The sequence below is a fragment of the Gopherus evgoodei genome, chromosome 8 (assembly GCF_007399415.2).
Source record: "Gopherus evgoodei ecotype Sinaloan lineage chromosome 8, rGopEvg1_v1.p, whole genome shotgun sequence".
Classification (NCBI taxonomy): domain Eukaryota; kingdom Metazoa; phylum Chordata; order Testudines; family Testudinidae; genus Gopherus; species Gopherus evgoodei.
Window position 1 is genome coordinate 22,989,820 of NC_044329.1, and position 144,179 is coordinate 23,133,998.

Consider the following 144,179-nt stretch of genomic DNA (forward strand, 5'->3'; position numbering starts at 1 on the left):
AACCTTTTTAGTTTACTTTATTGAACAAACATAAGGAGACACAGGGAAGCCAATAGGAACCCCTGGTGCACAGGATGATTTGAGACTGTCTTTGCTCAGAGGTCTTCCAACACCTCCTGTTTGTGCTTTACACCAATTCATCCATTATTCATCCTAGAGGGGGAGAAGAGACAGTTATAACACAGACAAAATGAACTCAATGCCTTAGTCCAGAGCATTGAAATGTTCCAAATAGTCCTCTGTTCCACACATTAAATAAAGGAAACTAACACCGAATTAATCAATAACAGCCCTGGATTTACCATTGTTCTAACATTCTCCTTTGTGCTTTATGCCAATGGGGACTCCAGTTTCCCTGGAAAAGAGGAAGAAAGATTAGCCATTATGAGTAAGTACCCGGTTGTCACCCTGAAGAGTAAAAACTGTTATAAGGATGCTGTTAAATTAATTAGATTAACATAAACTGTACAGTTTGAGATAATAGAGTGGGCCAGTCATGTTCATATACATTTTTTATTATATGTTTTACCATTTGTTCCAATATGAACCTATATCTTCCTTAGTCAGCCACATCCACAGGCTGCCCACTCGTGTCCTGGGACTTGTAGTCTGATTCTTCAGTAAGAAACCAAGTCAGAGTTAGGTTGACTAGCCAGCAAGTGTGGAAAATCAGGACGGGGGTGGGCAGTAATAGGACCCTATATAAGAAAAAGACTCCAAAATTGGAACTGTCCCTATAAGATCGGGATATGTGGTCACCCTAGTCAGAATCTATAAAAATACATTCCACACCAACACTATTGGAAGTTACACATTCATACTAACTGAAGAATATACTATGCTCCCAAGAATGATAACTTGGGAGCAATGGAAGAGAGTCTTGAGAGGCTCATGTAACTGCCAATGTTTAAGTGTATGGAATGGCATTCACAGGTTTGCTCCACTATTTCTCTCGCTCATCTCAGTTGTAAAGTCAGCTGGGCTGCAAGGAATGGGCAAGGTTTCTCCTCCTGGCTACTAGGCACTACTCTCAGGGCTGCTAAGAAGACAATTAAAGTTGCCCCCTCCTTCAAGTCCCATTCTCACTGCTCCTGCTGACTTCCTCAACCCTACTGTGCTTCTCAATGCAGCCCGACAGGGCAGGCAGCGAGGAGAAGACATCTAGTTCTGGCAGCTTTACACTCCCTTACACACCTGTCTGCTGGCCCTGACCAGCAGGAACAGCAACGGTAGCACATTCCATGCCCTGGAGGGAGATGTTCTGGAACAATGTGCATACGTGGGCAGGAGAGACAGGACATGATGAGAGGAATGTATGTGGCAGAGATAGGATTTGAGTTGGAGAAATGATGCCATTACTGGACATGACAGTGAACTGTAAACAAGAGCGGCGCCAGGGTTTTTGGCTCCCTAGGCGGGGGTCCTTCGACGCTCCCGGTCTTCGGGGCACTTCAGTGGCGAGTCCCGGAGCGAGTGAAGGACCCGTTGCAGAATTGCCGCCGAAGACCTGTAGCGCTGAAGGACCCCCCACTGCCGAATTGCCGCCGAGAGCAGCAAAATGCCGCCTCCTCAAATCCTGGTGTCCTAGGCGACCGCCTAGGTCGCCTAAATAGAAGTGCTGGCCCTGACTGTAAAAGCCCATATGGATCATGGGGAAAGGTCCTCAGCGGTTACAAATCAACATAGACATCAGTGGAGCAAAGCCAGTTTCCCAATGGGAGGAACTGAGCCACTAAGAAGTACACATCTGAGCTTTGTCCCACAGGAATGACATTTGTTCCTTGGACAAGGGGCAGTGTAGAATGATAAATCTAATAGCAAGAAGTTAAGCCAGATACACTTAAACTGTTTGGAGAAAAGAAAATTCAGAGATGACAAAACAGAAGATTTTTAAAAAGGAAGAGTAAAATCAGTAGAAATAAAGTCGGGCAGGAGTATTTTACATAAAGGTGAATAAACAACAAAATATATTACTGGGTAAGCAGTTTGAAGCAGAGAGTATTAAAAAAAAAAAGTACAGGAAACACACGTGCTGTTTTTCTGGCAAAGGTCCAGTCATTATTCATTTTCATTCTCTATCATGTAGGTTATCAAGCAGTAGTGCTCGTTGGCTAGGTTTAAATTAGCCAGGTGGTCCCTTTTCTTACTCTCACTCCTGCCACATTCAGGGATTTGTAATTTGGGGAATTTATGAACATCTTCACTAGAGCATAAAGCAGATCAAGAAGACACTGGGGCCCAGATCCACAAAGGAACTTAGGTGCTTAAATGCCAGACTTAGGCACTGAACTCTGGGATTTAGGTGCTTAAGTCCCAGTTTTAGGATCCACTGCGATCCACAAAATTCCCACCAAACCTTGCAGGCACTTAAACTCACTGGGTTCCTAAATTTTGAGGGATAAATATCCCTAGGTGCTTAAGTTTCTGTCTCTCAGCATGCATACTGCTTCCTAAACCCACCTAACCCCCAGAGTGATTGACAAACTGGGGAAGAAAGCCTTTCACCTGCCTGTATGGGGCCCAATCCAATAAGCATGTTCAGAGACTGCCTTTGGGATTAAGTCCCATTCAAAATCTGGAGGAGTGGTAGTGGTCCCCAATTTATAACTTTTAGCCCTTTAGTTAGAGTACTCACCTGGGATGTGGGAGACCCATGTTCAAATCCCTCCTCTGCCTGAGAGGGGCGAAGGGATTTCAACTAGGGTCTCACACACTTCTAAGAGGTGCTCTAACTATAGGGGGGTGGGATATTCTGATGAGGGCTCCCTCAGTCCCCCTGATGAAGCTGTTCCACTGTGGATAAAAAATTGAAGAGTCATTGGAGCAGGGGGACTGAACACTCTGTCTCTCAGCTGCATGCTCTAACTACCAGTCTATAGGTTCATTCTCTTACTCGCTCTGTCCCAGTGACTCTGACATTTTAAGTATTCATAAAAGTCCCTTTGGGGATCTGGGCTGGGCTATGTTGGAAAGTAAGTGAAAGAGGACAGATGGGTATTAAACACAATCAAAACAAAGGGCAGTTCATCCTGATCTGTGCATTAGAAAAACATCAATATTAAATAATAAGAGATAGACCTTGGGAAATTGATGTTTCCCTCTATGAACAAAATACTTCAATAGAAAAAGCTGTTATTAGTAGCTCACACCAGTGATTTCACTTTATCAAAGAAACAATAAAAGTACTTACCAGATTTTTTCACACAGCAAACATTCATTGCTGTAAGCGATGCCGTCTGTTCCACAGACTGGTGCATAGTTCCTTGGACAGCCTCCTATCCAGGTTCCATCTGGATTTTTGTATGTACTGCAGCCAGGCTGCAAAAATAATAAGGTGACATTTGAGTGGACATTTTTCACTCTTCACTTGTTCTTTTGACAAGAGAAAGCACACAGGGGCAATGTTTTTCAGAGTTTCCTAAATCTAGAATGGGGTGAGGAAAAAGTAGTTCATTTGTGCTGGAAGAAAAGGAAAATACTGCAGATATTTCACAGGAGAAGGTCATTGTTGTTTTTTTCACAGTTTCACAAGTCACTGCCATAATGAGACTAATGACAATAAACCAGAAGACAAAGAACCAGAGCTAAAATCTAAGAAGAACCTCAATATGTGACAGTTTCAAGTCAGTTAAGTAAATAATTTTAATTATATATGGTATAGAGAGAAATCTTTCTCGCTGTTGCAACAGACAAAGTTTAAGATGTCATATTTTAAAATATTTCCCCAATTCTTTCTCTGTATCTCACACATTCTAACCAGAGATTGTGTCATTTAAAATAGTGTATGAAAGTAATCAGTCTGACTGTGTGGAGACCATCTATCTGAATCGCAACTATACCCTCTAATTTTAATAGCAATGGGATAGTTTTAGTTTTTGATGCAACCAGTTTTTCCCATAGTTTTAGGAGAGAAGAGTTTCCCCAACACAGAGAATTTGGCCACAATGTTGTCTGTAGACAGAGATCCCAGGAAATTTACTATTAATAAACATGAAGAACTGTACTGACCTGACTCCCACCTTGAGTGGTGACTCCTGAAAATAACATCAATAGACAAATATGAATACTGCCAATGATATGAGATTGTCTGTAGATATTTGTTTATATTAAATATGGACATTACAAGAGGAAATATTTAAAATGGACTCTTGAAAGTTAGCAGAGTGTGTCCTAGAAGTTATTGTAAAAAATTTAAATGATCCCAAAAGAGCAGGTGTGTAAATTTTAAAAAATAATTTGCATCATTTAAGTATCTAACAAAGGTATTTTATTCCTGCTTTAGTTGCAAATTTCAATTAACCCTTAACTATGGAGCTGTAAGGATGCTTATAGGATAGGAAAGAAAGAATAAGACAAAATCTTTGAAGGAGATTAAATGTAATTATCTGTGTGTAGTAAAACAGAATGCACTTTCTAACTTAGCAAACATCGTCACCTAATATTACTGGCATTTATGGGTTGTTTATTAATTTTATTAATAAGCAGTTTTTATTATTTCACATAACTGATTATTTTAGGAGTTATGTTCTGCTAAGGAGAAGCACAGTGAAACTAAAACATCTAACAGAATGAAACTAAAAGAACTTTAAAACATGGCAAAAACTAGCTTAGCCATAGTGGAATGCAAATTGTTGATTTCTGTTATGTCTAAATTATTTAAGTCTATGTAAATTCCTGTCATTACATTTTCATCCCATACAATCCCCAGAAGCATTACAAGCAATACCTAGTGCTGAAGTGCAGCCACCTGTAGGGTGGAAAGCAATAGTCAACTGCTGCACATCACACTGCACAAAGAAGGGGAGGGAAAATTTTGGCCAAGATCACTGGCACAAATTCCAAAAAAGTGCCACGCCTCACATAGACGACAGGGCTGTAGGCCAAAAGTTTCAAACTTACTGGTCTAATTTTCAGAGGTGCTGACCACCTGTAATTCCCACTGACTTCAATGAGATCTGGCCAGCACCTCTGAAAATCAGACCACTTATTTAGAGTCTATGGGCCTGATCTTCAAAAATGCTCAATAGCTGCAGCTCCCATTGACTTCAATAGGAGTTTAGGCTATGCAGCACTTCTGAAAATCAAGCCCTAAGGGCCATATTTTTAAGTTATTCAGACACCTAAAGATGCAGATCTATCTAGTGAGATTTTCAAAAGCACCTAGCTGAATCTTTAGGGATCTAAAAACCTTTATAAATCTAGCACTGAGTGCCTAACTTTAGACACCCAATTTTCAAAATGTTTACCTTCATTTTCTCTTTAAGAAAATAAATGAAAGAAACATTATCATTTAATAGTGAAGATTTCTGATGCCAGAAGTGTCTGTCATTGGGTTAATACATGATGCAGAGTAGGGAGAATTACTCACCTAAAATGAAGCAGCAAAATGCCAGGGAAAGGAACACAAAGGCACCTTTTATCTTCATGGTGAAGACAGGTGTCTGGTTTGTGCTGATTCTGTTAGTACTTTGCTGAGTAGGTATCCTTGCAATTAACCCCCGACCGTGTTCACAGATATATATAGTTCTGCATATCTATATAAGCCATCAGGTTCGTGATCTGAATTAGCAAATCACCTGCAAAAGATATTACTGACATGGGAATTTCTCTGCAGGCAGTTGCCGGCAGGGAGGAATGTTTATTTCAAAACATAATTTGCAGAAAGTATGAGGAAAGTTTGTGTCACAGAGTGACCCTGCCTCTGATCAACAGCAGAGATTTACACTCAATTATCTCCAGTTTACTGCCACAAAACTGGAAAAATTCTGCTACTGTTTACATTTTTATCAGTGATTCCTTGGCATGGGCTGGTGAAGTACAGTAGCCAGTCTATGTAGACTATGATTTGGTCCTACATCAAAACATGACACTCAGCAGGATGGGTTTATATTTAAGACCCCTGTTTCTAACGGACATTTTCAAAATGAATCACATTATGAGTGTGTCATGGCTTGTGAAACATTGTTATTTGGTGTGACCAGTGTTTGGACAGTAGGTGAAAATATGTTCAGTTTTGACTGGCTGCCATGGGGATTTGTGGACTCAATGAATGTCACTTATCTCATCATCCTTTGTACAGAACTCTACAGTCCATGTGAGGCATTCACAATATAGAAGGATAAGGGGGAAGCAAGAAATCGCTAATGGGGTAAGATCACTCAGAAACCAAGGGAAATGGATCAAGAGAATGAATTCAGAGAGAACGCCTGGGTAGTGCTGATACCTCAGGAACTCCCTGGAGGGCCTAAGATGATACATGTGTCCATGGTGTAATCATTACTGTGTATAAAGTTAAGAAAATGTGCTGTAGAGCTCTAATCCTGCAAGATGCTGAACATCCTCAACTCCTGTTGATGTCAGGATCTGGCCCTCAGTATAATGGGGAAACACTTTGTGCAGGTTAAAAAAAAAAATCAGTTGTGAACATTTCCCCCTTGCCAGGATATAAGCTAGAAAAGTGCCCAGCGAGCTCCAGATAGAAACAACATACTCAGAAAATCAAAAAAATCACCCTCCTGAGGGCTGATTTATAAACAAAAGGGCAACTGCAAACTAATACCATAAGCACTTCCCCCACTCAAGCCTAACTCTACTCCTCAGGTTTAGCAGCTTCTGCGATTCTTTCTATCTTCTTTATATTCTGTCTGCCCCTAAACACTTGGACTCTCTATTAGAAGCCTTTTCCCATCTCCTTTATATTAAAAGTGGTGTCTAACAAGCCACACCTGAACCAATGAATCAGGAGTAATTAATCTGCAACTCCCCTCTGTACTCCAAAACCTTCTAAAAAAGTAGGGCAATGAGATAGTCCTGCCATACAAGGTGTTCTCCAAAATTCACAGAGGGTAGCCCCGCCAGGTTTCAATTTTCTGTTCATATATTTCACTGCTCTGAAAGCCTCCTCTGTCTTTCAGTAACATCTAAGGCAAAACCAAAGTAAAATAATTTGTTGTATTTTTCAAAGATTTGCAGCTCTCCCCCTTACGTACTGGAAGATTTTAATGATTATTTTCTCCAAATTTTCCTAAAATCCTTAGGGCTAGCCTATCACTGTGAGATTCTATAAATAGATATTTCTTATTCCTGTTTACAAACATCAGTTTTTTTTCTGCCCTACAAGAATTTCACAAACAACTTGAGTATTTATTTTACTTTAAATGCCCGTTAAATTAGGTAGCATGCTATCATAACCTTAGTCCCAGATTTGGACCTTAGCGTCCAAAATATGGGGGTTAGCATGAAAACCTCCAAGCTTAGCTACCAGCTTGGACCTGGTACTTGCTGCCACCACCCAAAAAATTAGAGTGTTTTGGGGCACTCTGGTCCCCCTGAAAAACCTTCCCTGGGGACCCCAAGACCCAAATCCCTTGAGTCTCACAACAAAGGGAAATAATCCTTTTTCCCTTCCCCCCTCCAGGTGCTCCTGGAGAGATACACAGACACAAGCTCTGTGAACCTACCCTCTCCGTTCCCAATCCTGGAAACAAAAAGGACTTTCCTATTCCCCCAGAGGGAATGCAAAATCAGGCTAGCCAATTCAACACACACCGATCTCCCCTGATTTCTTCCTCCCACCAATTCCCTGGTGAGTACAGACTCAATTTCCCTGAAGTAAAGAAAAACTCCAGCAGGTCTTAAAAGAAAGCTTTATATAAAAAAGAAAGAAAAAATACAAATGGTCTCTCTGTATTAAGATGATACAATACAGGGTCAATTGCTTAAAAGAAATATGAATAAACAGCCTTATTAAAAAAGAATACAAATCAAAGCACTCCAGCACTTATATTCATGCAAATACCAAAAAAAGAAACCATATAACTTACTATCTGATCTCTTTGTCCTTACACTTAGAAACAGAAGACTAGAAAGTAGAAACTACTTCTCCAAAGCTCAGAGAGAGCAGGCAGCCAGAAAACAAAGACCTCAGACACACAACTCCCTCCACCCAAAGCCGAAAAAATCCGGTTTCCTGACTGGTCCTCTGGTCAGGTGCTCCAGGTGAAAGAGACATTAACCCTTAGCTATCTGTTTATGACACATGCAATACAAAATAATCCACTGGAAAGCTTAAAAATCTACAGCCATATTTTGAAAAGCAGTCACTGATTTTGGGTAGTGCCCTATATTTTGGGTGTGCAATATGAGTCATATTGGGCCTACTCAATGGGAGCTGTCGGTGCTTCTCACCTCTGGAGATAAGACCCAATGTCTCAGGTTTGGGCACCCAAAAATGAGGGAGCCTAAATCACTGTCCACTTTTGAAAACTGTGACCTGGCTAGGTTGGGAACTCTGCAAATGCTGCATATATGATATGATGCTCCGGGGTGGGTTATCAGCAGTGGGACTTGAACTGGAATTGCTGGATTTAAAAATCATGGGCTGTTATTACCAGAATTAAAGAGCTCACCACTTTTGGCAACAGATGTAGCAGGTTCATCAACCTCTATGTGTGGACCAGCCACCACAAGAGAAGCAGTGCTTAATTTGTAATGCAAGAGGTGCCAGGGCTCAAGTAACTTTTTTACTTTCATAAGTGACGTGGCAAGCCCAGAGGTGCCGGTGCTATGAACTGCCAAGCCTAGAAGTGCCGAGGCTCAGCTCTGGTACAAATTAAGCAGTGTAGAGAGGGCCAAAATAACCAGACTTAATGGTGTGCAGTAGGAAAGCCTGTGGCTATGTTTTTACTCAAACTAACCACAGGCTAAACAATTGCAAGTTAGTCTATGCACAGTAGCCTCACTCATTAGAGCGCAATCACATTGTCTATACTGAATGCTAGTGTCATGTCCCACATCAGCACTAGAGCGCTGTCTAGTTGTGAGAGATAATACAGATACAAAGGTGCATATACAATATGTCCCCAGGCCCTAATTCACTGTGTCACTCTATGCTTGCTTTCACAGGGTGTTCTGAGACAAATTAGCCGCCCACTCTGGGGATGGTGGGTGGAAATGATCTAGGCCTGGGAAATTCATTTCCTGGTGTGACCTGAGGTGGTGTGATAGTGCTGAAGGTATGAATTCTGCTTGGGAGCAAAAGTTGCTGATTCTTATGAAGGCAGTGTTTCTTTGGTGGGTCTCTTCAGAAAGTGCTGCTAGGAAATGTAGTGAGCCTTTCAGAGGTGGCTGTTAGCCTGGAGAAGACAGAGGCAGTGACTTGCAGTAACACGTGGAAGTATAGCAACAGATCGGGATCATGCGGACATGGAGATTTGGACTGAACCAATACTGTATTTCAGGGTGGATTCTCCCCAGCCATGCAGACCACTGCTTCTGGACCAGGACTGCAAGTGCAGAGTGGTGGACTACATTGTGCTAGAAACATGGGATGACCAGTAAGGGCCCCGGATTTTCCCATGAGGAACCCAAAAATGTCAGGAGTTTGCCCTAGTCCTGGAGTGGCAGGACATCCTGATGAAAGAGTTAGTAATGGTCCAGAAGCACGTTGTTATTGCCTTGTGGAAGCTGGCAACTCCAGGCTGTTAACAGAACTGTTGGTAATCATTTCAGGCTTTGCAAATCCATGGCTGGTTCAGTAGTCTTGGAAGTTCATGAGGCAGTTAACGCTGTGCTGGAGACCAGGTTTGTGAAATTTGGAAATATCCCTGAAATAATTGTGGTGTTTGCATGGATGTGTTCTTGAGCTGTGGAGGTGTGATTGGTGGCATGCCTAAATACACATCCTCTGAATGCCATTTGAAGCAAGTGAGTATCTTAATGGGAAAGGATATGATACCATGATTACATAAGCTCTTGTGGACACCGTGGTACATTCATGGACACTTATACAGGATGCGCTGGCGAGGTGCTCTAGATGTCTGGCCTCTTTCCATCTGGGCGAGCTAGTCCATTGTTCTCCTTAATGACACATTGAGCAAGTGCAGGATGGTGGAATGTACCTTTGGCTGACTGCAAGCAAAATAGTGTTGGGTATAGACTCATTTAGACTGTAGTATGTTTAATTCCCTACATGTGATTACTGAGGGACAATCTCCACTCTGATATATTTTGCTTTCCACAACCAAATCTCAGTACAACTTTTCATGAGTGACATTCCTGAGTGTTTGGATTCTAATATCTAAACTGTATTGTTAAATGTATTCACCTAAATTTGGGTTATTGCTGGTTACGTATTCTATGTATCATATGACTTCTAAAAACAAACTTTGTATTTGTGGATAATCTAAGCACTATACCCAGATGTACAAACACTCTTTTCTCAAACTATGTATTACATAATTTTTTAAACATTAGCTTTAATAAAATGTTCAATTCCCTATACGTGATTGGGGTATGTTGTGTGCTTCACCATGTATATTAGGATAAGGAGTAGGTGCCAAAATGAGTTGATGACAATGATGAGTTGGGGCCTGCTTACTGAGTGGGTTAAGAGGAAAACTTGTGGTTGAACCTGCAGTCTCCCATGAAGACAAACAATCTCTCACTACTCACAATGCTCCCATGAACCCAGAAGTAGCACTGATATGTAAGGTCTGAACTGGAGGTATCTGCATCCTTGAACAGTGAAAACCAGCAGTGAGGAGCTGGTAGACTGCTGAAAAAAGAAATTTGTTCTTTGTTGCTGTTCTGTAGAAATTTAAAATGTAGAACCTGCTGACAGAACATTAGTTGCAGCACTAGATGGCACCAGCATAGCATACATGCTAACTGTCTCCCAAGCGCAGATACAGCTAGTGTCTGGATATTAGGATATTGAGTATGTGGAAAGACATAGAACAAGAACCGAACTTTACTTGGGAAACAAAATTTGCATGCCTTGCTTCTTGCCAGAAATTCAAAGTAACTAATATGTGAGAGTGAGAGTCTACAGAAAAAACTCACCAGAAGCTCCCTTGCCTATGATTGACATGTTCTGACTTCTCATTTCTTGGAAGAATACATAGACCTAAAGAAAGGGACAGCTCCTTTGCTAATGATAAATGAGACTGTCCCATGAGGGAATTAGTATTAATTACTATGGAGGGATAGAAGTGTCAGAACTTTGCATGGGGTAAAATCTAGAATATGTTCTGCATATTTTGTAGACTCTTGAGTCTCTGAACATCTGTTACTCAGAATTCCATATCTCCTAATAGCTATATAATTGCTAATGGTATAAAAAATCCACAACCTTGCTTATCAAAACTTACTCCAGGCCTCCTATAAGATTTGGAGAATTGAGGTTGCATAGTACTGTATCTTCAACTAGTCCTACCTCTGTCTCCCATCACTGAAGTTGTTTGTGTGCAGGAATCCCTCAGCTGTTATAAAGGCATAAGAGCATCATGGAATGAGGTGTCATTTCTAGGGGTGGAAGTGGGCTGGTATGGGTCTGTGTGAGCCTGTACGCAGCACTTTAACATCATTGCCCCTTTTGCCCCACCCAGCCACTGGCGGGAGGTGGGGGGGGAATGGGCAGCGCAAAAGCAGCAGCTGCCCTAGGTCAGAGATTTAAAAGGGTCCAGGGCTCCTGGCCGCCGTTATCACGGCAGCAGCCAGAGCCCTGGGCCCTTTTAAATCACCTCCGGAGCTCTGGGTGGCGGAGACCAGGCAGCATGGATGGGCTATTTGGGGGAGGTTGACACCCTAGCCCTGCCCCTTCCACTCGAGGCCCCACCCTTTCCGGGGGCTGGAGCCGGCCCCCGTACCAGTAAGAATTTAATATTACATTCATCCCTGGTCATGTCTTTTGATGTGTTCCTGGCACCGTTCATTTCAGAATCAAACGACTCCATTCCCAAACCACCTCCACAGCAATTTAATACAAGAACTATATAAAGCAGATTCAAAACGTTAAAAAAACTGAAATCTAAGACCATTATGTTGGAAATAAAAGATTTTTAACAAGTTCTATTGTGACAGAACAGGAAAGTATCTTGCTAAGATTTTAATTTTAGGTCTTTAGATGTTTGCTTAGGACATCAACAATTTAACAGATCTAATTTATCTTGGATTATGAAAATATACCCCTTAGCATATGCAATGCACACTTCACCTTTAAGGATGGCTGGCAAGTTAATTTGGATGAGTAGTGTTGCATGTATCTTGGAGGCACAGCTTTGCGTTACCAGAAATCCGTCCATACCTTCAAAGCATTTACCCAGCATAAAAGGAATGATGAAAATGTAGCAATCTAAGGGGATGGTGGGGAGGGAAAGGTGAATGTATGGGTGCAGCCTGGATTACTATTTGATCAGCAGCTCCCTGGATTGATTCCAGGGGAAGATTGATATTAACTCAGGTCCTCCACTGTGTGTGTTTTCTGTGGACTCCCCCCTAGAATCCAATCCCAGAACCCGTTTATTATCAAATTGATTCTTTTAATTTTGGATTATTCATTTTATAGAGAATGAAGAGAAAAGCTTGTTTATTCAATGATTCCCTCAAGCAACCCCATAATGTTTTGTGCTGATAAAAGAACAAAGGCAAACATTTCTGCTAAGTTTGCTTTATTGAACCACCAATTCAAGATGGTAATGTCATCAGGAGTGCTGGATGGACAGGACAAATGATAACTATATCTTTACATAAAGCAATCATAAGAATTTATCATTTATACTGAAGCAGAATATTTTCTATGTTATGCCAATTCTTCCGTTAGTTGATCTAGAGAGAGAGAGAAAGAGAGACAATATTTAGAGTTGTTAGGATGAGTGACATAGAAAAGCTTAACTAGAACAAGGGGAAAATTGAGATAATGATCTCAATGCAACAGTCTTGTATGAGCAACTTCTCCAAAACTCCTTCTAATCTAAACATTATCTATTTGATTCAGATTTCACAAGATAAAATTCCACCGAGTCCTTCATTCTTGCATGGTAGATAAATTTAGTTCCCCTCCACCATTTACTATGCGTAGGTCTCTCAGAATCAGCAGATGGTCCTCTTTCCTCTGCATGAACATTTAAGATTTTATTACAATTTTTGTCAGAGTAAGATTTTACATATCTCCTCAGTCAATATTTTCCACCCCTACTACTTGGTTAGTTTGCTGTGTGCAAATTCATTGCGGCTCTCCACCCCAGTGACGACTGCATGACTGGGGTTATGTGTACATACTGTAGTTTGTTAAGTCTTTGGGAGGAAAAGCAAATATAGTGCTAATATAATACGTGTAGATTTACCTTGCGGTTACATCTTCCTTCATGCTTTATGCCAATGTTGATTCCAGTTTTCCTTGAGGAGAGAAAAATTAAGCATAATGTGTATTTCTTCAAAGTAAAACATCTCATTGTCACATGTAAAAACATAAAGGAAATAGACTGTATAGTACAAGACATTTGACTGAGACAGACATATTCATATTAATCCTCTCTAATATCTTGATCAGTTAACTGGCATGTTTTGCCAATTTTTCCAGTTTGAAACCATCATATTCTTAGTCCTTGGCATCTGCAGGACAGGTTTGACCTAGTCAGATCTTTCAATGAAAACCCTGCCCTGTGTTCATAGAAAAAACATTAAAGAGTGCTTTGTCCCACTAACACCTGGTCTCCCAATATCATTATAATTGGGAACTGCTTTCTCACATTATCTGCACCAAATGTGCAATGACTTTTAGACAAGAAATTCTTTACAAGTTTACTCACCATCTTGCTGCACACAAGTTACATTTGTTGCTATATGTGATGCCATTTGTCCCACAGACAGGTCTGTAAATCAATGGGCAGGCAAACTGTTTACCCTTCTGTGGTTTTGGATACCCACCACAATCATCCTGCAAAAGTAGTTATATAACGTTCTAACCACATTTATTGTTGGGAGTAATAAGTCATCTGTTGTAAGACTCTATTGAGCTAACATAGCACCTTTCTTTAAGCAATGAGGCTTCTCTAGGAAGTAGTTCATTTGATTGCCATTTTACATATTGGGAAAAAAAGTCAGAGTGGGTCAGATTCTCCATTCCTATTTTTCTGCACGCACAGTTATTACTTTAGTATGATACTATGCTGAGAAAACTTTGAGATGGGAGTAAAGAGGCTCTTTAAACCCCCTTATGCTGCCACTGTGACATAAACGGACCATGTCATGAAGTATAATCAGGGCTACAGATATTATAAGACCTCCCAACAATGTAGAAGGGTGTGGAGAAAACATTTATACAGGAGTACTCTGTGGGGATCTTTAATCTCTATTATGCTGCCATTGTAGCATGAACTGGCCACTTCATGAAGCAGAATCAGGGCCAGAGAGATTTTAAGACCTTCCCAAGGTCACGCAGAAAGTCTGTGACATAAATAGGAATAGAACCCATGTTTCATATCTCCCCAGCTTTCCTTTTACCACACAGGACATACTTCCAACCCATCTCTTTGATGTATAATAAATCATTCAAATGCCCCAATCATCATGGTTTCCAAGCACCACCATATTCGCTGTCATAAGAAACACCATCTGCTTCACTGAAAAAAGCATAATCAGTTAGATCAGCCCTTCTTTCTTCCAAGGGTGATAAATCAGTTGCCTATAATTAATCTGTGTGCGGAAGGGTGGTGGGAGCAGGGAGGAAGGAGAGGTGGTGGGATTTGTGTTGGGGGTCATGAGATCTGGAAAATCAAGTTCCTATCTCCTCTAAGTGACCATTACAGATCCCAAACCCTTTTTTGTAAGAGTGGCATTTTCCCATCTATCAAGTGTTATCAACATTTTTGTACCCAGTATTTATACTGTGAGACACGTCAATTTTAATGATAATTAATAAAAATGTGCCATTACCTTCACCATACACTGTCCTTTATGTGCCAGGCGTATGGTAGCCCCCTTTCTACAGGATGAAAAGTTGAAAGAGAGAAGACAATTATTGTCAATGAATAATAAAATTGTCTACCTGGTGAGTAAAAATCTCCAAAATTCACTATAAAATTACAGAAATGGTTAGGAACATATGGAATATTTGAGAGGGATGATTTGTAATGATCAAATTCTCTCTTTGGTATAATCTCACAAGTTATAGGGAATGTGGAGGCTCATCATCCCAATGGAAGTCAGCATGGATCTGATGTTATCCAACCATGGATTCCCATTGTGTTCTGGGATTTGTAGTTTGGTGCATACATAAAGATAAACCTTTTAGCTAAAGTGGTGGTTATCAACCGGGGGTCTGGGGCCCCCTGGAGGACCATGATGAGGTTTTAGGGTGTCCACCAAGCCTAACTGGCATTAGACTCACTAGGACCCTGGGCAGAAAGTCAAAGCCCCACCACACAGGACACCTGCCACCTGGGGCTGAAGCTGAACCCTGACCAACTTAGTTTCACAGGGCCCCCTGTGGTATGGGGCACAGGGCAATTGCCCTGCTTGCTACCCCCTAATGCCAGCCCTGGCTTTTGTGTGCAGAAAACCAGTTCTGGCACAGCTGATCCATAGAGTTTTTATAGCATGTTGAGGGGAGAGGGGGACTCAGAAAGTAAAAGACTGAGAACCCCTGAGCTAGAGGATAGTGCAGGGGTGGGCAAACTCCTGCCCTGGCTCTGTGCTGCTCTCAGAACTGGCCAGCACCACCTCCCTGCAGCCCCTGGGACAGGAGGGGGCAGAGGGCTCTGCGCGCTGCCCTCGCCTGGAGGCACCGCCCTCCACAGCTCCCATTGGCTGGGAACAGGGAACTGCGACCAATGGGAACTGTGGGGGAGGTACCTGCAGGCAAGGGCAGCATGTTTAGCCTTCTGCTTCTCCATCCCCCAGGGGCGGCAGGGACATGGTGCTGGCCACTTCTGGGAGCGACACGGTGCCAAGGCAGGCAGGGAGCCTGCCTTAGCCCCGCTGCATGCTGCTGCCACCCCAGAGCCACTCAAAGTAAGCAGCGCTGAGCCATAGCCAGAGCCCGTACCTCGAACCCCTCCTGCACCCTGCATCCCAACCCCCTGCCCTGAGCCCCCTGCCACAGCCCGCACTCCTCCTGCATCCCAACCCCCTGCCCTGAGCCCCCTGCTGTATCCCACACTCTTCCTGCACCCCATCTCTCTGCCCTGACCCCCACCACACCCCTCCTGCACTTCAGCCCTCTGCCCTGAGCCCCCAAACCCTTGCCCTGAGTCCTCTCCCACACCATACACTCTCTCTTGCACCCTAACCCCCTGCCCTAGCCCTACATTCATGGCCCTGCATGCAATTTCCCCAGCCACATGTGGCCCTCAGGCCAAAAAGTTTGCCCACCCCTGCGATAGTGGATTATATTAGCTATGGCATCCTGGGGACATAGAGGTTAACCAGAAGAGGTCAAAAGAATATGGATGTGAATCAGGGACTCAGCTACCTCAGGACATTGAAATATCCCCGTATAAAGAAAATGTTTATACAAGAAAACAATTCTTAGGATCTCTTACCATTGATTCAGTTATTCCAAAAGTAATATTCAAGGACTTACAAGATTTCTGCACATAGCAGACATTCATTGTCATAAGTGACACCATTAGTTCCACAGACTGGTGCATAGATCCGTGGGCAGGCTATCTTGCGTGGGTCTTTTGTTCGTTGGTATCTACTGCAATCAATCTGCCAAATGAAGAAGTTGTTATTTGAGTGGAGATTTAGAAGCATTTCAGGGCAGGGACAGCATCTCCTTATCTGGTGCCATAAGACAGTGAAGCCTTGAACCTGGCTGGAGTTAGCTTTTATCAATGACTTCACAGTGTACTGATGTTTCCAGCTGGGATATAAGAATACTTATTCTGGTGGTGGATTAAATAGTTCACTTACTGTTTATTTTATTCTCATTAGTACAAGAATAGGAAGAGAGACTACCTGGATACTACTAATAAAGTTTTACAATTCCTTCTTATACACGTCTTGGTTTACTCCCCTTTAATGTGTTGGCAGCCTTGGGGTTGGAATATATTTTGCTTTCAGGTGAAAGGGATGGCTTTGTGTTCTAAATTGAAATCCTGAAATATATCTTTTTGCCTGGAATCAGAGGCTGAAATACTATCAGTTAGATCAGCCGTTCTTTCTTCCAAAAGTGATAAATCAGTTGCCCATAGTTAATGTGTGTGTGGTGTGTTGTGTTGTGGTGTGGCGTAGTGTGAAGAGGAGGGAGAGGAGGTGAGGTTTGTATTGGGGGTGATGAGAGCTGGAAAATCAAGGTCCAGTCTCCTCTAAGTGACAATTACAGATCCCAAGGCCTTTTTTGTAAGGGTAGGATTTTTCCATGTATCTTTGGCTCAAGTATTATCTCACTTTTGTAACCGCTGTTTAGATTGCGCTAAGTGTAAATTTTAGTGATAACCAAAAAAAGAGAGAAATGTGCCACTACCTTCTCCTTACATTTTCCTTCATGTGCCAGGTCTATGGTAGCCCCATTTCTACAGGATGAAAAGTTGAAAGAGAGAAGACAATTATTGTCAGTGAATTAATAAAATTGTATATCTGGTGAGTAACACTCTTCAAAATTCACTATGAAATTACAGAAACAGTTAAGAACATATGGAATATTTCAGAGGGATGATTTGCAACGATCAAATTCTCTTTTTGATACAATCTCAGAAGTTACTGAGGGTGTGAGGATCATCATCCCGATGGAAGTGAGCATGGATCTGATGTTAACCAGCCATGGATTCCCATTGCATTCTTGGGATTTGTGATTTTGTGCATACATAAAGATAAACCCATAAGCTAGATGATAGTAGATCATATTAGGTATGGTGTCCTGGGAATATGGGGGATAACTAGGAGAGGTCAAAAGAATATGGAAGTTACTCAGCTACCTCAGGACATTGATATATCCCTGCTTAAAGAAAATGCTTATACAAGAGAACTATCTTTAGCATCTCTTTCCATTGATTCCATTATTCCAAGAACTTACAAGATTGCTACACATAGCACACATTCATTGCTATAAGTGACACCATCAGTTCCACAGACAGGTTCAAAGTTCCGTGGGCAGGCTATCTTGCGTGGGTCTTTTGTTCGTGGGTATTTGCTGCAATCAATCTGCCAAACAAAGAAGTTGTTATTTGAGTGGAGATTTAGAAGCATTTCAGGGCAGGGACAGCATCTCCTTATCTGGTGCCATAACACAGTGAAGCTCTGAACCTGGTTGGAGCCAACTGCTGTCAATGACTTCACAGTGTAAAGATATTTCCAGCTGGAATACACGAATAGTTATTCTGGCGGTGGATTAAAAAGTTCACTTACTGTTTACTTCATTCTCATTAGTACAAGAATATGAAGAGAGACTTCATGAATACTACTAATAGAGTTTTACAATTCCTTCTTATAAACATCTTGGTTTACTCCTCTTTAATGTGTTGGCAGCCTTGGGATTTGGAAGATATTTTGCTTTCAGGAGGAGGGGATGGCTTTGTGTTCTAAACTGAAACCCTGAAATACATCTTTTTGCCTGGAATCAGAGGCTGAAATACTATCAGTTAGATCAGCCCTTCTTTATTCCAAAGGTGACAAATCACTTGCCTATAGTCAATGTGTGTGTGGAGGAGAGGTGGGGGCAGGAAGGAGTGAGCGTGGTGGGGTTTATGTTGGGGGTGATGAGATCTGGCATACCAAGTTTCTGTCTCCTCTAAGTCAGCATTACAGATCCCATGACTTTTTGTAAGAGTAGGATTTTTCCATGTGTCTTTGCTGGTACTTCTCCCCTCCCTACATCTGGGGTACTGTGCTATGTAATTTGGAACTACTCTCTGCCCAAGTGAGAGCTGCATTTCCATGATGCTCTATGTATATCGTGTAGTTAGTAAAGCATTTGGAAGGAAAAACACTATGTAAATGAAAAATAGAATACACTTGGTTTTACTTTTTTCATACAAACTTCCTCATGTTGTAGGCTAAGCCTGCCTCCAGTTTGCCTTGAAACACAAAAAGAGGTCCAAAATGAGTGTCCCTGCACAGCTATACATCTTATAAGATCACTGTGGAATTACACAGAAGTACATGGGATGTATAATATGCGATTGAGACAGATATATTCATAGTAATCCGGGGTCGGCAAACTTTCAGAAGTGGTGTGCCAAGTCTTCATTTATTCACTATAATTTAAGGTTTCACATGCCAGTAATACATGTTAACATTTTTAGAAGGTCTCTTTCTATAAGTCTATAATATACAACTAAACTATTGTTATATGTAAAGTAAATAAGGTTTTCAAAATGTTTAAAAAGCTTCATTTAAAATTAAATTAAAATGCAGAGCCCCCCTGGACTGGTGGCCAGGACCTGGGCAGTGTGAGTGCCATTGAAAATCAGCTCATGTGCCTCCTTTGGCACATGTGCCATAGGTTGCCTACCCCTGATATTAATCTTCTCTGACCACACTTTGTTTTCAGCATTCCTCTATCATTTGCCGTAGTAGATCTAACTACTACTAATAGAAAATATTGATCTATTTACTCACCATTTGGCGAGGCACAAAAAACATTTGTTGTTGTATGTCACACCATTGGTGCCACAGACAGGCCTGTACTCTGTCTTACAGAGGAGGGTTTGGCCCTTTGGTGGTTCTGGATAAGCACTGCAATCATTCTGCAACTATAAATATATAATTTTCCAGACATACAGATGAATACATGATGATAACTATTATTGTTAATTCGTTTGGGGTGTATTAGAGCAATGATTCTCAATCAGGAGTCTGGGCCCCCACGGGGAGCCATGAACAGGTTTCAGGTGGTCCACCAAACAGGACCAGCATTAGACTAGCTTGGGCCCAGGGCAGAAAGCCGAAGCCCGACTGCATGGGGCTGAAGACCAGGGCCCTGAGTCCGGCCAGCCAGGACTGAAGTCTGAGTAATGTAGCTTCACAGGGACCCTTCTGGCATGGGGCCCCAAGTAACTGCTGTGCTTGCTACCCCCTAAAGGCAGCCCTGGCATTTATATGGAGAACAGTTGTGACACAGGTGAGAGTAGATTTTTTCCATGTGTCTTTGCTAGTACTTCTCTCCTCCCTACCTCTGGTGTACTGTGCTTTGTAGTTTGGAACTACTCTCTGCCCAAGTGAGAGTTGCATTTCCATGATGCTCTATAAGTATTGTGTAGTTAACAAAGCATATGGAAGGAAAAACACTATGTACAGCGAAGGGTTTTGCCCTTTGGTGGTTCTGGAAAAGCACTACAATCATTCTGCAACTGTAAATATATAATTTTCTAGACATATAGATGAATGAATGATGATAACTGTTATTGTTAATTCTTTTAGCGGTATATTAGGAATGCTGGTCATTTTGGAACGATCGACTATCAGTGTGGTAAACTTAGTAACTGACCATATGAAACACATGGGGATATCCTCTTTCCTATAGTAAGTGAACTTTTTAATCCACCCCCAAAATAACTATTCCTATCCCCCAGCTGGAAATATCAGTACCACAATACCAATATATAATAACTAATACCAATAATGATAATATCTGGGGTCATTTTGCTTTTTGATTAACCCAGCCCTGTCCACTACTCTGTTAGATGTAGGATCCTAGACTGCACTCATCACTAATATCTGAGCACTTTCCACTTGTTTTAGTGTTTCTTCCAACATGGAAAAGTTGACCACAATGCAATTCCTAACTATGATTAGGGGAAAGTGAAAATTACTAAACAGGAAGAGCTGGACTAACCTGATTCGAAGACTCACTGGCAACACCTAGAGAAAAAATATGGATACTCAACGTACAATAAGACAAATCCCTGTGACGGAAATCAAGTTATAAGCATTAATTCAAGAAAAATGTCCATTGAACTCTTTTTCTGCAATAAATGGGCTATATGTGGTATTTTGCACCATCTGAAAATATAATAAGGAGCTTATCATTTGCTTAATGTTACTATATATTTTTCAGGCCTTCTGCTCCATTGAAGATGCAGGGTAACTAATAGCACCTTAAAACTTTTGAATTTTTTTTTCTTCTATTAAGCCTGATTATTCAAAAATCTTTTCAGTCATTGGCATATTTAAGAGTTCTCAGCGCCTGGATCCAGTGCTCTACATGATCCAGTGCTCTACATGATGTGTCGTGCACAGGAGTGGGAATAAGGCAGGAAAATTATAAGCCAGGAAGTTAACTTAATGCTTAGGAATCCATTGAAGTCATTGGATGTTAAGCAGGTCCTTAATATTTAGTCTTCTCAGTAACATCTTACAAAATTATTTCAATTCTTTTTGGAATGACTCCTTTCACAAATTTGATGTCCCAGTTGTACATATGGCATCTGTATCCAAGTTATTTGAATATTAACCTGATCCTTAATAAATAATTTATGATGTAGTATGTTAACATTTTATCTTAACTTTGCCTTAATAAGAAATGTTTTAAAAAATTGAAAATTCAATAACTTGAAAAATGTATATCTTCTCTATAGTTGGTTGAAAAATGAAGGTGGTGGTGGTGGGGAATTTCCCCCAAAAATTTGCTGATTTTTTCCCCAAGTTTTTTGGAATTTTGAACGTCATTGATATTTTGATATTGAATGTTTTACCACCATCTCTAATTGCAACCAGTTGTCATATGGTACATTTCACAGCACCATGGGAGAGAGGAGATTTTGTTAAAGGACATTAACACTATCCTGTACTCTTATGGTTCCCTGGATTGTCTACTGTCCAAGCAAAACAGACTAGATCTCAGGATTCTTCATAAAAACAAGAATATCATGGACCTTAATAGTCCAGAGGACTAGGAAGCAGCAAACACATGGCTCTATAGAGGCTACAGCAAAGAGTACTCACCTGAGAAGCAACATAAAAGTACCAGAGTGAGGAACATGAAGACACCAGCTGTCTTCATGGTGGAGATGCTCAGTCTAGGTTAGTTGCTCTGCTCTGCTCAGTAGATGCAGTACACCCAGAGGGAGATCTCATATATTTATACCCAAGGCCAGAACCTCCATCCTGATTAGGAAATCACATGCAAAAGCCACCAATGATACTGGATACCAGAACAAGTTGTTTTTGAGGAAGTCCCAGTGTGCTTGGAATGATACATTCTTTCTCAACGTCCCCTTTGCCCTCTTGATCTTTTGTCCCAAACAATTTTGCATTTTCATAAGCATTGTGGGTTGATGCACGACCAAAAAAAAAAAAAAAAAAAAACTACTGACTACAGTGAGTCTGATAATGTACAGGTTTTTGTGGAAATCTTCATTATCGGCCCCATAAACCACTCTGTAAACTGTCTTTGCATTGTTGCAGAAACCCTTTAGGTTCCTTCACACCCCTACAACAGCGCTGTAGAAATGCAGCATGTATTGGCTGATAGCTGTGTATCTCCTAGCATACTCCAAATCTCTTAAAATGGACTGTTCAGCTTCAACCCCCAGTTTCCAAGATGACTGTTACCTTTCTTTCATAGCTCAGAATTAATCCCCCTTTGAAACATTCAGTTGCTCCAGGTTCAATTCAACATGTTGCTGTTGATTTATAGTCGTACAGGACCTGATCCTTGTCTATCTGGCACTATTTCAAGATATTCAGCATTGACATACCCATGGATGCTGCAGCTGTTAAAGTGATGACAAATAGAACAGATGAGGAAAATGATGGATCCTGTCTAAGCAGTTCTCAGGTTCTTGCCTCCCTAAGTATCACTGCCCAGATTCACTTACCTCAGAGGTTATATTATTTTCCTGATTAAATCTCTCTCTATATGTTCACTGTTAAGCATAAGAAGAGAGAGAACCAAAACAGTTCAACGTTCAGGCTTTATTCCTTCCTCCATGTACACAGTCTTCTCTCATCAAGCACTTCATGAAAGTAGAGTTTCTAGGTTCTCTAGACATTACCCTATACATAAATTAGGGCTGTTGATTAATCACAGTTAACTCACACAATTAACTTTATAAAATTAATTGTGATTAAAAAAATTAATCACGATTAATCACAGTTTTAATCGCACTCTTAAACAATATAATACCAATTGAAATTTATTAAATATTTTGGATGTTTTCTACATTTTCAAATGTATTGATTTCAATTACAACACAGAATACAAAGTGCACAGTGTTCACTTTATATTATTATTTTTTATTACAAATATATGCACTGTAAAAATAATGAACAAAAGAAATAGTATTTTTCAATTCACCCCATACATGTCCTGTAGTGCAATCTCTTTATCCTGAAAGTGCAACTTACAAATGCAGATTTTTTTTTGTTACATGACTGCACTCAAAAACAAAACAATGTAAAACTTTAAAGCCGACAAGTCCACTCAGTCCTACTTCTTGTTTAGCCAATCACTAAGAGAAACAAGTTTGTTTACATTTATGGGAGATATGCTGCCCACTTCTTATTTACAATGTCACCTGAAAGTGAGAACAGGAGTTTGCATGGAATTTTTTTAGCAAGCATTGCACGATATTTACATGCCAGATATGCTAAACATTTGTATGCCCCTTCATGCTTCGGCCACAATTCCAGAGAACATGCTTCCATGGTGATGACACTTGTTAAAAAAATAATGTGTTAAATAATTTGCAGCTGAACTCCTTGGAGCAGTATTGTATGTCTCCTTCTCTGTTTTACCTGCATTTTGCCATATATTTAATGTTATAGCAATCTCAGATGATGATCCAGCACATGTTCATTTTAAGAACACTTTCACTGCAGAGTTGGTAAATCACAAAGAAGGTACCAATGTGAGATTTCTAAAGATAGCTACAGTACTCAACCCAAAGCTTAAGAATCTGAAATGCCTTTCAAAATCTGAGAGGGATGAGATGCAGAGCATGCTTTCAGAAGTCTTAAAAGAGCAACACCCCAGTGCGGAAACTACAGAACCCAAACCACCAAAAAAGAAAATCAGCCTTCTGCTGGTGGCATCTGACTCAGTTGATGAAAATGAACATGTGTTGGGCCACACTGCTTTGAATTGTTATCAAGCAGAACTCATCATCAGCATGAATGCATGTCCTCTGGAATGGTGGTTGAAGCATGAAGGGACATATGAATCTTTAGCGCATCTGGCACATAAATATGTTGCGACTCTGGCTACAACAGTGCCAAGTGAATGCCTTGGTGACATTGTAAACAAGAAGTAGGCAGCATTATCTCCTGCAAATATCTGCAGCAGTATCTCCTTTTTTGTCTTAGTGATTGGCTGAACAAGAAGTAGGACTGAGTGGACTTGTAGGCACTAAAGTTTTACATTGTTTTGTTTTTGAATACTTTTTTTAACATAATTCTACATTTGTAAGTTCAACTTCTATGATAAAGAGATTGCACTACAGTACTTGTATTAGGTGAATTGAAAAATACTATTCTTTTGCTTTTTACAGTGTAAATATTTTTAATCAAAAGAAATATGAAGTAAGCACTATACAATTTGAATTGTAATTGAAAAAAATGTATTTGAAAATGTTGAAAACATCCAAACTATTTAAATAGAGGGCATTCTATTATTGTTTAACAGTGCAATTAATTGTGATTAATTTTTTTAATCACATGATTAATCCGATTAATTTTTTCAATCGCTTGACAGCCCTAATATAAACATAAGATCATACTATACCCACCTTTATTGGGAATTATCATTCTTGCTCTTGTTTTTTTAAGTGACAGAAAGAAACCCAATGGATGCTACCTGGGGATTGCTAGCCAAAAGGGAAGTGACTATTTTTTCAGTTTCCTCTGATTGATACATGCCATGAGAGATTAAACATAAAAAAGGCCTGCCATCTAAGGCCAAAGGAAAAATCTAAGGCTTGCCTGGGAGCTAAAGTCCCATGATGCTTTGCAGTTTGGCTAACTATGAGGACTGGAATTGTACCAAGCAGTAACCGTGTATTTTGAACTTATTGTAACAGATATTTTAGTAATACTAACCACAAAATGTGTGCAAAATGCATAACGAATAAAATGATCCAAATAAGGGAATAAACAATGACTAATTACCAAGTGTTGAGACAGTTGGAAAGTTACAAGGGAACAGAGGACTTAGGAAATAACCTAAGATAAGAAGAAGTATTTACCAAAAGGAGGAAGTAGTTAAGGGTCATTGTGGTAAAGAAAAAGGAGTAACAAGGAAATAATTTGTGAAGGGGGAAGAGATCATTTGCAGACTGGAAGCAGGTTGTCAGAGACAACTACAGGGGAAGGTATTCTACGGCTGTAAGTAATTGTAGACCTCTCCGTGTAATGTCCTGTCTTTACTATCTTTTAATCAATAAAATCCAATTAAAAGCTGACGTATCTGAGTTTTATTATTAATCAAAACTAAACTCAAGACAATCATTCTCATCAAAACTATAACCACAATGAAAATTTGATCAATTACTGGCTGTTAATTGGCTATTGATGATCAACAAATTATTATATATTGACTATTAATTATCAATATGAGAAACAGAGAGGTTGGTCTCCAATGTCTCACACAATCTTTCCAGTTTATAGGGGGGAAACCACAGTTTGAGAACAAAGTGCAATACTGCTAACATGAACTGGATTCCTTTTCTATAGGACAGGGGTTACCAGGTTTGGTAACTTGGTTTGCAGCTTGTGCAGGGTAAGCCCTTAGCGGGCCGCGAGACACTTTGTTTACCTGAGCGTCTGCAGATACGACCACTCACAGCTCCCAGTGGCCACGGTTTGCTGTTCCCGGCCAATGGGAGCTGCAGGAACAGTGGCCTGGCCACTGGGAGCTGCGAGCAGCCATACCTGTGGACGCTCAGGTAAACAAAGTGTCTCGTGGCCTGCCAGGGGCTTACCCTGACCAAGCCCCAAACCAAGTTTTGGAACCCCTGCTATAGAAGAAGCAATGCAGGAACACTTGACATATTTACTGCATCTGTCTGCTGTCAAACTATGAGTAGTTTTCAGTGGAACAAATGTTAAGCCTCAACTGACCAAAGCGAGGGTAAAAGAGCTGTGCACAGAAGAACAATGGAGGAGCAGAGGTGATGGAACGTTCACAATGCCAAAGTAGAATTCAGAGTACCCAGAAAGTTAGCCTGTGGCCACCATACTGGGGGGGAGAGAGGCAGAGGAGTGGATATTACAGAGCAAGCTCTGTTGGCTTCTTCCCATTGGAAGAGATTTTTTCAAGCCCCAGGTTTAAGACCCCTTTCAACTGAGGATCTTGCTCTGTATATTCAGTATCAGTCAGACCAAAGCATCATCCATCCCCCCACACACTTTCTTTCTGAGACAGACTAGTCAACCCCACTCCTCTCTCCCAGGAGGAGGAGTTAAATATGAGCAACAACAAAGCCCATTTTCTTTGGTTGAGATATTCTTCCAGTGTAACAAGATGTGTGAAAAGATGGGTCTCCCAGTGGCACTGGGGACAAGTCACTCCCTCTACTGCTATGGATTCATCATTCTCTGTTGGAGTTGAAGGATGGGAGTGTTTCCATATGATGCTCACAGCCTTTCCTACAGTGTATGATTTGTACTGTGTGACCCAGATGTTGGCAGTAACTGGACAACAGAGCTCATAAACTCAGAAGATATGCCTCATATGCATAACTATCAAATGTCCGTTTCAGAAAGATTCACTTGTGATGATGAAAGATTCTGGTTAACAAGCAAGATTCAGAAATTAGAAACATTTAAAAGCTTCATGATTTCTTAACATCTCACCTCCTCTATTTCTCTCTGCACTTCACACTCTAATCACAGCCTGTATCCCATACAACAACTGTCCATGACTTTCACATATCTGGAACCCACATACCTGAATCCCAGAAATTTATTCTCATGCCTATGGCAATAGACTAGTTTTGGCTGCTTTATTCATCTCACTTTTCCCATGAGTTTTAGTGTTTTTCCAACTCAGATATAATGGTCAGTGTTGTCACCAACCACAGATTGAGGAAAAGCATAAATTAATAAACAACTATGAGCTGGACTCACTCATCATCCTGGTTGGCAACACCTGGAACCAAAACACAAACAAGACATAAAATGAAAGAAAATATCAGTTGGACATTGAGTTAAAAACATTACTCTGTCAGTAGGAAGATTGAATGAAGTTTTGTAACCCAATAAACTTGACCAAGTGAAGGTTTCCTGCATTAATCCACCAGAGGCCTGATTGTTTTGTTATATACACCCACTTCACACAGGTGCAACTCCATGGACTTCATTGGCATCCCTCTTGATTTATAGCAATGTGAGAGGAAAAAGGAGCCCAGTGTGTTGCTATGGAGATTTGCAGTCACTTTAGTAAATCATGGAGGGAATTTTGATTGTTTACTATAATATTCTAATTGTTTCCTATTGACATTTTGATTGTTTACCATTCCTCAACTAATGAGTCAGCTCTCCCCTCACCTGTGACTACATAGCACCTGGCACCAGGACCCTTCAGCACCATGAGGGATTGGAATAATTGCTGGTGGGTTACTGGCCAGAGACTCAGCTTTATGCTTAGGACCCAATTTTACAGATACTTTTATATCCAAAGTTTATTGCAGGAATAGTTATTTGTTTAAATCTATCTAAGTTCAGTCCCAAAATCAGACACAGAAATGCCATAATTGGAGTCCACAATTAATTGATAATGCAGTTATTTATGGATGCAAAATTGGAGGTCAGTTTGAGGCCCTTTTAAAAATCAGACCCATCTTTCAAAAAGAAATCAGACTCTTTTTAGCAATAAGCATTCTATGGAACTTGTTTTTAATATCAAACCCTTCCCAAGGGTTAGAATAGGGATTGGCAACCTTTGGCGTGCGGCCTGCCAGAGTAAGACCTCTGGCGGGCTGGGAAAGTTGGTTTACCTGCCAAATCCACAGATTCAGCCAATTGTGGCTCCCACTGGCCATGGTTCACCACTCCAGGCCAATGGAGGTGCGAGCGCAGGCCAAAGAATGTGCTGGTCACCAGGTGGTTTACCATGGTGCGCCACGTGCCAAAGGTTGCCGATCCCTGGGCTAGAGGTATCAGACACAGGGCTCTGTGAGGCTGCAGCAATGGTTATTTACTTGAGAAACAGAGGAAAAGTGCCAGAGAGAGGGGCACTAGGCCATCTGTTATCTTTATGGCTGTTTAGTTTGAGCTCAGTCTGTTACTGTTCTGCTCAATAGAGGCTCTCACCGTCTACACCACAGATTAATCTGTCGGTTATGTAAACGCATATAAGAAGTCAGATTCTCCACTTTGATTGTGAGAAACTTTCTAATTTGTCACTGACAATAAAACCCCGACAAGGCTATTTATGGGTCTGCCCCAGTCTCAGAAGAATGCTTCTTTCTCAAGCAAGTTCCCTGAAAACTGCATCAAATGTGTGACATGCCCGAAATCATATATTTAAAAAACAGACATTAACATTAGTAAAAACTAGACTATTTCTCCCAGTGGGCATATTTCTTACAGTGGCTCCACAGGGAGGCCAAAGTATAGAGAACATTATCTGCTCCATCTATGCCTCACACACAGATAGAGAGGTGTAACCAGGTCGCCACATCCAGAGTACCCCCACATGACAATAGCCCACTACTGACACTAGTTTCCCTTCTGTAATTCCTTCCTTTATTTCTCTTCCTCCCCCGCACTCCCTTACTATGAGCCTGCCACATGTCTCTTTACAACCCCAGGCATTACCCCACCCCTCATTAGGCATAACCTGGACACAACTGTGTAATCATAAAGAGGACTAATCCCACCTTTCTTGAAAGCTCAGTCACCCTCTGACAAGGGGCTTACAATTTAGCAAAATATAGTGTATTGAATGGTAGTTAGGACAGCATGGCCTGAAGTGTTTCTATGTCCTCACCATCAAAAGTACTTTTCAGTTCTTGCACCAAGACACACTCCTGGCTTTTGGAAGACAGATGTGATGCCCTTCAATTGTGTTTCACAGTTCATGCTTCTTACAGTATGTTGTTCCTTAGATGGATAATGACTTTTTAGGCCAGATTGAATCTGGACGTTATGCTGATGCACAGGAAGAGAAGGGCACCAGGAGCCTTTCCCTTTGAGCATCCTGCATCAGAACCAACCGTTATTGCTTCACTCAACTGTCTACTTTCTCTGACATCACTTCAGACTTTTCTTTAGCTAATGCTGTAGGAGTTTGCAACTTATTCACTTCACTGGGTTAGTATATGTGGTAATCATATCCCCTGCAAGACCTGACAGGCTCAGGGTATCCTGTTGCTGTGGGACCCTTTGCAATAAGATGGTGTCACGGAGTGTGGGGGAGTCCGGCCCTGCACCCCTCTTCCGGGGACCCACAGTGACTCTCGGCCAGCCAGTAAAACAGAAGGTTTATTGGACAACAGGAACACAGGTTACAGCACAGCTTGCAGGCACAGTCAGGACCCCTAAGTCGAGTCCTTCTGGGCTTTCAGGGTGCTTGGATCCTAGCTAGGATACCCTGAATTCCGCCCACCCAGCCCCAAGCCCAAACTCAAACTGCCTCCTTCCTGCCACTCCCTTCCTTTGTCCCCTTCCCGGGCAAAGATGTTGACCTTTCCCCTCCCTTACCTAGCTCAGGTTACAGGCCCTGGCATCGTCCATCCCCTAAAGTCCTCCCCTGCTCTCCCACTCCCCACACAGACAGTCCCTACTGCATCACAGATGGCACCCCCACATGCTGCCTTGCACAGCAGAGACCTGTGATTGAGAGAATTTATACTACCAGTTTTCACTTTTTGTTGTTGGCATTTGGTTTCCTTCAGATTTAAAGACCTCTGAAGTTCCCCCCAAGATTATTGCTGTGGGATCTAAGGGCATGGCTACACTTACAGCTGTACAGCGCTGGGAATTACAGCTGTCTTCATACAGCTGTGTAGGGAAAGCGCTGCAGTGTGGCCACACTGACAGCTACCAGTACTGCAGCGTGGCCACATCTGCAGCATTTGCGGCGCTGTTGGGAGTGGTGCATTGTGGGCAGCTATCCCACAGAGCACTTCGTCCCATTTTGGTGCCGTGGGTTGTGGGAAGGGGACGGAAGGGTGCAGGTCATTCCGCTTCCTGTCGCAATGCCCCGTGGTGCATCGCTTCACATCCCAGCAGTCACAGTTTTTCCGTCCATGTTTGGCGCCATTGTGAGTCTCTGTGCAGCGTGATTTCTGTGGGAAATGGAGCCCGAGCTGCTGAAGACTTTGCTGATGACTGTCACCAGCACATCACGTTTGACAGCTGAGCTATTCCTTCAGCTCCAAAGTGACAGTGAGGAGTCAGACGATGATATCGAGTCGCCTGACACGTGTGACACTAAATTGCTTGTGGCATTCACGGAAATGCTCAGCACCGTGGAATGCCACTTTTGGGCTCGGGAAACAAGCACTGAGTGGTGGGATCACATCGTCATGGAAGTCTGGGATGATGAGCAGTGGCTGTAGAACTTTTGGATGAGAAAAGCCACTTCTATGGGACTGTGTGAAGAGCTCGCCCCCACCCTGCGGCGCAAGGACACTAGATTGAGAGCTGCCCTGCCAGTGGAGAAGCGGGTGGCTATTGCAATCTGGAATCTGGTAACTCCAGACAGCTACCAATCGGTCGCGAGCCAGTTTGGAATGGGAAAGTTGACCGTTGGAATCGTGTTGATGCAAGTTTGCAGGGCCATTAATTGCATCCTGCTAAAAAGAACCATGACTCTGAGGAACGTGCAGGACATTCTGGATGGCTTTGCACAAATGGGTTTCCCTAACTGTGGAGGCGCGATAGACGGGACGTATATTCCTATTCTGGCACCACCCCACCTGGCATCCGAGTACATTAATTGGAACAGGTATTTCTCTATGGTTCTCCAGGCGCTTGTGGATCACTGTGGGCATTTCATTGACATTAACACAGGCTGGCCTGGAAAGGTGCATGATGCACGCATCTTTTGGAACAGTGGCCTGTTCAGGAAGATGCAGGCCGGGACTTTTTTCCCAGACCGGAAGATCACAGTAGGGTACGTCGAAATGCCCATTGTGATCCTTGGAGACCCCGCTTACCCGTTAATGCCTTGGCTCATGAAACCGTATACAGGGAAGTTTGACAGGAGCAAGGACAGGTTCAACTACAGGCTGAGCCGGTGCAGAATGACTGTGGAGCGTGCTTTTGGCCATTTAAAAGGGCGCTGGTAATCTCTGTATGGGAAGCTAGACTTGGGGGAAAGCAGCATCCCTGCTGTTATATCCGAGTGCTGCACTCTCCATAATATTTGTGAAGGGAAGGGTGAAACATTCAGACAGGAATGGACCTCTGAGGTTCAACGTCTGGAGGCTGAATTTGCACAGCCAGAGAGCAGGGCTACTAGAGAGGCCCAGCACAGGGCTGCAAGGATTAGGGATGCCTTAAGGGAGGAATTTGAGGCTGACAACCAACAGTAATGTTTGATGCCTTGCACGGGAGTGAAGTGCAATGGTTACAATAGTAGGAATCTGTTTTTCCTAAAATGATTTGCAGTGCATGCTTCTTTCCTGGGCTATGGTATCTTTCACTTTCTGCAATAATAAAGGCTGTTTTCAAAGACAAGAATTCATTTATTGAAAAGAAAATAACTTTCTTGACAGACACACAACATTTTGGGAACCTAAAAGGGCAGGGGGGTAGGGTGGTGAACTGTACAGTCACAGATTTGAATATGTCCTGTCCGGAGTGCTGTGCAATGACTGCTGCACTTCAGGATGAAAATACTGCATGGTGATGGGGGCTGAGTGCAGAGGGTAAGGGTCATAATTCTCAGGGCTGGTTGGTGAACTTACAGGTGTTGGGGGCAGCTGGTGGTGGTAAGAAGCTGGATGCTGGGGAAGGAGGTTTGGAGCTGTGATTGGGGCACAAGGGAAAGAACTTTGGGATGGGAGGGGGGCCGGCACGGTAGTGCTCTGCCTGCATGGCTACAAGTGACTGGATACAGTCCGTTTGGTGAGCCAGGATGCTTATCAGCTGCTTTGTGCTTTTCTTCTTAGCCGCTGCGTTTCTCTGGTGGAGCATGCTTTCCCTTTGTCTCCAGTCCTGCAGTTTTTTACTCTCTCTGGCAGAGTGATCCATAACTGCTTTAAGCATGTCCTCTTTGCTTTTTCGTGGCTTTTTCCTGAGGTTTTGTAGCCTCTGCCCAGTGGATGATATGGGCAGTCCAGTAGTCAAGGACACTGTTCGAAAGACAAAAATGGGAACAGTTAAAACAGGACACAGGCTGCATTGTTTATAATCTCACCCAGACAGTTATTCCCACACAGTGAAGGAGTTAACAGTCTTCACTTTAACATACTTGTCCCATACCAAACAGAGCGCACTTAACCCACAGGAGGCAGGAAATGGTGAGTAATGATTGCTTCAGGGATTTGCAGGGGTTTCTGTACATTGGGGAGAGCAAAATGCTGCAGGGGGCACCTACACTGAACGCTCTCCCAACACTTTCCACAGGAGTTAATCCTGGAAGATCTCTTGCTGCTGTGGGTAACCTGGGAAGGGGGAATGATTGCTTCTGGGATGTGTATGGGGTTTCTGCACGTTGAGGAGAGCAAAATGCTGCAGGAGACACCTACACTGAACACTCTCCCACCATTTCCCACAGGTGTTAATCCTGGAAGATATCTCACTGCTGCGGGTAACCTGGGAAGAGCGGGAGGGTCTTCTACAGCAATGCAGATTCTGCCCTGGTCCCTATGCAGCTTGCCTGTGTGCAGCAATGGTCCCTCCACCCCTCGCGGCACAGTGGCGGGGACGAGTTAGCCTGAATGGGACAAGGACCACAGTGGCTCTCCCTATAAACGTGCGAAAGCACATTGCCCACGCTCTGGCAGAAACTTTTGAAGAGATTACAGAGGCCGATTACAGAGACGTGATAGACCACATCAATGGGCTATTCCACATCTAGGCATGTATGCAGGCAGCCCAGCCCCCTCCCTCCTCTCCCGAAACATTTGCATCCTGAAACTAAAAGCTGCTTACCGGGAACCCACTCCTCTGCTTGTCCTTCTCCAACCAGTTCCACTTGCTGCGACTGGCTACCTTCCTCCTGGCTTGAGAAGAGCTCCTGGCTGTATGCCTCCTGGGACTCTGGGGTGTCTCCCCCCACCCCAGTACCCTCACTCTCGGTTTCCTCAACCCCCTCCCCGCCCACTCCCGCTCTGAATTGTCCATCGTGGTCATTGGATTGGCAGTGAGGTCACCCTCAAATATTGCGTCCAGCTCCTTGTAAAAACGGAAGGTCATGGGGGCAGCACCAGAGTGCGGTTTCCCTCTCGGGCTTTGCAATAGGCACTCCTTTACTTTAACCCTGCACTGCACTGGTCATGGCCCTTTTCCAACATGGCCCTTGAGATCTGCCCATAGGTATCGTAATTCCTATGGCTGGAGCGCAGCTGTGACTGCACAGCTTCCTGCCTCCAAACACTGATGAGGTCCAGCAACTTGCCATTGCTCCATGCTGGGGCTCATTTGCCACGTGGAGGCATGGTCACCTGGAAAGATTCACTGATTGATTGCACTCCACACCTGGCTGAGCAAACAGGAAGGGGATTTTTAAAATTCCTGGGGCATTTAAAGGACCCGTCGCCTGAGCCCAGGGCAGTAGAGTGCGAACTGATGAGCAGAATGGCTGAACAGTCATTCTGGGATAACTCCTAATACCCTGGAGGCCAATTGCAGCGCTTTTGGTGGCCACACTTGCGGAGCAGTGCTGCATCACCAGCGCTGCAATACTTATACCCCAAGCAGAGCAGGAGTACAGCCAGCGCTGCAATCAGGGAGATGCAGCGCTGTATGTGCCTTGCAAGTGTGGACGGTGAGTAAGTTGCAGCGCTGGTGGTGGGTTTACAGTGCTGCAACTCTCCAGTGTAGCCAAGGCCTAAGCACCTTTTCTTGTTCATCAGTGTAAACTGCATTTGTGTTTTCAGTTTCTGACAAATTAATGCTGGACTTGATATATAAGTATACACAGAAAATGTAATGGTAATAATACCATGGCTGTCTCTCCAGTACAGAATAATCACCTAACCAGTAAGGACAGAATGTTCTGAGGGTTTGGCTACACTTGCAGCTGTACAGCACTGGGAGTTAGAGCTGTCTTTGTACAGCTGTGTAGGGAAAGCGCTGCAGTGTGGCCACACCGACAGCTACCAGCTCTGCAGTGTGGCCACATTTGCAGCAGTGTTGGGAGTGATGCATTATGGGCAGCTATCCCAGCATTCAAGTGGCTGCAAAGTGCTTTTCAAAAGACGGGGGTGGGGAGGAGTGTGACAGGGAGCTTGGGAGAAGAGCGATAGAGTGGATTTTTGGAGCCAACGCTGTGTCAGCTCCCTGCCTTGCAAATTCCAACCACTTCCCCCACCGCTCTCTCATTCACTCTTAAATGCAAATAGCCTTCAGACCAGATAAGCAGCTGCTCCGATGGACTCCCTCCCCATCCCCGCCGAGCTGTTTCTCTCCTCAAGCAAATACTAGCTGTGGACATTCCCTGCCTGCCTTTGTTCGAGCAAACAATAGCTGTGTTTGTTTTTCAGATAAGCAGCTCCTGGAGCCTCGAGTTCACAACAAAACAAAGAGTTCTTTAGTTAAAAGCATTATGGGAAAACTCTGGAGGTCAGTTACAGCATAGTAAGATTAATCGCTGTTTACACTGGAGCACCAGCGCTGTTCTCTTTATTCCTCTCGTCCATGTGGAGTACAACCCGCACTGTAGCCAGGGAGATACAGTGCTGTGTGTGCCTTGCCAGTGTGGACGGGGAGTAAGTTGCAGCGCTGTAAAGCCACTACCAGCGCTGCAACTCTCCAGTGTAGCCAAGGCCTGAGTCTCTGTCATAAGATGCTCAAATATATGTTAACTGTTCAAATTTTAAAATGTGCCTGGGTAATGCCTTTAAACAAGGCCTTGTTACTCAGAAATTCTTCCACAGGTGAAGAATAAAGACATGGACATTTCTATAAAATGTAAAAGGTAAATGACAGTTAATCTGCTGCAAACATCTTTGTGCTTTCCAGTCCACATAGCCCATTTCACATGGAATACCCTTCCTGAGCTAATCTATGAAGTAATTAACCTCTTCTCATTCAGATCCTTCCTCATCACCTATGTGTATCTTAAAGTCTACACTGGCACTTTACAGCACTGCAACTTTCTCGCTCAGGGGGGTGAAAAAACACCCCCGTGAGCGCAGCAAGTTTCAGCGCTGTAAAGTACCAGTGTAACGTTCCCAGCGCTGGTAGCTATGCCCCTCATAGAGGTGGGTTTTTTAGAGTGCTGGGAGAGCTCTCAGCACTGTGCCATGACTACACAAGCCAGTGTAGACTAGCCCTTAGGCTTTGTCTACGGTGCAATTGAACAACAAAACTTTTGTCATTCACAGGTGCTTAAAAATCCTCTTCCCTTCTTTCCCTCCCCCAAGACAAAAGTTTTGCTGGGGCAAGTGGTAGTGTAAATGGCTCATTGTCAGCAGGAGCACTCTCCTGTCGACAATGACAACCCCGCTAGGGTATGGCTACACTCGAAACTTCAAAGTGCTGCCGCGGGAGCGCTGCCGCAGCAGTGCTTTGAAGTGCAAGTGTGGTTGCAGCGCCAGCGCTGGGAGAGAGCTCTCCCAGTGCTGCACATACTTCACCTCCTCATGGGGATTAGCTTGCAACGCTGGGAGCCACACTCCCAGCGCTGGGGCACTGTTTACACTGGCGCTTTACAGCGCTGTATCTTGCAGCACTCAGGGTGTGGTTTTTTCACACCCCTGAGCGAGAAAGTTGCAGCACTGTAAAACGCCAGTGTAGCCATGGCCTAGGGGGTGGAAGTATTTTGTCGGAATAGTGTTTACACTGCCCAACTTTTAGCAACTTTTAGCTCCCAACTGATAATGGTGGCCAGTAGGGATTGCTGATATTCATTTGCTCATTTCTATTTTTAATACAACCCTAAAACAAAAAAATTGATAACTGATTTATTATCCTCAGTGTTATTACCCCCATGGTACACATGGAGAAACCAAGGCACATTGAAGTGAAATGACTTTCCCAAGGTCATTCTCCCAATGGAACCATCCATGTATCAAAAGGTAGATACATTCTTTTTAGAATGGAACTGAAGAACAGTTGAGATGATCAGATCAGCAAACAGAACCCATCTGGCAGAAATGGAGTGGAAAAGCAAAAGGAGACCAAAATCATCTTGGGCCAACAAGGAACCAGGAAAGTAGCAAAGCTACATGTCTAATAGGAGCACTCAGGACTATGCTCTGATACACAGGCTACGTCTACACTAGAAAAACAGGTTGCATTTTAAAGCACGTTAGCTAACACATATCAACTAATAATTTTAAAAAAGACTTTGCATCTAGTGCAGAGAGGGCAAGTTGTGTTTAAATGTAGGTCAGCTCATCGTGGTCAATCCTACAAGGGGAACTTTTTTCTTTCCTGTTAGCTGTAAAGACTTACTCTGAGATATCAGAAACAATACTCCTTCCCCACACCCTAGTAAAAACAAAAAATTCAGCTGGGTTTACTTTATTGAACAAGCAGATTGAGACAGTGATACTATCAGAAGCATAGGATGAGCAGAGAATAAGTCTGGATCTGCTAAAGCAGTGGTTCCCAGACTTGTTCCTCCCCTTGTGCAGGGAAAGCCCCTGGTGGGCTGGGCTGGTTTGTGTACCTGCTGCGTCCACAGGTCCAGCCGATCGCGGCTCCCAGTGGCTGTGGTTCGCTGCTCCGGGCCAACTGAAAAGTAATGGAGAAGCAAGGAAGGATGAGGTAGACTAGAGTTGTGTAGGGTGCTAGGTAGTGGGCTTTCAGTGATCAGCAGTATCAAATATTCAACATTTGTCATAATGCTTAAAATGGAGTTTACCACTTGACCTGGAGGGAAATAGGGAGACAGATCTAGATTCTTAGCAGGTGTAAATGAATATAGTTTAATTGAACTCAATGGGATTTAAGGTGCTTTATATTAAGCAGGTATGTGAGTGCTTCAATTAGGAGCCCAAGTAGCCTAGTTTTGCTATAGACATTAACAGGTATTCTGAAATGAGGGACTTATTTCAAATGGCAAGGATTTAATAAATACTAATTTTCTGCATGTGTCCTATTTCAATATGGGACACCCAGTACTCTTCCATGTCAACAATAGGTTATCGTTGGGTGTCATATGGAATCACTCGGAGCAAGATTATTATTGGCAGGGATTGGACTGCCCCCAGAAGCAGGGCCAGCTCCAGGCCCCAGCTTATCAAGCAGGTGCTTGGGGCGGCCACTCTGGAGCAGGGCGGCACTTTCAGGTATTCAGCGGCAATTAGGCGGAGGGTCCCTCACTCCTGCTCGGAGTGAAGAACCTCCTGTTGAATTACCACAGATCACAATCATGGCTTTTTTGGTGCAGGGGGAGGGCGCGCTGCTTGGGGCAGCAAAATCCCTGGAGCTGGCCCTGTCCTAAAGGTTTACATCTTGTCTGACTTTCTGGGAGATGTATAACTGGGTTGCAGCCTGGTAAACATCTGCCCCCAGTTCCACTTTAAGACAGGAAGTGACACTTTAGAATTCACCCATTCACTATTCTTGATCACAATGGGAAAAGGGGAAGTCACACTCCTGTGTATCCAGATTGATCAACAGCTGGTGGCAATGGAGAGGAGTTGCTGAATTATGATAGAGGAGGGACCCTCTCAGCCTCTCATACAGAAGTCCTGATCCTGCAAACACACAAGCATATGTGTAACTTTAGTCATATGAAATGTTTGCAGGATCAGGGCCATAACTTGTAACATGTGACCCAACTCAGTTTCATTGGCATTAACTCAACATCAGAGCTAGTAAATACAAGAAATCAGCCCTGATAAGTAAAACTTTTATAAGCCCCAGTCCCTCTTTCCTTCCTTAGTTACTCGGGAGCAGGCAGGACTCACCTGTGTGCCTGGGCACCTGAGAGTAAAGGAGATCCTGAGTATCCCAGTGGTGATTTGGATAGAGGGGAATCTTCTAGCTACCCCTTTGCTGCAGTCCTTTCACTTACAAAGGACATTAATCTTGTCAATGCTTCCAGCTGGTCCTGGCATGCCTTGGTAAACTGAGCTAATCTATGAAATGGCTCTAATCCCAAAGTACAATTATAAACAATAGATAGCCAGTAGATAACACACTTTTACGTAACAATTTAGAAAAACATGATATAAACAGCCACTTTAACTCAGGAGGCACATCACTAAATCAATTAATAAATACATTTACAGAAGTAAATTGAAACATAACCAACTCACATTTACCCTGGCACCATTTACCCTGCCCCTGTGCGTGCACTCCTCTTAATGTCAGAGTTCTAGGCACTGGCTAGTTGCATGGGTGCACTTGAAGATCCTGAAGCTAAAGACAGCACTCTGTTGGTCCAGTAAAGCAGTCCAGCCTAAGCAACAAGGGGCCTAGCTGCAAAATGGGTGTTGTTCTAACCAGAAGTCAGTAATCCTGGCTAGACAATAAGAACATACCCTCTCTGATCAGACCCCTTATGGTAACCTTGCTGTCCCCCTTCCCCTGCAAGCACTTTCACAAACAACAACGGGTGGTTACTCACACTGCTTTCACTACATGCCAACTTCAGTCAGTTCTGTCAGTCTAGTTGCAATAAAGCCCAGCAATAACCTCAGCAGTTTTTCAGCAGCAGCTTCCGGCTTTCTAGCAGCAGCTCCTAACTTGAACAGAGTTTCTCAAAGCAACCTCCACTCCCCTGACCACGATCTCAGTTCCCTACCCAAGATAGAACCTATGGCATGCTCTCCCTGCATCTCCTAGAAGCCCCTCTCTCCCTAAGCATCATGGGAGTTTGTAGTTGGGTGGTTACCCACTCCTGCCCTTTGGGGCTTAAAGCAGCCCAGGAGAGGTCTATGACTGGGGCAAGAAGCCTGGACTGATTGGGGGAAAGCAGGCTCAGAGGTGGCCAGGTCCCAATCAGGCCCAGCTGGCCCCTATAAGAGGCAATGAGCCAGAAGCCCAGACAGTCTTTCTCTGCCAGTAGAGGGAGATGGGTCTGGCTGTAGGGAGCTAGAGACAAGGTACCTGAGTGAAGCAGGGCTGGGGAAAGGTAGAGGAGCCAGGGAGCTCCAGCCTGGAAGCCCCAGGTTATGGCCTAGTAGAAGGCAAGAGGTACTGAGGGTTGCAGGAGGGCAGCCTAGAGGTAGGCTAAGGCAGCAGGTCCAAACCCTCCTTGCCAGTGATGAGTGGCTGATACTGCAGTCTGCCTCAGTGAATGGGGGCTAGATGGAGAGCGGGCAGTAACCAAAACTGAAGCAAAGTGGGGATGGAGGTTCCCAAGGGAGGGAAGACCCAGATTGCTGGGGTACTGCTAGGGGGCAGGACCCCAGCTAAAGGGACAGTGGGGTCCAGGGAGGAACATAGAGCCAGAGGACAGGCGGATCACTAGCCTGTAGAGGGTGCTCCTGGCTGGCTATGAGCTAATTCCTGAGGACAACTAGCAGGAGGTGCCGCAGGGGTGATTTCACCTATCTACAGAGTTGTATTCTCCAAGGCTAGATTACAGCACTCAGATCTCTCTCACTGGAACACTCCCAATTAAGTTCAGAGGCCTCTCACCTAGAATAAGGTGCCTACACTACTAAATACCAGTTCAGAAAGGATTCCCCAAGCTGGTGAAAAAAAGTCTAGTTAATGAATCGGGTGCAGAGAAGAAGTCATTTTTAGGAATGGAAAACAACTGGATTCTTGAGGATTATCTGATATTCCTCTCTCACTATTTCATCTCCTGGTTGCTCTCTGTATTTCACACTAATGAAACACTATGTCACAAACATTAATCTCTGACTGTATAGAAACCATGCATCTGGATCAAAGGGATTTACAATTTCAGTGTCATGGCACTTGATGAACCCATGTTTTATCCTGGGTTTTAGTGTTTTTCCAAAACAGAGATCATGGCGCAATGTTATCACAAAACATTTATCTTAAACCAAAGATTGGCAGAAGGTGATAATTAACAGAAAGAGCAATACTGACTTTAGCCCTGGGTGTTTGGCAGTATCTGCAAGAAAAGCAGCCCTGAAAGGTCAACAGAAGTAAAGTTCTGGACAGAAATGAAACTAAATCTACCTGCAGAATATCCAAATGTAGCTGCCTAATTCAGCACATTTATTGTGACGGTTTACTTCTCTTAAGACTATGTGTATGGGAAATTTAGACTGTAAGATAGTAACTAATAAGAGCATAGTTGACTATTTAACTATTTAACTAAACAAAAAGGTATTCCTGGAAGGACATTTTCAAAAGAAATCGGCCCAATAAAAGATATTTCCTCACCCAGCTTGTCCCTCTCATTTTCAAAAGAACACATTTTTGTAGCATTTTGTCTTGCACCTACTTACACTGCATCTGGATTGATTTTTCAGTTACACCCTAATCTGTTTAAAGATATTCATTATCCTGAGTATCTGTCTTTGATTTGAGAGGGTTAGCAAGTGTCAAGACAGGGCTCTTTCCAGGGCCCAGAAGCAGCATCAACAGAAAAATACCAGAATGGAGAGTATTAAGACCCTGATTTCCTTCATGCTGGAGATAATGGTTTAATCTGTGTTGAAGATTAGGGCTCAGCTCTACTGATGCTCTTACAGTTAACTCCACAGATGGAGTACATGTATATAGACACCGAAGAAGTCAGATGTTTCCCCTTTGATTATGAAAGCGCTTTCTAATTTGTCATGGAAAATGAAACCTAGACAAAGTTTGTAGGGGCTGTCCTGCCTAATGAGGAATGCTCCTTCCTCAACTGCATTTCTTGAAAAATGGAGAAAATAGGAGTCAGACCCTGAATCCTATAGATAGCAGAAACTAACAATTGTCATGACTTTACCCAAAGAGGCAGATTTGAGATTGACTACAGAGGGCAGGGAAATTTTATCACCAGATTATTTTGATCATCACAGACTACCATCGTGCCACAAAACTCAGTTGCACGGTGGTGGACCCATGACCAGTTTAGGACAAAAATTGGCCACACCCCTTTCAGAGAGTAGCCCTTTTCTCAGGGAGCAGTATAAATCCTAAAAAAGGTAAATTAAAAGAGAAGAGAAACTAATCAAAAGCAACAGTGTTGTTCCTCATTTAAGATTGCATGGTCTTTAGGTTTACAATAGGTTAATGTACTAGACTTTCACCTAGCCTAGGGGAGGGGTGTCCATAAGGCATTTCTACCCTCTCACAACCTTCTGCTGCAGCCATAGGAAAGCACATTTCCACCCTTCTCCTGAACCAAACCCTCTTTGTACCCTGGAGCTCTTTTTACATCCCCTAGCTGGGAATCAGTAGCCCCAATCACTAAATGCTGTCCAGCTGGATCAGATGATTCCCCACACCTGCTTGGCTTCTTTCCAGAACAGGGCTGGCTGCTCCTTGGACCTTAAAGAGGCAGACCGCTCTTTTACAATAATTTCAGCGTGCAACACTCTCAAGTGTTGGATGAGGCTGAACACTCTGCAGGCATATAGCATTAATATAATCACAGCCAAAAAATATAAAAAAAGAATGTTCAAGTGGCAAAGTCAAGCACTTAGAAGTTAGCAAATGCCAGAATTAAGATTGCCTATGCAATCTTCAATTATATGATCACATACTACATTTTCCAAAGGGCCCTTCCTTATTCAATGAAAGCACAATATTTTTTTTATCCTCCACAGAAGTGTATAGCCTTATTTAAAGCACACAATCCAAATCTTGCTCTGCATAAAAAAAATTTAATCTCCTGATGGGTGTTTCTATGAAGCAAGGGATGTAGGCCATCAGCTTCACAGAGACTGTCAGTATAATGCTTCACAAATGCTAATAAATTTATCTTCACAACATCACTGTGAGTTTAGGAATTATCTTTATCCCCATGTGATGAGGAACTGAGAAATTCAGGCCATATTGCCACAAGTGTCCACTAATTGGGGTGCCCTAGGACCTGATTTTTCACAGTACTTAGCATTTTTATGGTACTTTATATGTTCAAAGTACAGCTCCAATCAGTGTCCATTGCAGTTGTGAACACTGAACACATCTGCAAATCGGATCATAGGCATCTCGTATTGGGCACCCAGAGAATGAGGAACACACAAATTAGTAACTTCCTGTGAAGAGACTGGTTTAAGCAGTTTGACTAGCACTACATAGGAACTCTGTGACAGAGACAGGGATCCAATTCAATTCTCCAGGGTGACATTCAAATATGTAAACCCTGAGACCATCTTTTCTCTTCCTGAATTTCCCTCCATCAATCACCCCACACCTTCCAACTTCTTGGACAAACAAGGCTGAGATCCTCCAGACAACTGCCTCATTCACTATACAACCCTGATTCATTCCCAGAATACTATCCATGCCGTGCACTAAATCAGGCAGGGTACCGTGGAAAAAATATTATCTGATCATGTAATTAGAGACTGCATCATAAGGCATGCACACGAGGGAGACGAACTAAGGTTGCACAGGGGACCTTAATTCTGGCATTTCTTAGCTTCTAAGGGCTTGACTTAGCAACTTGAACATTCTATTAACGTTGTTCTTTCAGTGTAATGAACTAATTTTAAAAATACAAACTGAAAAAAAAATTCTATCATATGAAACCATAGCAACTCCCAATGTGGGTCATCTGCAGGATTAGGACTGTTAAATCTACAGCATAAACCTCTACCTTTTGAGCTAGAGTAGTCATTGGTAGAAATAGTAGGCTGTTATCCTTGATGTGGACTAGCAGTAGTGAAGAATGGGATGCTTTGCCAGCGGGTTTCACAGCTATTTGCTGAAAGCAAAGGAATGGTGAAACTCAGGATTCTTGGATTCAATTCCAGGTTCTGGAAGGACAGGTTTTCTAGTGGTTATAGCCCATTCTTTCTCTGTGCCCCCAAAGTTTCCCCTCTCCTGCTGCTCTTATCCATTTGCTTCACCCTGCTGGCTCCCTACATTCCTTACCCTTCTGCATTGGAGTATGGCTGTTTCTTCTCCACATGCTGAGTGCCAGCAAGTGGGGCACTGAGAACACAGGAGAGACAATATTCCTTACCTCAGTTCCTGTGCTCAGCACTGGAACAGAGAGGAGCAGCAACTGCAAAGAAAGTCTTGCTCAGCTCCATAGCCTTTGAATGGAATATCAAGCTCTGTGGGGATGACACATGTGCTGTGCATTCAGGGTGTAGGAGTTGTGAGAGGACAGAGCATATTCAGTGCAGATGGAATCTTTGGTGAATTTAGCTGCCAAATCTAACAAGCCTCTTCTGAGCATGTGGAAAATTAGATTTTCAGACACTCTTAACTTGGTCAAATTTGTTCAGATTTTCACAGAAACAGCAAAAGGCACAGCCTTGACACCAGGGCAACCTCCCCACTCCCCTCCCCGACCAAATTTCAAGGCCTTCCTCCAAAGTATGGAGGAGCTGGGGCTTCTTAATGAAATCGATGAATTTTTTTAAGATGGACAAAACTACACATTTTTTCTTCTAACTATTGTTGTAAATGGCAAATGTGTTTTATCTGAAACTTTTCAGATAATTTCAGTCTGAGGCAGACATCTAGGATAGTTAATTTCAGCACGAGTGATTAAAGTTTGGCAAAGTTACAAACAACTGAAAACAGGATCTTATAATGTTCTACCTATAGCAATGACAGGTGCTGACCTAATGTTTCCTCATCAGAAGTGTTTTCCAGTTGCTATGGCTGCATGAGGGCACTCTCAGCATTTGAACAGCAGGTTTAAGCTGTTCTGCTTGGAAAAAATGACTATGTAAAAATGGCAAACTTTTATTCAAGAAGTACATCTTCACACAACGCACAGTCAAATTATAGCTGGATTCAAACAAGAATTAGGTAAGTTCCTGAAGGATAGGTCCATCAATGGCTATTAGCCAAGATGGTCAGGGACACAACCCCATGCTCTGGCTCTGGGTGTCCCTAAACCTCCAGTTGTCAGAAGCTGGGACTGGATGAGATGGATCACTCAATATTGCTCTGTTCTGTTCACTCCTTCTAAAGCATCTGGCACTGGCCCCTGTTGGAAGACAGGATATTGGGCTAGATGGACCATTGGTCTGACTCAGTATGACCATACTTACGTTAAATTAGCTCCTTTTCGGGTTGATCCAAAGGACACTGAAGTCAGTTGATGTCACACTCATGTGAGTATGCATGTTTATAAGCAGTCCTGCAAGACCTATGCCTATATTACTCTGACTCCTTTGCTTCTCTCTTTGTTTGTTGCTTAATCTTTTTAGATTATAAACTCTTAGAAAGGGGATTTATCTGCCTATATATTTGTACAGCACATAGCACATTTTTGACACTACTGTAGTAGTAGTAATTATTAATAATAAATAATAATGTATGTCTTTATCGACAAAATAATAGTTTTTGTTACATTTTACTCCTATTAGCACAGCAGAGCTAGTACAGCTATAGGAGACACAGCTAGATTCTATGCTGGCTTTAACACCATTAGGAGAAATATTCATAAAGTTTCAATTGCTGGAGTAATATTCACTCTCCGTAGGAGCTGTGTTAACCTATTACAGTTAATGGGGTTGCAGAACTGTAGTTGAGTGAAGATGAAGACAATGAGCGTAACTGAGAGCAACTATCAAGTCTTTATTGCAGGCCACAGTGCATGAGCTAGAAGGAACACAGCTCAATTTTCAGATCCCACAGTAAATTTGCAGCACTGGCAATTAGGTAAAAACAAATTTTGTTGTAAACGGAGGGACTTTGTATCCCAGAACTTTAAATCTACAGGAAGGTTTGTTATTGATGACAATGAAAGCAGGATCAGGCCTTTGAGCTGGGGTCACTGAGAACTAAGGAACCCCAAAATACTATTTTTATAAACTCAGCAATGAATATATCTACCACACTATTATGCTTCACCATTCTAACTCCATTCTAACTCCTTTCATTAGCCTGTAGCTTGAGACGTGGAACTGAGGTCTGAATACTTTACAGAGCAGCAGTCCTGTGGTGCAGTAGGTAACTTCTTTTGTTGCCTTTGCTGTCTTTCAGGAGCTTATCAGTGTACTGGGAGTCAAGAGACTTGGGGTTTCTGGTTCTGAGTCAGCTTCTTGCCCTCAGGGTGAATCTGGGTGAGTCACTTCACTAGTCTTCTTTTTCGCCTCCCACCCTTTATCTTTCTTGTCCATCTCTAATCTCTTTGGGGCAGGGACTGTCTCTTACTATGTGTTTGTATTATCTTATAGATCTAGGATAGCTGTAAAAGAGAAAATTATTATTGTGAGAAGCAACAATTTAATACTCCACTGATATATGGGATCTTTTTCAATATACAGTATTAAAACTTTAGGATTAGTCCCTCTGAGTCCAATGGGATTTCCTTTGTCTTCTATTATAGACCCATTTCTGTCTATATCTGTTAATTTTGCAGTGTCTGAACCCTGGAACAGGAACCATTGGGCTCCATCCATTGACAGATTGTTTCATTAGCTCGGCCATGTCACTTATCGTTTTTCCATTTCCCGCCATCCTTTGTTTCAAGTGATTGCTCCATTCCACAGACTTGATTGTCCAGATTATCTTGCTGCTTCAACATTTTTTCAGCAGACACTTATAGGGGTTTGCAGGTTATCATCTTCTCTATGGTATGTGACAACCACGGGTATATTTCTCCATGAAGTCTCAAGCTTCCTCTTGCTGCTGGCAACCAGTGATAAGATAGCATCAACAGGCTTTGTGGGAAATGCGAGAGTTGTTTTGCATGATCAGATTTACCTTTTGCTTTTGGCATTTTGACTTCCTCAAATTAAAAGCTGGGAAACTCAAAATGCCTTCCAAACCTTAGGCCAACATTTTGAAACCTGGGCTTGTTAGTCTCTTAAATCTGTTACTGTTTGCAGAGGGGCAGAGCACCTGCAACTCCACTTGAAGTCAATGCAAATTGAAGGTGCTCAGCACCTTTGAAAATCAGCCTACTCTGATTCAGGTGTTTAAGTACAGGGTAAGACCAGCTTCAGCCACTGAATATTGGAAATGTTGGTCATTAGTGAAGGAAGACTGTGTAGGCTTTAATTACACAGGTGAGTGGCAGGACATTGCAGGGCCACAGGTGATGGAACAGGAAAGTGGCTGAACAAATAGTCCTCTTATTGTTTTAAAGGAGATTCTTGGCTTGGTTGATCTATCTAAATGTAGGGATGAGGGACTGGTTTAGATAAAGTAGGAAGAGGACTGACCACTGAATAAACTGGATTCTTTTATAAAGTACTTAAAAGTTGCACTGAACATCCACCCTGAATCCAGTTACTCTTATCTGCATCAACCCTCTTATCCTCACTCCCCTTCTTGCATAATCAGCTTACTCACTGATCACAAAGTTCCACCCACGCTTCCTAATCCTTTATCCCTTGTACCTTTGCTGAAATTTTAAATGTATCTCACAGGATCTAACTTTTCCCATTCATGACCTATCAGAGCTAGAATTTTTCAAACGATCTCCTGATCTATACTTATGGATTGCCTTCGTAATGCTAGTCAGTCTTCCTGGTCTGTATCTATTGCCTGTATAACACTGACAGACCCCAGTCATTGGCGGGAGGGATGGAACCTGTGATTTCTGAAGCTAAATGCATAAGCTAAAAGTCATATGTCTGTTAGCTAAGCCTGTAGCAGACTCATTAATTTCTAAGTGGTCTCAGTGCCACTAGAAGGGATAGAGCACCACGTTCAGGAGGTGTGCGGGTTACACCTATGTTACTTAGGAGTTTTAATTTGGCACCTTTTGTGAGTTTGTACCGTATCCGCAAAAAACAAAGTTTGGGTCCTGAATTCTGGATTTGGCTCAGGTCTGCTGCTGTCTTCAACTCTCACATATCATATGATTTAAAATGCAGTTAAGTCCTCTGACCCAGGGAAACTCTCACACTAGCTTGCCAGGCTGGAAGACCACAAATGACCTTGCAGATACTGCTGGATTTGCTGACATCCTAACATTCATTGGAAATGCCAGCAGTGGAAGATTTGACTGTTCAAGAGGTAAGGAAATTGGATTGGGGAACAAGGAAGAGAGACTGGTAGGAGAATCATTATGATAACGAACAACTGGTAGAACAGAAGGAGTCTCCAAATTCAGGGTGGAGGAGATCATCTGAGAACTTGATTGTGATCTGAGGGCATGAAGAAGGATCTGGCATTGGGCTCAATAATAAGAAAAAAGGGAATTCAGAGGAAAGGAAAGGTGTGGGAAGGGATGTATCAGGATTGGTTGGAGGGAGGGAGAGAACAATGGGATGAGGAGAATGGGGATAAAGATGATTCAGAAAAGGAGGATTTTATATGATAAATATAACAGAATGGCACTAATTGAAGAGGGAAATGATTGGACAGTGAAGGATTCTGAGCCAGGGTCATGCCAGACAATGTAAACGATGTCTAGAAACCTAAAATGGAAACAAATCTGCTTAATATTATTGGGACAAATACACAGGTTCACCTAAGAAAATATAATGTACTCTTCCTTCCAATCATCTCAGCATTGAAGCTACACTAAAGGTCTCCATTACATACACTTCTGAATTTGCCTCTACTTTTAGCTCCCATTGTCTCTAGTTGCTTTTAGGTGATTCTAAGATTCTACCAAGGCATGAAGTGTCACTAGAACTCTTTAAGTTGGTTGAAAGGACAGTGCCACATTACACTGCCCTACTTTTCAGAAGCGTTGAGCATCCACTGCTCCTGCTGAAGCCAGTGTGAGTTTTGGGTGCTCAACACTGTGGAAAATCAAGCTCAGCTCTGAGTACAGAGTTCATGGTTGCGTATTGCAATACAGCTCAGTTCTTCAGGAGAATTCTGAAGGAACATCCCTTCCTGTCAATACTTGCATGTTCCCCGGTTTCTACATCTGTTTAGTGTGCTGCTTGGGGATTTCTGCAAAGTCACTTCTTTAAGTTTAGCATGGATTTTTACATTGTGCCTACAGGTGCTGTGTAACCCTTCTCTGTGTCACAGTCCAGTTTATTCCTTCAGTGCCTGGTCTCTTATCGAACTATTTACATCCTAGTTCCCAGTTTAAATCCAGCATAGGTCAGTAGTGACCCAAAGTTCTTACCATGTGCTGGCTGTTCTGTGACCATTATGAAATAAGTTTGGTGAGTCTCAGACCACGTCCTCGAGGGCAGGTGTCCTGATCACAGAAACTACCAGCATGCCAGCACAACTAAAACTATTGGACACCGTGGTTGGCAATCTCAGCACAGCTGACTGTGGCACAGGAATTGAATTATTCTCTCACTCCTAGAGGTCATACCTCTAGGACAAGGCTGAGGCAGATAGAGAGGGAATCTGCTCTGGTATGGCCCAAAGGACAATCTTTCATGAGCACTAAATGCACACACAAATGTAGGACTAGTTCTTGGTATCAGGTTGTTACAGAGTCTTTCTCTTGTGCCTGGCTGGGTTTGTTGATATTATTGGTTCTGACTGACACTCTCTCTCTATCTTTCTACAGATTATTTTAGTGTTTAGTGACTGGGGAGGTTTCTCCTTAAGTGTATATCCAGCTAGTGTCACTTGTTGTAACCGGATCAAGATAACTAAGGAGGAATTTCAAAAAGGGCAAATAGTATTGAGTCATTGGCCTAGAGGTGCACTTGGAGGGACTTTTCATTGTAATTCTCCCCTGGACAGATGCCTTATCTACAGTATCTCACCCTCAGACTGGGGAGATGGTAGTAACTTTACTGGATTTTCAAAGAATTTCAGTAAAGACCTCAGTGCTATAAATTTTAAACCCTCTGTTTCTGGACAAAAGACATACTTTCCTCTACTGCAATACTAGCAGTTAAAGTTAGGTTGGTATTTTCATTCTACATGCCACCGTTCAATTAGTTTATTATTCAGCCATAAAAATTCACTCTGGGTTGGATCCTGGCACGAAGGTGACTATGTGAATTGCAGATATCTTTCAGATCTCTTTGCCAATGTCAGAATGCCATTGCTGCACAAAGGGGATGGAATCTGGCCCTAACTCCTCTCCTGGTGATTCTGTCAGCATGAGGGAATCTCCAGTGTTGGGAGGACTGGTGTGTCTGGATGCATTATGCCACCCTCCTCACAATGGGAGGTTGGGAGGGCAAGGGGGGGGCAACATGCATTACACTCCAGCTTTGCTCAACTGGCAGATGGCCCCTTAATCTCTGTTTCTGGCTGCCACAAGTTGAAACATCTTCAAGACTGCTCTAATTTATACCCAGACAAGGGCTAAGGCAGGGAAGCAGGGAGCTGTGATAGGCTCCTCCAGCTCCCTGCCTTGCACTCTTCTCTCTTACCCCTGTTCCTCTAGGAGTTCCTCATTCATTGCTTTTATGCTCTTGGGATTTACTATATTTATTTTACACCTCAAACCTCCCATGTCTTTTTGATGTATTTCTGCTTCCTGCAGAAAGTAATGTTCCCTTGTCTGCACATTTTTGCTTCTAAGAGTGAGAGGGATTCAGTCCGCCATGATAGGCTCAGCCACCTGCTAACACATTCTTCACCTGCATTTCCATTACATCTTTTTACAGGGCAGAAGAGCTGAAAAAAATTAATTAGACATTATGTGACATTAGACTGTACTTGAAGGGCCTTTGTTGATTGCCAGTCTCCATTAGATGCTTATGGGATGTTAAACAATCATTGTTCATCTGTATTCTTCAACATGTTCACCCATGCAACGTAAACACATTCTCATCCATTCACTGACATGATCTGAAAAATCCTAATACACCACAAACTGTTGTGTAAATGTTTTTGTAGAATACATCATTCACTGATACAAGAGAATTGCTGCTTTATACTTCATCCATACACCAGTGCTAACCCAAATCCTAATTTTATTTGAAAATAAATGTCATACCAACAAATTGCTTTGGTAACCATTTCTCATGGTGAAATTATTTTGAATAAATCCATCAGAATATAACTCAATCCATTGTAAACCCCCCACTGCAAGGAAATGTGCATGAGACTGGGACTCAATAAAGATGTAAATATGGCGAGAAATTGCTGTCCTCTCTGTAGAGTTGCTCCTTTTGAAATGTACCTCCATGAAAATATTCAGGTGGGATTGAAGTGAGGATTACTGATTGTACAATAAATCTTGTTGACAAGCTCCATGGTGCAAAGATCAAGAATGTAACTTATGCTCATCCTGATTTTCTAGAAATTATATTGATAAGGAAGCATTCCTGAGAGTTGGGAACTGCTCCTCAAAAATCTTCTGGTTTGCATTAGCAGTACCAAGCCACGAGGGTGATTTCATAATCAAACAGAAGAATCTGGAGTTCTACACACACACACACACACACACACACACACACACACACACACACACACACACACACACACACACACACACACACACACACACAAAATGTGAGCACACACACACACACACACAATGTGAGCGCACACACAATGGGAGCTCAACTCATGGAATTTATTAAGAGAAATCCACTAAGCAGAGGCTCAACAGAGAGACAGCAACTGTCTCCACCATGAAGATAGCTGGTGTCATTGTGCTTCTTATTCTGGCAGTTTTCTGCTGCTCTGGTGAGTAACTTTTACTAACCCCTGTAGTGAGAGGGGTGGCCCAATTCTCTGCCACCTGCCAGCATTAATTAATCTTGTCCTGGCCTCAAAAAGCAAGGAGAAGGAGGTTGTGGGAGTGCACTTCACTCTGAAGTTCTTCATTCAGATATATTAGTTCTTCAGTCTAAGGCTTCTCCTTCACTTTGTTGAGAAGGCTGCTGGTGTTTGACAGTATGTCCAGGTTTTGGAACCTCAACAGGACTCGGGCTCCTGGGCTTCAAAGTGAGATCTTGCATTTATGTGTCCTGGCATAGACTTATCTCCATCTTCTCCTTATGTCATTTTTAAAATATATGGACCAGAGCCAAGCTCCACTAAAGTCAATGGAAAGCCTCTCATTGACCTCAGTGGGCATTAGATGCCTGTAAAGCAGAGAGTTAACATAGATTTAGTGTGACTATTACTATCTTGCAGGTTCCCCTTATTAGTGGTGTGTAATGATCCCATTCTCCTGAAAAAGGGCATCATTGGGGTTCCTGCTCCACTTGCTGTGATGTCACAGACTATACCAGTGACAGCATTCATTTTAAATATTCAGACTCAATAGATGATCCAAGTAGCCAAAAAATACACAATATTTAGCAACTGTTATTGTTTTCTGAGCATTTTGCTAGGAATGCAACATTTTATGGATCACCAAAGCCAGAAGAATGAACTCCGTTAAATGCAGCCATTATTTATTAACAAGACGTACAGCTTTATGCGTGGTTCATTAGTGCAGGGAACTTGCTTTCCCTGGTGTTTGCTAGGTTAGAAGCTGCATTCAGTTTTGCTCCAGACAGATGCATGTTTTGCATTTAATTTCTTTCCAATGTTTTCCCTCATTTTTATCTGGTATGTCTGTGATTTTGTTCCCGATGTTGCCAGTCATGAGGGCAAGGTGAGTCCAGCTCTTATTGTTATTGAACCCTCACATTCCCTTGTCTCAAGAGACCCTTGTAAGCACTATGTGATCATGAACTCTGTGTTGGAATCATCTCCCCCCTCAGAATAGCTAACAAAGAGGCTGGGATCATCAAAAAGGGACTACCTTGGTACTCATAAACAGAGAGAGTAAATCCCTGGGATTCAGTTGCACTGGTGTACATGGTCAGACCATTGTTTCCCATGCATAATTCGATGTGATACAATACCTGGCTGGATTGTTTGAGAATCTAAGAGCTACCGGAAGGGAAGTGATGGGGAAAATATCAAAGAGAGAGTTTGAAATTTCAAATCATTGTTTGTCTGTATACCTTATTAGGAAGAATCTTTTCCCATTACACATGATTCTGGATACTGGGGACTGACTTCTTCTGTTCATTGAGTCAAATGACCAGTTACTGCCAGTACAGTGCAGCGAGTTCATGTTACAAATCAGACAGAAGGCTGTGAGAGTCTCTCTCTCCTACATCTCCATCAGCAGCAGATAAATCAGAACAACCAGAATAATGACTTTTCCCTTCCTGTGTCTATGTAGGGAAAGAAAAGGTAAAATCTTTAACCCTAATCTGTGGAGGTGGGGCATATTGGGGACCATTTATATCCCCCTGCCGTACAGAGTAGGGGTTTTGAATGAAACGCAGAGAGGGGAAGTGATTTGCAGTTAGTGGTAGAACTGGGACTCAAACCCGTCTCCTAGCTCCCAGCCCAGTGCCCTATTCACTGGACCTCAGAAGCAATGGACAAGACTATTTCTTGTGTCCCGCACTTCAGTACACTGTCAATACGCATCAAAAATTCAGGATGTTCCTGATTCAAAAATGCTTTCCTCCTCCTCAGCAACTTCCCTGATAGCCCCATCTCACTCTTTTCTCCCTGTGTCACCTCATACATACTCCCAGAGGCTTGCATGGAGTTTCTTCCTTCCCTTGATGGCATCCCCACTGTCCATTTGACACAATTCCCCCCAAAGACCCAGAGTATTCCTCTTTGCAACCCAAATTCCCCATCAGACTCCTGATCCCCCAAACCCTCACCCTGCAACCAGGTAATGTTTCCTACAACTCCCTTCCCAGTAGGATCCCAGAAAATTTGCGGAAGATCTTTCCAGACTAACTCACAGTGACACTCTGGGGCTAAGAGGAGCCCGTCACTAATTGGAAGCACTACACACCTTACTAAAGGATTGGGTCAGTCTCGATAAGGGATTAGATTGAGGTCTGGCCTGATTCTTCTTCTGGTTGAACTAACTCTCCTTTCCTAGTTACAGAAGCTGTCTGCAGCTGGTGCATTAGGAGAAAAGGATGAATTGGGCTTCTCCTGCCTTTATGCTTTTTCAGATTTTTAACCTTTGTAACTGAAAAATCCCTTCAATTTTGCCACCTCAGTTGCGGTCCAACAGAGAGCTGCCAATTTGAGAGATGTGGGAAGAGCCTCAGCATTTAACCCTTTGAAACCCAGTTAAATGCATCTTTGGGAACCTGAACTACTTCACAAAAATAACACTACCTCACTCCTCCAAATACACCCTTAGCATGGACTGGGTTCATGAGTCGTTCCCCTGTTCACAGGCCTGGCTCTGCTGGTGGTGATGGGGGAAACAGGTCTTACTTCTGATGTTGGATTTACCCCCGCCCCCCCCCCGACATTACTATTATTTACTGAGCACTGTCAATGTACTTGGCATTGTACAATCAAGAGGAAGACAAGAGCCTATGTCTCAAAGAGCTAGCATCCCAAGTTAGGCTGACACTATGGCCATGGGACCTGGTAAGATTAGTGTTAGAGGCAGAAAGAGGAGAACTGGCAAGTCAGGATAGAGCCATAGGAGGAAAAGATGGCAAAGGGAATTAAAATGATATATTATTATATTTGCAGACAAAATGTGATTATGACCCAAAGAATGATCCTATCCTGTGCCCCACAGTTCAGGAATGTGTCTGTGCGGCTGATGGCAGAACTTATAGAAACTACTGTTACTTTGGCAGAGCCAGGAGGTGAGTACTGAAATAAACCGCTTATGCAGAGTAATAAAAACAACACTCAGAGCTAATCTATTTGCCTTTTCCAGAAGGGTTTTCCTCCCATAGGAGCAGCACCCTTCAATTTATTCATCTGCTTCCAGGTTTTTTAAGTTTATTCTGCAATTGCTTTGACATGGACAAGCTGTCCTGTAACAAAGCCAAATGGATTCAACTTCATGAGAGAGAGAGAGAGAGAGATCGATCGATCGAGCCAGCTGCTCTACAGCCTTAGCTAACAGCTAGCTGGCTTTTAGCTCATGGACTAGAGGCTCATGCATTTAGCTCCTGAGGTTCAATCCTGCCCACTGATGACCAGAACAGATTCTTCTTTGATTAGGAATAATAAAGGAAAACCTGCTATGATCCTGAGTTTTCCACTTCTCTCTTCAAGTTCACTGAGTCAGACTCTGATCTTAGTTATACCAGTGCATATAGAGCTCCTCTGAACTTACAATGGTATAAACGGGTCAGAATCTGACCAGCTGCTTTCTTAAAATGTACAGCTGGCAGTTATCTGGCTGAAAAGCAGTGTTATTAGCACTCAGCTGTGTGGGAGCCAGATTTATACTTTTTGTGCTCCGAGGCAAAGCATCTTCAGCGTCCCCTCTGCCTCCCTATGTGGCCCTGCCTGGAGCCCCCAGCAGTTCTATGTGGCCCACTCTGCCTCCTAACCTGGCTCCAAGAAGAATGTTGTGGCTTTTCACTTAAGGAAAAAATGCACCCGCCAGGCTCCCTCCTTCCCAAGAACTCCCTAGCAGTGCAGCCAGTGGCAGCGTGGACAGTGGTAGCAAAACAGCCCAAAATACCACAACTCACAACTGCTAAATAACTCCGGTAATCGACAGCTAAAAATAGCTCAACTGGGCTAGAAAATCACATATCGTATATATTCAATCATAAGCCGACCCCCGCAAGATGGATAAGTAAAAATGGCAATTTTTTATGACCCATTCATAAGCCAACCCTTTAATTCAGGGGTCTGCAAACTTTCGCTCCTGGCCCATCTGGATAAGCCTCTGGTGGGCCGAGACGATTGGTTTACCTTGCGTGTCCGCAGGCACGGAGGTAAATCTAAGAAAACAAAATGTCCCAGCCCACCAACAGCTTACCCTGACAGGCCAGGACAGCAACTGGTGGGGAAATTTTTTTGGGGGGGAGAAACTGAGGGTCAGGGGAGTAACCCCTGTGACCATTCTCCAAATGACCCCACCCCTAACCTGGGACCTCTCCACATGACGCCTCCCAGTGTAACCCATCCACGCCCCACTCCCTAGCCCGAGACCTCCACACTCTCGTCATCCCATCCCATCCCTTCCCACCTTACCTGGGGCAGGCCAGGGAAGGATGTCTCTGGCCTGGCCAGAGCTGCTCCAGCAGGCTGGGCAGCACAGCTGCAGCCTGCCAGCCCCAGAGCTGCAGCTGCTTCGGAGGCCAGGGGGAGAGCAGCGTGGCCAGAAGAAGAGAGACTCAGGCCCCGCCTCTTCCCTTCTGGCTCTGCTGGCTGTGCTGCCTCTCCTTGACCCCTCTGTTGGGGGGGCTGTGTCCCATCTCTCCCCCTCTCTATACCCGTTCATAAATCGACCCCCTTCTTTGATGCTTCCCTTTTTTAATAAATAATTTTGGCTTATGAACGAGTATATACAGTAGTTAACACTGGTGTGTAAGCACATGCTTACTGTGCCTAATTGGAAATCCAGTCCTGGTGGGTGCTCAGTACCAGATACACCTCTGCCTTGATATAATGCTGTCCTTGGGAGCAAAAAAATCTTACCGCGTTATAGGTGAAACCGTGTTATATTGAACTTGCTTTGATCCATCGGAGTGCACAGCCCCGCCCCCCCGGAGCACTGCTTTACCGCGTTATATCCAAATTCGTGTTATATCGGGTGGCATTATATTGAGGTAGCAGTGTACTGTAATCAGTTGCCATCTGGCTTTAAAAGAACTAAAGTAATTGAACAAAATGGTTTATATGAAAATATTAAATGTTTTCATTTTCTTCTTCGCTCAGGATGGAAATATCTTTGCACTGGGAATGAGCAAACCTAACTGAATAAAATGAGACAGAGCAGGTTGGAAAATAGTTCTCCCTCGCCCCCGGAAAAAGTTCTTGGTGAAAACAATTTTGGTCAAGAATTTATTTTGATTTTTTGGGGGGGGGGGTTGTCAAAAAAAATTGAAAACCCTTCTATTGAAAATGTGTGTTGGCAGAAAGTTTTGACCAGCTCAAGACTGAGAATATCAGCACAGTTTCTTTAAAAATGAAGAAGGAAGCCAGATAGGGGGACTGGAAGAGGTTCTAAACAGACGCTCTACAGTGAAGTTGACTGGGCAGAGTAATTTCAGGGGTAAAAATGTTTTTCTATTCTCATAAATTCTATTTCTTATTCAGTGGTAGAAGATATCAGCTCTTTCTTTGATTCTTCATCAGACAATAAGCAATGTTCCAAACCTCCACTAAAACTGAATCAAACTTTTTGAAGGTCAGAGTAATAGCTGATAGGAAATTTTCCACTAAAACTTTTTTTACATGACTTTTTGGTAACATTTTCACACAAAAAAAAATCTATTTTCACTGAAAAATGTGGGTTTTTCAATGAATATCGACAAGTGTATAGAGACCACTTTCTATGAAAAAGAACAAAAAGTTGTTCTCACTGGAAAATGTTTTTCCCATGACTTTCAATCAGCTTACTTAGAAAGTTTGTTTTTAATTCATAATAATTTTTTGTTTTTACGATCTCTGCCCTTCCCAGTCTACTTGAAAGCAAAACTTTTGAAGGAGCCTGACAGAGGCTGATATTGTTCATCTCCCCTGAGAGCTAAAGATGGCCTCTTCTCATGACATTTCCAGCCCATTATTGCAGCCCCAAGAGGTTTTCATAGTTCAGTACTTATTTCTATACCCTGAAATCTCCATTTCTTAAAATGGAGTCCAGTATCGTAAGGAAAGCAAATGGCATCTTCTTAATAGTTCCAAAGTAAGTTTTACTTACAATTTGCATTTTAGAAAGTAACACTGGAGGCAGTCGTCATGCTTAAAACTGAGCCCTTATAAGGCACCACTTCACCAAATCCTACAGAAATAGTCCCACCCGAACAGAGAAGTATCACTAGTGCTAGCTGTAGTGCCTGGGGCTATTCAGCTATGGTAGTGCTTTCTTATAAAGCATCAATATTAAGCAGGATGGATGCCTTTAGTGTTGCTCTCTAAAAGTGCAAATTGTAAATAAGTTATTATTATTAGCTTAGCTGCTACACTATGCTTGGAGCTGTACAATAAACACAAAAACAGTCCATGGCTTAGCCATGCTGGCATGATTGTTTCCTACATTGTGTGCGCTCGCTTTGGGAATGTGGTAGTGTCGAGGAAAGAGTGCATTTTTGAATGAATGTAACTTCTTCTAGTCAATATGCATTCACAACTCCCCTTTAATGCCAGTGTGCACACGTGAGGGCAGTAGCTGATCTAGCCCATGTGAATAACTACTGTTATCTTCATAAGTTTAGTGGGAAAGGTTAGAGGGTTTCCCTTCAAGACTATGCCACTGAAATCTTTGTGTCTTGTCTTATCTCTTTGTCCGTGTGTCTCTCTTTTAGGGCAACATGTGGAAAACTTGGCTTAAAACACCCTGGACCATGTCATGAGAAAAAGAAGGCATAAAAATGGATTTCTTGTTTTGAATTTCCATAAGAAAGTCCCTATGTAGAAGCACATTCTCTATTTGTTCTTCTATATAGCTCTTGCAGTTTGCATCACTATCTCTGTTTCTTTGTTCAGTAAAGTAAATTCTGTAAAGTTCTTTATTTTTCTTTTTTCTTTAAAGGGGGATTTGTGGCCTTCCATGAAACCCTTCCTGTTTGCTATGAAGCAGCATTAGATTGAGGCTAGATTCCCACTATAAGCTTGATTTTTACTGTCCCTTCTCAAAACAGGAATCTGATCTCGAAATATTGCATGTAGAGCACATCCTAGGGTATCATTTTCCTTGTAATTTTGGTTAAAATAAAAAAGGTGAATCAAAGTTATGGTATTTTGAAAACTGACCTGTCCATTTCCTTTTTGAAAATGTTCCTAACTTTCATTTGATTCATAACTTCTCCAAAGTGGGCTGGCCTGGAAACTCTGCATTTGATTTGTGTAGTCGGCCCTGCTGAAGAGAAAAGCTTTTTAGTATTTTTAAAAGGTTAGAGGGGATAGTGGGAGAATTAAAAAATCTCTAAAGGGCCTTATTCTCTACCTCACCAGTCTTAGATCCATAGAACTCCATGGAGTTGTTTTTACACATTCAGGGCCAGATTCTCCTTAGTACCAAGTTATATCTGATGAGGGGCTAGGGAAGTGAGGAAGCGTGTCACACGGTATGCACACCCTGTCCTCCTTTGGGGCGTGGAGGAGTTGTGATACCACCATGGTTACAGTCTACCTGACTGTCTTTAGGCTGAAAGCTGTACAACCCAGAGACTGCAGACAATATGGCTGCCCTTGCAGTCAGGGCAGTACGGCCCACTGGCCAGAATCAATTACAGTGCCCTTGCTTTCAGGGTAGGACAGCATAGGGGCCAGAGTCCATATAACTGCCCACAGATGCAGGGCAGAGTGGTCTGTTGGCCAGAACCACTTTAAGGCAAGAGTGTAATCTGACTAGAGACAAGGTAATAACAAAGCTACTTTAGGCTGGGGTGAGACGGGGGGGAATCTCATAAGGGACAAAAAGTGCTGGAGTTGTGTCTGTGAACAGTAAGGTCCACCAGGTTCATACTGAGTGTTGGCAAGGGATAAGGGTAACTAGCCTGCTTTAAAATATGCCTTGTAGCTAGGACTGTGACAGAGGCAGCAAACATCAGGAGAACTGGAAAAGACAGCTGCGGTCTTTGGCTCCACGGCTTCATCAGGAGACACCCTTCCACTGTAGGGAAACCAGACTGAGAATAAGCAGCATCTGCAACATACATAGAAATGTACATGAGAGTCTTTGGGTTTTCAGCTTTTTGACATAAACCTGAAATTTTTTACTGTAAAAAGAAAATAATTTCTTGACCTGCCATGCTAATTAATGCTTTTCCAATAATCTGGAAAGAGTTTGTAGGAGACGTCAAAGACCACATTCCCTTTCTGAATGAAAACGGACAAACAGTTTTGCTTAGTATGCTTTATTGAACAAGCAAATTAAGAGACAGTGACACCATCAGCCTGAAAAGAGCAGAGATGTCTCTCTGTGCGGTGATCTGCTTGTGGAAAGTGAAAGCACTTTCATTCATCCTCAGACCTGCAGCAGGGTTCCTCATGTTAATTTTTGCACAACTTACCCTGCAGAAGAAACACAGAAAGAGAGAGAGAGAATGATCTAAATGTATAATCAGTAAGTTAAACATTTCAAGTTTTCCAGTGAACTAACCCAATAGATGCTACTTATTCATACATGATGGGCCAAATTTTGCCCTCAGATATGCAACTGGACTTCGAGAGTTGTGCACATGTATTTGAGGGTAGAACCCTTATAGATGAGTCCTATACAATTTAATAGGGATAAAATTAATAGAGTTCTGTAGAAATTGAACTAAAAACCCACAGAATTAGAATGAGAACCTTTCTAGAGAATCTTAAACCAGTCCATACAATCAGATAGCTAATATCTCTGCTACAGAAGCTTACAGACTAGTTTTAAAAATTCTCTACTACCATTCTACTGGACTTTTTTATAAAGGAAAAATTAATTTCAGATAAAACAGTTCACTCTTCTCATCCCCCACTCTCCCTCCACCCCTAAATATTTATATACTGTTCAACTGAATAATCTCAACATAGAGGTTTGATGGTGCTCTTCCTTTGATCTCCTGCCACTAGGCCTATCTAGTTTTTCTAGTATCGGAAGCCTTTGGATATTATGGCTTAAAATTTAGAGGGGAGATTTCCAAAGGCACAAATGGGAGTTAGACACCTAGCTATTGTTGATTTTCAGTGGGAGCTGGGCACCTGACTCCACTCCGTTCCTCTGGAAGTCTCCCCCTAAATCTTTTGTTCTACTAGTCAATTTCAGCTAAAGCCAGCTACAATCTGCCTGACAAAAACCAAAACCAAGGTCACTACAGCTATCATTTCTCAGCAAAATGGTAACCACCAGCAGCATCAACACAGTAATGCTGGCAGAGATTAAAAAGAGTTTTAAGAAAAGAGCAGCACCAATGGTTTCTTGGGGAAATATGTTACAATAGGCTTTTCAAGATCTTATTCCAAAATACAATTAGTCAAGGGGTAATATTTTCAAAAGCACCTATGTGTCATAGGAGCCTCGCCCCTATTTTCAAAAGTTATTTGGGTGCTTACGTTTCCTTGAAAGTCAGTGGGACTTGGGCTCCTACATCTCTAAGATGTTTTTCAAAGTTTTGCCCAAGGTCTATTAACACTTTTCTATAATATATCTGAAAATGGCTGGCCTATGAGTCTCTGCATTTAATGGCCTGTACACTCATTTTTAAAAGGTTCATTTCCCTATGGCACCTCTTCCTGGCCTGATTCTCCATTGCCTTGCACCTTGTATAGTCATGTAGCCAGTGCAAAGTGGATACAAAATGCTACCAAGTCAAAATTGCAGTATTCAAGCCCTACTTTTTATTGGTGTAAGTGACTTTACAAGGTGTAGGGGATGGAAAACCAAGTCTCCTTGTCTCCTTGCTCAAAACTGATACACAGCTCTTTGCAGAGGCTTCATAAACTGGGTTGGGAATGATCTATAATGAATTTGAAACAGCCTCATTTTGTTCTGGTGGAATCACTTCAACTTCACAGAAATTGCTGAATCCTGCACCCTCTAGCACATACCTACCCATCCACAAAAAGCTACCAATAAATATACCATCTGGTTTGTGGCCACATGTTGGGGAAATAAATGCTTCAGGGTGGATCAGCTCTGAGAATATTTTTTTTCATTCAGAATTAGTCATTTATTTCTGCTCTTGCCTGATTGGTCCACCAAGCGTACAGTTGTTGCTGTATGTTTTACCATCAGTGCTGCAAACAGACTGGTAGACCATTGGGCAATTAGTGACATCTAGTGGTGGCTTGCAGGTACCCCCGTTCACCTCCCAGCTAGAGAATATTATAACACTTTAGATGATTTTTGCCACCTGTTTCTTCTATGGCTCCACAGTTCAGAGAAGTGGATAAATGGTTCTCATTCTGGTCCAATTTTATACACTCAGGTTCAAGATTTCCCTCATTTCCTCTCTGCCTATGAGGAGAAAGCAAGGCCTCCTGTCTGTCTGACTAACTCGCCCGCTGACAGTCATGTGGGACAAGAGTTTCAGTACTATCTAGGGTTGGGGGGAAGGGATGACCCTACAGCTTTTTCTGTTACATGTAATATCTGATATGGCACAACTCTATTGGTATGAACTAGCTAGCAGAGCTGACACATACAAGGAATTGGCCCTGAAATGCAGAGCTATTGAATAAAAGTTCCAGAAGAGTTTGTGTAAGATTAAGAGACAATTCAAGATAAACAGTACCCATTGCCCTTCTCTGTTGCTCTCTGTGGCCCAAATTCTTGGCTAGTGGAAATCAATGTAGCTTTGGGGATTTTAATGGAGTTACATCTATTTATGACAGATGAGGATCTGGCTTTGTGTCTCATACGGTCTAAGTACAGATTGTATTGACTACATGGATAGCTGGACCACAGCAATTTACTCCCTTGGTGTGATGGCACTGCAGTAGTTTTCCTGCTTGATTCCTTCCAGATTTTCTTATTGGTTTTAGTGTTTCTCATACATAGACATCTCAACCAAAGTGTGGTGCAACCCATTTATACTGATCTGGGAAATGTGATAGATGAGTAGCAGTAATAAGTGGACTCATCTTATCATCCTGACTGGCAATTCATGGAACAAACACACAGACATGCATGATACAATGTTGGAGAGAAATTAAATTCAAAACACTCATCTATCAAAAAATGGAATGAAACCTATCCCAGCAAACAAGATGGCATGGACATTTCTGCCCTAATGGGATGAGAATGGAGCTGTAAATGATTCTAGTACATAATGACTGGATCTGTTTATTGTTGGACAGAGAACATTCCTCAGGATTTACTGTTCCACTAGAAGTTGTCGCGCAGCTGGTTCTGAGGACACACTCTAGCTTGTATAAAACAGCATAGTTCTGTTGACCTCACTGGAGTTGCACTGATTTATGCCAGCTGTGGATTCCTAAAGATATTTCTTTCAAAGAATTCAGAATGTTGATTTAGGTTTTATTTTTTACTTCAATCACGTCTGAAATAATGTCAAAGCAGTGTCCAGAATGCCACAGCCTTACAGCAGCACTCTTCTGGATGTCCTCTCTGCAGGAGTGAGCTAATCATAGGCAAGATATGCTCCAGGGAGTGAAATTAACACTTGGTCTCAAATGACCTCAGCAACAGCTTCCAGAGATGAATCAGTTCTTCTTGGAATTAGCCACTTATTCAGCTTGTTTCAGCACTAATGTCTAAGGCTGCACATGAGGCTGAACTCTCCCTTAAATAATCTGGATTTCCAGAAGGTTCCAGATGTCAGACAAAGGGCTCTGTATATTTATGATCTCCACAATATGCAATATTACAGATTGTGTATGACTCAAAATGAATGAACACCCTCGATTCTCAGCTGAACATTTTTTATTCATATGTGGCTGGATATAGTAGCTGTAAACCATAAGAGAAGCAAAAAAGCCTATAGATGATGATAAATATTACACTGAGCTACCACTTTCCTCTATTACTAGTGCTTACTTTTATTTTTCCCAGTGGGTGCTCCACCTCTCTCTGTCCCGTCCCTTGAGGCCCCACCCTTGCTCCGCCCCTTCCTCACTCCACCTCTTCCTATCCCCTCTCTGCCCCCTCCCCCAAGGCCTGCCACCAGCCCACCACTGGCTGCTCTCCTCCCTTCCCACAGCGTCTCCTACCAGTTGCCAAACAGCTGATCAACCACCCCGCCAAACAGCTGTGGCTGGTGGGTTGTGAGCACCCCCTATTTTTTTCTGTGGGAGCTTGAGCCCTGGAGCACCCACAGAGTCGGCACCTATGTCTATGCACAGTCTTGCACTAACTCACACTTTCTAAAATGCAAGATGTTGCCTTAGTGGAGGATGGAAGCTTGGAGATGCTAAAACAGAACCCAAGGAATATACCCCCAAACAAAGAAACTGGTATAAGACAAGAAAACATGACTTACCAAAACCCATCTGATAAACCTCCTTTCTCACCCCTTGAGCCCAGTACCCTCACCCTAAAACCACAGCACCAACAGAGGACACATTCCTTGTGCACCAATCATTTAAAAAAGGATTAAGAAGAAGTTGGTCATATTCTTAGTTTACAGATACATCATTGCAAGGGCTCAGTATGGTATCCAGAGTTTAGTGTCCTAGTGATGCTCCTCCCTGCCAACCTCCAAACTTTCTAGCTAAGTCTAACACACATGGGAGCCAATTAGCTCCAGCCTTCACAACAGAATAGAGAAGGTAATAAGTGGTGACCCACCAACCAGCAGAGAGGACTTCCTAGAGTAGAATAGAATGTGCTCCCGTCACTAATGTGCCCTCCTTCTCCTTGTCTGGGGCCTTGAAGAGGTTAATTGAGGCTTGTTAGCAACAGATGATTACACTGTCAGTTGCCTTTTCGGCACAACAAAGGGGACCAAAACTTACTCATCCAGGAAGCCAAATTATCATCATAGTGAAGACAACAAAGACACCTGTTATTTTCACGATGGGGATGGTTGTCAGATCTGTGTTCAATATCTATTAGTGCTCTGCTCAGTAAGTGCCCCATTCACAAAGCCCAGTTGTAACTTCCTTTTGACTGTGAAATTCCCCATCAGTCATTCTGTTGCACTGTACAGTGTGCTAAGGCCGATTCCCCAATATGATGGTCTGGATTGATAAATGAGGAGTTTGGTGTGTTGTCTGTTTGTCTGTCTTCCAAATTCATTCACCTTTAAAAGGTGAATAAGGGCAGAGAGATCTCTTCCTCTTTTTTCACGTTGTTGCAGTTTTTATCAGTGCTTTATTCTGAACCAGACTGATATGTTTCAAGCTTAAAATTTGCTTTCCCTTAACACCCGCAAAAAATCTGCTAAACATTCTCAGTTTTCATGAACATTTCTTCTAGTGAACCCATTGCCTGGAATATTCACAGATGATAAATGAAAAGGGGAACAAACAAAGCCAAAACAAGCGATCCAAGAGCCCAGTAAAGCAGTAATAGTCCAAAGTATAAGAGCAAACCAGACAATTGTTCAGGCCTACAAATGAGACATGTAAAGCCAGCTTATGAGAGGTGAAAAAGAGCCACTACTGATCAAACTTAAGTGGAGATAGCTTTGTCAAACAATCACTTTAATTTCTGGTCCTGTTTGCATGCTAGATGGCTCTGCAAGAAAGCATGTAATTGGGGTCCAGCAGCAGTCAGTCTGCAGAGAGTCTGCCTAGAGTATGGTAGGTTGAGTGAGCCTTTCTATTTTAGGAAGCAGCCTGCTTTCTCTCTCTCTGTTTTGGGGTTCTTGTGTGCTAGGGTTCTGATTTCTAAAAATATCAAGTAGTGTTAGTGTTACATTGCAGCCTTCCAGAAAGGGTATTTTATGTTTTTATCTAACTTCTCTGTGTGTATATCATGAACATAGCAGTATTATATCTTTTGTTCTCTGGAATTACTGCTCTGTAATTATTTTCTATATACTGAAAAGAACTCATATACAGCATTACAGTCCATAATCCCTTCTTCTTGACAAGAAACAATGGACTAAAATTTCTCCTGCTTTGCTTGTTTAATAAAGTAAACTCAAGAGACAGTGATATGATCCAAACCGATAATGGATACAGATAGTGTAATCAGGACTTTCAGACTCAGATACAATGGGGATTCATTCAACATTCACCAGTTTTCTTCAGACTCAGTGTCCCATTACTTTTCCTAGGAGAAAATGAAGACACAGAGAAATTAGAGGCAGTAAACTTGATGTTACAGACTAAAGTCCCCAACTGACCCACTTGTGAACAAAGAATCTGTAGTTTTCTATTAGATTGATAGAGCCATTCCTTGGCTATTTTCCCCTCACAGATTATAGCATAGATGCTCATGTGAACTATCAAACCTCTTGGGCCTTCAAACTTCGATGGGAAATCTCATGAGAGAAGGATCTCCTCTTATGATGTTGAGCCAGAAATATTGCAAAAACTGCCTCCTTTGTTGCAGAATTTTTTCTCTTAGGATTCTGTACAAAACCACAATGCCCAGAGTTGCAAGAAAATTAAATTAATATACTATACTTTAACTAAATGTGAAAACTGGGATTCAAGTTTTGCACACAGGTTGCGTCACTCCATATGTCAGACAATCTGGTTTGCCTATCTCTAGAATTAAGACATTGCCATCTTGAGTTCACAAATGGTGGAAAATATCTAATGTTTAATGCTTTTATCTCCTATTCAAGTTCTTCAACAGCCCGGAAGGTAATTTGTTCACTATCTGTATGAGCCTGGGTTGCCATACTGTTAGGAAATCAATGGGGATGTTTTCACACATAAAAGACCACAGAATTTAGCCTGACACTAATTTTCAGCAAGATGGCCACCACCCATATTATATCCATGAATGATACTCTGCCGTTGCATCGACCCTGATCGAAACAGGAGGGCTCCTAACTACAGTGGATTTCTTTTTTGTTTAGACTTTTTATTCTTATTTCATGAGTAAACTCTTCTGACACTTCCAATACTTATCAATCCTATACAAAGTTGTTAACGTCCCAGATTTCTTGTTAGCAAATGCCTCATTTGGGAGATGTAGCTCAGTGGTCTCACCTTTTGATTGTCTAGTCTCTAATCTCTGCTGAGATAGGGAGCTCTCCACTGACTTCTAGTGAACAGTATTTTAATCAATTTGGTCTCATTATTGAGAGAAACTCTATAGAAACTGAGCAAATAGGCAAACACATAGAGATTCTGAACATGGGGGCAACGCTATGGGATAATAAGATCTATAGAAGTGACAGATAAATCAATTCTTTTCAAAGTTTTAATGCCTCAGGAGCAGTTCCTTGTTTCTGTACTTACGTGACTGCTGCACAAAAGGAACACTTGTTCTTATAGGTTTTGCCATCAGAGCCACAATAAGGTTCGTAGATCTTTGAACAGTAGGTCTCTCTACCTCTCTCTACATTCTTAAATTCACTGCAGTCAACCTATAAACAAAATAATGTCATTTTATTTAAAATTTCCTTCCTCATTTCTTTCATCTACAATTACAATAATAATGGGGTTGCCTACTCCTTGTGCCAGATCCTCAAGTAGTGTGAATCAGCATAGTCAGTGGAGCTACCCACGTTTACACCAGCTGAGGATCTGGCTCTCAATCTATCAGGAGTAGTTAAAACAATGGAAACAACAAGCCAATTTTTCCCACTGAGAAGTATCTACCACCAGCAGAGCCAGGTGTATAACATCTTTCTAGGGTTTGCTATCCCTTCGAGCCTGTCTGTGTTGAAGGACAGGCTCGAAGAGGGCTGTAGGGAGTAGAGCTGCTGGGAAAATGGGAACATGTTTTGTGAAAACTCCCATGAAAAAATTATCTTGTTTTTCTTTGAAAAAATGTGAGTTATGAAAGTTTTCAACCAACACTAGTTGTGAGTCGCTCTTTATTGTGGAGAAGGTCAGGTTCCTGAGGACATGTTAGATTCATTCAAAGGGTGATCAGTCTCCTGGATCCCTGAAAGTAGCAGCTTCCAACTCATCTTATAACTGTGAGAAGAACTAGCTGGGCAAAATTGCAGGCAGGACTCGTTCAACTGTGCAGCTATTAAACATAAAAAAAAATTGTAGAAAGAAGAATCCCAATTTAAATCTACCTTACTGCTGCATCAGTTATGGACCCGGGGATAAAACTGAGGATGGCAGAATTAGAAAAAGAACTATCCTTCCCAAGCCAGAACAGCTCCTGACCCAGCTTCAAGGTCCATACTGGTTCCAACCAAGCAAAGTGTCATTCCTGATCTTACTTCTGTAAACACATGAACTCCATGGGCTTCTCATCTACTCCCATGTGGACTTCAAGGTAATGGTTTTAATCTTGAAAACTCCATGTGATTTGGCTTCTGGTTACCTTTGGAACCATTTCTATCCTTAAACCCACTGTGATAGCTATGTCTAGCTGAGGTACTTTGCTGATAATGCCTAGGTATGAATTTTTAGGGATTAGAAGCAGGTTATTCTTAAGGGAGGTCCTGTGATGATGGAGTGCCTTTTCTTTGAAGGTTGGAATCCAAATGTATTAGTTTTCAGAGCAATGGTGCAAGGCCCAGGAGGACAGCAGGCCCTACAAACTGTGAAACAATCCTAGATTGGGTCTGCCAAGCTTGACTCACAATTTGTAACTTGTCAGGTTAGGCAATTTAAACTGGATTTTCGTCTGACGCTAGGAAAGACTCGTGATTATTAAATATTTCATCCTTGTATTGCCCCTGTTTAAGGAGAAAACTCTTCCTCCTATCTCTCTGGATTACTCATCTGCTGATGCTAACTGGAGGATAGCTGCAGTGATGGAGAACCCCATCACCCCTTCCTATATGATTGGCACCACATGACTTAGCTGTGCTTTATTGGCACAAGTTGAGAGCCACAAGAAATAAAGTCTCAGTATGTTGCTAACCCAGTAAAGCAGTTAAGGACATGCTTAACTTTAAGCATATGAGCAGTCCCACTGAACTCAAGCATATCCTTAAGTGCTTTGCTGGATCAGAGCCTTAAATGAAGTTAACATGGATTTACCTGTGACAATGCAAGATCCTAGTTGATGGGTAAGATGCAGACAAAGAATGAAATCCTGGCCCTGTTGAAATCAGTGGCAAGATTTATGTTGACTTCCATCACGGAGCCAGGATTTCACCCAAACATTTTTTATAACTGTGAAGAAGTCACTCCCTAGAAATGCTCCACCTTCTTGAGCTCTGGTTAGTTAAAGCCTGGGAGGAAATTCCACCCTTGGCCTCCTGCTGCCAGCCTGCCTCTCACTGGAGGGGGGAACTGTCACTCCACAACAAGGATGAGGGACTGGCTGTAGGCCAACTAATTGGTTCTGGGCCAGCTGGCAGGCATATGAGGGCGAGGGTGTCCTCTGTGACTGAATGGTGTGGAACTGCTGCAATGGCTGTGAGGAGCTGACCTGGATCCAAGTCTGTAGCCAGGCTGATAGAACAGCCCGGACACAGCAGAGGAGTCCCAGCCAGCCCAGGGATTAAGGAGACTGACACCAGTCCATGCACTAGAGACCAGAGCTCAGCAGCAGTCCGAACTCACGCTGGACTAAAGCCCCAGCACCACTGCAAGGGTTGGAAGGTACTCTGTTTGGGACTGGGACTGGGTGGCTTTTTGGACTCTTAATCACTTTGGAGAGCATTATTTTGGATATTCAGGGGTTGGGGACTGGGTACATTTTACTAGCTGGAGGATATGTATAGGTGACTCCCTATAGCTGCCCCATCTTCAAATCATCCCCAGTAAAACCCGAGGGCTTGTCTTTGCTCAGATGAAAATGTTTGTTGTTGAGTGCAGCATTTGTTTGTGGGTTTTATTCCTGCCTCCTCGATGGGGTTGGAATATCATTGGAGGTAAGTGGAGTTCTCTCAGGCACATGGTTTGGGATATGGGACCCACTTGACAGTCAATGGAATATAGATTCCTAAGTGCCTAAGTCACTTTTAAAAATGAGATTTAGGACATTAATTTATTTGGAACTGCAATGCTGAGTGCAGCAATGCCTAGATATCTTTAAAAATCTGGACCTGAATGCTATTAGTCTGACTGTGTGAAAATTGCGTGTCTAGATCCTGTAGCATTCTTGTATTTTACTCTTTCAAATACTTCCCATTTAATTTTTACTGTTTTTCCTGCCACAGATCTTGACTCTGCAATCATTCCAAACCATTTATTTTTGATCAAGGGAAAATGACTCACCTGGCTCCCATTTTGACTGGCAGCACCTGGAACAAAATCACAGACACAAAAGATCAAATGAAGCAAAATGTTTGAAGGCTATTCAGTTAAACACCTGGGGAAAGATTCACCAGTTCATATTGGTTGCTTTGTGCCATGCTAGCCACAAAAAGCCACTGTTACTTTGGATTAACTGTAGCTAGTAAATATTACTGAGAGGTTTCCTGTATTCGTGGGTCATTCATGAAATATTACCTCCTTTGAGGTAAATAATGGCAGTGTTTTTCAGTGTTGAATACAATACATTTATCAAGACTTATTATAACTACTAACAAATGTTCTTTACTTCTGGATATTTGAATTCTGTGTCAGCCTCTAGCACAGTTTTTGCCTATCAGAGGGAACAAAGCCCCTTTCAGTCAAATGAACACATCAAAGCAAGATTAAAGGGAGTCAGTTTTGTGCTTACTACTCAGTTAACTCAGGATGGTCTAACGGTTAAGATGCCAGGCTGGGGTTAAGAGACCCAGGCTCAATTCCTAGTCCTACTATAAACTCCTTCTGTGGCCTTTCTTAAGTCACTTAATCTTTCTGACCCTTGATTTCCTCATTATTATCCTCACTAGTAAGGTCTAGTAGCAAGGTCACTAGTGAGGATAATAATAAAGTCTTTCTTTCACTCTGGATCTGTGCTGTCTATATGGACTGCAAGCTCTTGGGGACAGGGTCTGTTCCTTATTTTATGTATGTTCAGCACCTCTGATCTCAATTGGGTCCTCCAAGTGAAACATTAATATAAATAATAACACTATAAAGAAGAAATCAGCTGTTCTTGGAATGACACCGTTTTCTTTCTCTTGGGATGTGTATATGTTGGGCATCTCCTGTAACAGTCGTGGCTTCCAAAAGGTGAGAGACGTCAAAGTGTCCTGTACACATGGTTTTCACAAACTACAATGTCATAGAGTTTGTTGAGTGTGACCCAACATTAATTAACACTCTTAGATCTCTGTCAAAACTCTTGTCTAGCACAACCAATGATCAAATATATAGTAGCAAAAGTTACACATAGTTCTTGCATCAATTTCAGTCTCTTGTATACTACCAAATCCCATGTTTGCATCATCCTGGAACAGAATCAGATTCAGGCCACCTCCTCTAAAAGGCAAGATGTCATTAATTTTATTAACTGTTTAGTGCCAACTGTATACTTGGCTGTGAACAAGACCCAAAGAGAGTGGCAGTGCCTGCTACAAAAACCTTGCAATCTAAGACAAGATGCACTGTGAAATCCAGAAGACAGAATCATTATTTTTATCTTAGAATGCCAGTAGTAAACTACTGAAACCAATAAAAAAAAAATTGACAGAACAGTTTTCTGTCAGAAAACAGTGTTTTGTCAAAACTGAAAGGTTTCAAAAGAAAAATACCAAATAAATTTAAAATCAAAATGGAGTATTTCATTCCGATTTTCTTGGCTTGTTTCACCTTTCATATGTAAATATAATGTAATTTTAAAGTTAACATTTTATAAAAAATATTGTACTTAGTATTCATGGTATAATGTTTCAATAGTCTCAAAATGGATGTTTTAATAAGGGCAGTTTGATGTTTCCAGACTAAAAATGTTCATAATTTCCATTGTGTGGGGAAAAAAATTGGAAATTTCAACTTCTTGTCCCAATTTGGGATAAAAACTAATTTTGAAATGTTGGAATTTCCTGCGGGATGGACCAGCTCAATATTTTACCATACTGTAGCCTGGAGCCCTCTGGTCTCTCAAATATATCTCCAACCATTAGAGGATTCTATCAATCAAGCTCTCACTGCCAGACTCACCCTTTAACCACAGAATGGGAGACATCCCCGGTTTGCACCACCAGCAAGAAATAGGTTCCCTTTGCTCATATTTGTTAAAGATGCTGAGATGTTGCTTGTTAAGTGGTCCACAAGAGTTCACTTGCTAGTGCAGCTCTCTTCCAGCATCTAAACATGGGCACTTGGTCAGGCTCCACTATTCCTTCCACATGCACGGAAAGAGAATAAGCCACTGCACTGATACCTGGAAAGAAGAACTCCCCTGAGCAGTGTGTGCATCTGTCCCTTAAGGCTCCCTCTCGTCTCTCTGCCTAGAAACTGGGCTGGGCTAACTACATCATCCAGGGGATAATGCACTAGGCCATCACCAGCTATTCCAGAATATCAGGAAATAACAAAATGTACTCACCAGAAAAGCAGAAAACTGCCAGAGTGAGGAGTAAAAAGACTCCTGTCATCTTCATGGTGGAGCTGGGTGTCTGGTCTCTTTCACATCAGTCAGTGCTTTGCTAAGTAAATCTCCTACCCAAAGCTTACGTATATATATGCAGCAGTCACCATGACTGTGAAATCACCCTGACATGGTAATTGGCATGAGCAGAGAGGTGGTGCCTGTTAGGTAGTGCCAGTTTGTAAGCAATGTCCTTGTCTGAATGTGTTTACCCCTATACTTATACACATCACAGGAGTCAGAGCTTGGATCTTGTGGATAAGGGAGATGTATTGCATGTTAGACAATCTCCATTTCCCAACTGACTACTGTATTTCCAGCATGTTGCACCTTTAAAGCAGTGACTCAATAGGGTGGCTCATTATTGGTGGCTGCTAGTGCCTTATTGACGCCCATGGGTGTACACCAGTCCCCAAAGGGGGATTTACAATGGAACAAACTGGTTCCCATTGGGCATATTCCAGATGATTCACCCCAAGAGAGTTTAATGATTAAATTATTTGGTGTCTCCAAATTTGAGAAACGAGTTCAGTTCAACAGCTGTGGATAGAAATGATGGAATGTGGCCCTTGGCTTGTGAATTTCATGCGTTCAGGTTTTTTGAGCTTGGGAAGCCTGGTATGTTGGCTGAAAGCTGCAAATATTTGGCCTACAAACAGTCATTTGAATTCTGAACAGCTGTTTGGTTTGACCTCGTTCATGTTGCTTGTTATCCACTCATTAGGAATGTTTTCCCGGGTGTTTGGGAAAAGATTGTTTTGTTTTTTTCACACAAATACACCATTTTCATGGAAGCAAGAGCATCACAGAAGTACTTGCCATTCTATACTTATATTTCATTATTCTGATGCTAGTAAGTTTCAGTTGTCAAATCAAGGACCAGAAACATCACTATGTGAGTCAGGTGAAGGAACACACTACCTTAAAGAGGAGCTAATAGATGAAGTGAACAGCTGGTGGAAACTATTCAAATTATTCGGTATTCACCACCTTATCTAGTGTTGTCTTCTGGGGGAGACTAAGGGCAACTTTCTCCCTGCATCCCCCCACACTTCCTTGAATCTTCAGTACTTCCAGTGCAACAAATGGTGTATCATTTGGGCTTCTTAAAACAAATCAAAATGTAATGATTTGCTGATGAATGAGTATCATTCTCCCTTTGCTCTATGATATTGGTATAAACTCCAGATGGAACAGAGTTCAGATCTGGATCTGAACTTCCACACAGCTCAATGAGAACTGAGTGTTTAGGTCCCATATTTGGGTTTGAGTCCATCTGCAGTAAAAAAAGGACTTGACATTTGGCGTTATATGGTCACATCATCACAAAACAGATACTGCACAATCACAAATTCAGTATTATCCAAAAAAGATCCTCCCAATCCCTGAATGTCACAGTAGGGCTTGGGGTTTTACCATTGCAAGAGTCAGTTTGCCATTAGTTCACAGAAATCCCAGGATACATTTCCAAACTGAAAATACTCCTAAGTGGAAGATGACCATGGGTCCTACCAACTTGTGCTCATACGCAGAGCACAGAGATCAATAGTAGTATTGATCAGCAAGCTGTCTGCTTTGCCTGAAGACCTTTTGTTTGGTGAATTGACATTATTGCTCCTGATTATTTTAGGAAAGTGTGGAGCAAGTAAAAGACCCTGTCAGATCCCAACTCCCTACTTAGAGGGGAGAAGGACAGAAACACTGTGTAGCAAACAACAGGGAGAGGGAGACAAAATTCGCTTTACTTCTGCTGCCTTTTGCTTCATCTTCATTTAAATGTTCTGAATTTCTCAGAAGTCCTAAGTTTTCTGTATTCTGAGTTTTGATCTCTTTGCACTTCTCTGTAAAGTACATTCTCAAAGGATAGGATTTGACTAAAATCGATGCTGGTTTGGATTGTCAATCAGGTTTTGTTTTGGAAAAGGTGGAATGGGAGTGGATCCTTCTTTGGGTCCCCTTTTTACTAAATCTCTCAAAGTTGAGCAGAATTCTGAATAAATGTTTTCTGCTCTGATTCCTCTCTGATATTGACATGTGGCAACATTAAGCAACATAAGCAAAGCCTGAGGAAAATGGAAGGTGGTCATTTTATGCTTAGTTTTTGAGCAAGACTAAGGCACTCAAGAATGCAATGAAACTTTGAAATTGTAGCTTGAGAGAATGCACTGCTTCCCCCGCACTTGGGCATGAGGAAATCTCCCTAATTCAATCCCATTTCATTATGTTCTCTTGCCTCATTGCTCCGTGTATGGAATTCTGGATTCTTCTGGCTGCTGCAATGACAACATTAATCCAGTGAACCTAGGGAGAAATCACAAATGTTCTTTCTTGTCTGTAATCTTCTGAACTGGGACAGGAAGTGAGGTGGGAATTTCTTTGTGGAAAAGGAGGAAGGAAAGAGAGGATCATTCTGGAGGGTGGGAGTGGGGGTTTCCTCTAAAGATTTGTTTTTAGTGTTTGGGTATTTATCTTACCCTAGCAAAAATTCCATATGCCTGTTCTATGCCACTTCGCAGTTCATGCCTTCAGTACAGGTTCTGAAACCGACAAGGCTTCGTTATTTTTAACTGAATCTAGAGGGATCATCCAAGTTCTGGAGTTTCCCTGAATTTTGAAATACAATTGCTAAAGCAGGTCTATATCTCTTTCACTTTCTGAAGTGAGATAATGTCAAGCTGCAAAACCTCAAAATTTAATACAGCTACAAGCTAACTCTAAACAGCATCCATTAGGGCCCTGATTCAGCACAACACGTGTACTTTGAAGCACGTGAGAAGACTTCTTAGAATCAATGCCAGCAAAAACAACTAATATATATTCATGTTACTCAAATAATGCTTCATCTTAGGCAGCAGGTGAGCTTTGCAGAGGCCTCCTGTTTGCTGCAGTATGCTTCGTGTGAACCTCATCTTACTACCAACATTTGACATTTAGCTTTATCATTTGCTAGCTGCATAAAAATGAATACTTCATTCTCATTAACTATTATTACAAACCTAGAAAGGTCTGAGAGATCTGAGGTTGGCTGGGGGATTTTAGCCAGGGGAAAAAATATCTTTTGTAGATGAATGAGAGTTCATATTTATTTGGTACAGTTACTTTCAAGTATCTGAATTGATCTCATTAGCATCTGTATCATTGAAACTTATGGTAAATATACTATTTGTATTAGATTCTAGGGGTGGAATCCAGGCCACACAGAAGTCAGCGGGAGTTTTGCCATTGACTTCAATGAGGCCAAGATTTTACCTTAAGTAGTCTTTTGAATATATGTAGCTCTATTTTAATTGTGTACTGTCCCATAATTTTATACTTTTGTTACCGTATATTACCTTTTCCACCTTCTTATCCCTGTGTCTTGTTATCTTGGGGAGGAGGGGGAGGAATTACTCAGTGACTGAAAGCTTATCACCTCTAATGGGTCTGATATGATCTGACAAGCCCACATAGGCAGAAAGTATGTATTTCATATATAATGAATGTATGTCATCATTTTATATACACAACATGGGTGGATAGAACATCATATAAGTGGCACGTTGCATAATAGTTAATATATGTTCTTGTACACTGCAAGTCAAATATAACACATGTATGCTGCTTACAAGCATTAATTTAGCAGCTCCATGTATTTTTGTTTCACATGGGAGGATGTTGTCTTCCTGCATTCCAGAAAGAGTCCATTTGTATTGAATGCTTCCCACTCATGTGGCTGTGCCTTTAATTGGGGGCAGCAAGTTGCTTGAAGGAGTTGGGGGCATGCTGCAAATAAAAACTTACAACTTGTCTGCACCTCAACTTGTGCCAAAATAACTAAATCAGTTTGAATTCATACCTTTTGTTGTTTTAACGTCAGTCTGTGTACACCCAGTTAGTAGAATACGCTCAATGCATTCAGGAATAACAAATGATGTGAGTTAAAACTCAGTTAGTTATATTTATGCACGTTTGTATGTAGACCAGAGCACAGGCTCTTATCGTTCACTTTGATGCATGTGAGTGGATACAGCAGTCTGACTATGTGTCATGAATTGCAGGATCAGAGCCTTAAGTAGCAAAGCCTTACTCAAAGAGATTTAGGAACAGAGTAGTTTGAGAATCCGATTATGTATTTCCTAAGAAACTGGCCTATGCTGAATCATTTGGATTTTTGCCTAAAGGAAGGTCAGTTTTCCCTGCTTTCACATGCTGGGGAGGATCAAAGGATCCTTTCTCTGTGAGAGACAGAAGAGGATTCCATCCATGGCAGACTTAACTGGCCCTTCAGTATGAGCAAAGCCACCTGCGGAAATAAGAGCTGATGTTTTGATTTCATTTTTGTATTTTCTGATTCCCTTAAAGATAAAATCCTAGGCAAATAGTTCAGTATAGTGCAGCTGGTTTGTAAATTCTTTTAACATACTTATTTATTATTACATTATTTATGCTTCTGTATGATTTGATCGTGCTCTTGTGGATACCAAAATATACTAATATTTTAACAATGAACCTGGGACAAAAGATGCTATGTAAGTGCCAGGCATTATAAGTAGAGCTAGAAGTATTACATATAGTTAAGGCGTGCCTCTTATTGATGTTACACTTTCTAGTCTCAGTCATTTTTGCTTAATAATGCTCTTCTTTGAACTGGAGAGCTTCAATGACTAGGGTGACCATATTTTCCCAAAGGGAAAATGGGACACCACTAGGGCCTGAGCCCAAATTCCCTTCCCCCCTCCCCCAGCAGCACAAGCCCTCCCCTGAGCCCTCCCTGCCTCCTGCCCACACAGGGCCATCCCAGGCCCTCTGCCATCTAGGTGGGGCTGGCCTGAGGCACCCCCTGCTGCCTGCCTGCTCAAGGCCAGCCAAAGGCTCCCCTCTGCATGCAGGGCTGACCCAAGACCCCTTGCCACCTGCCCACGTGGGGCTGGCCTGGCCCGAGCCATTCTCCTGAGCCTTCCCTCCCATGTAGGCCTGGTGTTGCCCCTTGCCTCTCCCTCCCCACACACATTCCTCTGCACCCTGCTAGGGGTCGCAACCCACTTTTTTGGCAAAACTCTGCATTTTTCCCATTTGCTCTAACAAACCGATCAGCTGGCAAGAAGAAATGGGCCTGTAGCTGGGTAGTCACCCCGCTTTGGCCCTGAAGGGGTTAAAGCAGCCCTGGAGAGGGTTGCAGCTGGGAAAAGGTAGGCTGATGGGAAACGCAGCCACAACTGTGGCCAGCTTAATCAGAGTCCAGCTGACCTTTATAAGAAGGCTGTGGGCCAGAAGCTAACACACTTTCTCTCTCTAGCTTCCTGAGAAAGAAGGACCTGGCTGCCTGGGAATTGAGAAGCGTACCTGAGGTGGAACAGTGCTGGGGAAGGGCAGAGGGAGCTGGGGAGCTCCAGCCAGGAAAAATCCCAGGCTGCAGGCCTTGCTAAAAAGGCCAAATAAGTACTGGGGCAGCCCAGAGATAGGCAAAGGCAGCAGGCCCTAACCCCTTTGCTGCTGATGAGTGGTTTACAGACTGCAGTCAGCTCCAGGGAGTGGGGGCTAGATAATGATTGACAGTAGCCACTGAGGCAAGGTGGGTTCAGAGAGTTGGGGGTTCCCCTGGGAGGGGAGACCCAGAGTTGGGGCACTGCTAGAGGGCAGCACCCAAAGATAAAGGGACACCGGGGTCTGGGAGGGACACGAGGCCAGTAGGCGAGACACCAGCCTGCAGAGGGTGCTCTGGGCTGGAAAGAGCTAATTCTCGAGATGGCCAGCAGGAGGCACTGCGTCTGTGAGTCATCGCCTCACCACAGGGTCAAATGCACAGTTTTGCCAAAAAAGTCAGGTCAGGACAAGGCTTAAAAAAGTGACCGTCCAGGCCAAAGTGGGATGTATAGTCACCCTATCGATGAGTCATCAGTGACCATGGTACTAATTCTAGAGCTGATATCCAGACATGACTTCAACATGCTAGGGTTACTCAGTTATTTCTGAAAATAAGTCCATTATATTCACAGCAACCTTTTTAGATTTTTTAGTTACATCCAGAAGCAGTGGCATATTCAAGTTGTGCTTAAGAGCCTTGTGATGAACAGTCACGGACATGACTGCTTTTGAATGATATTCCTCACAACCAGCTATTCACTCTTCTGTGGCATAAGCTGGGACAGCAGCATCCTAGACTGCCTGACCCCTCAATTTAATTCACCCTATTGGATCATAACTCTGGATGCTTACCAGCTCAGTAGTATAGTATCATAGCCTTTGTCTGGGCCTTACTGCGATCAAGCCCTTAATCTCCATATGTGAAATACAGGCTGCAGTGAAGTTAATGGAAAAACTCCCATTCTCTTCAATGGGGCCAGAGTTTTATCCCTGCTGTCTGCTGAACAAAGGTCAAGTCAACCTGGAACACTACAGTAGCGTAACAAGAGAAACCTCAAGATCTATATCAACCTGGTTTCAGTCACAAATCTGACCAGAGAGGCCTATGAACTTCACATTCAGAAGTAATTTCTCAAACTGCAGAACAGGTCCTGGAGCAGACTGCTAACTACCAGTAGTCACTGTGCTGTGGAGTCTTGTGGAATCTTGTAGGCTACCACAAATAAACTAAGACTTTTTTCAAATGCATTTTAATTCATTTGTAGGACAAAAATTTACCGGCAGACCTTAAAATCAATAATATTAGTAACAAAAGCAAAATATATACCCTCAACATCAGTAAATATTGTACCTGAAACTGTTAGAAGCTGATTTCTGAAATATCAGATACCCCCCCATTTCAATGTTTAAATCTTTTAAATCATTTCAAACACAGACAAAAATTAAGCATGTGCACAAACAAAGTTCTTTCTAGGACTTCAACAGGCTTTGGAAGAAGCCTTAAATGGGATGAATATAGTACGTGTTTATATTATTTCCTGAATTTGGGGCCTTACACAGTAAGTAATTAGGGACAGGGACCAGATTTTCCCTTGGGTTCTGTGAAGAAGCATAGCACACCTTGGGATGGTGGTAAGATGAAAAATAAAAATATTGTAAAACACTATTCTACAAATCTCCAAATATTAGTCAAACACTTGACAGCTGCATATAAAATCTGTTAGCAGTAACTTTCTGAAATATCAGATGCATCATAATTAAATGTTTAAATATTCTATTTTGACATCCATTTTGATTGCAGATTCTTAGCCACATGCCCTGTGAGTTAATTGTCTACTATGTGGTAAATCTGAATGAATGCTGCCATCAAAAAGGTACTATTCAAAATGGTGCATTGGCTGTTCAGTTGTCACAAATAGAAGATAAGCAAAGCATAATTGAAAATTATTGTACTCAGCAGACGTTGGACTATTGGGGCAGGCAGTATAGCCTACAAAACTCACATTTCCATCCATGAGAGACAATAGTAGTACTCTTTATAATCGAACACAGATCTGTCAGGGCCTGATCCAGTGCCAAATGAAGTCATTGCCTCCAGTCAGAGTTGGATCAGGCCCTAAGGTTACTACTCTGACAGTATTAGCATCATCAGCATTTACCATGTTCTCCAGTTGAACACCAATATGATGTAAGGGAACATGTAATACAACTGACTAAATGCAGCAGCTAATATTTCAAGGACTGTAAGCTAAAATTTGTGCTATCAGCTAAGATGCTGGATATGGTCATGAAATATAATAATACACAGCTGCTTCATGCAGCCAATGATTTCCATGCTAAAGCATTTTTAATTTAAATAATAGATTTTATAAATAATAAATACTTAAATAATAAAAATTGTCTTCACAGTAAGTGACCTTCTGTATAAATTAATACACACATATATTCAGCTAATAAATACCATCATCTGAAATTACAACATTTCATACTGAGCAAATAAATAAATAAATACATAAATAAATATATAGATGCAATATTATAATATGTAAAAAAGCATTGTAGCTGACAGTATTTCAATATATCAAAAAAATTATAAATATATATTTCAATTTGACTTGGTGTGTGCCATAAAAGAGCTGGGTCAATCATTGTCATCATATTAATCTAATACAATATATGTATATATATGGGTCTCGGCTTCCTAATAATGTTCAGATGCAGTTTTTCCTCTCATTCATATTTAACTTCTTGTCTTTTGTCTGTTTCATTTTCTTCTTGGGGGCTTTCCCTCTGTCATTTCCCTGAAATCTCTTACTGGTTACTATAAAGTAAGACAAAGAAGATTGAGACAAAAATTATCTAACATTCCCCAGGCATAAGTTTTCAGTCCACTTCCCATTAAATTTATGCCATTCTGGCTCAGCTGCTGAAACACCAAGGCCCCAATTCTGCAAGATAGAGCCTGATTTTCAAAGGCATTTAGGGTATTTAAAGATGCCTAGTAGGATTTTGCAATGTGCCTAAGTAGGCAAGGCACTTATCTCCCATTAATTTCATTGATTTCAATTTAAGTTAGGCACTTAACTTGCTTCGGTGCTTGGTGACATTTTCAGAACTGCCTATCTGTATCTTAAGGTGCCTAAACACCTTTGAAAATCTGCCACATGACCAGTATAGTTTTATTTATTTAATTTAAGTGGGATTACTCATGTGACCAAAGTTACACAAGTGCTTCCATGTGATGCAGAAGTGTGGGCCTGAACACCTTGAAGTCCAGGTGTTTTTCAATTAAAAACAAGAAAAGAGTTTTTCCATTTTTTCCCCAGCCTGTTCTATTTGTCTATTGAGGTAGCCATCACTCCCATATCTTTGACCTGCCTCCAAAAAGACAACAGTGTTGACTTCCATTTTCAGCAAAACAAAGGGTACTATCTGGGGAAATAATTAGAATTAGAATTCCCCTAGAACAAACAAGAAACTCTACTTCAGGGCCTCCTTAGGACTGTTTCTACTGGAAAACTATCATTGATTAACCCAAAAGAACTAGACTGAGGCAGCTTGCATCTGTCTCACACCAGTTCACTTTACTAATATAACTTGATCCTGCTAAGTTCACAAGCGCAGTCTCTTACACTCTTATATAGACCAGTCAGTAGAGGGAGACAAAAGATCAATGTTCTGGCAGTGCATTAGCAGCAGTCCTATACTCATATACTTCATTGAAGGACACAGTACAAATACCTAGCTAGAGAGAGAGTACTTTTAAACATTAACTGTTCCAGGTGAACCCTAGATACATGTTTCCTGTCTAGTGTAAATGAATTCTAATTATTTCTCCAGGGCTTTTGAAGGAAGAGAATGATAGCCTGTGTTGGACATTGTAGTCACATATTTATATAGACTTTTCTTCCCTTAAAGGTATTTCAAGAAACAACTTCTTTCACTCAGGACTACTAATAGGGCAGTAGTAAGGGGGTAAAAAAATCCCCAATATCTGAGAAAAATAAGCTAGCATAGCTCCACTACTTCCATGTCGTCAAAAGTCACATCTGCTACTGTGATAAATGGTGCTGTGAGTTTTACCTGCAGAGTTTCCAGTCACTCCAAGATGAATTATAATACCGATCTCTGGCCTGGATGTAAATCTTCTCTAGCTTGCTTGTCGTTGCCAAGTGAATGAACTGTTCATCAGTATCATAAAACTGTGAACAAAAACATAGTCCAGTCAATGGATTGTAAGTGGTCAAGCAGAAGTTACTCAAACATCAGGTTAAAGTTATCTAGTTGATCTTGTGACAAAAATGAAAATGTGCTCATATTAGTTATCACTGCTGTATCAGAGCAAAGAGGAAGTTTTTGCAGAAAGGAAAGTATTACAAGTAGAATCAAACTGATCTGAAATACCCTGGCATGTCCTTACATGGTGTGATTACCATTGGTGGACATGCAGCTTCTATAAAGAGCTCTTGTAAAGCTAGCATGTACCTTTATATTTTTAATGAGGCCTTTCCTTGGTACCGAGAACTATAACTAAGGCGATGGCTCCATCTGCTGGTATGCACTTTCTTCATTTTTTACTTAACAAAGTAATCTTTTAACCTGTTAGGTCTGTTCATGAAGTGGAATGAGTATCATTTAGGTTGCTTTATTTTCTCTTATAAGCTTATAAGTCAGAATGTCAGGATAAAAGCCATAATGTAGACTCATACTCATGGCCCCACATGGATATTATCTTGTTATTAATCTTTGCACTTAACTTCACTTACAATAGAACTCTAATGGGAATGTGGGAATGGGCCCTTAGTTTATTGATTGACCATATACTTTAATTTTAATATTCATTTTTTATTTCTTCGAATATTTTATATAATTGGATTTTATTTAATACTTCTATATTATAGCTTTGTGTGTATTTCCTGATGAATTATTCTTAAGTGAATTCATAGCTACAAGTGTATATCTCTTTGGTCAAGGCCCAGGATAGGGAGACAGAAGATGGCAGGTCCTTTTCCTAGCTATGCCACTGATTTTTGGTGTTACCCTGTGGGCAAGTTGCCACATAGTAGTTGTTGTGTTTAACCCGCACGAGTGCATTAGCAATGCAAACAAATCTATTTTATGTCTCCCTAAAAATTAGTATTGCTTAATCATATGCTGCTGGAAACTGGGAAGCAGTTGTCAAAGACTAAAGTGTCCTCTGGCCTCTTGGGTAGTGTGAGAGCATGAGTCATTGGATTTTCACTCTATTAGCAAGAGCTCTTCTGTGCAAATCTGAACTGTGAACCTGCAACCAAACTACATGCAACTCAGTGTGGCAAAACTTAGGCTGCCTTTGTCCTTGGTGTAGGAAAAGGTTGTGGATTTTCCCCAGCTCAGGATCCACAAAGCCTAATAATCCTAAATCAACAGATACTTTTTTCTCATGTTAACATGACTGTCCAATGCTGGGTGTGACTTTGTTTTTCTCTTCTCCCTCCACCTCACTACCAAGATCTTCTTTTCTCCCATACTGGATAGTAGACATGACATCTTGGCACAATCCTGAAGTAGAGCACTCACTTTGACTGTGTCTCATGGTCAGAAAGATCCCTGACTATGAGACCTGAAGTTTGGGCAAATAGCAAAGACATAATACTAAAGGATTATCTCTCATGTGTAGAGATAGGTCATATTGGGGTAGATGACTTCTATGGTGCTCTTTGGAAAATATGTCAATAGCAGATTTATATATTTATATTAGGTTAGCATCTAGAGACCTCAACAAGGTTAGAGCCCCAGAGACGTTGCATGGACGTATACTTTATGAAAGACCTTGCCCCAGAGATCTTACAAGTTAACAGCTGGGTGAAGCAAAAATTGGTTGGGCAGGAAGGGTAAAAGAAGAAAGCATAATAGAGATAACAGGATGGCTTGGAAAGTTATATCATAAAAACATCTAGGCTACAAGCACATGACTGAGATGGGTAATTAAAGGCCAGTGGGGTGTTTCAATGTAAAAACATCACTAAATACTAATAATATCCTACATTAACAGAGTACTTTTCATTGCAGTGGGTCCCAAAGCATTATTCAAACTACAAACCCTCCAATCCTACTCTGACAAAGTTCCTTACTGAAATCACTAGGTAATTTCAACATGGTTAGATCAGATACATAGAGGAATCACTGAACCTGCTACTAAAATGTTGAGACTGATCCGTTTTCACAGTGTTTGAATCCCTGTTACTTGGATGCTACTGTGTAGGTGAAATGGGAAGTGGGTCAAGTTCTTAAAAGGCCGCATCATACACACGTTAAGAGTAATGAGAACTCCCCATTAAAAATACCTTGTTTTTGCTGGGGTTTCTCTCTTTGGCGTTGACCTTAAATGTCAAAGGGAAATAAGACTCTGGTGTACTCCATGTTCTGGGGTATTTCCAAGTCACTGTGCCATTTTTGACCACATGCACACACTCAGGTGGGTCAGGTTTTACTACAAGAGAAAATAAAGACTGCATTAGCATTCATTAGCTACATAGTATCAGCTCTTTGTGCTTTATTAGCACCAATTATTCAGTTAAATGGCTGCTGGAAACCGTAGTAAATTAGGGCCAAGAGTGTGCTTGAGGTTTAGGGACTATATTGTACCCTCCTGTGGAAGAGGGATACGTTCACAGAGTTCCCCTTATAAGACCCCTCAAGGATGAAGGGATTTAGAGGGCTGCAGAAGACAAAGGGAAGGGACCCAGCCTCAAACTCTGCTGACCTTTAGAATGCACAGGGTGCTGGCCAACCTCCCTTTCTCCCATGATAGTGTGATGAGCTCAGCAGCAACTTTCCGGTTGATCTGCCTATCTCTGTGTACCCAAGATCCTCCTCCCCTTTGGGGCAGTGATATACAGGAGTAGATGTCTGCGGTATGTGATGTTCCAAGCACCCATGCAGATATTCACTTGGAAATCTGCACTTTTCAGAGGGGAGCCTGCCACAGAGGGTGATTGCTTTCTGGCTCTGTTCTCTGCCTTCCCCAGCCTGGTTCTTCTAGTACTGTGGCACTCCCAATTCATGCAAAGGACTAGAGGGGCTCCTGTGGGTGTTTTTGGAGTGGGTGCAGGGCATCGGGGGGGGGGAAGAGCTGAAGCATGGACAGGGCCACGGGGGAAAGAGGCTGAGTGGGGGCAGGGCCTCAGGGTGGAGCACAGGCGGGGCCACAGTCCAGGTGCTGGTGGTTCCCTGACTTGACAGAAGCTTCCAGCAGCAGCAGCAGCACTCCAAATGCTGTGGGCATTCAAGGGAAGGTGGGTCCCATCTAGCATTTCTTGCCCCTTTTCAAACCTCTTATACTTGCCACCTTTGCTGTGGCTCATGGGTGCCAAGAACCTCCTATTTTTTTTTCCGTGGGTGCTTGAGTCACAGAGCACCAACAGTTGGCACCTGTGCCTCAACTTCTTCCTAGTTTCTGCCAGTTTTTGTTCTTTACTCCAGTAAGGGGAGGGAAGCCTACAGCCTAGAATACAGTTATCATGGGCTAAGCATTAATCCCTCTCAGCTCTCAGGTGGAGGTCAGAGAAACACTGGTGACATAAAGGTAGTGTGGGGAAGCCGTTACTGTTGGAGCCGTAAATTCATTAATCAGCACTATTGTCCCTCAGGATCACTGAATTCACTACAAGCTTTATACACTTAAAAATAAAAGCTGATTTCTGATCCACCCACTGATATCTCGGATGAAGAAGCTGCTGGTGCAGTTGTCATATTGTGTCTCATCAATAACCTCCAGGAACATCTCAATGGGCTGGTGTTCCTCAGCAAATGGGCAGTGGTTGGTTTTCTGACAACTGACTGTGTACGTTGTCTCTAGTTCATAGCGTTGAGGCACAGGGCTTCCACAGATTACACTTCCAGACGCATCCTCTTGAGTTCTGAATTCAAAGCAGAGAGTGATAATGGAAATGCTGGAAAGCTCTGAATAAAGCACTGCTTACGGATACTTCAATTACACTATGTCACTGGACAAGATAATGTTGCTGTGTCATAAATAGCATGTCTCGGTACATGAGACTCCCATGTCAATAGGAGTTCTGGGCATAAATTAAAGACAGTCTCTTCTTTAATGACACTATTTATTGACTAGTGTGGAGGGCCTGATATCTCACTTCACTCTTCAGCCCCTTTCCCAAACCCAGCTGAAGGAAACAGTGAAGTTGAGTATGTTTCCATAAGAAATAACACCACACAATACTACCAGAATTTGACTGTATTTTTGCATCCAGCAAATTATGCTTTGTGCTTATTTCCCCTTTTAACAAATAAAAGTAACACTGGGCCAGAGCACTCCCTGCCTTGGAGAAACCCATGGGAGGGGAGTGGGAGGTAGGAAATCCCCAAGAGGTTTCTCTCATAGTATTCCCCTCAGGGTCCTTGACTGGGAGAATGCTGTGGGCACATAGTGTTTGACCTCCCAACTCCATACAGCCAGTGGATCTGGAGAGAAGGATTCTGCAAGATGACTTGCTTCTATGTCTGGCTGAAATTCCTCTCCTCGCCTGCAGTTCTACTGCCTGAATCACTCTGCAGCTACATTACAGCATCTGCAGAGAAGATCCAATGGGAGTTCTTAAACTTCTAAGCTATATTAATTCCTGACCAGATTTCCATGCACTAATTTGGTGGGCCTAGAAGGGACTGTCCTGTAGAGGATATCCAATGTGCTGGTCCACATCCTCAAATGATGAAAGTGGCCTTCCCCTGGTCCAGTTCATGCGATAGGTGGCCAACTATTTTCGTAGTATCCCTTCCACATGCTGACAAAGAGGGGTATTCTGGCCTTATTATCCTAAAGAAGTGGCTGAGGAAAGTACAAGCTCTTACCCTTCTAGATTTTTGATTGTGAACTTCACATCTGGACTCTCATTTTCTGTCTTCCATGAGCATATGAAAATCCCTGAGTAATTCTTTGCCTCACATTTTAAAAACGTCATGCTGTTTGGCTCTAGATTGAAAGAGGGAGAAAAAATATATATTTTATAAAAATAATTGTTTGACCAGTAAGATAAAACAGTAACTCTACAAAATCCTGCTGGCAGGTATTGATTTTGTTCCCAGGAAAACAATGCACAATATACTCGTCAGCTGAATAGTGCCTGGAAGTTTGCTGGTGTCTAAAAGTGACCCTTAGAGATTATGTTGCCATTGTGTTTCCCGGAGATTGTTCACTTCTTTTATAGGATATTTCCCATCTATTAAAACAATTGTTTTAAACAAACCCAATATCTTCAATAAATGATTTCATTTCTCTGATTGCTCACCGTGCTATTTGCTACACATTTCAAAGATAGTTTTATCATGATGAGGATAGGAATAATGTCTATAAATGAAGTGTTTCCACCCTTCTAACAATGTTTAGTGGTCCAAGCGGAAAACAGGAAGATGGATATCTTGCTCTGGGAGATGTATCTTTGTCCAGTATGTTAACCATGAGCCTAGGATCCCAAACTACTGGGTTTTAATCCTGGCTCAGCAGCAGTTTTAGGCTAAGACACGTAATCTCTGCTTTATGAAGATGAATTAGTTAGGGGCAAATGCTCTCCTCAGCAAGCCGTTTGAACGACTTAGCTAGGCACTGATGAGAGCTACTAGGGCAAAGGGGAAGAACAGTCATTCCCCCACATGTTGTGAAGTTGTTCCATGGTTGCTGCTCCAGCCTAGAGGGTAGAGTAGCTTTAGCATTCCTCTGCTCTCCCCCACTCCATATGGGAAGAATCAGAAGATTCTTGTCATGGTCCCAACTCATCCTTTGTGACAGCATATAGGAACCACATACATGGCTGGACTCCCCAGATCCTGCTCCCTGGTTCTGCTGCACATGGGGACCTCTTCACCCATGTAAAGAGAGCATTATTTGCCCTTTAATGCCTGAACAACACTTAGAAGATGTACCATGCTAAAGATTATAATCCGCCTCATTGGTCATTTACAGTGGTTCTTTCCAATGAGTTCCTTTTTCCTTTGCGATGTTAGGGCACATACTGTACATGAAAAAAACATCATATTGCCCCATTATCTTACCTTTAAAACTTTTTAGAATCCACTTAGATATTTGCCTACTTGAGTCCTTTTTAGTAATAAGGAAAAAGTAGTAGCTTAAAATCTCATGGGTATCACTTTTGTGACAGGTGTAGTTGCCAGCATCTGGAAATTCCTTGACTGAAATGACTAATGTTTTGTCAGTTCCTATTTTTTCCTTATCCTTCATCCAGTAGACTGACATAGGTTGGTCTTCAGATAAATTGCAGGTGAGCTCCACTTCTTCAGCTGGTGCCTCCTGAGTCCACTCTGACTCTATGACATACACTATAGAGAAATAAATGTTGGGTGTTAGTCAAGTTTAAAGTGCTGGTAAAATCAAGCTCCATCTTAGGCGCGGCACTGCTGTCCTTGAAACTACTGGCAAAATACCACTGGCATGAATAACAACAGTAAGGCCCATTGTCTTTTGGCAAGATTTCCAGGTTTTAAATGAAAATATAAAAATCCATCCAAACCATCATGAGCAATCAGAGTTATTTTCACTTTAGAAATCATTTTCATACCAGAGTCTCAGAGAATTTGACACAGTCGCAGCCCTGCAAAGCTGTTAATATCATTATCCCCATTTCACAAAGAGGGAAATCAAGGCGGAGAAGGCCCAGTCATTCCCTGCATATGCTTAACTTTAAGAACACACATAGTCTCATTGGCTTTAAACATGACTATACATGTTTTTAAAGTTAAGAACGTGCTTAAATATTTTCCATAATCCAAGTTTAAAGCCCAAAGGCCAAATCCTACTCACTTTATTCCTGCAAGTAGCCCCACTGACTTCAGTGGGACTCCTCTGATAAGTAAGGACTACTGGATCTCAGTCCTTGCTCACAGAACGAGGAGTGAAGCACCTCTATGGCACTGTACTCCCATGGATTCCATGGAGAGTTCTCTGCAGTGTGAGGGATCTGTGATTGGGGAGTGGGCAGGTGGGCAAAGGGAAAGCCAGGAGTATGTATTGCCTCCTTCTAAAGCCCCACAGTCTGATGCGGCATTATTTTTTCCTGTAGAAAATCTGGTTGCCCTTTCAGCATGGTACCAATGAAGTCACTGCTAGGGGAGAGATGGTTCCAAAGCAGAGGTACAAGGATTCCAGCAGATAGTCATGACCCTTTGAATATTCCTCAGTCACTCTGTGAAGTCCTTTGCTCCAGACTGGGAGAAACTCCCCTTCATGAAACAATTTAGGAAAACTTCATTAAGCAATCTTAGTGGATTTTAATTCCTTATAGCCTTCTCTTGCTAGATTTTTCCAGGTGGTGGGGGGCAGCAATTAAGGCCAAAGATATGTGTGTGTAAATTGCTTAAATTCATACAGCTAATCAGGAACAGAATGAGGAGTAGAACTCAAGAATCCACTTCATTCTTGCCAGGGTCAAGAACCTCCATCTGCACTTTCACTGACACCAGTTCCCCAAATACAGCCATTGCCCCACGTAACCTATCTGGCCTTTCTCTTCTACCACTGACACATGAGCCCCTGTTGTCATTAGTGTCCTCTGGGTTTGTGTTTTTCATTGCAAGTGGACCCAGAATACATTTACTGGAGCAGGGGCGGCTACAGGCAGTAGCACGTCAAGCACATGCCTGGGATGGCAAGCCACGGGGGGTGCACTGCCGGTCGCCGCGAGGGCGGCAGGCAGGTTGCCTTCAGCAGCATGCCTGTGGAGGGTCCGCTGGTCCCGCGGCTTCGGCGGACCTCCAACAGGCATGCCACCAAATCTGCAGGACCAGGGACCTCCCGCAGCATGCGTAGGCAGCCTGCCTGCCATGCTTGGGGCCGTAAAATTCCTAGAGCCGCCCCTGTACTGAAGGTTTAGGAAGCACCACAATTGAACTTAGAAGAAAGCATCAATTCCAGCTATGAGCCAAGAGAGCTTCTCAGCAGGAGATTTCATTACCAAAGGGATGGCTTAAGCCAAATAACATTGCTAATAATAGGACACTGAATCTCATCACATTATACAGTAGAGACTGCTTATTAAAGTCATGAATGTACAAATACATGAAGCTAGAGGCTTGCCAATCTGCCGGTGAGTATCGAGAAGCATAGGCACCAGGAAATGCCAGAGAGGTACCCAAAGACACAAAGGTGTAGTTTTTATGCTGTGGCAGAAAAACTTCTAGTTTCAAGTGCCCCTAATGTTGTTTAGGGAAACCACAGCATAGTCTTATAACCTAAAGCTATCAACAGAAGTGGTTGAAATATTCATTACAAATAATGTTCTTTATGGGCAAGACAGTGATCCTCTTACTCATGTTGAATACCAGCTTCCACCCTGTGAAATCCCACTGAAATCAGTGGGGATACTTGTGGACTAAGGTGCTGGTCAATGTGAGTAAAGGGATTAAATATAACCACCTGAATTTAGCTCCATTTTCTGTGAGTGAATAATTTGTTCAGTGATTCTGCGTTTCTTTGAATAAATTCATATTCAGAGTTATTTGCTCAGAATAGTCAGGATGAAATATTTTCAGGCCTGGGTTTTTTTTATGAAATTTTCAAATTGACAATTTGCTCTGCATTACTTGTTTGTGGGTTGTGACTTAAGTCACAAGATGCAGTTTCTGCTTCCTGATTGCATGACTGAAACTCTTGAAACGGGAGAACAGTGAATAGGGAATAAGGCAGTTTCTGGTGTGAATTCTCAGATGAATAATCATGTTGCTAAACTTCATGAAACTTTTGGGACTCCTGAATCTTTTCATGAACACCCAGCAATTATCCAAATACGCATGAAAAATTCAGAATATGAGCCCATGGATTGTAGTGAATGCAACTCTGCTTTTATTCACAAACATATTTGTTAGTACATTTGTTTTTAATTATTCAACCAGTGATAGTTTTCAGTAAATGCAAACCGCTTACCATTCTCCCTCAGTCTCCACTTTGCTTCCAGAGGGATTGCAAGGGAAAATAACGAAAGTAGGACCAAGAGTAGATGAGACATCTGTGGAGGGTAGGGGAAAGAAAAATTAATAAACCTGCTTGGAAAAAGGCTAGTAATTGGTATTATTGATTGAGAGTTATTAGTATGCTCAGCATTAGACAGTATGAGGAAGACACAGTACATGCCCCAAGGACTTTACAGTCAAGAGACCCCATTCTGAGCATATTTAGTCATGTCAGGAGTCCTTCCTCATGAGAGGAGTCCCACTGACAGAAATGTGGCTCCTGGCAGGAATAAAGTGTGTAGGATTTGGCCTTTGGGATTTAAACCCAGATCATGGAAAACATTTAAGCACACTCTTAACTTTAAGCACGTGACTAATTCCATTTAAAGCCAATGAGACTACTTATGTGCTTCAAATTAAGCATATGCTTAAGAGTGTTGCTGGATAAGTATTTTATTTGGCATTTCCTTAGGCAAAAATCCTACCAAAGTGAATAACACATAACTGTTAATAACTATATTTGCAAAAGTGGCCAAAGCATGTGTGCCCATTGAGACACTTTAAATACATAAAACAGGAGTACTTGTGGCACCTTGTGGCTACAGCCCACGAAAGCTTATGGTGAAATAAATTTGTTAGTCCCTAAGGTGCCATAAGTACTCCTGTTCTTTTTGCGGATACAGACTAACACGGCTGCTACTCGGAAACCTTAAATACATAGATTCAGACTGCATGCATTCCTCTGTACTGTATTTTTAATGGACAGGATGAAACTAATACACTACTGTAGTCCTGAGCTCTGGACTTTTATGTTTGCACCTGCAGCATCCATGCAGGGGTATTATAATGCAGCATTATGGTGTGTACTGCTATTCACACTCCCTTTAGTTTGAACTAGATGGCAGTGTAGACAAGCCCTGGGTTCTTGTATTGGTACCCATCACTTTTAAGACTGGTTTAAATTTTTTCATCAGAACTGTTGTTTTGTGTAATCAGATATTGAACTTAACCACATTTTTCATTGTAAGAGTCTAGTTTTTGTGGAAAATTTTGAATTTTTGTCAAACAAAAACCCAAACTGCAAAGTTTTCCCTGTTTTCAGAACAGACGTGTTTGGGTGTTTTTGATTAAAAGTCAAAAATTTTCATGGAAAACCATTGTTGTTTTTTTGTTTTCGTTTTTTTTTTTTTTTTTGTTCATTTTCATCTACATTTTCATCAGAAAGAACACCCATTATCTGATCAGCTCTAATCACGGTATGAACACCTCCCCTGTGATTAGGGATGTATGAACAACATGTATATCTTATGGGCCAGTTGATGTAAATTGGCATATCTTCATTGACTTCATTTAGATCGGTTAAGGATCTGGCTATGTCATTTGTATGTTTGTGTAATTCATACTCAAAAACATAAATGTTGATAATATACATATTTCAGTTCTATTAACTGTAAATATTTAAATCTATACAGTGTATACATACCTCAATATGTATAAGTATATTAAATAACCCTGTCTTCAGAGAAATGAAATAACAACTGGCTTTATTTAAACATACTTCCTTGGGTATTTTACGTTAGCAAGAATATAAACTAAAAGATCTTCAGCTTTTATTTATTTTTTTTTGCATTGGTGTATTTTATATCACTAGCATCCTTTGACTTCATCTCTTACTGGCTCCCTGATGCCCCAGTATAGAGATACTCCACCATAGAGCAATAAGAAGGATTTCTTACCTTTTCCAGTGGTGCTTGTTCAGTGATGCTGCTGGAAGTGGTCGTTCTGTGGATCTGACAACAGCTAGACACTGGTTGCCTTTATATTTGTAAACTCTGAAAGTAAAGAGATACTTTGTTTCACCGCAATACCACAGAATTGCAACACGTGGAGTAAGTTCCTTTTTTGCACAGTGATAGAGGTATAACAAGAAAAGAAGAAAAAGTTTGGGAGTCCCAGGTAATCTTTGAAGAGGAAATAGGATTATTTCTATGACCTTTTATTCCATGCCAGAGGCATTTCCTTTCCTGTTGTCATTCTCTGTCTGTCTTTCATATACAATCTGGTTTTTGCGATGGGGAAAATGCACAGTAAATAAACTTCCAATGTTGTTTGACCTGGAATTTTTCATATTATGAAAGAGAGAGAAAGTTAATGCACTTAGTCTTTTATTAGCTGTTAAGTATTAAAGGGATAATAATATGAAATAAAAGCTCTATTACAAAACAAATTCAAAACCTGAATGACTGTAATATTTAAAAACATGAGAACCAATATATACATCATTTAAGGAAAGAAACCTTTTGTTTTCCAGTTAACTTAAAAATCTAGAAATGAATAAGTGATGCATCTATATACGGTATACTAGCATGGAGTTGTTAATAATATTATTATTATGAAAGAAGGCTGAAGGAATTGGGTTTGTTTAGTTTGGAAAAGAGAAGACTGAGAGGGGACATGATAGCAGTTTTCAGGTATCTAAAAGGGTGTCATCAGGAGGAGGGAGAAAACTTGTTCACCTTAGCCTCCAATGATAGAACAAGAAGCAATGGGCTTAAACTGCAGCAAGGGAGATTTAGGTTGGACATTAGGAAAAAGTTCCTAACTGTCAGGGTAGTTAAACACTGGAATAGATTGCCTAGGGAAGTTGTGGAATCTCCATCTCTGGAGATATTTAAGAGTAGGTTAGATAAATGTCTATCGGGGATGGTCTAGACAGTATTTGGTCCTGCCATGAGGGCAGGGGACTGGACTCGATGACCTCTCGAGGTCCCTTCCAGTCCTAGAGTCTATGAGTCTATGAGTCTATTAATTATCATACCTCGAGACCCCAAGCAGAAATTGAAGCCATATTGTGGACATACATATAATAAAAAAAAAAGATACCTGGTGTTGCAAATTGTTGCAAATGATGGTCTTGATCCTGCAATTGACAGCACATGAGCACACGTCAGTGGGGCTCCATTCAGGGGCAGCAATGCACCCATGTGCAATTGGTTGCTGGTTTGGAGCCCAAAAAAACATGATAAAACAACAGGTGAATACAGCAAATAGGCAGGAACAGCACAAAGTCGCTGGGAGACAACGATGATTAACATAAAGACCAGCAGTCACAGCACATCAACTGTGTTTGAACTATCAATTCATCATCACATGCTTTGTAAGCATCATGGCAGGGCTGAGTTGAAGGACAGATTTGAAGGAGGATAATGTCTTGGCTTTGTGGATTAATTTTTAACAATGCTTGTCAAGTGGCAAAGTAGCCCTATCTATCTAACTATATCTTGAGCAAAGTCAGCTCCGGACTTCACTTCACCAATGACACCAGCCTCCATCATCCATTTCTCCACTTCTCCAACAAGCACTTTAGCATGTTCTCCCCGACCTTCCCTGACAAGTAAAAAAAACTCTCAATCAAAATCTGTAAATGCACCATTTTGTACTCATTCCAGTCTCACCTCAACATCCTTTTCTGCTGTAACGCATTCAGCAACCTGTTAATGTCTGGGCAGGGGATCACTGCCACTGACCCGCTAAAGATTTGCACATCATATATTGATTGTTTACCTTGTCTACCTCATCCCATCCCAGTCTGCTTAATTGTATCATCCATTTGTTATATCTTCTCTCTTTTAGATTGTAAGCATTTTGAGGGGCAGAGATGATCAAATATTATACATAAAGCATCTGATACAATGCAGCCTAGCCTGGTTCTGGATTTTGGGCACCAACCTAATAATAATAATAATTAATATTAACAGTAAATATGTACATGTTTATAGAATGTACAATGTGTGCATAAATGTGTATAATACACTCATGCTCTAGGTTAATTCCAAACACAGAACAAATAGTAAAATATAGTGACCAAGGTGTGTCAAGAATCCTGGATCGCAGTCATGAAGGACAGATACATCTGTGTGGAACTTCCATGCCTAGATAGTCTTCTGTGATCCATCAGAGTGGAATTTTTAAATATCAAACCATAGTTATTGTGAAAATATCTCTTGATGTCAGTCTGTTTTTCCATTATGATCTCATATATTCTTAAGGGGAATTTAGAGGAGAGCATTTGGTCCCACCATTTTATTCACTTCCTCTATGACACTGAAAGAGAGAGAGAGAGAGAGAGGGAGGTGGAAGCTGTAAGTTAGACTATTTTGCTTTCCAGTAAAGCCCGATAAAATACGATCATTCCACAATTAGGAATATTCCAGACATACCTCTTTCTATTAAAAATAACCAGCTGATTGGAAAATTATTTCCTTTACAAGGGAGGGCTTTTGCTTTGTCTAATCCTTAATGGGGTGAAGCAGGCATTTTACTAAGACTCAAAAGGAAAAAAAAATTACCTAACATTAATAAGATGATTAAATACCCCACCAAAAAGAGAGCCATGTGAAAGGGAACAGGGGTTTATATTTCAGAGTAGCCATGTTAGTCTGGATCTGTAAAAAGCAACAAAGAGTCCTGTGGTACCTTATAGACTAACAGACATATTGGAGCTTGAGCTTTCGTGGGTGAATACCTACTTTGTCAGGGGTTTATGTTGTCATCAGACAGGTGCTATGTGGTTACTTTCTGATAAGTTTCCCTCAGTGACACAAGTAGCTTGCTTTAAAATTCTTCTTTTACATGTGATTTCTCTTTTCACCAATGTCTGTCTGTTCAGCAGATCACATTGTCTGATTCTTCCAAGTTATCACAATTGTTAGATGCATAAAGAAATAATAGATTAAAAAAACAGCAAAACAATGCTCCAAATTTATCTGTTCAATCTATTAGCCATCTCCTAACATGGCAACAATAATTGGCAAATGGGGTATAGCTCATAAAGCAGAGAGGATATCCGTCCTATAGAAAACAGGTACATCAGTCCTGTGTAGGATATCAGGGGCATCAGTATTACATAATAAGAGGATCATCTGCACACAGTATGTGCTTACAGGCACATACATAAAGCTGGCTAAAATGTTCCATACAGAAAATTTACTCACTGAAAAATATGGCTTCATCAAAACAGAAACTTTTCACAGGAAAATCTCAATTCTGATGAATTTCAGTTTTCCAGCAAGAAACGTCAAAACAAAAGTTTGTTTTGAATCAGCATTTTGAAATGAAATGACAGTTTTCTTCTTGTTTTGCCATAAAATGTCAAATCATTCCAGATTTTTGGTTTAAAAAGAACTAAACAAAGCAACAGTTAATGTTGTAATGTCAGTTTGAAAGAACAATTTTCATTTCATTCTGATCAAAAAGTCACAATTATTTGGTTTCAACTCCTCTGATTAGAAACTTTTTGGAATTTTTGTTCCACTATATTTTTGAATATTTGGACTTACAAATCCAATTCAGAACAGAAAGGTGTAGTGAAACTTTCCTCAGGATGGAAATTCTGTTTTCTGAACAGCTCTGTGCACACCAGACATGCCAAACCTGTGAAAAAAAATGCAGAAATTGGGCTTGTTTTTGGCTTAATTGGCTTGTGAGTTGCTTGTTGGCCAGTTTTTGGATTGTAGTTTGTTGCTTGTTGTAGCTTGTTGCTTCTTCTTTTTTTTGATCGGCTCTCAGCAAGGGGCAAGAGGGGGGCAATCAGGTGCAAGGGAGTGGGAGAGAGTCAGGGGTGCACAGTGGGCCCACCGCAGTCCCAGACTGCACGCCGGGGGGATCTAGTCACATAGAGTGTTGGGGTTCTTAGGGATTGGCATGTTTTGGCCTTGTTTTGAAATGGGATTAGTTTGATTTTGGGCTTATTGTGAAAGTCGAGGTGCTTATTTTCTGTGTGAAAGTTGGCAACTGTGGTGCACACCTGTGCCACACGTGCACACAGTTTTGGCATACAAACATGTACCTTGCCACCTCAGTCTCTTCCTGCTACATTCACATGCTGAGAGGCTTGTGTAAATGGTAGAATCACTAGGGTTCCTCTTCTGGAATTTCCTTAGATACCTGGTTCAGATGTGCACTGCAGGCAACTCAGGGATTAATGTCAATGATAAGATAATATCACTTTTATTCTCAATACAACAATGAGGAAAAAGGAACTCTTGTACTTTTTATATAATTTATTGAACACTAATTTCTCCCTTCCACCAGGAAGTAGGGCTTACCTTAATGTATCATTAAATTTCAGTGCAATATGTCATTATTTAACCAAGGTCAAATCTTCAAACAAACTTCTAATTACAATAAACAAACATCTAATTACAGTAAAGAATAAAATAGTATACATCTACATATAGATTGGCCTTTTCCTGCCAAAAGATCCCAAAGTGCTTTATAAAGACAAAATTAAAAGCTAAAGTATACAAACAGAAAGGTTGATTAGTATTATGGTAACATAGAGGGCCCAACCAAGGTCAAGACCCCACTGTACTAAATGATGTGTCTATATATAGTAAGAAATAATCCCTATCCCAAATAAATTACATGTAAACAGACAATAATGGGAAAGAGGAAGTATTGTTAGCCAGATTTTATGGATAGGAACTGAGGAAAAGGGAGTTCAATTTTCAAAGTCTCTTAAGAGACTTAGGAGCCAAGTCCCATTTTCAAAAGTGACCTAGGCACTTGGGAACCTAAATCTCATTGAAAGTAACTCCTAAGTCAATTAAACACTTTTGGAAATTTTTCCTTTAGTGACTTGTCCAAGACCTCACAAGCAATATGTGGCAGTGATGGGAATTGGACTCAGATCTGCTGGGACCAAGTGAAGTGTTTTAGTGACAACACCAATCTTCTTGTGTTGGAATGAAGCATGAAAATGCCTCATCTATAGTATGCTTTTTTTCATCTAAACATAGGTTAGTAACTTCTTGGACAAGGAATGCATTTTTTTCTACAATATCTTTCTGTGATTTTCATTCTCATTCAGGGCCGCCGAGAGGGTGGGACAATTTGCCCCCACGATAGTTTTTTGGGGCCCCTGGAGCGGAGTTCTTCATTTGCTCCAGGGGCCCTGGAAAACTCTCTCAGGGCCTGGGCCTCCGGAGCTTGTTTTGCTCTGGGACCCGCCACTGAAGTGCCCCGAAGACCTGCAGTGAGGAGGTCTTTCTACCCTGAGACCCACCGCTGAAGTGCCAGGTCTTCGGCAGCAATTCGGCGGCGGGGGCCCCCCTGCAGCCTAAGACTCCAGGCCCCCTGAATCCTCTGGGCGGCCCTGTTCTCATTTGATAAATATGATATGTTGCACTATTCACCTTAATTCTCAGTTCTAAGACCTTTATGTGGCTTGCTTACTGTAGGAATTTCATCCACCAGTGAGCTACAGTAATTTCCAGGGTGTAACATGACAACCAATTAAAATGAACAGTTAAAATGGTTTAAACCAGGATATGAAGCAAAACAACAAAAAAGAAAAAAAACTGAACTTATCAAACTGAAAGCACCGAGGAAAAACCCAGAACTAACCCTTTTATTTTGATGGTTCAAGCAGTAATTTCTTGTTTCTCAGAAAGCTTTTTAGGATCATACCATCTGACCCCTGATTTCTGTTCACTTCCTGAGAGCAGTGTGAACAAATTCTTTTAAAAGTGGATGCCAGTAGAATAGAAGTATGCAGGAACAAATAGTTTGGTGAACAACTTCAACAGCTGGCCCTATATCCAGGGAACTAAGCGCAATACTTGTTGTATAAACAGTTTTCTGTGAATCATAGGAATTCAAGCTCATTTAAGAGCTGATATATGTAATAGCAGCCCCTGGAATCAGTGGGTTTTAGCCACTGATATATAATGGAATCACATAACCTTTTATAGCCCTGAATTATGCCCTGTGATAGAGGACTGGAAGAAATGGTTAAGGATATTCCAGATCTTCCTGGGAGTGAGTGAAGTAGAAGACAAAAGACAGAGCAGTCCTCCACGCTGCTGCATGTGTAATCTATAAGATGAGAGTACAAAAGGAAGGGCAAACTACTAGATACAGTCATTCAAAAAGGTTAAGAATATTTTGATCCGTGCAAGAATGTCATTTGAAAAAGGTGCATCTTTACAAGAAACCAGCTGCCTCATGAGACCATTGATTGATCTTAATGTAACAGAGCTATTCAATATGGATGCCATTTCAATTTAGACAGTTCACAGACGGACTAATTAGAAACAAATGGGGTGATTTGTATGGACTGGGGATTCCTTCAGTGATGTTTCACTGGTGTGCAGTGATTCTTCACCCAGCTGAGAAGCCACATTGGCAGGATGTAAAGAAAGACAAGCTCAGCTCATCTTGGGCAGAAAGAAGGTAACTGTTAGGATGGGAAAAGTAGTGTAATGCAGAATAGCTTTGAATGTAATAAAACAGATTGGCTGTGACAATTTGCTGAGGTTTCTGTTAGAATAAAAAGTTCTTGAGAAATTTAAAATGGCCATCACACTCACTTTATGACACTGCATTAGTCATTTTAAGCTCATAATACCAAACTTTCTAAAACTTCAAGTGTCTATCTAAGATTTCTGTACATGTTTGGGTAGATATCACAGCAATAGCTATTTACCGATAAATAATAGATTAGATCTGGCTTTGTGACTAATAATAATTTGTTTCACTATCAATATTTAACAGTTAGCAAAACTTAACATTCAATCTGTCCTCTGATCATGGACAAAAGAGAACCTTAACTCACAGTAGGCGAGAACTAAGCAGGTTAAGCCAACTACTTCGTCCTCCATGGTTTCTTTCGTCAAGTTCCCCAGAATAAATTCTGATTTATTCCACATGTTGGATCTTATTTGTCACCATGAATGGAGTACCCAAGGCCACAAATGGTTTATATGAGCGGCCTCAAATACTCTTATTTCTTAGTGACATGGTTGTCTACAGATTCAAGGAAAACCTCACCTTGAGAAGCAGAGGTGGATCCTTGGACTTGTAAGAGGGGTTTCTTCTTCAAGTGTAGTACACAAGCAAGTGTGTGTTACTGCCTGATATTTACAAGAAAGACCATAGAACTGGTGATGGGAAAATGTTAAAAGTTTCAAAGAAACATGCAGAAATCCATTGCTTTTCCAGATGTCTTGGATCTGTAAAATTCAGCTGGTAATCTCACAAGATTTCTTGTTTTGCCTGTTTCTGCTTTTGGAAATATCAACCCACTCCAGGAAAGCACAAAAACTGGTGCTTAATTTTAAGCACAGTAGGTCTCATTGAAATCATTGGAAATATTTGCATGCTAAAAATTAAGCATGTGCTTGATTGCTTTCTTGGATTGGAGTCATTATGAGAGCACAAAAGGGAAAGGTGGTTTTGTAGTTGGACTGGGTTCTGTTCTTCGCTCAGCCACAGACTTCCTTAGACATGTTGCTAAGGTCCAAGTTATAATGTCCACATTAGATCTATATGCAGCAGAGCATTCATTTATGAAAATGGTGTTGAAATAGTGTTTTTTTAAAAGTTAGATTTTTTTAGACGATACGAATACAGAAGGGGGAGAAATAAACTCATTCTTAGCTGTATGCATTTCACACCACAGTGTAGTTTTTTTTTTGTTTATGTGGTTGTTGCATTTTTTTCTGAAGCTACAATCTTGTTTTCAGAAGCCCCTTTTTCAATCAAGTAGCTTTTTAAACACTAGCTACTTTATCACAAGCAAGATAGTCTGCAGGTAATGTACAGCTGCAGGAGCTCAAAAAGACTCTGCTTTTCATTTGCTCCAAAACTATCTCTTCTGTATGGACAGGAAATAGAAAGGTCGGAGAGGATAAAATACATAGAGTCATAAAAATGTAGGGCAAGAAAGGACCTTGAGAACTCATTTTAGTCCAGTTCTCCGAGCTGAGGAAGGATCAAATAAACCTAGACCATTCCCGGCAGGTGTTTGTCCAACCTGTCCTTAAAAACCTCCAGTGATGGGGATTCCACAACTTCCCTTGGAAGCCTGTTTCAGAGCTTAACTATCCTTATAGTTAGAAAGATTTTCCTAATATCTAACCTAAATCTCTCTTGCTTCAGATTAAGCCCATTACTGCTTGTCCTCTACCTGCAATGTACATGGAACACAATTCATCACAGTCTTCTTTGTAACAGCCCTTAACATATTAGAAGTCTGTTATCAGTTCCCTCAGCAGAAGAAGTGCCAGGGTTTTTGCCACACTAGGGGGCAGCACTCATCCTCTGAGCATTCAGCAGCGGGGGGGGGGGGGGCCTTCCGCACTGCATCTTCGGGGCAATTTGGGGCGGTGGGTCCCGGAGCCAGTGAAGGGCCTGCCGCCTAATTTCCACCAAAGACTAGGAGTGGAAGGACCCCCCTCGTCACCAAAGTTCCGCCGAGGGCGGCAAAATGCTGCCCCACAAATCCTGCTGCCCTAAGTGACTGCCTAGGGTTGCCTAGTGGAAGCACCGACCCTGCTCCTCAGTCACCTTTTCTCAAGACTAAACATGTCCAGTTTTTTAAAGCTGTCCTCATGGGTCAGGTTTTCTAAACCTTCTATCATTTTTGCACCCCTTTCCAATTTGCCCACATCGTTCTTAACGTGTGGTGCCCAGAACTGCATGCAGAATTCCAGCTGAGGCTTTACCAGTGCCAAATTACCTCCAATTACCAGGAACAATTACCTCCCATGTTTTACATATGAAATGCCTGTTAATACACCCCAGAATATTAGCCATTTTCACAACTGCATCACATTGTTGACTGTCATTCAATTTGTGATCCACGATAACTCCCAGATCCTGCCAGTTTTTTCCCTATTTTGTAATTATGCATTTGTTTTGCTTCCTAAGTATAGTACTTTGCACTTGTCTTTACTGAAAATCATCTTGTTGATTTCAGACCAACTCTCCAGTTAGTCAATGTTGTTTTGAATTCTAATCCTGTCCTCCATAGTGCTTGCATCCCCTCCCAGTTTGGTGTCATCCATAAATACTATAAGCATACTGTCTACTCCATTATCCAAATCATTCATGAAAATAACCAGACCAAAGACAGGCCCTTCCAGTTTTGACAAACATTGATAACTAGTCTTTGAGTACAGTAGTTTTGCACCGACTATATAATAATTTAATCTCGATGGAAGCTAATTTCATCATACTATCTTATGACCAAGCAATAAGGGCACTATTCTGAAAACACAATCAAGCATGGTGCTTATGGATTTCAGGTAGTCCCATTAGTAAGGCATGGTTGTCAATGCAAAGCACAGTGATTATTTCTGGTGAGTTGTTATAAAGCAGGTGTGCAAAACTGAGTCTGAGGAAGGCACAATTCACTCTGAAATGCACATCTGTTCTGTGTTTTATTGGTATTTTGAAACGAAATAAGAAATAAGAAAATCAGAGATAAAAGAGAAAGAATGGTGGGGGAGGGAAATGCAATATTATTATTAGTAGTAGTAGTATTGGTATTACAGTAGTGTCTAGAGTCCTAACCAAGATCAGAGCTTCAGTGTGCTAGGGGCTGTACAAATCTTTAGTAAGTGTGACAGATTCAGCAAATCTTTGCAATTATCTTCGTGAGATCTTATTGTATTAAGAATTATTGTGGGACAAGGACTGTATATAATTCCATGGGGGAGGGTGACCACAGGTCCACCAGAAGTTAAGAACAGTGATTAGGGAAATTCACTCAGGCTCTAACACCTTAGAGATGTAACACCACCTGGAAAGCCTAGCATATACTGGTTCCAACTGGATTCCCCGGAGACCAACAGACAAAGAAAGGACTTTTGGATAAATAGCCAGAGTTTAAACTGACTCAAAGTATTCTTTCTGATCCAGCAAAAGACAGGACCTTCTGTACAAAGAGGCCCCAATCCTTCCTGGGGAATGTTGGAAGGACTTTGGCCTACTGAGGCCCCATAACACTGATGAGTGATCTCTGGTAAGCTTTTAGCAATCATGTATGTTCTTTTATTGTGTTTAATGTGCTTTCTCTGGAATGCTTTCAACTTAATAAGAAATGTGCTTGCTTAGAAAGAGCTTTGTGGTAATTTATAACTGCTTATTATTACATTTTCATAGCCTTTGAAGAGAAAGCAAAGCGTAGTCACTAGCTGGTTTAGGCAATCTGGTTAGCCAGGGATATCATAGTGTTAAGCAGGGAACTATGCAGCCTGGGAAAACACCCAGTCAGGAGGGAAAGAGACATAAGTCTCTACCCAAAAGAGGTGATGGATGAGCCTAGAGTGGGTGTCCTTGAAGAGGGAAGAGGAAGAATAGAGGTGCAGTTTCCCTGAACTGTGACAACAGTTCCTGCCATGAAAATATTACTGATCTATCTAGGCATTGTATTGCATCATTTACAAGCAATCAGAAAATTCCAATAGCATTAAAAATGCTAAAGGCATTTTCTACTGTGTAATGAAAATGTTAACACCCTTGGTACATTACAATGAAAGAGGTGATGCAAAGTCTATTTTGCAAGCCAAGATGTTTTACATGCAAACCATTGGCGCATACCAGTGATTATAATTTCTGTAATGATATGACTTTATCATGTGCAATTGCTTTGAATGTTTGGTTTATTAAAGATGTTGTCATGAGTGGGATTAGAGTGTTGCCAACTCCAAGTAGTCGAAACCCATGGGGCAGGCCTAAAAATTGTGAGATTTCTCCAAAAATCATGAGTTTTTTTTTAAAAAGTAGCTCACTTTTGTTTGTCTTCTGTTTTGTTTTTAGATTTTAGGATGCACTTGGGTCACATTTTTAAGCTTTTCTCTGCAACCATCAGGACTTAAAAGTTTACTTTTTAAATATGAAAGCTGAGACTCACACTTAATTCTATGAATCTAGGAGATGAGTTGTGATGTTCTCCTAAGGGCATCCAGATCTGTAAGCCAATGTTCTACCCCTCTGTCTCAGCAAGAGACAGCTTTGCTGGAGCTTAACCTGTGTGTCAGGCTTGCAACACCAGTCTGTTCGCCTCACCAGGAAATTCCTCAAGACTGCCAGTCTTAACCTTGCGTTGCAGATAACATTTAGTGAACCCCAGTTCCCATCTCTCTACAGTGTCCAATCCTTGTCACTGGACTCTCACAGAAATTAAGTAAGCTGTCTCCAGAGAGACAATGAACACACCAGCCTGTTAGTTTGGCTGAGAACTCATGTTTTACTTCAATATAACAGCACTGAGATGGTTTATAGTAAAACTAAGAATAAGATTATTAGTAATGAGCATAGATTTAAGTGATACTAAGTAAGAGTAACAGAGACAGAAATGGTTACAAATAAAACAAAAGTAACACACTTCTTAGTGACTGAAACTTAATTTTAGCAAGTTGGAATCTTTGTCTAAGCAGCCTACTTATTTACATCAAGTTACCAGCATCTCCAGCCTTCCAGGCAAGAAAGAGTATCCAGTATTTTTATAGGCCAGTAAACCTTTGAAGTCAGGGGCAGCAAGTTATATGGGCCCATGATGCCCGCGCTCCAGGAATATTCAGGGCCCAGGGGGCACCAATGTTTGGGGTCAAATCTCTACCCGGCCCCTCCTGCTGTCTCTGTGCACCTCCTCCAGAGTGCCTCCCAGCCCTGCCTGCCGCCTGCAAGGCCCCCGGCTGCCACTGCCACCACCAGCAGCACAATGAGGCTAAGGCGTCTTCCTGCCCACACTCACTCCGCACCACTTCCAGAAACGGCTGGCACACCCCTCAGGGGGGAGGGTGTTTCCAAGTGCCGATTCCGCAGCTCTCATTGGCCACAGTTCCCGGGCAATGGGAGCTGCGTGGGCAGTGCCTGTGGGCAACAGCACACAGATACCCCCCTGGCTGCCCCGCTTAGGAGCCGCTGCCGGAGGGGTGCGTGGGTCGATTTTGGGAGCTGCCCTTCACCCTCTCTTGCACCCCAACCCACTGCCGCAGCCCAGAGCTTGTACTCCAACTCCCTCCCAGACCCCGCACCCCGTCCCCCAAACCACCACCCCTGCCTGAGCCCAGAGCCCTCACCCAAACTCCATCCCAGAGTGTTATGCTTATAAGAAGCACACTGGATCTTTTTCAAAGGAAAAGGCAGTATGCCACTTTTATTGAAGATACAACAATTAGCATATGCATTCAATCACATTACACACACACACACTGTCCCGCCAGTTGATGTTATACTTACCAGTCCAGAGTTTGGATCAACCTAGTGGCCAGCTAGATTGATCACAGGTAGGGAGGAGATGGGTTCTGTCAGTTGCAACACGATGCCCCGGGGAAGTCTTGGCAGGATGAATGCAAAGTTTCATGGCAAGGCACCATGTTTATATAGTGATTTTCCTTCATTGGGACCAATAAGTTTTGCATCATCATGCTGTAATCCATTGTTTTTTGACAAGTGCTTGTTTTTTAAAATTGTTCTCATTTTTCTTTTCTTTTTTTATTAAGTTTTTTAGGGAGTTATTACATGCTGCTTTTAATTACAGTTATTTTGTCCCCATTGATAGGTGCCTGTCTCAGTTTTAGAGTCGTTAATCTGCCCTCCTCAGACATTTCAACTGGGGCGTTTTGCAGCCTCCTGGTGCCCTTTCATCAGTCTCCAGTTCCTCCCTAGACCACCTGGTTAAGCAATAGCCTGTACATTTAATTTTTAACATACAAATTTTTTTAATTTGCACACAAAACAAAATGTATTTACACAGAACATTCTGAATAGGATCATTAAGTTGTAATGCAAAAGAAAACAATTATGGCATTTTTTTGCTTATTTTAAAATGCTAAGCCTATAACAAATTGGTGACCCTTAAAGGTTTGTTACCTCCTTGAAATTAGCACAGACACACATTTTGGCTGATATATTTTTACCAATGGCCCATTAGGCCATTCCTTTTAGCTATTTAAAAAGGGTGGCTGGCAGGATATAAATAAATTATACACCCATACATTTAAAACATGCTACATTATTAGTTTTTATTTTTTTAATTTTAATTCATATAAAATACAAACATAAAATTTTATTGTTACATGTTCCCCTTTTCAGTTCTTGAGTGGGTCATATTTTATACAATTGTTTTATAGCAATGTACTGAGAGACAATTTGAGCTTGTGGTTGTAATTTAACAAACTTTTTTTTGTTTAACAGCACATACAACACATTTTTAGCAAGCAAACACAGGACAATATTAACACAACTAGTAATGGGTGAAACATAGACGATATGCCCTTAGAGGTCGGGGACCAGCCTGTAAAAACATTGTACCAGTGATAGGCCGTTAGATTTTTTTTCTAGAGTTAGCACATTTTTAATGTGCTTTTATTTGCTTGTAATATTTGAATGACATGCTTCCCTATATTCCTTTGTGTTTGTTGTAAAAACTGAGTTACCTTTGTTTTTGACAAGTGATTAGTTAGTTTGTGCCAACTTAGGCTAAGGGGAACAGAGAAATTAACCGGGGTGGCGGTTATAGTGCTTTGGGGTTTTTTTTATTTTTGGTAAATAGTATGTGTGATTGCTAGTATATAATACACGGGTATTACATTTACATTTATTTACTGGGGTTGGCTAATACTTGCATTTTTTAAAATACTGTTTTTTAGGATGTATCATATACACATTGTTTGTTGTACAAAACACGTGTTACATTTTTTAGTTAGCTTTACACACACGTTTTTAATGATGTATTTTTGCCAAATGGTTTTGTGGTGACAGGTAGGGACAAGCACACAGGACAGTGTGTGTGTGTGTGTGTGTGTGTGTGTGTGTGTGTGTGTGTGTGTGTGTGACTGAAAGCATATGCTAATTATTAAATGCGGCATATTGCCTTTTCCCCTGAAAAAGATCCCCTGTTCTTCTTATAAGCATAACAAGAGCCTGCACCCCCTCCTACACCCCAAACCCCTGCCCCAGGCCACAGTCTGCACCCAGACTCCCTCCCAGAACATTAGGCAGGTGTGCGTGTGTGTGTGGGGGGGGGACTTGGACCCATTCTGGGTACCACCAAAAATTATACAAACCTGCTGTCCCTGTTTGACATGTATTCATTTGAAGTGAATTCCCAGATGAAGGTTTTTCTCCCTTGCTGCTTATGCCATCCTGTCTTCCTCACCTTTCTCTAAATTTGTTGCTCCTGTGAACTTAGATGCAAATGAACTTGCATTGTCACTGTCATCACCTTGCTCATTTCACAATGGAGATACAGGCAAAACAACGTTCCTTTATATAGGGCAAACTTGTTGATCTGCTCCCTCCGCAACATCTTTTAAATACATATTACCACTAGACATACATACCTCTTTATATACAGCCTGTTCATAGAGCACACAATGATATTAATCCCCTGTGTCACTGGCTTTCATAAGACCTTACTCAATACACTTTTATAGTACAATAACATTGTATATAATCAACTGATTCAATTGCTTATTCTTTAGGATTCGGTCACACTGTTCTCCTCCTGGGAGGTCGGGATCCTGACTGTCACAGGGGCTTTAAGAAAAACAACAGTAATTATACATCTATACCTTTACTCATCATATGTTTTTGTATAGATTTTCACACCTCCTTTCTGTTTTGTCCCCTGTTCTTGAATATGTGCATTTTTATGCCATCAGCCATTTTGGAAAAAAATAAGGTTTTTCAATTTTATTTCACTTTCTTTACTGGAGCTGTGATGAAGTGGAGAAACTGCCTGCCAGCACGGAAGAGATTAAAGAGAGGCTTTGGGCCCAGTTAGTCTTCCCTGTTATATCTGAAGCCAGTGCCTGGCCTGGAAGGGGAAGAAAAGTGGACGACAGCTTGGGTGAAAGTGAATATGAAATGGTAGAAATCATGATTCTAAAGAATGGTAGTAGGGAAAACAGCACAGTCAAGATAATGGATTTCAAGAAGACCGATTTAGCAAACTCAGGAAGTTGGTAAGTAAGATCCCATGGAAAACAAGTGTAAGGGAAAAAACAGTTCAAGAAAGTTGGCAGTTTTTCAGAGATATTATTAAGGGTATAAGAGCAAACTATCTCATTCACAGGAAAGATAGGAACTATGGCAAGAGACCACCCTGGCTTTTTTGAAATTCAAAAAGAGTCCTACAAAAAGTCCCAGGTCAAATTACAAAGGATGAATATAAACAAATAACACAATTTATTTATAAACAAAATAAAATAAGAACATATGTATGGACAAAATTAAAAAGGCCCAGGCAAAAGATGAGATTAAACTAACTAGACACATAAAAGGTGACAAGAAAACATACAAATGCATTAGAAGCAGGAGGAAGACCAAGGACAGGGTAGGCCCATTACTCTATGGGGCGGAGGGGGGACATTAACAGAAAGTGTGGAAATGGCAGAAGTGCTAAATAACTTTTTTGTTTCCGTTTTCAACCAAAGGTTTAGTAGCAATTGGATGTCTAACACAGTGAATGTCAGTGAAAGTGAGGTAGGATCAGAGGCTAAAACAGGGAAACAACAAATTAAAAATTACTTAGACAAGTTAGATGCCTTCAAGTCAACAGGGCCTGATGAAATACATCCTAGAATACTCAAAGAGCTGACTGAAGAGATATCTGAGCCATTAGTGATTATCTTCAAAAAGAAGCTTGGCGAAATTCCAGAGGACTGGTAAAGGGCAAAGAGAGTGCCCATTTATAAAAAGAGAAATAAGTACAACCCACGAAATTACACACCAATCAGTTTAACTTCAGTACTCAGAAAGATAATGGAGCAAATAATTAAGCAATCAATTTGCAAGCACCTAGAAGCTAATAAGGTGATAAATAACAGTCAGCATGGATTTCTCAGGAATAAATCATGTCAGACCAACCTAATAACTTTCTTTCACAGGGTAACAAGCCTTGTGGATAGTGGGGAAGCTGTAGATGTGGTATATCTAGGGCTGGCTCCAGGCACCAGCTGAGCAAGCTCATGCTTGGGGAGGCAGATTCTACACGGTGGCATTCCACCCAATCCTAGGGCGGCATGGCCACGGGCTTTTTTTTTTTTGTTTTGGGGGGGTTTTTTTGATTCACTGGTCCGGCCGTCCTGTAGGAGGCAGCGGCACGGAGGAGAGGAGCGCCCTGCTGCAAACTCAGCAGGGCAGCCTGCGTCCTTCCCTCCCAGCCAACCAGAACGGCGGTTCACAGTCAAGCTGGAAGGTCATATTGAGTGGTGTCTTGCAGGGATTGGGTTTGCTTCTGTTCAATATCGTCATTGCTGATATTGGCACTGAGAGTACACTTATAAAGTTTGCAGATGATACCAAGCTGGGAGGGGTCACAAGTGCTTTGGAGGATAGGATTAAAATTCCAAATGATCTGGACAAATTGGATGAAATTCAATAAGGACAAATGCAAAGGAACAATCAGCTGCACACATACAAAATGGGAAATGACTACCTAGGTAGTAGTACTGCAGAAAGGGATCTGGGAGTCATAGTGGACCATAAGCTAAATATGAGTCAGCAGTGTAACACAGTTGCAAAAAAAGCAATCTTCATTCTTGGATATGTTAGCAAGACATGAGAAGTAATACTTCCACTCTACTCTGTGCTGATTAGACCTCAGCTGGAATATTGTGTCCAGTTCTGGATGCAACATTTCAGGAAAGATGTGGACAAATTGGAGAAAGTCCAGAGAAGAGCAACAAAAATGATTAAAGGTCTGGAAAACATGACCTATGAAGGAAGTTTGAAAAAAATGGGTTTGTTTAGTGTGGAGAAGAGAAGACTGAGAGTGGACATGATAACTGTTTTCAAGTATATAAAAGGTTGTTACAAGGAGGAGGGAGGTAAATTGTTCTCATTAGCCTCTGAGGATAGGCCAATAAGCAATGAGTTTAAATTGCAGCAAGGGAGGTTTAGGTGGGACATTAGGAAATAATTCCTGTCAGGATTATTAAGCATTGGCATAAATTGCCTAGGGAGGTTGTGAACTCTCCATCATTGGAGATTTTTATGAGCAGATTAGACAAACACCTGTCAGGTATGGTCTAGATCAATGTTTCTCAAATTGGGGTCCACGCATGAGTGGTGCGTGAACCATTAGCTGGGGGAAGCTAGCTCCCAGCCCCACCCTTTCTGCCCAAGGACCTGCCCCATCCCTCCCCCCGCCAGAGTTGAGCCCTGCTTTCCATCCCCGCTCTCCACCGGAGCCCAGACCCACCTCCCCCACCATGGCCACTGACTCAATCCCCAGGTAGGCCCCCAACCCTGGAATGTGGTAGGGTGGGTGGTGCTTGACCCCAACCTCCCCAGCCCTTGAGCACCGGGAAGGCAGGGAGCACACGGCCTCAGCCTCCCCAGCCGGGGGGACTGGCAATCCAACTCCTGAGTGCAGGAAGGCACATGGCCCCAGCACCAGCGGAGCATTGGGGGTCTGGAGCCGGAGGACTGAAGCCGCACGCTGCCACAGGGAGCGGTCATGACAGGGGGGCAGGGTCATGCCTAGCTGTTTGGGTAGGCAAAGCCTCCCCCAGCCTGTGCTACCCACTGCCCGTGGATCTGCAAACCCCCGAGAGTCCCTGAAGGTACTCCAGGGTTCCACAGGACCCGCAGATCAACTCCTCCCACTGCCTTCTTCAACTCTTCCCCCTCCCTCTATCTCCCAGATGACACTGAAGCCAAATTGGCAGATTTTAGGTGCTAAAAGTACTGCGGCCCAGCAGGGCCAAGGCAGGCTCCCTATTTGCTCTCACTCTGTGCCACTCCCGGAGGCGACTGGCATGTCCCTGCGACCCCTGGTAGGGGGGCAGGGGATCTCCACGTGCTGTCCCTGCTCCAAGTGCCGACTCCGCAGCTCCCATTGGCTGGGAACTGCAGCCAATGAGAGCTGTGGAGGTAGTGCCTGCAGGCAGGAGCAGTGCACGGGGAGTCCCTGACCCACCTGCCAAGGAGCCACTGCCAGAGGGATGTGTCGGTCTCTTTCGGAGCCACCCAAGGTAAGCACTGCCTGGCCAGAGCCTATGCTCCTCATCCCATCCTACACCCCATCCCTCCTCTCCAGCCCAGAGCTTGTATCCCTCACCCGAAATCTATCAGCTAACTTAGTTAAAAATATACAAGTCAGTATTTTTGGCATCTTCTTTCCCACTAATGAAAACTCTCTACAGCACAGTAAAGTTAAAGCAAAGTGATTAAACAGAAGAAGGAACCATAACAAATGTTAATTTATTTATTTATTGTCTTCCTGGTTCACAGCTGCATCTTCTGTTATCTGCAAACTACCATGCAGTTGGAGCAAATTGTTCTCGTTCATACTTAACCACAACAGCCACATTTCTAGCCACTAAACTTTCCTTAATTAAAACTTTCACAAAAAGCATCTTGTTTAGCCTACATTTAGTACCTCCAAACATGGCTATTAGCTTATTCGCTGTAACAGTATTGAAATAATATAGATGATGTTTCTCCTAAGTGTGTCTGTGTCTTCAGTATTCCAGTTCTCCAATTTTTCCATTCTTGAGCCTCGCAGTTCTAGAATCCTACACTTCTACTCACACCCAATAAATGAATACTTTGTACACCGTGCATGCAAATGAAGGGCTACTCAGCTGATGATTCTGACTGTCTGATGAACTTTTAACTAGTCTTACCACCAGATAGAAAGAGTTAAAAATTGGGACACTTTTTTGGGGGAAGTGGGGGTACAGTTGCATATATAAGACAAAGCCCCTAATATCGCAACGATCTCAATAATATTGGGAAATCTGATCACCCTAATTTGAACACAAGTTTTTGGACTCAGTACAGCAGTAACTGATGACATTCTATGGTCTGTGTTATACAAGAGGTCAGATTAGATGATGTAATGCTTCCTTCTGTCCTTAAAATCTAAAAATCTAGGAATAATACCTCATTTTTCCAGTATAATGTTCCTGTAACCTGTACTTTCCAAAATCCCCTGATTAGAGAGGTATATGATTCAGTAAGACAAATTGGGCTACAATATTAATTACATAAAACACTAAATTGTCTCCTTTATATAAAACACTCTACATTATTGCAGCCAGCCAAATGATTGCCTGGATGGAAGACACTCCAGGTTACTGACAACAGAAAGAGCAATTCCACACCTGCTTTCTCTACTTTTATCCTACTTATCCACCTAGTTCCATAATTAACATTTAGTATCTCTCCTTTGCTTATAGTTAAGAAAAAATGAAAAGGAGTAAAGAACATACAGGGAAAGACATATCTTATTAACATACCAAGATTTAGTACCATATATGGGCCCCATGTCATCATCCAGGAGAATTTCAAGAGGAACAAGAAACTAGAAAACATTGTTTATGTTTATATTTTATATACCAGTAAATGTGAATTATTGGTGGGGTCTAAAGACATAGACAAAGCAGAGCAGGGCCTGATACATTTTTTTTGTATCCCTTTCTTAGGACCTTAGTCTGAGGATAAGTTTTGAGTGGGAAGGCAATGGGTGCTACAAAAGGTCAATAGATTTGTTTTAGAGCTTTGATCTACAAAGTTGTGTGTGGAGTTTATTTCTCTGGTCTCTTATCTATATTTTTCTGAAGATTATTGTTTTCTACATTTTGTCATCTTTTTGGATGTTGTTGGTACACTTCTTATTGATTAGAACAAAACCAGTCTGGACTATTGAAAATCTGTGGTATACTTCCACGTATCCCCATTGACAAGTAATAGATCATGGTAATAATGAATACAAAAAGTATTCTTTACTGAAGCTGCTGGACACAGGTAGAACTTATCATTCTCCATCATTTGCTAAACTAAACACAATCTATATTATCTTGTGTCAACATACAGGCTTCTCTAAGCCCTAGCCTATTCTAAGAAGTTTGACTGTTGACTGCTCTACAATAGTAAATCTACAAAATCATCACATGGCCCACATGACAGTACTCTTAGTTGGAACAGAGGCCCAGCCAGTAGGGTAACTGAGTTACTTAGGTACTACTGTTGTGATAATTAGCCTACAAATTTATCTTCATTGTGAGTCCAACTGAAAAAGTGAGTGCAAGTTCATAAAATATCACGATAACCTAAAATAATAACTATTAATGGGGAACAGGTGGAAGAAACCAAACAGAAAAAAAATATTACTCTAAATAAAAAATCCTACTGATTTAAGAACTGTGTTGAGATCATGCTTGGTAATCAAGAAAATGTGAGTCTGGAAATTACTTAAACAAAATTGGTTTATTGAATATTATGTCTGGATCGTGGACTCTATTAATTTTTTCTTGTCCCCAAGAGGATGGTTATTACCATATTTTATACCTTCTAAGAAATTGTCAAACCTGGAGGTTTTTTCCTTCTAAAACTATCTCCAGCTAAAGGGATAGGGAACAAAAAATAAAATGAAAGCTCTATTTAATATTTTATATTTCAAACACTTCAACTGTTTTCTTCTTTCTTTTACCTTTAATAAAAAATAAAATAGTTTTAATAATATGTTTGCCATAGTACTTAGTGGGCTAAAGTATCTGTATGTCAAACCCTGCTTAACGCTGTTTAATGTTCGACAGTGACAGAGTTATGTTAACACCTTTGTCCCATATCTTCCATTTAAATTAACACAACTCCACTCACTTGCTGTGTAGTTTCAGGCATATTTCCTCATCCTTCAGTCAGACGGTAAAAATCATGCTGACCTTTAAACCTGAAGTAGTATCTGAGGTTTTCTGGGGAAATTCAAATGTCAAAAACATTATGTATGTCAAAATACGTACTTCTCCTTTATTTAAAAGATCTCCAACAGCGGTGACTGCTGCAACGTATCACAGAGAAGACTCATAAAAAGCTGGTGAAGAAAAGGGAATTGTCCAAAGGAAATTAGATGAAACAAAAGAAGTGGTTAACCAGAGCTATTAATGTGCTACCCACCATGCCCAGATCCTAATAGCTAAGAAGTTACATTTTGAACTGGTTAGAATCAAATTAAACTGTATAATCAGAAACCTAAAAGCAATATGAGAACCTCAGGCTTAGGTGTGCATTGAGTATTTTATATTCAAATACTGACAGCCCAGCCAGACGTGGTTTGCAAGTTTGGCTAGGATCATACTAGAAGGCATTCAGGCTACCAGTATTAGAGTGAATTGAACTGGGAATAAATAAACCCAAGAATGTAAAACCATTAAGAACCAATTTGGAAACCATAGTATTGTAATTACTTAAAAAAATATTAGTGTGAAAAATACCCACCCTCCAATTTATCTATAGTTAATTATGAAACCTGAAAAAGAACAGAAAATTCTAACTCGAACTGAAACACTGGCGAGGGCAACATGAAGGATGTTGCCAGCTGTAAAGACCAGTATGGTTTTGTGTTTTCCCCACAAAACTAGATACAACAGAGTGCCACTTTCAAGTCTATTTTAGAGACATTGGCACATATTGTTGTCATTGTTCCTCACAGTGTCTGAAAAGTAGCAGCTTTCAGAAGGTACAATGTCTGCAAATGGGCCAAAAAGATGAGCCAAGGAGGTAGAAGTTCAACAAGGGCTGTATGGCTGGAATGTCTAGGTGTTGGTGACTGGATATCGACTAGAAGAGAGAAGAGATCAAGATGAGGCAAAGATATATTTGTTTATATTGTCATAGCTCACAACAGGCTAAGTCATGTGAGGATTGCCACACAGAGGAGCAAAGAGGTGTTAACCACTTCCCCTGCACTCCTACTTGTGCTAGCCACATCACAGAGCATGATTCAGGGAAAACAGCATCCACCAATGAGCCTCTACCCCCTCACTTGTGCAGGAGGGAAGGGCTGTGGAGCAGGCAGAGCATTATCCCAGAGTCATAGAGTTTTTAAAGCCATATTGGACCTCCAGATCACCTACCCTGATTTATATTTCCCAAGTTATTAAACTCCACCCAGCCACCTCTATGTAAAGCCAAACACCTGGAATTAGACCAAAATATTACAGCCCTCAGGAGACTACGGGTATGTGCACACTGCAATTAAACACCCGCAAGGAGGGAGGGTCCCAAAGCCTGGGCTCCAGCTCAAGATGAATATCTACACTGCAATCTTACAACTTCACAGCCCAAGCCCCACAAGTCTAAATCTGCTGACACTCGCCAGCCACGGGTGCTTAATTGAAGCAGGGCCAGTGCAAGGATATTTTGTGCCCTAGGCGAAACTCCATCTTCTTTCCCCTCGCCCCGGAGCATCTCTTATTATAAACTTTCAAAAATGAATACTGCATAATATGGCATTGTTCATTATAATTAATACATGTTTGGCTTGAAAATTTATTAATTTCATTATTTAAACTACACATTTAATAAAAATAAATGAATAACCTGACAGTGTTGACATTATTGTTTTCACTTTGCACAACATAGCATGGATCTTAAAATAAATCACATACATTATATACAATACACCATCACTTCCTTCCTTCATTCTTTCATATCAAAATCTACTACGTTATTCTACCTTTATAATACCAAATTATTGTTGTTAATAAAATTTATAAAATTAGAGCCTTGCATGGGTCAAGTACCAGGAGGTAGCCATGTTAGTCTGTATCCACAAAAACAACAAGGAGTCTGCCAGCAACTACACCACACCACAGAAATACAAACCCAGGAACCAATCCCTGTAGCAAACCTTGTTGCCTGCTCCGTCCCCAGATCTACTCTGGCAACACCATCAAAGGACCCAGTCACATCAGCCGCACCATCAAGGGCTCATGCACCTGCACGTCTACTAATGTTATATATGCCATCATGTGCCAGCAATGCCCCTCTGCCAGGTACATTGGCCAAACCAGACAGTCCCTATGTAAAAGAATAAATGGACACAAATTGGACATCAGGAATGGTAACATACAAAAGCTAGTAGGTGAACACTTCAATCTCCCTGGTCATTCTATAACAGTTTTAAAAGTCACTTTTCTTGAACAAAGAAACTTCAGAAACAGACTTCAAAGAGAAACTGCAGAACTAAAATTAATTTGCAAATTTAACACCATTAATTTGGGCTTGAATAGGGACTGGGAGGGCTGGTTCATTACAGAAGCAGCTTTGCCTCTCCTGGAATTAACACCTCCTCATCCATTATTGGGAGTGGACTACATCCACCTTGATTTAATTGGCCCTGTCAACACTGGTTCTTCACTTGTCAGGTAACTTCCTTCTCTTCATGTGTCATTATATAATGCCTGCATCTGTAACTTTCACTCCATGCATCTGAAGAAGTGGGTTTTTTACCCATGAAAGCTTAAGCCCAAATAAATCTGTTAGTCTTTAAGGTGCCACCGGACTCCTCGTTGTTTTTATAAATGGCAAATACTCCGTCATACTAAGGGATTGGGTTTGGTGGGTGAGGGAAGCAGACTGGGTTTGGGTCAGTATGGGATTGGGTTTGGCTGGGGAGGGGAAAGAAAGCAGACTGGATTCGGTCAATGATGGTTCGAGTTTGGCCAGGAGGAGAAGGAAGCAGAACGGGTTTGGGTCAGTGGGGGATTGAGTTTAGCTGAAGAGTGCAAGGGGAGCAGATTGGGTTAAGTCAGTGGGGTATCGGGTTAGGTGGGGAAGGGAAGCAGACTGTGTTCAATCAGAGAGGGAATTGGGTTTGATAGGGAAGGGAAGCAGACTGGATTCGGTCAGTTGGGTTTGTCTGGGGAGTGGAAGGGGAGCAGTCTGGTTCGGTAACTGGGAGGATCGGGTTTGGCTGGGAAGGGGTAGGGAAGCAGACATGAAATCTGGGTTTGGCCAGGGAGTGGCAGGCTGGGTAGGATTCAGAGAGCCGCAAGGTGAAATGGACAGTCTCCTCTCCAGTCCCTGGCATGCAGCAGTGGGCCAAGTGCAATTGCAACAGGGCAATGGGAGCGTGTCGCCAGCTTTGCTTTCACGAGTCCATCCTGCGCCGGGGCTGGGGAGTTGAATGCTGGGCTCGAGCTCTGGCTCTGGCTCTGGCATGGGGGTATGGGGCAGGCAGGACTGTGAGGCAGAGAGTGCGCGGCCCTCACGCCGAAGCAGGGTCGGGAGGGTAGAAAGCTGAGGCCCAGGGAGGTAGGTTAAAGCGGCTTAGCCACTCCTCCATGTGAGAGAGTCCTCGGAGCTGCCAGCCTCGGCGTCCCTCCCTTCTCTCCTCAGGGAGCAGAGCCTCTGCCTGCAAATCCTGCAGCCCGCTCTCCGAGCATGCCATGCAAGCCGGCCCTGGCTGCACCGCACTGACAGCACAGAGGCCATGGCTACACTGGCTCTTTACAGCGCTGCAACTTTCACGCTCAGGGGTGTGAAAAAAACACCCCCCTGAGCGCTGCAATATACTGCACTGTAAAGCCTCAGTGTAAACAGTGCCGCAGCGCTGGGAGTGTGGCTACCAGCACTGCAAGCTACACCCGTAGAGGATGTGGAGTACGTGCAGCGCTGGCGCTGACACCACACTCGAAACTTCAAATGTACATGTACCTATCAACACAGCAATCAAATCAAAGGCCTTCTCTGACTTTCTGAAGGCAGGAGAGCAATTCATTGGGAGTGTGGTTCTTATCATATATGTCTTCCCTCCCTACAGTCTGCGATCTGCAGCCAGCATCTTGATTGGCAGCAGCGCCCCCAAATCTTGGTGCCCTAATCTGCCTCGTGGTTGCACCGGCCCTGAATTGAAGTGTAGATATATGAGGCCTAAACCACTGAGTGCCATGGGCAGAAAACAGGAGGGATTGAAGTGTATCATCTTTGTCTCCCTTCTCTTCTCAGCACATACAGTTAGTGCAGCTGAGCTGCTGCAGAGCAGACATATGCCAGGAAAGGGACTGATGCAGTTGACTTCCTTCCAGAGGAAGAGGGAAGCAGGAATTAAATTGTTTGTGTCTGAGGGTATGGTTACACTTGCAGCTGTACAGCGCTGGGAGTTAAACCTGTCTTCGTACAGCTGAGTGGGGAAAGCGCTGCAGTCTATCCACACTGACAGCTACCAAAGCATTGTCATGGCCACATTTGCAGCATCTGCAGCCGCATTGAGAGCGGTGCATTATGGGCAGCTATCCCAGCATTCAAGTGATTGCAATGTACTTTTCAAAAGGAGTGGGGTGGGGTGGAGTGTGACAGGGAACGTGGGGGAGAGAGAGAGTGGATTTTTGGAGCCGACACTGTGTCAGTAGCTGGCTTGCAAGTTCCAACCCCCTTCCCCACCCCTCTCTCACTCACTGAAAGCAAACAGACCAGATAAGCAGCCGCTTCCCGAAACGATTCCCCCCCTAATTTTTGTCAAAATTTTGTTTCAGTGACATTTTTCTGACAAGCCCTGTGGGGCTGTCTAGTTGAGCTTTTCAAAACTACTGATTGGATTTAGACATCCAACTCTCATTGCAAATGAATCCCAACCTCTAGTTATTCTGTGATGTCTCATAGAAGTGATCCCATGTTTGGGCCGCAAACCAACAGCCTGACCTATTCTATAAAAATGATGGTGCCTTTCTACCAGGGATTTTGGGATACATAAGGAGTGTGGGTGTTATCTTTGTCTTACAAACAGGGAAACTGAGTCAGAGTGGGAGTAGAACTCAGGTTTCCTGGTAGGTAGTTCTTGGCTCTAACAGCTATACCAGTGTCAATAAGGAAATGTATAAATTAAATTGGAATCTAGGGAAAAAGCAAAAACAAGGAAAAACTATTTATTAGGGTGTCTTATTTTAGGCCAGTTTCGTTAGCAGATGGGGAGAAAGAAGTTGATGAAACTGGGCAGTTTTATCTTCAGAAGCTATACATAAAGAGCTGCTGATCCCTCATGGAAAATGTATATTCCACTTCTGTATTACAGTCGGTATTTTACATATTTTCCTTTTCCTCATTTTCCAAAATAATTAAGGAAGTAAACCTTTGTTTCATGGGAATTCACCTACTTCTACTGCCTGCTCTCCAATCTTCCTGTTGTGATATCATACTAGAGTACTTGTCACTATAGCAAATCAAGATATCATAAAAAGAACAGAAGATTATCCCCTGAGGATTGGAATAAGTAAGGTCAGAAAGATTCTGAAGAAGTGTTTGTTTCCATGAAAATGCCCCTAATGCTAAGTGTTCCAATTCTGCAATACTCAATCAAGCAAAACTCCCATTGATTTCAATTTCAATTTTTCCTCAATAAATGATTGCCAAATTTGGCTCTTAGAATGAGAAAATAAACCTTCCACCTTCTGAATACATATAAATGCAGAATTGTCTCTATATAGACTTTTTGAGATGTTTCAGGAGGGTTAATAAGACTGTTACACTTCTGTGTTCCAAAACCCAGTGGAATGTCTTTTAAATAGTTTGAGATGGAATTCCAGATATGCCTGACTGGTGTTTCAAAGGTCTCGAACTTTCAGTTATCATGATCATCCACAGGCAGAGCAAAACGAATGATGTCTTGAGGAACCTGTTATGAGTCTCAGCTTCCATAGAAAGTTTAGTATCAGTGAAGTCGAAAATCAAATTGGGCATTACTTTTCTGGTTTAGTAGATTGTTAAATGTATCTCAAATTCAATCCACTTGAAGGAACCTTTTTTCTCTTTCTAGAGTTCTATGCAGATTTTGTGTTTGTTAAAGGTGCTGGATTGGCAGCCTAAACAGGAGATTATGTCCAGCCATTATGGTCCAACAATTCCTATCTCACATACCAGCCATCAAAAAGAACTAGATAAATTCATGGAGGATAGGTCCATCAATGGCTACTAGCCAGGATGGGCAGAGATGGTGTCTTTAGTCTCTGTTTGCCTTAGCTGGGAATGGACAACAGGATGGATCACCTGATGATTGCCTGTTCTGTTCATTTCCTCTGAAGTGCCTGGCATTGGCCCTTGTCAGAAGACAGGATACTGGGCTAGATGGTCCATTGGTCTGACCCAATATGGCCGTTCTTATGCTCTTAACATCCTGATCTGGAGATGGCAACACTAGAGGCAAGTAGGTTGTGAAACCTCCAGTCTCTAAGTTTCTGCTAACACTGCCAGCAAGAGCTCCACTTTGCTTTTACTGTGATATAATGTGGACCTCTATTGTTTTAAGAACAAGAAAGAGTCACCTGCTCATTCTGCACTCAGGCCACCAAACAGCTGCCAGATTATAATGGTTTTCAGTCACTACTGATCTGGTCCACATTCAGACTAAACACCTAGGAGAATTTGTCCATTCTGTACCACGTTGGCCCTCCTTTTTAAAGTATCAAAACTGAGTGCTGCTCTCGATTACATTGTTATAAATGCATTGAGTTCAGTGGAGTTCTCCAAGTTTTAAAGCACTGTAACTGGGAGCAGAAATTGACTTGTGGAGTTTCATTTCATGTCTGTCAGCAACTGATTTAATCTTGTTTGAAAGAATAAACAAAAAAACAAAACTATGACTTCTCATCACCCTACATAGCTCTGGCCAGAAGCCTCACATGAACTCTGCTCTTGCCTTCTTTTATATGAGCACACCCTGGATTAACATCATTGTTAAATGCCGAAGGGCAGAAGTCACAGATTGCTGTAGTGAAAAGCAGAAATTAAAGAGGATCTATTTTTAGGCTCGGATGCGAACAAAATCAGGAAGTAAAATGACTCCTTTCCTTTTATCATATCAAAATGGTAACAGGTTAGCCTTCTGTATTAAGTGTGCTACAGTTCATCTTCCTTATCAAATACAACAGTTTATTTCCAGATAGTCCCCATTTGTGTCTTTCTTTCCTGAGGAAGCAAGCAACCTCTCAACACTCTGATCAGGCAGCAAATGACAAAATGTGGGCAAAGCATTTAAAATATGATACTGCTCTTTCAGGGCATGTATGAGGGTGCCTCTTCTTACAGAAATATTTATGTGATTCACTATTCCCAATAAAATAATTTAGGCTCAGACAAGGGGACTTGCCATAACTCCTGACTTTTGTTCTTCTTTCTTTTTTCCCTTTTGTTTCCTTAACCGCTTTTTCCCAATGTTTTTCTAAAATTCTGAAGAATTTTTAATAATTGCTTACTATTTTTGCCTAACCTCATCCTTTTTGACCCTTTTCTGTTATAAAAGTTTTCATCTGGAATTCTCTATTTCTCCTTAATTTTATGCCTTTTCCCTCACTTGCTGTATTTCCCATATAACTATTCACTCTCAATTTTAATTTAATTTAATTTTGTTTCCAAGGTACCTATTTTCTTTCTCTTACCTAATATTTTATTTTTTTCTCAGCTTCCTCTTACCCTTTCATATCCCATCCCTCCCCGCATGTTCTTCTAACTACTCCTGCTGGCAGAAACAGTCTGTGACACCTATGTATTGTAATGGCTGTTTGCAGCGTAACACATTCAAGATGGCTATTGTTTCAGATTAAGCCTCACACACAGAGTACTTTCTCACAGAGACTTTATATTTGTTCTTTTCTTTGTAGCTTTCACTCCTCTAAAATTAATTCCTCCAGACTGAAAGTCCAGGTTTGCTCTTTGTCTATTAAAAAACATAATGTAGCCATGCACCAATTGATTTAATTTTTGTGTGTGTCATGGTTGTGTCAGAGACAGCAGAGGAATCTTTGAAGGTGGCTCCCATGTGGGAATGCAGGAGCTATCATGAAAAGCCAGACTTCACAGGTTCATCTTAGATAGACAAAAGCTCCTTGTTTGGAGTTACAGGTACATTTTCAGGAGTTTTCCCCTCATAATCTGATTCAAATATCTTTATGATTCCTCAAATATATCTCTGGGTTTAGGAAATAACTTGCTTTTGTTCTATGGGTAACTAGGTCCAGTTCCTCAAAGGGAGTTAGGTACTTGAACCTTTGAGGATCTGGGCCCTAGTGGTCAAATTTTTAATAGTAACTCCTAATTTTGGGCACTGAAATTTTTGGTTGCCAAAATTTAAATGCCTAAAAGCGTAAAACTGGGGACCAAGAATGTGCGACATCCATAATTGAGGCCAAATTGGTAAATGTGCCCATCGCTGAGGGATAAAGGTATCCATGAATTACAGGTTCAAACCTTCTTTTTACTTAATGTGATGTACAATTTGTACCTATTCCATCATTTTAAAACATTGCATGATCTGCAAGCAGTTCCTGTCTAGGCTTGTCTTCTCTCATATTCTTGCTGCATAGGACTCCATGTGATGTCTCACACAAAATTTCAGGCTGTACATTACAAGGTTTTTTCCTCCTTTGATGCAATGTGGAATCAACCCTGCTGCATTGTACTTTGTGATGTCTCAAACAAAATTTTAGGCTGTACATTACAGGTGGTTTTTCTCCTTTGATGCAATATGGAATCAACCAACACGAACTCACAAAAGCCCTGAAGAGGAAGTTGTTGTTCACCTCCCCATATCCTGCAGACACTAATTAGATCATGCAGATAAGACATTGTTTCTTCCTCGTAACTAATTTGTATGTATCTTTAGTATTTTTTTAATTTATTTTAGTTTTGGAATGCATTTTTCACTCTTGATACTTCCATTTCCAAAGATCCCTCACATACAGTTCAATCAATGCTTCACTTATTCTTTTTCTACTGCATAAATTCAAAGCCTTAACTTTGTACATGTGTGAAAAATGATTGTGTTTATTTTAACAGGGATTGGTTTGTGACACTATGCTATTTAACGTTTTTATCAATGACCTAGAAGAAAACATATAATCATAACTGGTAGAGTTTGCAAATAATACAAAAATTAGGGGAGTGGTAAATAATCAAGAGGACAGATCACTGATTCACAGTGATCTGGATCACTTAGTAAACTGGGCACTAGCAAACCATATGTGTTTTAATATAACTAAATGTAAATGTAAAGAATGTAGGCCATACTTACAGTACGGGGAACTCTATCCTGGGAAGCAGTGACTCTGAAAAACATTCGGGAATCTTGATGGATAACCACTGAATGGGTGATACTATGGCCAAAAGAGCTAATGTGGTCCTGGGATGCACAACAGGGAAACCTCAAGTTGGAGTAGAGACGTTATTTACCTCTATATTTGGCATTGGTGCGACCATTGCTAGAATACTGCGTCCATGTCTGGTGTCCATAATTCAATGGCTTGCCAACTACAGAACCAGTTTCTCCTCTCTTGGTTTTCACACCTTAACTGCTAGAACAGGGCCTCATCCTCCCTGATTGAACTGACCTCGTTATCTCTAGCTTGCTTGCTAGCATATATATACCTGCCCCTGGAAATTTCCACTACATGCATCTGAGGAAGTGGGTATTCACCCAGGAAAGCTCATGCTCCAAAACATCTGTTAGTTTATAAGGTGCCACAGGATTCTTTGCTGCTTTTACAGATCCAGACTAACACGGCTACCCCTCTGATACAATTCAAGAAGCATATTGATAAATTGGAGAGGGTTCAAAGATGACCTATGAGAATCAGGAGGCTACTGGGGAACAAACAGAGAGGCAAGACTCTGACTTGAGATAAGACTTCCCTCAACAAATACTTGTGGGGTTGTTACAAAACACTTGAGTGATACTGCAAAGGTGTTTTGCTTTGATTCTCTGGCTTGACCCTTTGGGAGCTTATCAAACTGGTTTTGTGAAGTTAAAGTGGGAAAGTGAGAATAAAGAGCTTTGGCTTGGTTTAAAGTCAGGCCCTCAAGAACTGGGAGGTAGAGAGATTTAAGGGGAATGGTCTGAGAACCAGACTCCCAGAACTTAGGGACTTGAGGTAAGGCCTGCCTACAACCCTAGATAAAATAGAGCAGTATGTAGACCTTTTATTATTTTAAAAATCCTCTTTCTCTTATGCTTTGTTCCTATGGTATTTGAAGAAGGCTGTTTTGGGTCACTGCAATCCAGTAGTTACAGGCTCCTGAAGGGAAGAATCACAGCTATCTGAATCTAGTGGAACCTGCTAGGTAAGCACAGTTGGTACTGAAGGCACTGAGCACAGCACCTTGTCTAACGGCGTGTCTTCACTGCAACAGTTACCTCAAGGTGGTACATGCATGTTATTCCATGTGAGCTAGTTTGAGTGAAGAGCTGTTGTAACTATCTGCTGAATCCCCACTGAATTATTGTCTTGAGCCTCAGCAATACTTGGGCTTAAACCTAATGCCCGACTCCATCCCCAATGGACCAGTTAGCTGGGGCTTAAATCACCATTTATGTTGAGCTAGAGATTTTTGTGTGTGGATAGGAGTTGGGTTTGGGGCAAAACTTGAGTTATAGGCCAAACAAACAATGCAGTAAAGACCAACCCTTAAAGGAGCTATCACACAATCTAGGCTAACTTGAGTAGAGAAACTCAGGTATACTAACTTGAGCTATTTGCTCCAGTAAAGACTAGAATTATGGGCTTTCCATTCTGAGAGAAGTGGAGGCACAAGACCACAGACCTGAAGTGTTGCTCTCACAGATACTAGAGAAGGAATGCGAGGCGCAGCTAGCCTTGTAACCAGGACATGCAGAATGTGTCACCATCTGTGTGTGACAAGAAGGAAACAAACCCCACAGGAATGAGGATGCATAGCCATGCTCCAAGGAAAAGGTTGTCTTCATTATTATTCTGACAAGAAACTATGGAATCCTTACTCAGCTCAAAAAGATTATATAATTCAGCAATTCCAAAATATTTTTTAAAAAACAGCCATCCAAAACTGTGTAAATGTCAAAGTAGTTGACATTTCTAGTTTTCAAAGGCTACAGAGAAAAGATTGCAGAACTGAAAATGTGATTTATGAATACTATATCAGAGATGTTCTGATAGTATTTTAACATGAAGTTCCCACAAAAGTTTTCCTTTTTAGCCAGTACAAAGCCAGAATAAACCCTACATGGTAACCAAGGGGTCATGTGTTTTCAGAGAGGACGGATCGATGATTGAGGAGTTTGTTTTTTCCATTTAAGTGAAATGTTTCTCAGTATCACAACTATATAGAGGGTGGCAAATCACCTGCCAAACAAACCAACAAAGGCATTCACTGGAAATGTTTGCAGCATGAGAGTCAGCTTGTGTAATATGAAATGGTGTGTGTGTGTGTGTGTGTGTGTAGATCTTATAGATTGGTCTGAGATATCCTTGCTTAGGGGCTTGTTATGTGAGGTTTACTTTTTTATATTTTGTTTTTTAAATATCTGTCACTTAGGGCAATATGCTGTACTCCAAGGCTAAAAAAAAAAAAAAGCTTTTCAGAAATATTTTTATTAGCATCTGGCAGGGGTCAGTAAGCAAAGCAGAGGCTTACTAGTCCAGTACCCCAGCCCTCTCTTCAGCTTCAGGGAACCAGAAATTTAACAAGAAGCCTCTTCAGCTTATCACTGTGACATATACAAAACAAACTCCTTTTGTTAAAAAAACATAAAGATTTTGGAAGACTTTGTATTCGTGGGACCAGATTCTGAGCTGAGACCCCCAAGAAGGTGCAAAACTGGACAGAGGAGGAGAAAGATGGCTCTACGACAACTTTACGCTGCCCAGGTTCAGGGCTGCTCCACGGATTGATGTATCCCCTGTAATTGGTTAGAGCAGCCCTATAGGCTGCTCTCGCCTACAGAAGCTTCCCCACAGTCATCAGTGGGCTGCTCTGCATTTCAGAATAGCCATTGCACAGAGTGCTCCAACCATTTCCTGTCTGACCTCAAAATGCCTCCTCCTGACTTCAGCCACTCCCCTGCCATGCTTCTATGCCAAGGGATTCATGAGTGTAGGGTTTGTGTAGGTCTTTCTATGCCTGTGCTCAGGAAATTCTCTGAGATGCAGAGATGCAGGCTCTGTGGAGCACCCATGGAAAAAAATAATGGGTGCTCAGCTCCTCCTCCTGCCTCCCAGAGCCTCCCACCCACCGTGATCAACTATTCAGCAGAGTGCAGGAGGCACTGGAGGGAGAAGCCAGGGCAGGAAGAGGCAGGGAAGGGGCAGGAAGAGGCAAGTGGGGCCAGAGCAGGGGCGGGAAGAGGCAGGGCAAGGGTGGGGGGTGGGGAAGGGGTGAAGTGGGCTCAGGGCCTGGGGCACAATGGGGGTCATGTATCCCCTGGGAATTCAGGAAGTTGGTGCCTATGCTGACGTGTGTTTTTATCTCTTATGTCCCTTTATGTCACTCTTCGCAGGAGACAGTACCTACCTCACTGTTCTTTCCAAAGGGTTATGCAGAGAGATGGGAAGAAAAATGAATTTGCTAAATCCTTTTGGAGTTTTCAGAGTTTCTCACTGCAGAGAGGTGGACTGATAAACTCTTTGACTAACATAGAAATTCATTAACTTCCCCTTCTTATCACTACATACCCTGCTGTCTCTAGTCAAGTGTGTCAAGCAAGATCAGACTAGACATTCACTCACATAAGTGAAACCAGAAAGAGGAAGAAAGCATGATTACCCCAATGATTTTTCCTATTTAGCACCCTCGCTAAACTTAGGGAAGTACTTCTGAACTGTCTATTCTCCCTGTGTCACAGTCACTCAACTTAAGCCTTCCCAGGTCACTGTACACCCACCCCTGGGAGGCAAAGAAGACTGTGTAAGGATTGAGTTTCTTTTTTATGTGTAACTTGCTAGTCTCTATTTTCTTCTATGCTTAGTTTCTGTTTGTTGTTGAAGTGGTTGTTTTGTTGCTTGTGTAGGGAGATAGACAGACAGTCCAGGTAACAAGTATTCACAGAACAGGCACAGTGGTATTGCAAGTTACCTCATAACACCTTGTGCCTAATTCTCATCTGTGGGGAGCCAACTGTAGGGAGGAGAGGGTAGTTTCATGTTTGTATAATCCTTGGCCTGCACCTCTCCAAATTTCAGTTGCCATAGAGCTAGAACTCCAGGGACCAGAACTATAGAGCTGGGCTCCACCAGAGAACAAACCGGAGCAATAAGGCCAATGGAGATTAGAATGGCACCGAACTATAGCGTCAGCTCCACTAGAGGCCAGAGAAACCTTCCAGTGTCAGCCATCTGTGCTGTGATGATTATAGCCTTTTGGAAAGTCTGAAGAGAAAAGAGGTTGGTTTTCTTAGTCTCTTGCTCATGGGTTGGCAACAGTTCCTAGAAGCTGCTGAGTTCCAGTTGAGCCATCTGATTTCCTTAGAGCAGTGGTCCTCAAACTTTGTATCTTGCATTCCCCTTATCCCTGTCCGCACCCCGCCTCCCCAGAAGCGGAACCTGGAGTGGGGCTGCGGCTCTGGGAGGGGAGCACTCAGAAAGGGGTAAGGGGGCTGAGGCTTGGGCCACAGCTGGGATGGGGGCAGGTGTCAGGCTGGGAGCCAGTGCCAGCAGCCGGGGCCGGAGCCAGGAACAGAGCTGGGTGGTGCTCTCTCCCTGCCCTCCAAGGGGACTGGCCTGGGCCCTGCTGTGCCCTCCCAAACATTCCTCCGTGCCCCCCTATGGGGCGTGCCTCACAGTTTGGGGACCTCTGCCTTACAGCTTCTGCCTGGTGGTTTCACCCACAACAATGGTTGCTCTTATTTCTCAGGGAAACTGAAAAAAACAGAAAGGTCTCTGACAAAGCCAAGAAGATGTTCTGGATATGAGTGAAGTTTTTAAAAAGGGAGCTAAAATTAAGCAAAAATAGAAAAAAAGAAATGAGGATCACTTCACACATTTAATATGTCAGAGGTTGTGATATATGCCTTGGCTTTGTGATTGGGTAAGGCTGCCAATGAGCTTCCGGTTAGTGTGAATTATGGGGGTTCATTTTTGAGAGGTGGTAGTATCTACCAGGAATTGGAGTGCGATCACTTATTTTATATATGCAAATAACTAGACTTCAAATGACAATGACTTTCAATTACCTCAGACTTGGCCTGAACCTAAATCAGTGACCCTATTGGCAGTCATCTGTGTCACGTTGTTCTTGTCTATGTGCTTTTATCAAAGAATTTTTAGTGCTTTTCATAAATTGAGAATAGGATGGTTTTGTGGTTAAAGCACAGGCCAGAGCTGGAGATCTGCATTCTGCTCTCTACCACAGGTTTCTGTCACAGTAATCTGCATGTAGGTACAGTAGGCCAAAATCAAAATGATTAGTTATCTTATGGTTATGTCTCTACATCCCTCAAAAAAAATATACAAGTAATTATCTCCCTTATTTCTCATTTGCCTAAAAGCTATCATTGAACATGTCATAGTAGATAAAATGGCAGTGAAATGTAGTGATTCAACAAGCACAAATTTTAATGTAGAGTTGTATGAACTCTTTGAAGTTTTGTTCAAAGCAGGCTTTTGATTTTTTGATGTTAGAAGTAATTTACACTGGCACTTTAGTTCTCAAGGGTGAAGAAGTTTGGACTTCAACAAGTCTACATTTCCTATAATTGGATCTTGTTGCAAACCCATTGGTAAGATTTGGTTTTGATGTGATCTTGTACATCCATGCATATTCACATAGGTTCATGTGTGATCTGCTGGGTCACCAGAAGTGGGCCTGGTAGCCACATTTGGAAAATGTGTATTACTTGCCCAGTGTGAATACTTCCATTGAATAAGTTCAAACTTCAAACTCTCCAGTTAGCTACAGCCTCGAAATTTTCATGGATAGCCCTATGAAGTAAAACTATTCATAAAGGTAGTGCTAATGAACTACTCCTCTGGTTGAGTTTGTACTAGAGATGAGCCAAAACAAAAAAACAAACAAGCAAAAAAAACCCGCACAGATCTCAACATCCCTGAACTTCGGGAAAGTTTGGATCTGGTTCTAAACATTGCAGCTGACTTCTGTTTATATAAGGACATGCTCGAGAACCCTGGATTTAAACACAGTCAAACTTTTGGAAAGGTCAAATTTTGGTACAAAATGCATAGATGGGGCACATCTCTAAAATAAACTAAAATCAACATCACTTACCAGTTCTTTCTCGCTTCAAGTGAAACATTTCTCACAATTACACCTTTATTATATCCTCCAAAGCAAGAGAGAGGCTCTGAGAAAGTGAATGGAGGGGGAAAATGAAACTAGAAAAAATAAAAGAGCTGATAACAAGGAGAGGGTAATGGTGAGTGGAAGCTTGATCTACATTAGGTTTGGTCTACACTAGAAACTTATGTCGGTATAACCGGAAAATCCATATCCTTGAGCGATGCAGTTATACTGACATAACTCCTGGTGTAGACAGTGCTTTGCTGATGGGAGAAGCTACCATAGCTAACACCTCTCGGGGAGTTACATTACCTATGCCAATGGAAGAAGTCCTCCCCTCGGCATAGGTAGACTCTTCCCTGAAGCACTACAGCTGCACAACTGCATTGGTGTAGCTGTGTTGCTGCAGCCTTGTAAGTGTAGGAAAGCCCTAACACTTTTACACTTAAGGGTTCCTCCACAAGAAGAGGAGGAAGACAGGAGATTATGAAAATAAACTGATGAGAGGAAACACCTCTACATAAGCAAGGAGGGTCACTTTTTGCAGTATCTAAGTACTAGCTATTTCATCAGCTGTTGTGGGAGAAACACAGATTATGGCAGGTAATATATTTTCCTGCTGGCCTGTATTATAGGCAGAGATGGTAGTTCTACCATTTTTAAGGTTATCTGACACTTCCCTTTGTAAAGTATCAGAGTGGTAGCTGTGTTAGTCTGGATCTGTAATAGCAGCAGAGAGTCCTGTGGCACCTTATAGACTAACAGACATATTGGAGCATGAGCTTTCATGGGTGAATACTCACTTCATACCCACTTCATCTACATGCATCTGATGAAGTGGATATTCACCCACGAAAGCTCATGCTCCAATACATCTGTTAGTCTATAAAGTGTCACAGGATTCTTTGCTGCTTCCCTTTGTAAGACTCTATTTTGCTAACTTTGCCAAACTTTAACTGTTTGGGCTAAAGCTTTCCATGCTTGGCATCTGCCTCAGACTGACTGTTCTTGAAAAAGTTCAGTCAAAATAGTTCAGCTGTTTCCAACCGTGAGGCTAGGGGAAAATACATTGTTTTGTTCATTGTGGTGGGGCAGCTGCCCCACACAGGAAGGAGAAGGGTTAAGGCAGCTTTGGAGAGGCTGAGCAGAACCTCATCAATAAGGAAAGGGCTTACTGGGAGAGCCAATTGGGAGAAGACTTGCGGGAGCAGTCCATATATACAGGCTGCTCAGCAGCACAAGGGTTAGTCTCTCCCTGGAGGGCAAAGAGGAAGAACTGTCTCCTGGGCAGGATAACTGAGCACTAGGGGAGATCTTGGCTGACTATAACAAGACTCAGGCCCTGAAGCAAGGGCAGGGAAGGTGCTAGGGCTATGGGGGAAGTGGCCCAGGCAAGATAGGCAGCCAGAATAGGAGGAGGGGCAGTAAGTGGCTGCTAGCTATAGGGTCCCTGGGCTGGGACCCAGAGTAATGGGTGGGCCTGGGCCCTCTCTCTTTACTCTTACTTGCCAATGAGGAGAGTGGCCTAAATCCAGACTACCGGCTGCCCCTGAAGCCAGGAGCTAGATTAGAGATTGCAATTGGCTGCTGAGGCAAGTGGAGGGTCTAAGGACTTCCTGTCCCCTGAAGTGGGGGAGACAGTGAGCTGGGGCACAGCCAGAGCGCTGTGTCCCGAAAAGGATGCTGCAATCCAGGAACGACATGGGTCCAAATGGTAGAGGAAGTGGAAGTAATGGCGAGTGAGACACCTGTAGTAAAAGGTGCCCTGGTGGTCCAAGAGATCTAATTCTCAGCACAACCAGCAGGAGGTGCCATGGTGGTGAGTTGGCACTGCTACATTCATGTTCAAAAATTCTGTTGACCTTTTCTTTGAAAAACTCTAGTGCCCCCTTATTTTGGAATGGGATGGTGAGTGGGCTTTGGCTCAGAGATGTGCCTTTTGCCATGCTCCTGGAAATCTGTCTGAATTTGGTCAAGTTTGAAAAATTGCAGTTTGCACACGCTCAGTAGTGACTTCAATTTTAGCAGCTAAAATTTCTGAAGATTCCATCCGCACCGTGCATGCTGGTGCCTGTGACAACTACTAGTGATGACCAGACAGAACATGTGCCATTTCACAGAGCAACTGAGCATTCTCCATCCCCTCACAGATCCTGCCTGTGACTTCACTGCACATACACTATCCCCACAGAGCAACTGTTTATAGATTCATAGATTCATAGACTCTAGGACTGGAAGGGACCTCGAGAGGTCATCGAGTCCAGTCCCCTGCTCTCATGGCAGGACCAAATACTGTCTAGACCATCTCTGATAGACATTTATCTAACCTACTCTTAAATATCTCCAGAGATGGAGATTCCACAACCTCCCTAGGCAATTTATTCCAGTGTTTAACTACTCTGACAGTTAGGAACTTTTTCCTAATGTCCAACCTAAATCTCCCTTGCTGCAGTTTAAGCCCATTGCTTCTTGTTCTATCATTGGAGGCTAAGGTGAACAAGTTTTCTCCCTCCTCCTGATGACACCCTTTTAGATACTGAAAACTGCTATCATGTCCCCTCTCAGTCTTCTCTTTTCCAAACTAAATAAACCCAATTCTTTCAGCCTTCCTTCATAGGTCATGTTCTCAAGACCTTCAGTCATTCTTGTTGCTCTTCTCTGGACCCTCTCCAATTTCTCCACACATTTCTTGAAATGCGGTGCCCAGAACTGGACACAATACTCCAGTTGAGGCCTAACCAGCACAGAGTAGAGCGGAAGAATGACTTCTCGTGTCTTGTTTACAACACACCTCTTAATGCATCCCAGAATCACGTTTGCTTTTTTTGCAACAGTATCACACTGTTGACTCATATTTAGCTTGTGGTCCACCATGACCCCTAGATCTCTTTCTGCCATACTCCTTCCTAGATAGTCTCTTCCCATTCTGTATGTGTGAAACTGATTGTTCCTTCCTAAGTGGAGCACTTTGCATTCATCTTAATTGAACTTCATCCGGTTTACCTCAGACCATTTCTCCAATTTGTCTAGATCATTTTGAATTTTGACCCTATCCTCCAAAGCAGTTGCAATCCCTCCCAGTTTGGTATCATCTGCAAACTTAATAAGTGTACTTTCTATGCCAACATCTAAGTCGTTGATGAAGATTATGAACAGAGCCTGTCCCAAAACAGACCCTTGCGGAACCCCGCTTCTTATACCTTTCCAGCAGGATTGGGAGCCATTAATAACTACTCTCTGAGTATGGTTATCCAGCCAGTTATGCACCCACCTTATAGTAGCCCCATCTAAATTGTATTTGCCTAGTTTATCGATAAGGATATCATGCAAGACTGTATCAAATGCCTTACTAAAGTCTAGGTATACCACATCCACTGCTTCTCCCTTATCCATAAGACTCGTTATCCTATCAGAGAAAGCTATCAGATTGGTTTGATGTGATTTGTTCTGTACAAATCCATGCTGGCTATTCCCTATCACCTTACCACCTTCCAAGTGTTTGCAGATGATTTCTTTAATTACTTGCTCCATTATCTACCCTGGCACAGAAGTTAAACTAACTGGTTTGTAGTTTCCTGGGTTGTTTTTATTTCCCTTTTTATAGATGGGCACTATATTTGCCTTTTTCCAGTCTTCTGGAATCTCTCCCGTCTCCCATGACTTTCCAAAGATAACAACTAGAGGCTCAGATACCTCCTCTATTAACTCCTTGAGTATTCTAGGATGCATTTCATCAGGCCCTGGTGACTTGCAGGCTTCTAACTTTTCTAAGTGATTTTTAACTTGCTCTTTTTTTATTTTATCTTCTAAACCTACCCCCTTCCCATAAGCATTCACTATGTTAGACATTCCTTCAGACTTCTCAGTGAAGACCAAAACAAAGAAGTCATTAAGCATCTCTGCCATTTCCAAGTTTCCTGTTACTGTTTCTCCCTCCTCACTGAGCAATGGGCCTCAGTGCATGCTCCAGCCCAGGACTAAAGAGAAGCTGTAATTGTCGCTCCCAGGTGCTCCAGGCTGGTGTGGGGTCAGGCACCAGAACTGAAAGCAGGAAGTCTGTCTCTCCTGTACCCTGTCCCTTGGCACCCAGGCAGCATGGAGGAGGAAGCCATCTAATTTGCATGCAAAGGAAACAAAAAGACAGAGGAGAGAAGAGAAACTTGAGTCAAGAAAACTCATGAGACTGGGACTTGAGTGGTGGGGAGGGGAAGAAATTGTGACAGGGACTGCCTGGGCAAATAAACGGGGATTGGATGTGGGGAGGGAGAGAGAGTATGAGTGGTGAGAAGAGACTGAGATGTGAACAGTAAACCCAGAGCGGGAGACTAAGACTGGCTGGGCAAGGAGCCTGGAATTGGGCTGAAAAGCCTGAGTAATGGAGACTGGCACTGTGTAGGCAGGGTAAATAGGATTGGGGCAAAGAGACAGGGGTGGGAAACATGCAGAAATGGGATCGGGACAGGTTGAAGGGAATGGGGCACAAGGGGTCAAGTCTGGGTTGGCACCAGGGAAGAATGTCCTATAACCACTAGTGACCACTCACCTCCAGGGCCTGGAGTGGAACCATTCCTCTCCTGTCAGCAAATATCTGTGAAAGCTGCTGGCAAAGTGTCTGTCTCATCCTCTTCTAGTGCTGGTCCATGTGTAAGATGCAACCTTACTGCTATCAATTACTCCATTAGCTCAAGTGTAAGAGGTCTGTGTGGTGGATCTAAAAGGTCTAATTTTTCTGATGTCTCAAGAGTGTCAATATGACGCAATTTCTGTTTTTTTCAGATTTCTTTTTTAAAAACCCAGGAAATTACACACACAAAACTATGTTAAAAGAACGTTATCAAGGTTGCAAAGGCAAGCACTCAAAAGCAGCCTCAATTCTGACATTTCCTGACTTCTTTTTTTTTTTTTGACAAAAAGTAAAAAACAATACCCCAAACATCTCTATTTATGATGTCACTAATCCTAGAGAACATGAATGAATTAATCCTAGAGAACATTAATGCTACCTATGAAATTTCTTCCAGAGTTTCTCATCTCTTCTGGAATTTAGTGGTTGTGAAAGGCACCAGATGGTGAGCCCTGGAAACTGAAGCCCTCTTAAATCACAGAACAGGCACAACACAGGCAGAAACAATGCACACCTACCCACACCCACTAATGAGCCTCAATCCTGAACCAGGAGTGACAGGATCCGAATCCCACACCAGTACCCTTAGCTCCGCCGCCCCCACCATCCATTAACCACAGTAATTCTTCCCAAGGTGAAGACTCAATGGAACAGAAAATATTGTAACATTAGTATTAGTTATATTATCACTAAAAAGACCCAGCTAGGAAGACTAGGCTTAACAACACTTTCCTCTGACAGGGAATACACAAGCAATTCAGTGTAAAAATTCCCAAGCTCCTTTGAGTTCTTTATTCAGCTTTGGAGGTTTCATTAGATGAACCTTATTAGAGTTTTTGGAAGGGATTTTCTTTGCTGGTAGCCACCGCTTTACTGATGTACCTGACAAAAGTGCTGCAATTAATACTCATATTACTGTTATGACAGCTCACTTTCCTGTGACAATAACCAGGCAGTTTCAGGCTTCTGCTGGGTCAGGCAGTACGCCTTGCAGACAGCTTTAGGGGAAGTATTCCAATGTGTGTGGAGTCTTATCTGCTTTGGCAGGGTTCTTATTTAATACATAATAATGAAAGTTCCTCTTCTGACTCATAACATTTTCCCCTCCCTAATATGTAAATAAAACCACAAAGATGTTTTGACTGGAGCGGATTATGTCTCTAGATAACCAATTAGTTATCAAGGACCTTCACTAAGCTTAGTCAAAGTTTTCAGATGAGAGTGTATAAAGTTAGGACCTAAATCCTTCTTTAACTTATCTCTGAGGGAAGTTGCAAATTTTTTTGCTTATTTTTTTTCCAAATGGTAATATCCCATATCAGCAGTAGAATAAAATGAGATGTGGTCAACAGATATTTTTTCCTGGGATTTAATATTTTAAAAAAAAATAAACATCAACATTTTGAAATAAAATGTAATAAGTTTCAATCTGCTCCAAATAATATAGATGTAGACTTGAGCAGCCACATTTGAATATATAGCTCTAGGCTGCTTCATGACAAGTGAGCATGTGATAGAGGGTAGTATGGAGCCTCACTGTTTCACCAAGAGCTCTGGAAGTATCTACAGTGAATATTCACACACAATACTCCAGGAGAAGGGGAGCAGGGCAACAGGGTGCTTTGTGGCACCATCACACAGGACTGAACATTTGGGGAACTCTCCCTGCTACTCTGGGGAGGTTAGCTGTCACTTGCTCTTACACTGTTTGGCCTGATCCAGCACCTATTAAAGTCCATGAAAGGATTCCCTATGATTTCAATGGACATTGGATCAGCCCCTGTGGAGCAGCACATCCTGTCCCTTCCCCCTGCTTATCTTGCTCTGCCTGCCCTATGCTGTTCCTATCTCTTCGTGCTCCAGGACTGCCTCTCATCTGCTCCTGAGTTTGGCTTTTAGCTCTTCTTACTGATTTTTGTACTATGCTGGTATTTGCAGTTTCCCAGTGAATAGATTTGGTGAAGATAGTGAGTTCTCTAGAGCAGGGTTTTTCAAGCTGGGGTCCGCTGGCCCCTCTGATCAATTCTTCCTCCTCCAACTCCCTCCCAATGCCTCCTGCAGGCCACAGAACAGCTGTTCAGCAGCACGCAGGAGGTGCTAGGAGGGAGGGGGAGGAGTGGGGATGGGGCATGCTCGGGAGAGGGAGCAGAAAGAGGTAAGGAAGAGGAAGGGTTGGAATGGGGCTTTGGGGGAAGGGATGAACTGGGGGCAGGGCCTGGGACTGAGCACAGGGCTTGAAGGTCTATGAGAAAAATTAAATCATAATGTGGGGTCCTCAGGGTGCCAAAGTTTGAGAACCACTGCTCTAGAGGCTTGTTTGGCAGAACTTGTTTGGCCTCTCTGGTGGGCTTCTTGATATGATTCTAATTATGAGGGAAAGCTGTTGTCTCCTTTGTCCTTCTGAAGCAGAGAAATCATAAGCCAATTTTCTCAAACACAAAGAGTGCCAAAGAAAGGCAAAACAGACTGTAAGAAAGAGCATTTCACCCTGCTATTTTCATGGCAAACAAATTCTGCACTGAAGGATATGGGATGGCCTGGATTGTGTTTGGTAAATTAAAAAGTCAATGATATAAGGACAAGTCTATTCCGCTCATAGAATATCAGGGTTGGAAGGGACCTCAGGAGGTCATCTAATCTAACCCCCTGCTTGAAGCAGGACGAGTCCCTAAGTACATCCCCAAATTGCCCCCTCAAGGGCTGAACTCACAATCCTGGGTTTAGCAGGCCAATGCTCAAACCACTGAGCTCTCCCTCACCCTGGTTTACCCACATATTGCCATCTTTTGCAGTGTAGCGAAAGTCAGCTTCAACTGAATGCAAAAAAAATGGGAGTGGGAAGGCAGGCATTCATTCAGTTTGATTAAACCACTGGGCCTGGTAAGACTAAAAACCAGTTGCTGGCAACCCTGGATTATGGGAAACTTCATTTTCTTAGAATGCTTCCAGCCAGGAAATCCCAAAGTACTTAATAAGTGCCTAACTGTGCATAAAAGGAACAGAAACATCCACAATCCAATTTCAATTTTATAATCCAATTATGTTTAAGAACCCAAGGGGATCTCACTGAGTTCTGGGCAGAGAGGTCTGAGAGATCAAAAAATCCACAAATTTCTCCTCATAGACAAGATGCTCCTGATGTGAGAAGAAAAGAGGCTGCCGAGTCCTGTTGTGGGGATTAATGAAGTGCCTATTAGCAAGGCTCTTCTGTAGTCACTTAGTTTGTTGTCATTTACAATCCAAGAAACAAATTACAGCCCTTAGGATTAGTGTATGGCTGGGTTTGGGGGTGAGGGTGAGTATGTATGCCCTTAGGGGCAGGGCCGGCTCCAGCTTTTTTGCCGCCCCAAGCGGGGAAGAAAAAAAAAAGATTGCGCTGCCACCGAAGTGCTGCTGAAGAGGATGAGAGGGAGTGAAGGACCCGCCGCCAAATTGCCACCAAAGACCTGAACGTGTCGCCCCAACAACGGACGGAGTGCCATCCCTTTCTATTGGCCACCCCAGGCATCTGCTTCCTTCGCTGGTGCCTGGAGCCGGTCCTGCTCAGTGGCCCAGAAACAAAGTGGTGCCTACTAGAACACCTATAAGAACAGGTGTAGAATAGGCATATTTGCTTTCCATCTTCAGTATTGCTATTCTGGTGCTAAGTGGCTCACAGGGATGGGCAAGAGCCCGATCAACCCGCAACCCACCCAGACATGCCTCCTTTGGAGTGTGCACTGCTGCCATCACTGCTAGGAGAGAGAGTTTGCCCCCGACCTCCTGTTTGAGAGGGCCCCAAACTGAGTGGCATTGTGACCTGGCATCTGGGGTCACAACGCCACTAAGGTTTGGCCCGGCAGCTCCTCTGTCACGATGTTGTGACAATTGGATGGGGACCTAGAGGTGCTGCAATCCTGTGCACTGAGTCACAGGGCCACTTGCTGAAATTTGGCCCAGTATAGCTGTTCTGCAAGTCAACAGTTTGGTTGACTGATACAGTGTTAGAGGAAAAAATCTTTGATATAGTCAAATAATTATTTCCTGGAGAAAGTCTAGTGCCAAATAAGCTTTCTCTGTTACTGGATCAGCAAGAAATTTGCTATTCAGTGTTGATTCTAGCTAGAGGCTCTACATTTCCTGATGATGAGAGATGAAAGGCCAAAGCTGTCAGACTGCATTAAGAATCTTCTACTAGAAGGGGAAATCCCAGTCTCACATTGAAGAACTGAAGAACCCACAACAAAAATTGCATGTATGTTCTTCACCCTTACGAGTTAAGGCTGTGCTTAACTTGAAATCAGTGAGTGCAGGGTTTTAGTATGAAAAGAGTTTGATGTCAGTTAAACTTCTATTTTCTAAAGATGATCAAAAGAGTTTAAAGAAGAATTTTTGCTAGAATTATCTTTCCAATTATATGAGCATAACTGGAATCGATTTAATATATCCTCTAGGAACGCCTGTGATCAAGCTGTTCATGGTGCAGCATGATACTGCCTTACAGTCATGTTAGATTTCAATACTGCAACAGAACACAGTTTGATTTTACCAAAATAGTGTTACTATTAATTATTCACAGTCTGACATTGTAGTTTTTTATTATTTCAATAGACTTGGACATTTAGGGCAAGATTATCCTGGTTATAACCTAACAGCTAGATGCTAGAACAATGGGTATTGATTACTGAAACAACAGTCCATGTAAAACTAATGTAATGTTTTGTAAGGATTGTTTCAGGAAATTTGATTGGACAGATCTGAATGGACATCTGATCTCCTCTTGAAGCACCTGAAGCGTAAGTTCCTTTCCACCACACTGCTGCATCCACCTCCTCACAATCCTAATTTAATTCCCGGCAAAAGTCAGAGCAGTTTAAGACTTGCACTGCCTAGAATTGTATTCTTGGGGCCCCAGTATGCCACTATGCTTGGGGAAGGACAAGAGTTGGGGGCATAGAACCAGCTATACTGACTTTATGCCATATAGGAATCCCCCAATTCAAAGATATTTCCCAGTTGCCCTGTTAAGGCAGCTCACCATCCTCTTTGCATGACCTAGTGCAGAATGGACAGGGCCAAATTGAAGATCTAGTACAATACCATAGCCTTGATTCTCTCAAGAGAATCAGTATTACCTAATATAGAATATGCTCCCCTCTCCCCAGCTTTCTATAGACTTTTTATAGAATCATAGAAATGCAGAGGTCATCTAGTCCAGCCCCTTGCACAGAGACAGGACCAAGTATACCTAGACCATCCCTGACAGGCATTTGTCTATCCTGTTCTTTAAACCTCCAATGGTGGAGAATTCCCTTAGAAGCCTGTTCCAGTGCTTAATTATTCTTCTAGTTAGAAAGATTTTTGCTAGTCTCTAAACTAAATCTCTCTTGCTGCAAAATAAAGCGAGTACTACTTGTCCTATGTTCAGTGCACGTGGAAAACAATTGATCACACTCCCCTTAATAACAATTCTTACCATATTTGAAGACTGTTATCAGGGCCCTCTCAGTGTTCTTTTCTCAAGACTAAACATACCCATTTTTTTAACATTTCCTCATGGGTCAGGTTCTCTAAGCTTTTTATCGTTTTTGTTGCTCTCCACTGGACCTTCCCCTATTTGTCTGCATCTTTCTTAAAGTGTGGTGCCCAGAGGTATATTCCAGCTACGGCCTCACCAGTGCTGAGTAGAGAGGGATAAAGTCTTATATATGATACTCCCGCTAATACACCTAAGAATGATATTTTGCAATTGCATCACTTTGTTGACATATTAAATTTGTGATCCACTATAACTCTCAGATCCTTTTCAGCATGCAACTGCCTAGTTATTCCCTGTTTTGTAGTTGTGCATTTGACTTTTTCTTCCTAAGTGTTGTACTTTGCACTTGTCTGTACTGAATTTCATTGTGTTGATTTCAGACCAATTGTCTGATTTGTCAAGGTCATTTTGAAATCTAATTCTGTCCTCCAAAGTGCTATCAACTCCTCCCAGCATTGTGTCATCTGCAAATTTCATAAGCATACTCTCCACTCCATTATCCAAATAATTAATGAAAATATTGACTTGTACCAGACCCAGGACTGACCTCTGTGAGACCTGCTAGATATGTCCTTTCAGTTGGACAGTGAACAATGAATTTGAATACAGTCTTTCAACCAGTTTTGTACCCATCTTATAGTAATTTCATCAATGCTACATTTCCTTAGTTTGCATATGACAATGTCATTTAGGACTGTGTCAAAAGCCTCACTTAAATCAAGATATATCATGACTACTCCTTTCCCCCTATCCACTACATCAGTAACCCTGTCAAAGAAATAAATTAAGTTGTTTTGGCATGACTTGTTCTTGACAAATCCATGCTGGCTATTGCTTATAACCCTATTATCCTCTTGCTGCTTACAAACTGGTTACTTAATAATTTGTCCCAGTATCTTTCCAGGTATTGAAGATGGGTTAACTAACCTATAATTCCTGGGTCCCCTTTTCCCCACTCTTTAAATGTAGGTACTATGTTTGCCCTTCTCTGGTCCTATAGGACCTCACCCATGACAATGAGGTCACAATCAACTTTTTCAGTGAAGTCTGAAGCAAAAATAAACACCTAAACGTTAACGCTAAACACCTCTGTCTTCTCGATTTCATCTATTAGGTCTCTTTTCCCAGGACCTACACTTTCCTTTGTCTTTCTCTTGTTCCTAATGTATTTACAGAATCTCTTCTTTTTGCCTTTTATGTCCTTTGCTAGGTGTAATTCATTTTGTAAGCTAGCCTTCTTTTTGATTTTGTCCCCATACACACAGATCTTCCCCTCCCCTTCACAGCCCAGCACCCCCCCATAATCCCCACAGAACCACTCCCCCAAGCCCTTTCTCCCAGCTGCACTCACCGGTCCTGCTGGGAGGTGACAGTGTCTGCCAGGCTGAGCTGGTAGCACAGCCAGGGCCGGTCTCAGGGCCAGGAATTGCTCAAGCCCCTCGGGAATGGCACGATTAGCCAGGCCAGGGCCTGCCCTGGACGGCTCCTTCAAGATGCACTTGCCTAGAGGGGCCTAGCCAAGCCCTTCATGCTGTCTCTGCCCCCAGCTGAGACTGGCTGGGCTTCTACACCCGTCCCAAGCGGCTCAGCTTCGGGGAGATGTGGGGTCCCACAGGTAGTGGGAAGCAGACACTGCCCAGAGCCTGAGGTGCCCTTGGGTCTGGCCATGGAGTGGAGAGGAGCCAGCAGAGCAGGGGGAGCCAGCGGGATCTCGAGATGCAGTGCAAGTGGAGCAGGATGGGACCCCTTCTCACCATGGGCCTGGCTCCATGGAGCCACTGGAGCCATTGTAAACCCAGCACTGCTAACAGTGCCCCTGAACTCCTTTTTCCCTTAGATTTTCTTCCCATGGGACCTTACCTATCTGTTGACTGAGTTTGTAAAAATATGGTTTATTTTAGGTCCATTGTTCTTATTTTGCTGCTCTTATTACTGCCTTTCCTTTGAATCATGAAACCGATCATTTCATGATCATTTTCCCCCAAATTGTCATCAACTTTCAGATTTGTAACCAATTCCTCTCTGTTAGTCAGATCAAATAAAATATTCCTGTCCCCCTGGTTACTTCCTCCACCTCATGAAACTAGAAGTTGTCCCCTACACATTCCAAGAACTTATTGGACATTTTGTGTTTTCCCATATTACTTTGCCAACAGATGTCTGGATAGTTAAAGTCCCAAATTACTACCAGGTATTTTGTTTTGCATATTTCTTTTATTTGTTCTAGAAATTCCTCATCCACCTCCTCCTCCTGATTTGGTGGTCTTTAGTAGACCTCTGCCATAATATCTCCCCTGTTTTTTCATCTTTTATCTTCTCTGAAAGACTTTCAATTGGTCTGCCTTGCACCTCCTTCTGGATCTTAGAACAAGTGAATATATTTTTGATGTATAATGCCATTTCTCTTCCCCTTTTCCACGACTGTACTTTGTGAACAAGCTATACATCTCTATACCAATATTTCAGTAATGAGATTTATCCCACCAAGTGTCTGCGATGCCATTAAGTCACAATTTAGCTTATGTACTTAAAACTTCCAGTTCTTCCTGTTTATTCTCCATACTACCTGTATTTGTGTACAGACAACTAAGATGCTGAGCAGATTCACCCACTGTTATCCTTGTTGTTGCTAAGATCCTACTGTAATTTTCTATTTCACCCACAACAGCTAGCCCTCTGTTAGTCACTTTTTTAATAACTACTTGTAGGCCTTAGTTACATGCTCCCTTTGAACCTATAAAGAGAAATAAAATTAAAGTTCAAGTGGATGAAGATCCCATTTTATTTCATCGTCTCAGTCATAATAATTTTCAGTGGAATGAGCAAATCACTATATGAGATAATCAAATATTTTGGTGTTTCTTTCTCTATAGGGTTTTTTCCTTTCTTCAGATGATTAATTACAGGACTGGGGGAAATGTACAAAGAAACTTCATTCTCAATAATGAAATGAAAATTATAATAAAGCCACAGTGGAAATTCATAGTTTGCCAGAAAGACTCTGGGCTTGATGACTCTTGGCTCAGACCCACAGCTGTGCATGGTCACCTGTAGTCTAATAGCTGTGAATAAACTAAGAAACCTCACCATCAACTAATTATAAAAGACTGGAGAGTTCCTATTTTCTTCAAAAGGAAACACACTGCGGTAGAAATGGCTCTCATGGAAATATGTTTTGACTGTGGGTGCACAGCTGTGTCATACCACATCCTGTGAATGTGGCATTCTGCCAGCTTCATAAAATGAGACTGAGCAGATGGCAGAGGACTGCAACCTGCAGTCTGACCCTTGTGGGTGTACCCTTATGCCAGCATGGAGTTCCACTGATGTCACTGGTGATCTGTGTAGTGCAGGAATCCATCCACATGGATCAAATTACAGGACTGAGCCTAAATAAACAAAATGCAGATAAAGAATAGGAAAGAAGAGGTTCAATGTAATAGAAAAGTGAAAAAAAAGACAGCTTGTTACACTTTGATTCCACATTTACTTTTCTTCAGTTAAATTCTTTTTTTTTTCTCTTTTTTTTTAAGAAAACTGTTAGTTAATATTTGATGTGAGCTAAGTTAGCTCTGAGACCAGCTTGCTACAGGACAAAAGTAATGCTTTTATAATTCCCTGCTCTCAGAATGATCTTTGAGTTTTGTTTGAGACCCTAACCTCTCCTTTCTTCTCATGCACTTTAGAAATTCCATTATGAAATAGTCATTTTTGATAGTTCTGTTTTTACCCTGTTACTATTATTAAACTTAGTAGGCCAGTCAGTTTTATTGCCTCTGATTAATGCCTGCCATTTTTTAAAGATGCCACACTTACTTGATTCATCAAAGTACCTCAGAACATACTTAACGATAAGATCATGGGACTATTTGCTTGCTTAAAGTTAGGCATATGTTTAAGTATCTTGATGAATCAAGGATGTAGTGCTTACTACTGCGAGTAGTCCATTGACTGCCCCGGGGACAGTCAGCGTAATAAGTTCCATGCCCATTTTGTTTGATGGAACTACCACAGTAGTAAGTACTGTGCCTGGGAGACAGTCCTTGCAGGATCAGGTTGTTGAATAAGAAATTTGGGATACTGTCTGTAAGAGGATTTTGCAATTCTATGCCTTCTCCCTCCAAAATGCTACATCCCTAAACTTCATCCAGTGGGTGTGTTCTGGGATAACTCGGCCTTTCTAATGGCCACCTTAAATATGATTGATCTAAAATAAACACATTATATGTTTCGGGAAATTGGCAACTCCTCTGGCTGTAATGACAAAAAAAAATATTGTTATGATCATCAAACAAAACATCTCAGCTGAGTGTCACTCTCAAATTTAATTACAGCTAGAGAAAGTTGAGTCCATAAAGAGCGATACCACACTTCTTTATTACTTATGATTATATACACAAGCATATTTTCCATAGGTTGTGATGCCCCCCTCCCCTCGGTTTTATCTGGATTGGTGATCTGCTAGGTCACTCCAATCCTTGACTCTGGGAGCCAGCCTTACCCTGCTCTGCTGTGAGAATCCCCCGCTCCTGGGCTGTTCACGCACAGCCTCTGGCATGTAAGCTGCTCCTTGGATTGTGCTACCAAATGACACTAGCCAATATCTCCAGTCCCAGACACAACTCTAGGAACCTCTGTCTTGCAGTGTCCATTTATGCCCACTGGACACTGCAAGCTTATATGAGTTTATCAATTTGACAAAGAAATTGATATGTACCAGGCTTGTTATCCCAAGGGGAGTCTCTGACATGCTTCAAGCCAAACACACTGCTTCAGGTAGAACAAACAAACAGATATGTTAACTATATAGATTTTAAGTGATTATAAGTCAAAGCATAACAAGTCAGATTTGGTCAAATGAAATAAAAGCAAAATACATTCTAAACTGATCTTAACACTTTCAATGTCCTTACAAACTTAGATACTTCTCACCCTAGGCTGCCTGGTTGCTCTTCAGCCAGGCTCTCCCCTTTGATCAATGCTTCAGTCGCTTGGTGAGGTGTTTGTAGATGTAGGTGGAAGAGAGAGGAAAAGCATGGCACATGTCTTTCCCTTGTCCTTTCTTCTCTCTTGCCTTGCCTTCCCCCCGCTTTAGATTCAGGTGAGCATTACCTTGTCACAGTTCCAAACTGACCAAAGAAAGGGGGGTGACTCCCTCGAGAGTCTAACAGATTATTTTGTTGCTGCCTAGGCCAGCGTCCTTTGTTCCTGTGAGGCTGGGCTGGGTTTGTCCCATATCTGCCCTGATGAGGTGTGAACTGCCTCTCTGCTCTTGGAGAGTTTTTGCCAAGGCTTTTTTAAGCCATGAGGATACAGTTTCAGCCTCATAAGTACATACATGAAATTATAATCTCTTGTGTATTTGGTTGTCATGGTAATAGAATCTTGTGTTGCTATGGCAACTGAGTCAGATTATTAGGGGATGGCCCAGCCTGTTTGGCTGGCTGTTGGTTAGTTCTATGTGTAGCGATAAATGGCTGCTCCAAGGTTTACAGCTCTCTGTGTCTCCAGTGATTTCTTCCTAAAGCTGTTGCCCCCAAGGATATAACACCTCTAGCATTACTGTAACAACAATGCCCCGTGCACCATGAGCCTTCCGAAGACACCCAACATGCCAAACTTTGCATTGGATTCCACACAATCATTTTATAAAGATGAACATGGGTGTGTGAAGTGTACCCCCAAGGTATAGAGCGTCACATAGGTATAGTAATATTTTGCTTTTGTTTCCACAAGACATTCTGTAATACTGGGACTTTGCCCTGTGTTTCTCACTTACTTTAGAAATACCATATTTTCTTGAAAAGTCATGCAGCCTTGCCTCACCATACTAGAGAAATTTACGTGGTGAAATATCATTTGTATGAGCAAAATCCCTTCTAAGCCAAAACAAGTCAAGACATGAATATTAAGTGTGTTGTTTTTTTACAATGCTACAACCACTGAGAGGAAGTAATGTCATTTGTGGCTGGAACACATATTTGATTGACACAGCCTCTTATCTTTCTAATGTCAGGGGAAGGCTTGACAGAGGCTGAGAGAAACTCCTCACTGACCTCATCAGGTCGATACCAGTCGTACTTTTCTTCACGCAAAGTAACTGAATGAATCGGACTGTGTTTTTAGCACTTAAAGGGACATACAGAAGAAGGGGAGGGGTTGCTTCTCAAATAGGAAGCTCCAGGAAAAAAACACAACAGAACAAAACTAGTGAGCCACTCACTTTAGAAGCTAATTGTTTATAAATCAAATGGAATTTTGGGGCCAGTCAATGGCCTAATGATTGCTCTGCTGCACTATGCTGTGTAACAATTGTGTTTAATTTACATCCTGCTTTCTCATTCCCTGGGCTGATAGGAGTGAGGAGTGCCAAAAAAACAGTTCAATTAAGTGCACAATTCAGAAGAGGGTGAAAAGAGGGTACGACTGTAATATCCGCTGAAACTCAATAGTGCAGCCTCTGGCCCACGAGAAAGCAGCATTTACTAAAGATGGGCAAACCGGTTTGGATAAAATAAGAACAACCTGAACCTCTGCCAGAACTGAACAGAAAGGGAACATTTCCTGAGGCTGAAATCAGTTTTGTTTAACTAGTTTTAAATAATTCATTCCCCCTCATTCTGAGCTTTGGTCTGGGACCAGAGGGCAAACCAACAAAACACCATGAGAAATGGAATTCTCACAGCTTATTTGTCCTGACTGAGGTTCTGGCCTCAGTGTTGGGGATCTCACAAACAGACACAGTCTTGAGAAGTTTCCAGCTGGATCTAGTGACCACAGAAGTTTGGGTAAGTTCAGAGTAGTTTCAGCATTTTTTTTTTTGAACGGAGCTTCTGAACATCATGAGGTTCACCTATCGTAAATTATAACAAATTATAACAGAGACCATTGATCACTTTGGCTGGATGGAAGGTGGCTTTAACTTTGAATCCAAGAGCATTCTTATAGTCTTTATTCACTGGCAGCCCTGCATGAGATACACCAGAGTAATACAGTGCCTAGATTTTTTTGGTGGCCCCTACAACCAAGACAGACCACACCTCAGTAACGTGGCCCTGAATAGCCAGACAATGAAGTGTTTTTTTCTGACAGGAGAGGAAGGTTCCAAGTCAGCTAAGGAATGCACTCCATCTGGAAAGTAATCATATGCCGCTAAGCTTCATTAGGTGCAGGACCTTAAAAAGAGATTAGTCTATGCACAAGATTAAAATGGAGTTGCTGTCTACAAGGCAAAACCTACTCTTCTTGAGACAGGACAGCTGCGCTGGTCAAGTGAATTTTGTGTTTAGAGAAGGTTGGGATTTGTTTTCCTCAAGAAGGCAAGGTCTCACATGGCTTTATAAAGCATATTTAGGTCCACTTGTTATGTGCATGCCATAACAAATATTAATCAAACTGGACTTCATGTATACATCTGGGTGGGCAGGTGTGAGTGTATGTGCATCCGTATGCAAGGCCGACTTTAGGCTGATTCCCCTGATTCCTGGGAATTGGGCCCCACACCTAAGAGAGCCCTGCGCCCAAGGCGCCTTTTTAATTTTAAAAAAATTTTTTTACTCATCTGGCACCCATTGGGGGTAGGGGTGGGGGTGGTCCAGGAC

The 144,179-nt window shown here is 42.1% G+C and overlaps 3 protein-coding genes and 1 long non-coding RNA gene across 8 annotated transcripts; 1 reads left to right on the plus strand and 3 right to left on the minus strand.

Annotated features, from left to right (window-relative positions):
* Positions 1 to 12,568: 12,568 nt before the first annotated feature.
* Positions 12,569 to 21,752, minus strand: LOC115656555 (ovomucoid-like). Of its 2 annotated transcripts, none has more exons than XM_030573373.1 (9): positions 21,667 to 21,752; positions 20,558 to 20,583; positions 17,798 to 17,925; positions 17,249 to 17,297; positions 16,364 to 16,491; positions 14,716 to 14,764; positions 13,590 to 13,717; positions 13,125 to 13,176; positions 12,569 to 12,606 (listed from the first exon to the last, which is right to left on the minus strand). In XM_030573373.1, the coding sequence occupies exons 1-9, from the start codon at positions 21,722 to 21,724 to the stop codon at positions 12,598 to 12,600; spliced, it is 627 nt and encodes a 208-aa protein (XP_030429233.1). In that variant the 5' UTR covers positions 21,725 to 21,752; the 3' UTR covers positions 12,569 to 12,597. The 2 variants fall into 2 exon arrangements, with proteins under 2 accessions (XP_030429233.1, XP_030429234.1); XM_030573374.1 differs by lacking the exons at positions 17,249 to 17,297; positions 17,798 to 17,925 and adding exons at positions 18,746 to 18,797; positions 19,342 to 19,475.
* Positions 21,753 to 43,504: 21,752 nt separating this feature from the next.
* On the plus strand, positions 43,505 to 57,345 carry LOC115656346. Of its 3 annotated transcripts, none has more exons than XR_004001637.1 (6): positions 43,505 to 43,632; positions 44,815 to 44,894; positions 46,691 to 46,797; positions 53,191 to 53,309; positions 55,348 to 55,408; positions 56,937 to 57,345. It is a non-coding gene; the product is annotated as an uncharacterized LOC115656346 (long non-coding RNA). The 3 variants fall into 3 exon arrangements; XR_004001638.1 differs by lacking the exon at positions 43,505 to 43,632 and adding an exon at positions 43,858 to 43,940; XR_004001639.1 differs by lacking the exon at positions 46,691 to 46,797.
* Positions 57,346 to 58,546: 1,201 nt separating this feature from the next.
* Positions 58,547 to 70,621, minus strand: LOC115656856 (serine protease inhibitor Kazal-type 6-like). Of its 2 annotated transcripts, XM_030574049.1 has the most exons (5): positions 70,535 to 70,621; positions 68,329 to 68,354; positions 65,434 to 65,561; positions 64,257 to 64,291; positions 58,547 to 58,647 (listed from the first exon to the last, which is right to left on the minus strand). In XM_030574049.1, the coding sequence occupies exons 1-5, from the start codon at positions 70,587 to 70,589 to the stop codon at positions 58,643 to 58,645; spliced, it is 249 nt and encodes an 82-aa protein (XP_030429909.1). In that variant the 5' UTR covers positions 70,590 to 70,621; the 3' UTR covers positions 58,547 to 58,642. The 2 variants fall into 2 exon arrangements, with proteins under 2 accessions (XP_030429909.1, XP_030429908.1); XM_030574048.1 differs by lacking the exon at positions 58,547 to 58,647 and having other exon boundaries at positions 64,191 to 64,291.
* Positions 70,622 to 79,998: 9,377 nt separating this feature from the next.
* On the minus strand, positions 79,999 to 88,932 carry IL12B (interleukin 12B). The gene is made up of 6 exons (XM_030574046.1): positions 88,851 to 88,932; positions 85,967 to 86,251; positions 84,770 to 84,890; positions 83,615 to 83,820; positions 82,246 to 82,391; positions 79,999 to 80,121 (listed from the first exon to the last, which is right to left on the minus strand). The coding sequence occupies exons 1-6, from the start codon at positions 88,930 to 88,932 to the stop codon at positions 79,999 to 80,001; spliced, it is 963 nt and encodes a 320-aa protein (XP_030429906.1).
* Positions 88,933 to 144,179: the final 55,247 nt, after the last annotated feature.

What these genes read in the sequence shown, in the direction of transcription:
- LOC115656555 (XM_030573374.1), bottom strand. Translation starts at nt 21,724, where the DNA reads ATGAAGACAGCTGGTGTCTTCATGTTCCTCACTCTGGTACTTTTATGT. An exon ending in CCAGTGAGTCTTCGAATCAG is followed by an intron (nt 19,476 to 20,557) that starts GTTAGTCCAGCT and finishes ATATATTTATAG; the next exon opens with TTGCAGAATGATTGCAGTGC. An exon ending in AAGGACAGTGTATGGTGAAG is followed by an intron (nt 13,718 to 14,715) that starts GTAATGGCACAT and finishes CTACTTTTGCAG; the next exon opens with GATGATTGTGGTGGGTATCC.
- LOC115656856 (XM_030574048.1), bottom strand. Translation starts at nt 70,589, where the DNA reads ATGAAGATGACAGGAGTCTTTTTACTCCTCACTCTGGCAGTTTTCTGC. An exon ending in CCAGTCAAAATGGGAGCCAG is followed by an intron (nt 65,562 to 68,328) that starts GTGAGTCATTTT and finishes TTTTGTTTATAG; the next exon opens with GTTGACTGCAGTGAATTTAA. An exon ending in TCCTTTTGTGCAGCAGTCAC is followed by an intron (nt 64,292 to 65,433) that starts GTAAGTACAGAA and finishes ATTTTCTCCTAG; the next exon opens with GAAAAGTAATGGGACACTGA.
- IL12B (XM_030574046.1), bottom strand. Translation starts at nt 88,932, where the DNA reads ATGTCTCATCTACTCTTGGTCCTACTTTCGTTATTTTCCCTTGCAATC. An exon ending in GTGGAGACTGAGGGAGAATG is followed by an intron (nt 86,252 to 88,850) that starts GTAAGCGGTTTG and finishes ATTTCTCTATAG; the next exon opens with TGTATGTCATAGAGTCAGAG. An exon ending in GAAACCCCAGCAAAAACAAG is followed by an intron (nt 80,122 to 82,245) that starts GTATTTTTAATG and finishes TTTTGTTCACAG; the next exon opens with TTTTATGATACTGATGAACA.